Source organism: Podarcis vaucheri (assembly GCF_965113315.1).
Source record: "Podarcis vaucheri genome assembly, chromosome: 10".
NCBI lineage: Eukaryota > Metazoa > Chordata > Lepidosauria > Squamata > Lacertidae > Podarcis > Podarcis vaucheri.
Genome location: NC_138748.1, coordinates 45,417,980 through 45,560,305, shown reverse-complemented (window position 1 = coordinate 45,560,305; position 142,326 = coordinate 45,417,980). Strand labels below are relative to the sequence as shown.

General features: G+C 44.6%; 6 protein-coding genes across 15 annotated transcripts in view; 2 read left to right on the top strand and 4 right to left on the bottom strand.

The window, feature by feature from the left end:
• The window catches only part of PICK1 (protein interacting with PRKCA 1), a 13,724-nt gene extending 12,055 nt beyond the window's left edge, over window positions 1–1,669 (top strand). For all 3 annotated transcript variants that reach the window (XM_082241409.1, XM_082241408.1, XM_082241410.1), the window contains exon 13: window positions 1–1,669. This exon is cut by the window's left edge and continues 94 nt beyond it. In XM_082241409.1, the coding sequence (XP_082097535.1) occupies window positions 1–160 (160 nt within the window). In that variant the 3' untranslated portion in view covers window positions 161–1,669.
• A 6,522-nt stretch (window positions 1,670–8,191) lies between these two features.
• SLC16A8 (solute carrier family 16 member 8) lies at window positions 8,192–18,425 on the bottom strand. Its single transcript, XM_082240204.1, has 5 exons — window positions 17,912–18,425; window positions 13,936–14,209; window positions 11,692–11,835; window positions 10,081–10,953; window positions 8,192–9,121 (listed from the first exon to the last, which is right to left on the bottom strand). Exons 2-5 carry the CDS (start codon window positions 14,162–14,164, stop codon window positions 8,736–8,738), a joined length of 1,632 nt encoding a protein of 543 aa, XP_082096330.1. The 5' UTR covers window positions 14,165–14,209; window positions 17,912–18,425; the 3' UTR covers window positions 8,192–8,735.
• Window positions 18,426–25,725: 7,300 nt separating this feature from the next.
• On the bottom strand, window positions 25,726–49,501 carry BAIAP2L2 (BAR/IMD domain containing adaptor protein 2 like 2). Of its 3 annotated transcripts, none has more exons than XM_082241364.1 (14): window positions 47,443–49,501; window positions 46,082–46,157; window positions 45,012–45,098; window positions 43,084–43,145; window positions 41,545–41,616; window positions 40,675–40,791; window positions 38,334–38,480; window positions 37,149–37,298; window positions 36,077–36,215; window positions 35,108–35,348; window positions 33,666–33,737; window positions 32,952–33,135; window positions 28,312–28,352; window positions 25,726–26,807 (listed from the first exon to the last, which is right to left on the bottom strand). In XM_082241364.1, the coding sequence occupies exons 1-14, from the start codon at window positions 47,479–47,481 to the stop codon at window positions 26,732–26,734; spliced, it is 1,503 nt and encodes a 500-aa protein (XP_082097490.1). In that variant the 5' UTR covers window positions 47,482–49,501; the 3' UTR covers window positions 25,726–26,731. The 3 variants fall into 3 exon arrangements, with proteins under 3 accessions (XP_082097490.1, XP_082097491.1, XP_082097489.1); XM_082241365.1 differs by having other exon boundaries at window positions 46,051–46,157; window positions 47,443–47,460; XM_082241363.1 differs by having other exon boundaries at window positions 46,082–49,501.
• A 121-nt stretch (window positions 49,502–49,622) lies between these two features.
• PLA2G6 (phospholipase A2 group VI) lies at window positions 49,623–73,877 on the bottom strand. 3 transcript variants are annotated; one of them, XM_082241357.1, is made up of 17 exons: window positions 73,585–73,875; window positions 68,951–69,196; window positions 67,629–67,844; window positions 66,296–66,479; window positions 64,876–65,063; window positions 63,787–63,883; window positions 61,526–61,708; window positions 60,165–60,273; window positions 59,561–59,698; window positions 58,726–58,816; window positions 58,186–58,349; window positions 56,972–57,122; window positions 55,847–55,983; window positions 54,446–54,600; window positions 53,935–54,102; window positions 53,121–53,194; window positions 49,623–51,150 (listed from the first exon to the last, which is right to left on the bottom strand). In XM_082241357.1, the coding sequence occupies exons 2-17, from the start codon at window positions 69,157–69,159 to the stop codon at window positions 51,006–51,008; spliced, it is 2,409 nt and encodes an 802-aa protein (XP_082097483.1). In that variant the 5' UTR covers window positions 69,160–69,196; window positions 73,585–73,875; the 3' UTR covers window positions 49,623–51,005. The 3 variants fall into 3 exon arrangements, with proteins under 3 accessions (XP_082097483.1, XP_082097484.1, XP_082097485.1); XM_082241358.1 differs by having other exon boundaries at window positions 73,613–73,875; XM_082241359.1 differs by lacking the exon at window positions 59,561–59,698 and having other exon boundaries at window positions 73,585–73,877.
• A 4,903-nt stretch (window positions 73,878–78,780) lies between these two features.
• On the top strand, window positions 78,781–103,340 carry MAFF (MAF bZIP transcription factor F). 3 transcript variants are annotated; one of them, XM_082240239.1, is made up of 3 exons: window positions 78,781–79,031; window positions 97,106–97,178; window positions 99,506–103,340. In XM_082240239.1, exons 2-3 carry the CDS (start codon window positions 97,143–97,145, stop codon window positions 99,917–99,919), a joined length of 450 nt encoding a protein of 149 aa, XP_082096365.1. In that variant the 5' UTR covers window positions 78,781–79,031; window positions 97,106–97,142; the 3' UTR covers window positions 99,920–103,340. The 3 variants fall into 3 exon arrangements, with proteins under 3 accessions (XP_082096365.1, XP_082096364.1, XP_082096366.1); XM_082240238.1 differs by lacking the exon at window positions 78,781–79,031 and adding an exon at window positions 79,123–79,456; XM_082240240.1 differs by lacking the exon at window positions 78,781–79,031 and adding an exon at window positions 79,714–80,217.
• A 4,789-nt stretch (window positions 103,341–108,129) lies between these two features.
• TMEM184B (transmembrane protein 184B) lies at window positions 108,130–141,484 on the bottom strand. Of its 2 annotated transcripts, XM_082240870.1 has the most exons (10): window positions 141,159–141,484; window positions 128,905–129,135; window positions 125,333–125,498; window positions 121,140–121,230; window positions 120,086–120,161; window positions 115,823–115,914; window positions 115,018–115,187; window positions 114,331–114,525; window positions 113,436–113,459; window positions 108,130–112,382 (listed from the first exon to the last, which is right to left on the bottom strand). In XM_082240870.1, the coding sequence occupies exons 2-10, from the start codon at window positions 129,106–129,108 to the stop codon at window positions 112,141–112,143; spliced, it is 1,260 nt and encodes a 419-aa protein (XP_082096996.1). In that variant the 5' UTR covers window positions 129,109–129,135; window positions 141,159–141,484; the 3' UTR covers window positions 108,130–112,140. The 2 variants fall into 2 exon arrangements, with proteins under 2 accessions (XP_082096996.1, XP_082096997.1); XM_082240871.1 differs by lacking the exon at window positions 113,436–113,459 and having other exon boundaries at window positions 141,159–141,482.
• Window positions 141,485–142,326: the final 842 nt, after the last annotated feature.

The following is a 142,326-nucleotide window of genomic DNA, read 5'->3' as shown; positions in this document are numbered from 1 at the left end:
TCCCATCGAAGTGGACCTGGCACGCACCACGCTGAGCTATGGCCAGAAGGATGTCTTCACAGACGGTGCAGAGGATGAGGACGAAGAGGAAGGTTGCGGAAGCCGCGAGTGCAACAGGAAGGAGGAAGAGAATGGCGAGAAGCTCATTGATGATGCCTGAGCTCATGGACTTGATGGAGTGGGAAATCCCTTCAGAGACTGATAAATTCTATTTCTCTAGGCAACTTGTCCACATTGACTTTTTTTGTCTGTATAAGGCCAGTCGGGGAATCAAGATTCTGTTCTGGATGTGGGCAGTTGGGGGGCGGGCCTTGTGCCGAAAGTGCTTTTGCACAATCCCTCTTTCAGAAAACTCTTTCCTCCTTCCTTGTCTCTTCCCCAAATCTTACTTCCCATCCCTGGAACTGGCAGGAAAGAGACAACTACCTGGGAGAACACCCTTGAACCTCATCCCATGGTGTCTATCTGTGCAGAGGGATTGTGACTGAATGTGCAGTACACACACAAACACACCCTTTCATTAACTAAAATGTCAGAAATGGTTCTTGCGGTCAGCCTGGCCTCCTTGTGCATCAGCTAAGTCCAAAAACTTGTCCCCATTCCTGCTTCCCAGTGTTTGAGAAGAATGGAAGTGGATAAGTTTGGTCTCCTTCCTCCTTTCTCTTAACTTACCTTGCTGTTAGTAGGCGGGTCTTACAACATGCCCCTTCCCTACTACTAGGCATGGCTCTTATTAGACAAGAAAGGAATCAGGGTGAATGGGAGCTGGGTGAAGCCAGAACGATCAGCCTCTGAGAGACTGAGACCAATAAAGGGCATCGGAAGGACATCCAGGAGAATCAGTTTTTGTCTCTATCATTCTTCTCATCAGGATCAAGTCATTATGGACCAGCAATATGGGACTTGACACTGGGGAGAGATTACCCCGGTTTACATTCCCAATCCCCACTGGTTTTAAGGATCTCACAGCCTGCCTTTTACACTATCTTGCATAGGTGCTTTGCTGCATGAAGTTTTCTAAAACTTAAGCCTTATATAGTATTTAAGAAGGTGTTAGATTTGGAAAAAAGCAAACATATCTTGGGGTGGGGGAATGATTATCCATGGAATGAGGCCCATAGATTTGCTGAGGTTAAAGATCAAACAGCCAGTTTAAGCATTAAAGCTCTCAATTCCTACATTGCACTTTCATTACACCTACACATTTACTTTTATTCCTTTTGAAATGCTGCTTCTGAGGACAGAGAGCCTATTATGCGCCTTGACCAGTGTCTGCACCCCCCTCACTCGCCCACATGAATCTCCCGACACCAAAGGAAGAGGGGCGGGGAGAGAATGCTTGTTTGTTTTCTGAGGAATTATTCCAATCCTGTATCATTCTGATATTTTTTCATGCAATGGAATGGCATTTTGTCCTGATTAGCAAGAGTGATCTTTTGGTAATAAAGGGGTGTTGGTTTCAGCTTAACTCTTACGTAGATTGTGCCAACTGGCAAGGAGAGAAGCTACAGAAGAGCTTAAAATTTATGACATATATGCTTTCCTCTTGGTTTTTTATTTCTGTTGTGTCTTTCTCTATGACTGGCCAAGAAAAGACCATGTGGGTCCAGCGTACTCTTCAGAGCGCTTTTATGTGTTAAACTGTGTGACTAATAAAGAAAAATGTGAACTTTGTTGTCTTACCTTTTTCCTCCTGGCTTCTTAACCATTTGGCTTGTCTCTCCTTGATCCTTTTGTTCCTGGTCACAGGAAGAGACATGAAGGACAGGCACTATTGATCAATTTTGCAGTCGGAAAGTATGGCACGGAGACCAGTGCAGTTGCACTTCTCCATATACAGTGGTACCTCGGTTCTCAAACGGAATTCCATTCCCGAAGCCTGTTCGGCTTCCAAAACATTCAAAAACTGAGGTACGCCTTCCCATTGGTTGCAAGAGCTTCTTGCACTCAGCAGAAACTGCGTCGCACATTCTTGTTCCAAAAAATGTTTGAAAACGGAAGCATTTGCTTCCGGGTTTTCGGCTTTCAAGAACCGAAACATGACAACGGAGGGGTTCAGGAACCTAGGTTCCACTGTATAGGACTGTCCCTTGGCTTAAAGTTCAGATCATCCCCTTCCAGATCAGGCATTCACCTAAGGATTGCTGTGCAACACCTTTCACTGGCTTAAAAGTTACATATATATTCTTTCAAGTGGAACCAATGTGCAAAGGTAAAGAGACCCCTGACCGTTAGGTCCGGTCGCAGACTGCTCTGGGGTTGTGGTGCTCATCTCACTTTATTGGCCGAGGGAGCTCGCATACAGCTTCCGGTTCATGTAGCCAGCATGACTAAGCCGCTTCTGGCGAAACCAGAGCAGCGCACAGAAACATCATTTACCTTCCCACCGGAGCGGTACCTATTTATCTACTTGCATTTTGACGCACTTTTGAACTGCTAGGTTGGCAGGAGCAGGGACCGAGCAACGGGAGCTCACCCTGTTGCGAGGATTCAAACCTTCTGATCGGCAAGCCCTAGGCTCTGTGGTGGTTTAACCCACAGTGCCACCCGCGTCCAATGCTTAGCAGTTCATAAATGCTATGCAAGTAAGAAACAAGCTGTCCTAATGTCTTTTGCCATGTTGAATATGCAGCTGGCAGCAAAACTATGTGTAAGGAACAAATTAAAATGGCATGTAAGGAGCTTAGCAGAGAGTCTCTAAATCTCATTTCTTAGGAAACCCAACACGGGGTATGGTGGGCACCCATACATTTTCTGCACAAGGATCTGATACTGTTTGTCATCTTGAGAATCTGAACATTTTCAAGCATGTTTGCAGAGAAAATCCTGAGAGAGTATGTCTGTGTGAAGAAAGAGAGATTGGGAAATGAGGTGGTGGCTCTAGTAAGCAAAGGCTGTGGCTGTAGTGTTCCACACTGCCTGCACCTCTCTAAGATTTTGGACAGAACTGCTGAGACTTCTGGCCATAACATTGGTCTTTGTTAGTAGTGTGTCTAGCTGTAAACTCTACAGAATATGTGTGAGCATGATGAACATGCCCACAGAGGCTAATCTGTTCTCAAGCTCATATCTCATAGCTAGCACTGTAATATCTGCAGCATTCTCTTGGCACCAGGAAGTGGAGACTGGGAGAAACCAAACATAAAATATTTGTTCGTGGAGTCACTAACGACCATATCATAGCCATAGATAGTAACGGGCTTGTGCTAGGTTGTTAGGGAAACTAACAAGCTTTTGAAAGTGTCTGACCTGCTTGGATTCATTTTCATTTCTGCACGATTCTTCAGAGGCGTTTTGCCCTGAAATTGCCCACTAAAATACATTACATCCCCCCCCCCCCCCAGTTCTTAATTGGGCTTTTGATGAATGTGGTGCTGTGCTTCGTCCTGCTCAGAAGGCAGTCAAGTCTGATCACAAAACTTGTTCTGGCCACTCAGTCAATACATCCAAGAACCTTCAGCTTGTGTGGGTCCTCTACTCCTCTCAGGGATGTCTGCAGGACCAGTAGATTGGCTACATGCTGTCAGGATTAGTTGTCACAGAGGGAAAGGTCTGGGCTTCTTCAAGACACAACCTGCATGTCTGGCTATGTACAAAAGCAACCAAGCAGGAACCCCTGACAATTGCTGAATGGACATCCCCACTGTCTTGCTTGAATGTAAGGGAGCATCATCTTGCCCCTTGCAGTTATGGTGGTGAAAAGCCCATCACATGGGCATAACATTGCTGCTGCTCTTGCTGCTCTTAGAAGCTTTTAAACAGGGGTAGGCAAACTAAGGCCCAGGGGCCAGATCCAGCCCAATCGCCTTCTCAATCCAGCCCACGAACGATATGGCAATCAGCATGTTTTTACATGAGTAGACTGTGTCCTTTTATTTAAAATCCACCTCTGGGTTATTTTGGGGGCCCGCCTGGTGTTTTCACATGAGTAGAATGTGTGCTTTTATTTAAAATGCATCTCTGGGTTATTTGTGGGCCATAGGAATTCGTTCATTTTTATTATTTTTTTCAAAATATAGTCGGGCCTCCCAGAAGGTCTGAGGGACAGTGGACCGGCCCCCTGCTGAAAACGTTTGCTGAGCCCTGCTCTTAAAGGAAAAATAAACCTTGTAAAGGCACCATGTGATGAAAGCTTCAGTCACCTAGGCTACCATGTGCTATTTAGTTATTGCAGGAATAATTCGATCTGCTGCACTTCATGGCTTGTTAAAAACGAGCTCGTCGCTGTCTCCCTAGCTTCAAAACACTTTTTGCGGTGGCGGGGGGGGGGAGGGAGACTTCATTATGATATTTTTTCTGAGTGCCAACATGGCCCAGTGGTACACTCTCTCTCATACTGAGTCTGCCAACCATTGCATTTAGTGTCTGATCCTTCTGTGATGTAACAGTTCCTCTAAGGTGCTGCCCTGGGGCACCTGAGGTCAGGATGCTGAGGCAACCGGAAGGAAGGGATTTGGCAGAGGGTGCCTCTGGGAGACCTGGGAGTAAAGCAGATTAAATGTGATTTAGGCATGCCCAAGGAGGTAGCTTTCCTCCAGAAATCCAGGTCTTTAATGACCTCAGCAGCCCTTAACCTAATTTGTTTGCTGCTCAAGTGCATGGTTTCATTTCAGCCTCTTGGCTGCTGTTTGCTGGTCACTGCTAACATTGGTTCCTTTATGTAAGGGGGGCGGGCGTGGAATTACAGCTTGTGCAACATTTCTTGGAGTGGATTATCGCTCAAGACATGGGGGTGTCTTCCTTGAGACTGCAGATACTTCTGTTAAGGAATTACCTGTGTGGAATGATTACCACAGAGTAACAAACATGCTTTAAATTGAGATGTGAATGTAACAGTCATGTACCAGTAGACGCTGTTTTCAAGCAGCAGCACTCTGAAGGACAAATGCTCCCACTAAATGTAAGAAGGGAAAATAAAAATGAAAATGAAACCCTAATAAACTGAGTTAACCGTGACAAGACGGTTAAGGGACTGCCAGCTAGTTTTGTTCTAGGTCCCCTTTCTAATTTTCTTTCTTCTCTTCACCCTGATTGTTTTCGGCCATTTTGGGAAGGGGGTACTGGTACAAAATACTTCAAAAATATCAGGCAGACTTCTGTGGCACCTGCCATTCTAGTTTTGTTTTGCACAGTTCATGAGATTTGGTTATTTCTATACATTTTAAGGATAATCTAAGAAAGTGAGAGGCAAGCAAGGACTCCACACAAGACTGCTCTGAAGCTACTGGGTCAATAATATTTACAAGATAGCAAATTACCCATGGCCAGTCCACATAATTAAGCAACAGTTCTAACAAAAGCTGTTCGTACAAAACTTCCTCAGAAGTTATACGTTACTGCCTGTATTGAACTATCATCCTGACAGGTTTGTGCAGGGGTCATAAGACACTGCCAGCATTCAGCTGTTATCTTGCACTTTCTGGTGCAATTTCCCATCCCTTTTCTTATCTGCCTTTTTCTTATCTGCCTTTTTGAGTTGCACTCAAAGGTGTCGGATGGCAACCAAATCTGGAGGAAATAAATAGCCCATCTGGAAATGCTGCCACGTTAAAATAATATTTACATTGGGGGTTGTGGTTTGCAGTCTGCTGCTTTTTGTGCCCTCAATTTGGCTGAAGAGATCCTGTTGCCAGGAGCTGCGAAATTGCAAGTGATGCCCTTTCAGGAGGGCACAGCTGTAATGCAAGAGGTACAGCATAGTAATGAATCCCACTCGGTACCCAGTATGCTTATCAAAGCCAAAGCGCCGTATTTTTCGCTCCATAAGACGCACCTGACCATAAGACACACCTAGTTTTTAGAGGAGGAAAACAAACAAACAAAAATATTCTGAATCAAACAGTGGATGTATGATTTTTGTGGTTCATGCTGTGGCCACAGACATGATATGTGAGTTTGGGGTAGCCCAATGCAAAAATCCTGAAAATCCATGTGGATCTGTGCTTTGTAACCAGGTTTTCGCACCATTGTGGCCCCACAAAACAGTGGATGCGTGGTTTTTTTGGTGCAGGCGGTAGCCATGGACATGCTATGTGATCTGCTGGTGAATTTGGGGTGACCCAATGCAAAAATCCTGAGGATCCATGTGCTTTTACCTCCCCTTTCCTTTATCGCTAGAGTCCCTTATCTTCCTCCTGGTCGCTTGCCAATCAGCTGCTCAGTGGCTTTGTTTCAACACCCCCTTCCCTCTTTCTAAAAAAACAACCATGATCTGCTTTTTGCCCCTGGGCAATTTGGCTCCAGGGCCCACACATTCGCTCCATAAGACACACAGACATTTCCCCTTACTTATTAGGAGGAAAAAAGTGTGTCCTATGGAGCGAAGAATATGGTAACTTCAGCTGCGTAAAGGACTGGCTGAATTTCCAGGATTGTCTGGAAATGAGTTGGAATCAGGCATATTTAGGATGTTGTGGTAGCTGCTGCAGCAGCAGCAGAGATTGTGCCACATTATGCTGTTGTTTGGAGATGCAAATTAGTAGCACTGGGCTGCCAAGAATGAAGGACTTGTCTGTGACTGAATCTTTGGTGCAGTACAAGAATTAAGTTAGGCAATTGTTTTTTATTGGATCTATGATGTGTGTGCGTGTGTGTGTGTGTGTGTGTGTGTGCATGTGCACACACAAGCTTTCAATTTCCAAAGGGTAATTCTTCCAGTAGAAGAAGAAGAAGAAGAAGAAGAAGAGTTTGGATTTGATATCCCGCCTTTCACTCCCCTTCAGGGTCTCAAAGCGGCTAACATTCTCCTTTCCCTTCCTCCCCCACAACAAACACTCTGTGAGGTGAGTGGGGCTGAGAGACTTCACAGAAGTGTGACTGGCCCAAGGTCACCCAGCAGCTGCATGTGGAGGAGCGGAGACACGAACCCGGTTTCCCAGATTACGTGACTACCGCTCTTAACCACTACACCACACTACACCACAGTAGAATGGAAGGTAAAGCAAATTCTGAATTGGCATACAAAACAGCACAAATATAGGGCATTACTCATGTGTGCTTAGTATTTCTACCTCTGGCTATAGAAAGGCTACAAGCAGCCCTGCTGGGTAGAGAACAAAGGATAGATTTATGTATTAAAGGCAGGCTCAGAAGATGCACCCACTTTTTCTTAACCCCTGCCCAGACTCCTGTGACCATCTCATACCATGCAATAAAAGGAAAGGCTTTTTTGTTTATAGATGATGGATGCTGCTTAGTTTGGCCTCTTTCCAGCCACAAACCTTTCCCACCAGAGGAGGACAGTAGCACAGTGGGGCAGAGGCTTTGAAGTTAAAAGTAGCTAGAGCTACCCTGGCCTGCGGCAATCCCTGGCCAATGGACTAGGCTGGCCATACTGCAAAAATAACAACAAGGTTTCTTTCCCTTTAGGAGCTTTGAAAGAGCGCAACAACCAACAGGTACCGTTTTTCCTGCTGTAGCAATACTGAAGAACTTTTACCTGCCGTAGAACACCTTAAAGGGACAGAAGCCCTGTTGTGGATAGAACACTAAGGGAGCATTTTTTGCAAAAAAAAATAAATAGAAGACATTTTCCTCTCATTAGGGCTACATTAGAGGGCTGAGCTAATGGCATGACTTACCTGAAATGTTTGCATTGAACATTTACTTGGCATGCCTGAAAGCGTAATCATTCTACCGTCTTCCATCCCTGTTTTAGGCCAGAGGGAAAAACCCTCTCTCGTTACACAGTCTGGTCTACAATAGCAGCCACCTGAAGTCCACTTAGGACTGATGGAAGTTTCTTTTTCCAACAGAAATGTGGCCAATAGTTGGCATCTCCTTAGCTACATACCTTCTCTCTCGTTGAAGATTTGGCACACAGCCAGTCTTTCAAAATGGATATATGACTTTCCGATCTATATGGTACTCCTCTCCCCATTCTACATACGGAAACTGTTAAAGGCTCTGCATGCAGAAGGTCGCAAGCTGACATCTCTAGGTAGAACTGGGAGAGACCTTGGTCTGAAACTCTGGAGAGCGGCTGCCAGTCAGTGCAGACAATACTGACTGAAGTGGACCCAAGAGTTTGACTCAGCATAAGGCAGCTTGCTATGTTCCTAATATGCTCTACACCTTTGACAAAACTGGGAAAACCATGTCCAAGGGTAAGAATTACAATGTGGTGGCCTCCTTTGCTGAGCTCTGGATTAGTAGAGGTAGCTTAAAAAAAGGTATCAAAGATAGACTGATCATTAAAATCTCCTAATTTAAGTGTTTGTCAGTACATGGGGGACAACCCCCCGCTGTGTTGAAAAGCATTACATAATTCTGCAAGCCATTCAGGGGAGCCCTGTGGCTTGTATTCCTTCAAATTTCCATTCACAGTATAGTGGAACCTCGGTTTTCAAACTTAATCTGTTCCGGAAAACCATTTGACTTCCGAAACATTTGAAAACCGAAGCATGCATTTCCGGAAGCAATTACATCTGGAAAACTCAATGCGGAAACCACATGGCATGTTCAGCTTTCGAAAAGCATAAAAAAATGGAAGCATTTACTTCCAGGTTCTCAGCATTCAAAAGCTGAAACGTTTGACTTCTGAGATGCTCAAAAACCAAGGTACCACTGTACCATTGCACCTTTACACATATAAACATCACTATTCTTGAGACTCGGTCTATCTCATCCCAGCATCCAGAAACATCAGTTTTCCATATACACTCCTCCTTAGGCTGGACCAGACCCCATACAATAGCAACATTGTCTCTTGTTCATCAAAGCTGAGCTCCACATAGCTAAAAACTGTCTCTTTCCACTGTCTGGTCAGCATCGCAGCCCCCCGGTACCAAAGCTACACCCTCCCCTTCCGGCCTGCCAGCTCCATCCACATTCCTGTTCTCTGCAATGTGGTTCACTGCATCACCCCCGGCATTGTTTATGTTACGGGAGAGGTGGTGATTGTCTCCAGGATGATCGTCTGCTTCCGGGACATCTGATTCTGCTTCCTCTGTTTCACTGCCACCTCCGCCTGCAGGAGGGTTCTCTGGCTGAGAGTTCTTCTTTTCCTTCCGGCTCAGGCAGCAGTAAGAAGCCACAGCCAGGAACAGAGACGACAACACAACCTCTGAGCCAGCCAGGTAGAAGATAACCTCGTATTTCTTGAGCGCATCCACCAATCGTCCTGGGATTTTTTAAAAAGAGAAACAGAGAGAACATAGCATATCTGTATTATAGCAACCTCCCACAATTTCATGTTGATGCCATATGAAAGCACTTCCTCAGAAACTGGAATCTGTGCTGCTTGAAAGCTCACAAAATGTAGACATCAAGGCAGAAAATGGTACCCACAGTCAGCATATTTTCCCCTCTCCTTAGTTCCATGCATTCCCCTGCCTGGCCACTGAAGCAGCAGAGATGGTAGGATACAACTATGGAAGGGACAGGATGAGCAAGTTGTTTCTTTAAGGCAGGGGTAGCTGACTTGTGGCTTCCCAGTGGCACACAATGATGGAAGCTGCCACCCAACAACATCTCGAGGGCCACGTGTTATCCACCCCAACTTGGTTTGGAGGTGAATCTGGGCTGGCCTGTACGCACACATCTCACAAGCCTCACTTCTACGTCTTACTCCCCCAAGTTTCTGGTGCTTAATTCTGTTCTCATTGCTGCTTCAGTTCATGGTGATGTTAGGTAGCCCCTAGGGCTAGCAGGAAGAGGGCTTGTGGAAGAAAAGCAACAAAGGGAGAGTGATGCTGAGGGTTGCCAAGGTAGAGGATCAGGGCCCTTGGGCCACCCTGGAACAACACACTTGGTCTTGGGCTAGCCCTTATTTCAGCCTAACCTACCTTAAAGGATTGTTGTGCAAATAAAATGGGAGACGATCAGGCATGAACTCCCTAGAAGAAGAAGTGAGCTAAAAATTTAATAAAAACTAAACCCCCCAAACCCTGGCTCCTAACCACAAATATACTGAGACTCATCAGTGGGATGGGATAGCTTTCTGCACATGTTCAAATGCACCCTCCTCTTTATTATTACTTTTATGAAGTTTTTGTCTTGGGGTTGGGCTCTTTCATGGAAGACCCACCCGCAATTAAGCTCTGCAGAAATGAGTGCAGGTAACAGGAGCCCAAGACTTACCTGCAGTGGGTGGTCCGATGAGCACAGCAAAGGCCTCAATGAGCAGCACAAGCCCGATGGCGCTGGAGAACTTCTGGGACCCAATGATGGCCATGAGCACTTCAAACTGCAGGGCCCCCACCATCCCGTAGGAGATGCCAAAGAAAATGCAGAAAATGACAAGGGCCGTGTAATCGGTGGCCCTGGCGCTGAAGATATCTGTCAGGCCATTGAAGAGCATAGCGAAGCTGAACAAGTAGGTCACGTGGGGCCGCACCCGCTTCAGCCCAGCAAGCACCCCACAGGATGGGCGGGCAAAGATGTCTATGAAACCAATGATGGACAGGAGGAAAGCGGCCTCTTTGTCTGGCACTCCTGAGTCTTTGGCATAGTTGACTAGCAATATGGTGGGCACAAAGAGACCTAAGACCATGATGAACTTGGCAATGGCGTAAATGACGAAACCCCGGTTTTTAAAGATGGAAAAATCCAACAGCTTCTTCCCTTTCTTGGGCTTCTTCTTCTTCTTCTTGGCTTTACTTGACTTCTTGGCGCTCTCCGTGGTGCTGACAGCCTCTTCAGCCCTGCCTCCCATGGGCAGCATTTCTTTGGCTTCATACTTGTCCTGGGCTTCCTCTCCTTTCTTCTTCCTGTTCAGCTCCAGGGGTCTCATGACTGCTCCGCAGGTGCAGCAGTTAAGCAGGAGCCCCCCCATGATGAGGAATCCCCCTCGCCAGCCAAACTTCTCCAGCAAGACTTGGCCCAGTGGAGAGAGGGCTGAAAGGAAGACGGGACTCCCGGCCGCAGCGAGCCCATTGGCAAGAGGTCTGCGCTTGTCAAAGTAGGACCCTAACATGATCAGAGAAGGCTGAAAGTTCAGCGCCATGCCTAAACCTGTGGGGTATAAAGGCATTTGTAAGTAATAGGTGAGAAAATAGGATTGTGGCTTTAAGAGATGTACAGTGGTACCTCGGGTTACAGACACTTCAGGTTACGTGATTTCAGGTTACGCACTGCGCCAAACCCGGAAATACTGGAACGGGTTACTTCCAGGTTTCGGCACTCATACATGCGAAGAGGCACTAAATTGTGCTTTGCGCATGCGCAGAAGCACCAGATCTCGACCTGCACATGCGCAGACGTGGCACTGCGGGTTGCGAACGGTGCGGATTGCAAACGTGCTTCCAGCACGGATCACGTTTGTAACCCAAGGCTCCACTGTATAGGTTTCAAGATCCCGGTATATCAGCTTTACTGAGATCCCCATTGCACAGCCATTTCCTGAATATAGAATTCATCCATGCAATTTATAACACTTCAGAGTTATTTCAGACTATTATTTGAAGTTATATGTCATGAAGACAGTACCTCTTGATTGGGCTCCACTCAATCACAGAATTTGCAAAGCAAACACAGAATCCTAGCTGATATCACCAATAATGCTCACACATACCCCAAAGGAGCCCAAAAGGTGCATTTAGCATCACGTGTGTGAAAATGCTGCGAGCATCATGTTCTTTCCCCCCTTTTGCACTTTCACACCACTCTGACCATTTCTCATGCCATCTCTCACTTCCAGATGCATTCCCACATGGCACTGCTTTCCACCCAGCCCCCTTGCCCAACGCTAACCTGTCAGCACACCAGCCGTCAGGTACAGCTCAATAATGTTGGTGGTAAAGGAGGCTAGAATCATCCCAGAGGATGCCAGGAGCCCCCCAACAAGCATCACAGGCCGGCACCCAAACTGGTTCACCAAAATGCTGCTCACAGGCCCTGCAGAGAATCAAAGAAACAAGAAAGGGAGGAAAGGCCTGGGTTAAATAAAAAGAGGAAAAAGCAAAGCAACGTGTGATTTCCTGTCACTGTGTGATTGGCTGCATTATTATGAATAGAAGAAACATCTGCCATCCTTAAGAACAAGGGTGGAGGAACTTTTTTTTCCTGTTGAAGGTGACATTCCCTTGTGAGTAATCTGTTGTGAGCCACATGCCAGTGCTGGGCAGGGGCAGATCAAATGCTGGTGTAGTTTTCAGCACTACAGGATTATCTAGCTCGCTCTCTAGGCCACTACATAGGGACACGGGTGGCGCTGTGGTCTAAACCACTGAGCTTCTTGGGCTTGCCAGTCAGAAGGTTGGTGGGGTGAGCTCCCGTTGTTCTGTCCCAACTCCTGCCTACCTAGCAGTTCGAAAGCACACCAGCGCAAGTAGATAAATAGGTACCACTGTGGTGGGAAGGTAAACGGCGTTTCCGTGCGCTCGGGTTTCCGTCACAGTGTCCTGTTGCACCAGAAGCAGTTTAGTCATGTTGGCCACATGTCCCGGAAAGCTGCCTGTGGACAAATGCCAGCTCCCTCAGCCTGAAAGTGAGATGAGTGCCACACCCCATAGTTGCCTTTGACTGGACTTAACCATCCAAGTGTCCTTTAACTTTTTTGCCTTTATCTAGGCCACCAAAGCTCTCTCCCTGCTTTCTTCTCTCTTTCCATCTCTCCATCCATTTCAGGTTTCTCCCTCAGTCCCTCCTCCATAAACACAGCTCCAAAGTGATTGAAGAAGAGTTTGAATTTGATATCCCGCTTTATCACTACCCGAAGGAGTCTCAAAACGGCTAACATTCTCCTTTCCCTTCCTCCCCCACAACAAACACTCTGTGAGGTGAGTGGGGCTGAGAGACTTCAAAGAAGTGTGACTAGCCCAAGGTCACCCAGCAGCTGCATGTGGAAGAGCAGAGACACGAACCTGATTCACCAGAATACGAGTCTATCACTCTTAACCACTATACCACACTGGATTTGCAGGAAGATTGCCCCAACCATCTCAGCTCCTTCCGCTTCCTTTTTCTCCTCCCTCTGGGGTCTCCCACTGCCAACACACACACACACAGTGTGCTGAAAGACTCCTAGGCTCGTCATGTGGCTGCTGCATCTCCTTCTCCTCTCTACATACAGTATACTGAAGAGAAAGTGATTCCCAGAGGGGTGGTCCAGGTGTAGGCAAGAGTAGGCACACAACATCCACAGGGCCATATGCCATAGGTCCTGTGGTACCAATCAGGGTGGGCAGAATCTGTCAGAGGAGGAAGAAGATAGTCCCAATGATGGAGATGGGGGAAGCCTGAGTAGCAAGTTGGGAGAGGTCTTAGCTCTGGGATTGCTGGACATCATATAAGGGGGTAGAGAACCATGTGGGCCGGTAAGGTTTTCATGATAGTTGGAGAGACTGGTGTCTAGTCATTGGGGCAGCTGAACTAGACGTGGAAGGGAACTGGTCAGACAGACTTAATCTTGTTGTTGTGGATGCACTGCACCAGCACAAACAGACCCAGCCCACTCCCCAAATCGCACCACCGCAACCTCAGTCATCTTGCTTGGGAGAAGAACTGCATGAATGTCTGGAAGATGCTCTCTGGCACTGTTATACTTCATAGGCAAACAGGAAAGTAGCCTCGCACCTCAGACTTCTGACTGCTGGCTTTTTGGCTGCGAGCCTTTTGTTCTCTGCCCCAGCCATTGGCATTGCAATGTGCAAAGCAATGACAGAATGCTTGCCAACATTCAACCACAGCAACACAAGAAAGTTTACTCAATTAGTTATTTGCTTTCCCGCCCTCCAGATCTGGGGGCCAGAAATGCTGTGGACTGCAGGGGTCTGGGGCACCAGGGCAGCTGAAGTTATAGGAATCCAGGAGGGGAGCTGGGTGAAAGCTCACTCTGCTCAGAATAGCAGCAGACTGTTGGTGGGAAGGTGGTTAAAGAGGCCACTCACAATAAATCAGTGAGATCCTTGGCTAGATCTTTGCTTTCATGGCTGTGTATATTTTATCAGCACAGACAAGGAAGTGTTTCATGGGACAGAGTCGTGGGATCCTTACCTGTTCCATACAACATAGCCAGCATGATAGATGAGATCCAAGCTGTGTCACTATAGCCCACATGGAAGTCATGCATCAGCTCCTTGAAATATATGCTCACTGCCTTTGGAAAGGCATAGGAAAAGCCAGTGATGACAAAGCAACCAAACAGTACTATCCAGCCCCAGCCACCATCTGGAGGCTTTGCTCTTTCTGGCAGGTGGCCGTCCTCAGCATGGCCCTTCCCCATTGGTCAACCAGGGGAGGAACCCAAAGGCGAGCGAGATGAGTGGTGCTGCAGGAACAGAAGAGAACAGAGGATGCAGATACAGACAAGCAGCTCCCATTGTCCCCCTTCAGCCTCGTTTCTGTTCATGTGCTTCCCCTCCCTCTTTAAATCTGAAGTAGGGAAATAACTATGTCTGAAGGCAAACTCATGCTAACAGTGCTGCTCAACAAGGCAATAGCTGCAGTAAATAAATACTGTGGCATCAAAATGCAGCGTAAAGCAATGGGAACTAAGGACGATTAATTAAGAGTAAAATGCAACTGAAACACAATTTAAAATTCAGTTCAGATGTAAGAGGCCCAGTTTGTGAAACAAGTTGCTTGAAAGGCCTGGGTGAGTAAAAGGATACTTCCCCTTTCTCTGAAAATCCATAAAGGTGGGACCAGCCTAACCTCTCTGAGAAGGCTATACCATAACTGGGGTGCCACTACTGAAAGGGGCCTCTTCCTGTTCCTTACCCACTTGGCTTCATTTGCAGGATCACTCAGAACAGGGCCTCTGAAGCAGATCTTAATATTCAGTCAGTATATAAGGGGAAAGTCACTCTTTCAGGGAATCTGGTCTCAAGCCACTTAGGTTTAAATCTCAATTCAACATCAATAATACAACCAAAAACCAATGAATTGCTGTATAACATATAGGACCTCTTCGATTTTTTGAGGGAGCTGGGTATGTTTAGCCTGAGAGGAGCTATGATAGCCATCTTCAAATATCTCAAGCCTGTTTTCTTCTGCTCTGGAGGGTAGGGCTTGATCCAGTGGACTCAATTAACAAGAAAGGAGATTCCGACTAAACATCAGAAGGAACTTTCTGACGGTAAGAGCTGTTCAACAGTGGAATGGTCTCCTTCGGAAGGTGGTGGACTCTCCTTCATTGGAAGTTTTTAAGCAGAGGTTGAATGGCCATCTGTCATGGATGCTTTAGATGAGATTCCTGCATTGCAGGGGGTTGGACTAGATGGGCCTCAGGGTCCCTTCCAACTCTACAATTCTATGATACTTTCAAGGAAACAGCAAGAAGCAAAGAACTGGCATTTCTGGCACCGCTACTTCCTCTGGACAGTTAGGAGACATTGCAACGTATCTCCAGCTAGGAGCCGGAATATCTAGGCTCTGACACTTTCTCTTTCCCCCTTGAGTTTATTCCCCTCTGGTCCTTGGATTTCCTCTCCCACTCTTTGTCTAGCTTTAAATGTTAAAGTACCATGATCTGTGGTGTGATTAAAAACCATTAATACCATCTTTTGCTGAAGGCTCTGCATGCTGCTGTAATGCAGAAAACAATGGCCCCTTCTTCTGAAAGACCTTAAACGCAGACAAATAGGCCAAAAGTTGTGACCAAGAGCACAAATTAAGCAATTATTGTGTGAGTGCATGCCAGACAGATTATTTGCCTGTGTGCAATTGCTATGGTTGAGTACAAAAGTGTGGGTGTAAACAGGGGATTGGAAGGGGGCAGTGGAGGTGTCTCAAAGCCTTAAGCTGGTCAAGAATGTCTATGTAAGTTTGCTACCCCCTCCGCAAGTTTTCCAGTGCAACAACACATGACCTTTGTGATACTGAGCATGCTGGCAATGGGGAGGTTATTATAGCATTAGCATCAGGAGGCCATGCTGCCAGAGCCTGTGGCGCTTCAGTGGCTGTGGCAACACCAACAGTGTATCACAGCACCGTAACTACCGTGGTACCTTATCTGTACCCAAGAGGGAGATGTGTACAGCTTATGCCCATTGCAGGGGAACTCCAGGTACTTCCCAGGCACTGGGCTGCTACAGCACCTGTGGGATCAGCACTGGGCAAGTGCTCTTATGCTACGTTATCTCTGGGGTTATAAGAAGCCATATTTCCCACTTCACTCTCTATTTATCGCATGCAGCTGTGTTTCCATTCTGTTGCAGTTCGTCTTCCACCTATCATGACGTTATTCAGCTCACTGTCCACTACGGTGAAATTAAGTAACTCACGTAATTTATGTAACTGTCATTTACATTTACATTTTGTGTGTGATTACATTAGCATTGCATTATTTCACCCTATTCACTTCAGTGCAAAGGAAATAGAATGCGAATGGAGGGACGGGGAAACCTAACATCTGCAGACTGAAAGCACCAGCAGCAGCCAATGCTGATCATATTCCTGGGATTTATTTCCATTCTGGACATGGGACAAATAGTAAGTAAGCATGGGCAATTTCTGCTCTCGTTTCCATTTTTCACTAGAAATCTCTGGCATCCCAAGTTGTCTCTGGAGGAGAGCCAACACAGCAATACTGATAGAAGCTGCTGCACTGGGACTGGTTTCTGCACTAGATGTCAATTTAATGCTCAGGGCCAGTCCTACCATGAGGCAGAGTGAGGCAGCCACCTCAGGCGGTAAATGTTGATGAGCAGGAAAGAACTGTGTGTGCCTTGTGGCATGCCCTGCACTCTCTAAGCTACAGGTGCCATCTTGTCTTTTGCTTCAGGCAGCCAAATGTATTGGGCCAGCCCGGAAGACACTTGTGCATTTTTGCTGACATGCAAATGATTCAGCAGGGTGGATCCTTTTGCAATGATGTTTTGTAGACCATATTCATGGCAGTTAATACATTATAGTTGCCACACACAAAATTTTCAGTGGCACAATAAAAAAGCACTTGAGCTGCAAAGTTATCTGCTCCACACAAATAACTCGCTGTATTGTGAGCCATCATTGAAAATGGCCTTTACATGGGATCTATAACATGCAAACCAGGGGTGGGGGAACTCTGGCCCTCCAGATGTTCCTGGACTCCAACTCCCATCATCCATCGCCACTGACATGCTGGCTGGGGCCGATGGGAGTTGGAGTCCGACAACGTCTGGAGGGCCAAAGGTTCCCCAGACCTGATATAAACCTGCCTTAGACGCTTGTTTGCCCCCCTTTCTCTCAGTTTTGCTGGCCTTCATGGATATAGAGACAGGCTTCCACTTTACTTATAAATTGCCTCAGTCTGAAGGCTCCGGGAATATAAAAATAAGCAACACCTAACACCTGGGCAGCAGACTGAACTGGCACAGAAATCACCAGGTAACAGTCTTCCCCGTTTTGTATGTCTGCTTAAATTATGGTAATTATTTCCACATATGCATATATACATATAGCTCAGCACATGCCATTTTTCATGCAGATTGGTGTCCTCTTTCGTCATCTTCTTCTTGTTGTTGTTGTTGATGTGTCTCCTCTTTTTTTTTTTTGGCCACTCTGTCTTAGCCAGAGGCCTACATGTACATATCTATAGAGAGCATGTACATGCACACAGTCTGGCAGAAAAATAATCAGACTCCACGGGAGCAGAGATTTCCCTTCAGGTCCAGTAATCAATATGGCTCATATGCGCTCTTTTTAAAACAAGCCAAGACAACATAACCCAAGACACAAGGTTCCGCAAAATAAGGGACTCAACACAAACTCCAAATTTTGTTGCAAGACCCGGGAGGCCAGTTCCTGGGATCCCCAAACCTAAAACAGCAGAGACTCTCCACCTGCATGCACAAGAAGCACAAAGGAAAGCATCCAGGGCAAATTAACTTAGTCTTTAAGAGCATCCCTTGCTCAGTATGTTATGACACCAGTATTCATCCTGTATTGAAACCAGTTGAGCATCCTCCTTGGGTCACTAATTCCCAACGCATATAACAATGCTAACACCTGACATACAAAATAGCATGCTCCATATTAAAATACAGACCTTGGGTGGGCTGTGCCTTCCCTTTCACTTTTTGACTTCCAAGGAGACAGATCCAAGGAGTGCTTCCTGGTGCCTAGGGCTAGTTTGAAGAAGGAGGGGACAACCTTTCAGAACTCACTCCATGACAGGCATCCAATGAGAACCCCTGGAAGAAGCCTTCTGATTTCTTGCATCCTTCTTCCTAGCCAGCAAAAACCTCAGCTCTCAAAGATCCCGAAAGCCTGGTGCAGATAGGGGTCTTCTTGTGGTGATCAATAGCTGCTTCCAGGCCCTCCTCCAGAGTCCCCTTGGCTCTGCGAAGCCTGCAGCTCAAGCACCAAAGTGTTTACAGCATGGATGTGGTCAGCAGCTGCTTATGTTTTAAAGTCGCTAAAGAATCATAGGTTGCTGATCTAGCAGAAAGAAACCACTTCTCCACTTTTAAGAGGCTTTCCCAGCCAATGGGAAGGAGCAGAGCCGGCATGCCTGGGCCACAATCCCCCAGTAATCCAGCTTCTCCAAAGTGAGAGGTAGCTGGGAGAGGGCAAGAGTCTTTAAGCTTCCTCCCTCTCTGCTCTTGAGGTTTTCCTGCAGGGTTTGAGGAGGGGAGGGCATTGGTTCTGGCTCCCAAGACCAGGGCAGCCTTATGGGACATAATAAAGCTGCAGGAAGGATGCTGGAAGGATACCATCATAGGGCATGACACTGACAAGACACAATCTCAGAGCAGGGAACATGCAGAGGTCAAGATGAACATGCCAGGGAGCCTCATGCTTCTACGTTGTCCTATGACAAGCAGTCGTGTTCAGGGTCAGATTCACCATAGCACTAACATCTAGACAACTGTCCCATGCATTCCCTAACCATGCCAATGGTAAGTAAAGCAACAGCTCCATCTGCAGACAATTTAAACAATGACTTCATGTTGCATTTCAGTGCACCTTAAAGGTAAAGGGTAAAGGGACCCCTGACCATTAGGTTCAGTCGTGACCGACTCTGGGGTTGCGACGCTCATCTCGCTCTATGAGCCGAGGGAGCCGGCGTTTGTCCGCAGACAGCTTCCGGGTCATGTGGCCAGCATGACAAAGCCGCTTCTGGCAAACCAGAGCAGCACACGGAAACGCCGTTTACCGTACCTTCCCGCTGGAGCGGTTCCTATTTATCTACTTGCACTTTGATGTGCTTTCAAACTGCTAGGTTGGCAGGAGCTGGGACCAAGCAACGGGAGCTCACCCCGTCACAGGGATTCGAACCGCCGACCTTCTGATCGGCCAGTCCTAGACTCAGTGGTTTAACCCACAGTGCCACCTGTGTCCCACACAGATGCTTAATTAAGTGTTTTTCTGGATGACCCGTTTATTGAACATTCATCCTGATTTCATTTACGAAAAGCTTATGCCACAGTTGTGGAGCACTTGTGCGTCAGTGGCATTCATCTCTCATTGGAACTGATTTGCCTGTAAGGTGTTTACACACCTTCCTTCAAGTCAATTGTTCATCCCATACTTTTCAATGTGTTTCCAAACCGCAAAAAGTCAATAGTGATATTTTTTTTATGGATTTTAATCAGTTTGGATTAGAATGGAATAAAACCCATTTGGATGAAGTCACAATTAACTGTCAATAACTCGTGAGAAAAACTGATGAATAGTTCCTTACTGCATGTTTCACATTCATAATATCATGGGGGGGGGGGCAAAATAAGCTTCCTTTCATGGTGTGTGTATGAGAGAGAAAACGTCAAGATCAAAAGAAGGTATCTATATTATATGAATATTCAGAAATGGACAGGTATAGTCAGAAAGTCCATGTTTACTATGATGGCTACAATTAAAATTCCATGGTGTTTGACTCTCTAAAAATCTCCCCATCGCAAATTATTGGCACTTTATAGGCAAAAATCAGTGTCTTTTGAAAATGGTCATTGTTCTTTTCCATCTCCACAGCAAGCCCCATGGTGCTATAGTATTGTAGTATCTTCGAGTGAGAGCCCTCTCTGAAAATACTAGTTGTATGCATTCATTACAGTTTCCCCATTTTGTGCAAGTTTTTCTTTCTGGTGTATTGCAAGAAGTAGTTAAGATGTCTTCATATTTAAGTATTGGATGCTGCAATCTGCTCAGAAGTAAGTCCCACCAACTTCAAAATATATTGTGCATGGAATGTGACTGTTAACCCATTGTAGGAGGGTTGTTGTTGTTGTTTTGCAAGATCAAGGTGTGGAAAAATGGCAGCCCTGAAAAGCACACCTTGGGAGGGTGGAGAGATTCTGTTGGCACAATATTTCTGAGGGCAAAAGCAGTGGGGGTGAGGTTAGGCCACCGTAGGGGGGGAAAACCCCAAGCTGGCACTCATGTCACCAATGAGCCCAGGTAGGTTTTAAGACCTACCCTCACAAGTCCCAGAAGTGAAAGGCCTTGGTTTCTAATCCTCGTAAGCTTCTTAACTTCTTTCCCTTCCTCACCCGCTTCCCTATCTATACATTCCTGTCGGGGGGGAGAGGAGTAAGAGTACAGGTAGGGAAGGGAGCGTGTAGGGGCTTTCAGAGCTCACAGACAGGGTTTAATTTCTATTAATAAGGCTAATCGGCTAAAGGAGCCACAGCAGGTCTCCCCCTGCTCCCCCTTCCACTCCTGGCCGCGAGGGCTCAGGCAACAATGGGGGCCTTGTGCAGAGGCCCACGTGAGGCCTTGAGATGCAGGCGTCTACGAGGGAAAGAAAACAAGCTCCCTTCTCACTCACTCCTCTTGACAGCAGAGAACCCAGTCCCGGCCACCACCACCGGGGAGATTTTCATTAAACCAGGTTTAAAAGGTGACTGACAGGCGCTACACCTGGCGCCACTGAAGGAGAAACCAAACTCCACACAAGTGGGGAGGGCAGGGCAGGTTTCTGTGGCAAGAGAGAGGGTGTGGCGTGTGCCAACCCAGCATAGTCTCTGTTTACTGTAAGGAAAAGGTAAACGTCACATCTAACAGCGGCCGGTTCACCAGCTGCAGCTGTTCCAAGAAAAGGACAGCCTTGCCGCTCTGACGCATGGCGCATAACCTTCCCAATGGATTACTGCAATGCATTCTTTGTGGGGCTGCCCTTGAAGATGGTTCAGACCCTGCAGCTATGGTCAGCTCCTTACGGATCATACAGCATCAGTCCTGAGAGAATTACACTAGCTGCCAACTTACTACCAAGCCAAATTCAAGGAACTCTGGAGTTCTCTCCTATTATTAGTATTAGTATTATTCCAACCATACAATGAAAAATATAGCTTGGATACTTTAAAAGCAGATTAGCCAAATTCATGAAGGCTAAGGGTATCATTGGATGACTGCCTTCAGTGCTGCCTGCAAGGGCTGGCAGTCCGAACTTGTTCCTCACCTGCCAATCAGCCAGTTGGCTGCTCAACCCTGGTATGAAGAAATCAGCCAAAAATCAAGCCTGCCTGCTGAAGCCTAGTTCCCTCTCAAAGTTATGCTTGTTGACTTGCTAACTGAATAGATCAGTTGGTTAGAGCGTGGTGCTGATAAACAAAAGAGGTTTAAAGACTCTCTCAAGGCAAATGTAAAATAATGTAGTATAAACACCAACAACTGGGAAGAACTGGCCTGCGGGCGCTCCAGTTGGAGAACAGCCTTTACCAAAGGTGTCATGGGATCTGAAGATGCTTGAACTCAAGATGAAAGGAGAAACGTGCTAAGAGGAAGGCACGCTTGGCAAATCCACACCGTGATCAACTCCCACCCGGAAACCAATGTCCCCACTGTGGAAGGATGTGTGGATCCAGAATTGGCCTCCACAGTCACTTACGGACTCACTGTTAAAACCGTGTTCATGGAAGACAATCTTACTCGGCTACTAGTGATCGCCAAAGAAGGAGGAGGAGGTGCTGATATCTCCAAGGTTGCAGGTTTTCCTGCATTGCAGGGGTTGCACTAGCCATCCATGTGCACCATGCACCTTCTCCTGGGAAGGAGGTACCACCTCAAGTAGCAAAATATCATGGGCTGGCCTTATAGACATTCCTTAGCAAAGGACCAGCTACAGGAACTGAGAGAGAAATGGGAAAGGACTGCTAGATTCTGCTGCCACCTGGTGGCGGTCAGACTGAACAACCAAAGGCATGTCAAAGGCACCAGGCTGCTTGTTTAGGTAACATAGGAAATTGCTTTATACAGTGGTACCTCGGGTTAAGTACTTAATTCGTTCCGGAGGTCCGTACTTAACCTGAAACTGTTCTTAACCTGAAGCACCATTTTAGTTAATGGGGGCCTCCCGTTGCTGCCCCGCCGCCAATTTCTGTTTTCATCCTGAAGCAAAGTTCTTAACCCAAGGTAATATTTTTGGGTTAGTGGAGTCTGTAACCTGAAGCGTCTGTAACCTGAGGTACCACTGTACTGAGTCTTACCATTGGTCCATCTAGCTCAACATTGTCCACCTCCACAACATCCTTTGCTTATTTAGCAGATTGGGAAGAAAGAGAAATACAGTGTCTCTTTCTGCAAGAATATGTTATCATTTCAACATGCAGACATCAGAAACATTATTTCCATGTGATCCAGTTTTTCATCTTGGTGACATTTTGTCCTGAGATCAGTTTCATCTGTGCCGCCATCTGGTGAGCTTTTCCGCTCAGGCCTTCCATGGCAACAGAGTCTCTCTGCTGGACCTTGAAGCTGCCCTGTGAGGGAAGGGGGATGGTACCTGCACCAGGTAAAAGCAGAAGGGAGCTGTATCAGTCCAAGGAAATAGAGTGGGTGAAGGAAAATATTGCTGTGAGCTTCAGCTGGTTTTTGTTCAAGGTAAACCTGCTGGGCACGTCTGACGGGCTCATCTCTTTGTTATGTAAACAACGGGAAATAAACATTGCTGGAACATCTCACTGCTCAGAGAAGTGAGGTGCCACATAACAATATCCAGGCATATTTCTTGTTTATTTTGACAAGACAGAATTTGATCTTATTATTACAAAATACAAAAAATAATAATTAAAATGTATTTCACATGTTAAGAGAGTCATCAGGGCAGCATGTTTGAATAAGGTGGTTTGCTGTCCTAGAAAAGCAGATTTGTATCAGAAGATAGATTCTGAAGCAACAGGCAATGAAATGCATAATACAGTCCCAAGGTCGCAGCTGCACCACACATTTAAAGGACATGGCTTTCCTCAACGAATCCTGGGAACTGTGGTTTGTTAAGAGTGGTGGGAATTGTAGCTCTTTGAGGGGGTAAACTACGGTTCCCAGGATTCTTTGGAGGGAAAGCAGTGTGATTTAAATGTATGGTGTGAACATGACCCCAAACCCAACAACAATGCAAAACAATTGCCTTTCGCAGAAAATTTGTATATTTTCCTCTTGTGATAAAAGCAATAAACACATGACAACATGAGTTGTTTAGCTTTTTTTAGTTTTGCCCAAAGTTGTTGAGCAAGGTTGCAAAAAAAGGAAGTTATTTTTAAGGAAAATTGTCCAAAATGACATTGCTGGCATAGGTTGTCATATGTCTGGATTTCCCCAGACATTTTTAGCGGTTTCCGCCCGGAGACTGCTTCTGACTGCAGTATTCTGGCTATGTCCGGGAAATTCCAGGCATATGGCAACCCTAGCAAAAATGGAAAAGTCCAGCTCAGAGGCTCCAGGGTCACTCCCAGAGCTTATTTGTTTACTGCTCATTCATCCTGATTTATTCATACAGTCTTTGGGGAGGTTAGAAGACGTCTACTGTTTATTGAGCATCCATTCTGATTTGTTTGCAGGGAGGTTACATGACTTTGCGTAAAGAGATTGTGGTTCCACTTTTTCCAATAATTTCCTCGTCACTTTCCTTACTGCAAAAAGTCTGGGGATTTTTAGAAGTTGGCTTGATGCACTGCACAGGATCAACAAAACCACTTTAATTCAGTAACCTGTATTTGTCATATTGTGACTGAATCTCACCTGCAAAATACCAACAGTCTGGCAGTAGCCTCGGTGGATTTCTTGGTGTCTTAATTTATCTGTTAGAATGGTTCAAACACTGAGAATCTTCTCTGTGCAACATGCCCTGAATGTTTCAAACAATGCATTTTACATGGAGAGACATGTACCTAGGGTGTGGGCCAATCAACCAATTTCACTTTCTCTCAGTTTCTCATCTTAAGTTCAGTTCTCCACATCAGTTTGCAATTTTAATCTATTCTTTAAAAAGTCCACATGAAAATTCATTGACATTTCAGTGTGAATTTCTCCTCCTATACAAATTTCTGTATGCAATTTCCCCTAACATAACACATTGTTGTATGTTTTCTTCGGTAACATGTGCATCTTTATACACACATTATTTGGATGCAGACATGAACTTTAGGAATTGGGGAAACATGAATTCCAAAGAATGCTTCAGTTTCGGTTTGCATATTGTTTTGGAAAATGTGAATTAGGAAGGTTTGCCTTTGAATGAGAACCGAATCAATTTTCTTCTCCATCCATGACCCAGAATGGGGATGGTTATTCCGCAAAGCCCAGTGGCTAAATAATATCTCACTGCAATCATGGAAATCACCACTGGAAAGCCCCTGCAGTACCCATGGGTCATGCTTCCAGACAGGAAGCCATGTAACATTAGCCTGTTGCAAAAAACAAAACGACAGAGTCTTGCAGCACCACTTAAGATTATTATGGCTTAAGCTTTTTTGGAGTAGAGTCCGTTCTTTGTGCAAAAACTATAAGGCGCTGTTTGCAGGGTTAACCTTGCACCTTGTTTGGAAACTGCAGCTTGCGCAAAATGCAGCTGCCTGGGTGTTTAGTGGGACACCCAGCTTAACACATATTCAAATAACTGTTGAAAGATCTGCACTTGACTGCCTATAAGCTACAGAGCCATGTTCAAGGTTTTGTTCTTGACATCTAAAGCTCTAAAGAACTTGGGGACCAGTTACCTAGGGGATGACCTTCATTGGTAGAACAAGTTGATCTTTTAGATCTTTTGAGATTTACCCTGATTACGTTTCCACGACCAGCAGATTGTCTCTTGGTGACAACACAAAAGCAGGCCTCTTTGGTGAAAGCACACCCACCCTCTCAGTGGCCTCCCTCAGGTAATTTGTGAGTCAGTGGCAGTGGCGACCTTCAAATTGCCCATTAAAACTTACATGTTTTCCCCAAGCTTTCCTGAACTCTGACTCTTCATTTGAGCAATTTCAACCACACAAGTTTGAAACTGTGCAAGTTAATTTCACGCAAGATGTGACTGTACTGAACTGTAGATTGGCAGGGACGGGTCAGAGTGAAGTGTGAGATGAAGGAAGCAGCTAGGCACACAGGAAATCTGGCTGCGCGTTTCACCCTCTTCAAAATCACCATCCCTTTGCATCTTATTTAGGAGACAAGAGGCAAGGGAAATCAAGAACTGGCAAATCAACTTACATAGGAGAAAGAGGACATTTCTGCATTTCCTCCTAACCTTCTACAGTGGTACCTCAGGTTACAGACGCTTCAGGTTACAGACTCCGCTAACCCAGAAATAGTACCTCGGGTTAAGAACTTTGCTTCAGGATAAGAACAGAAAACGTGCTCCGGCAGCGCGGCGGCAGCAGGAGGCCCCATTAGCTAAAGTGGTGCTTCAGGTTAAGAACAGTTTCACATTAAGAACAGACCTCCGGAACAAATTAAGTATTTAACCCGAGGTACCACTGTAGTTCTGTAAACATTGATACATTTGCCTTGAGATAATACCACTTTGCAAAGTGAAGTAGCGAAGGTGAAAAGGAAAGGTCTCCAACAACTGCAACTTGCTCTTCCCTTTTGCTTTCCGTGAAGTGTGTCTCCCCTCCCTGAAATATAAACTTCACAACCCAAAGGAGATATTTATTTTTTACTTTATTCTTTCTTTCTTTTCTTTCTCCCCCTCCCCTCCCCAAAAAACCCATTTCTGTTAGTGCTACTTACAGAAATATAGTGGGGGGGTGTGTGTGAAATAATGCAGTGCAGCTAGATCTCCTCAGCAATTTTAGAACTATTCCCAGTTGTGCTTATCAAAGCTGGTAGCACAGTGGTCTGTGATGAATGGGTGTGGGGGAGGAAATCCAGGCATCTTCAAACAAGGATGCCTCTTAGATCTACCAGTGGTGAGGAGCAGACAATTTTGCAAGTTACCTGAGCAAGGAAGTTTACATGGCAGTCTCTCAAGACCGACTTCCACGTAGATTTACTGACTGACCATTGAACATTAATGGTGCCCCTCAATGGTTTTAGAACAAGATGTTTTGTACGGCAGTCATGACTGGCTTGGATTATATCATGTTGACCAATATCTCTTGAGCTGTCTGTGTGGGCATGAAATCAACCAAGTATCCAACAGAAGATTTCTGAAGGCTTTTCCACAGACTCGTTCTGAGGGCTCTTCCTAGATTGCCCCTACTTATGTCCTACACCAGATGACTGATCTCTGCTGTAATGTCTCTCAGTCTTCAGTCTGAAACAGTTGTTTCTCTGCCCAGTCCAAAGTCACTTCCAGACAGCCTGTTTGCGGTCATCCTCACCCGTTAGCACAAAGTTTGCAGGGAAATTGTAGCGCAGAGCACAACCTGGCAAAATGCACGCTACAAATGAGAAAGAAACACACCTTTTGCACAGATGGGGGGGGGAGAAGCTTTAAAAGAACAAAACAAAATGACCTTGGAACCTATTGACCACTACAACATGAGCAGGCATGGAAAAGGAGGCTAAAGAATTGCCCTCCACTCAGGCTGGCCACTTGGGGAGAAATAGCTTCCCCAAGATAATGACAGCCTGAGCTCAGGGATGAGAAGGTTTGTCCAGGACAACTTTCTGTGCAAGCCACCCACCCTCCCCAAACCGTAGCTGGCTTTCACCGGATGGCGGGTGCCGATCGGTCGTTGGTCACCGTTGGGCGCAATTTGACTGTAGCAAAAGGATTGGTACCTCTAGGAAGAGGAAAAAGAAAGGTGGAGATTAAATTTTTGGAAACGGATTCAAGCCAGCCACATAACTCCATTACAACATAAAGGCTACCAACACACTGGATACAATCCGTGGTCCTCAGAAAAGTTGCTGGTGTCAGATGAATTACTAGGTTAATAGATATGGTCAGATATTACCGGATATGGTCATAGCTGTCAACTGTCCCTTATCTGGCGGGAAACTCCCTTATCTCAGCGCCGTGTCCCACTGCTGTCCCTTATTGATGATGTCCCTTAAATTTCCCCGGTTTCAAAGGAAGCAGCTCCTCTCCCTCCCTCCCTGCCGGCCAGGGAGGAGGGAGGCTCCAACTGTGTTGCTTGGCTGCGTTGCTCACCCAATAAGGAGTCTAAGAACGACTGGGGGGTGGAGCTTGCATGCCTTGTGCCGATCAAATGGGCCGCGTTGCCTGGGGACTCGCCTTTGCTCAGCGCTTCCCAGCGGAGAGGTGACGGTGGTTTTCCTTGCTGCATCCCCTTTGCTGGGTTGCTGCACTGTGGGAACCACCGCTTGAGGCTTCGTTTGGCTGCTGGCTGGGCTTTCTGCCTTTGGCTCGGAGGGGCTCAGAAGTCAAACATACCTGTGCCCGGAAAATCCCTTATTTTGGCTGCTGATCCCTTATTTTCGAGGCTGCTGGTCCCTTATTTTCAAATTTGTAAGTTGACAGCTATGGATATGGTCTTTCACAGAGTGTCCTAGTTTCGAAGGACACTCAGGACCACAATATCTCAAGGACCGCCGCTCTCCATATGAACCTACCCAGACCCTGAAATCATCGTCTGAGGGTCCACCACGAGAGCTCCAAATGGTGGCAACATGAGAACAGGCCTTTTCTGCTGTGGCCTTTTCTGATGCCCTTTTAAATGTGTTATGGGAGGAGAATTATTGGGTTATCTTTATTCTTATTTTTATTATGTGTTTTATGTTTCTAATATTGTAATTCTATATTGTGAGCAGGCCTGATATCTACGGATGAAGGGTGGTATACAAATTTAATAAATCATCATCATCATATTCTGGGCTTAATAAGTTAGATGTGAACAAGCCCCTTTACACAAGCCATGTGTGAGCCAGGAAGTCTCTCATTAACCTTAGCTTCCGTTTTAGCCAAACAGTGAAACTATTGTTACTATTTGGAACAATTCAGGGTATCAAACCACTGTGCTTTAATATCCTGGCTTGTTCCAAAGCTGGTGACTTGCCTGGGCGGAGGCTAGGCTAGAGGTAGGTGTGTGTGTGTGTGTTGTTTGTGTAGAAACTAGTCTACTGGACACACCCACCATTAACATGTGGCCCCCAGAAAGACATGTGGCCCTCAAGCTGAAAACGACTCCCTGCCCCGATGAGTGAGTGAGATGTGGCATCATCACATAGTCCGAATAAATATAGTTAAAAGCATCTCTTAAAAGAAACGCCCTTAACATATGCAGGGAGTATATTGTTCATGAGAAAAAGGACACAAACATTTACCTGGGAAACAGTTCTGGATGATGTTCCCTCCCTGCTGGCTTCTGCAGTGAAGAAGAAAAGGAAAGGAAAAAGGTGAAGGCTGAGAGAAACAATACCTTATGAATTTTCAACAGAGACAAAATGAGAAAGGAAGGGCCATGCGAAAAACACAGACGTGTATAGGTTCAAGTGGTGTCTGCACTAATGGTTCGCAGCAGGTCAGAAGCACATCCAATACACATCCAACCCAATTTTTTTTAAAAAGCAACCTCCAATTTACATTCGCTGATCCATTCCACTCAATATCAAACCAGGTTGTTCAGAGTTTATAGTTTTGCTTTTTTTAAAAAAAGGTTACTGTTCAGTTGTTGCAATGAAATTTACTGAGGGTGTGTGTTTGCTTGCTCAGTTTGCATATATTCCTATACTGGAAGGGGAAGAGAAAGAAGCCTGTAGATCAGAGGTGGCTAACCTTTGGACCTCCAGATATTGTTAGACTCCAGCTCCCATCGCCCTGGCCATTGGCCATGCAGTCTGGGAATGATGGGATATACAGTTCAGCAATGTCGGTCACAAGTTAGCTACTCCTGCTCAAGAAAGACTTGCCTACTGAAACATGGATGACAAGATTCATTCATCACAGAATGGCCTCCTCCAATCTGAGCAAAAGGGACCTCTGCTGCAAGTGCAGAAAACTTGTCTGAAAAGGGAAGTCATGTCAGAATCCCTCCTACAAATGGCAAGCTTACGAAATCCAGATCTTCCACACATGGGAGATTGTGACCTGGGAATACTTTCTTGTCTGTTCAAGCTCTCTAGATGTCTAAACACTTCAGCAACACACCCAAGGCTGTGTTCACACGAACAGAAAGAAACAGCATTAGGCCCTCCAGGCGTGGTTATTCCAGAGGCTGGACTGGTTTTCATTGGCATATGTTCTTCTGGTACTCATATTTTGTTTATTTATTTGTAATACCTATTGCCCGTCATATATATAAAGGTAAGAAGCCTTCTGCATTCATGATCAGGACAGTTATACATGACTTCACTTTCAATACTGATTATGCCTGCAGAAATTTCCAGGCAACATACTGTTTTCTTTCCAATCAGTGCATTTCCTGCTGAAATTCTGTAACTTTTTACATTCCAAGGTTGTTGAATTTTTGCCCTGCTTTTGTCGTGCTGTAGTGCCCCTCCAGATGGCCATAATACAATAACACTGGGGAAGAATCACAGAGCAACTGGAACGTTGTGTGGATGGTCCAGTATAATTCCACAACCAATGCATTATTATTGACTCAATGACAAGTTGGCCCACAAATGCCAAACTGGGTGGAGACTTGTCGCCATAGCCCAACATAAGTGTATTCTACCTGGCAACAGCTCTCCCGAGACTTGCTGCATAAGGTGTCTAGCATTTGTGGACTTCCTCTTCCTCTATTGCATGCACCTCCCAAATTTCCTCAACACTCTGGAGTAGATTTTCAGGGTGCAGAAAGGCAGCAATGGACACACCCCTATGCATTCAAACTCCACTAAGCTTTAGCTCCATAATCAATCATTATTGTGTTTTCTGGTCATTCTCATTTTTTTAAAAAAATGGTCCCAGTTCCATCTGGGCACTGCCTGTCATAGCAGCATTTTATATTTATTATATATATATATTTTGCTGAGAGCTGCTTTGGCAGCCAAGGAGAGGAATATCAGGTCTTTGTCTTTTAACAGTGCAGGATAAGTTATTAATCTTCTTTAACCAGGAAGTTGTTAATAATAATAATAATAATAATAATAATAATAATAATAATAATAATAATAATATATTATTTATACCCTGCCCATCTGTCTGGGTTTCCCCAGCCACTCTGGGCAGCTCCCAACAGAATATTAAAAACATTAATATTAAATATTAAAAATATTAAAAAGATCAAACATTAAAAACTTCCCTAAACAGGGCTACCTTCAGATATCTGCACCAACACTTTGAATTGTGCTTAAAAACATACAGGGAGCCAATGTACTTTCCTCATGTCAACCGCTCCAGTGGTGTCCAACTTTAGTAACATTATGAACATGGGAGTGTAAAGGACATCTTTTATTTCATAAAGTACATTTGTTAAATTGAAGTAGCTATTCGTGTGAACATGGCCAACCTCTCAATCCACAGCAAGCAGCAACACTCCCCCAACCCCCTTGTGTTTTCCATTCCTAGAAGCTGAGAATCCGCCAGACCACAACACTAGTTTCCTTTTGCTTCCAAGGCAGCCCCTTTGGAAGAGATGCTCCATAATGCTCAGCAGAGGAAGAGAGAAAAGGAAGGCTTCTCCATCAGTTGGCCAGGTGGCCCCACCCAAGCCCACATTCAACACTCAGCGTCCTACTGTTAGCAGAAAGAGCTGCTGCCCCGGAGCCACCAGAAATCAGGCTGAGATGTCATGGAGAAGAGGAGTGAACTGAAGGGACCCTGGGGAGCGAAAGAGAAGGGACTGAGATGCTCCCGCTGTCTGGGTAGCAAAGCAAGGGACCAAGGTGATTATGGATGAGGGTGGCATGGGAGGCTATCCTTTGAGGTTGTGGGTGGCTACTGTAAACTGAAAGAGAAGAACATTTCAGAGAAGGACTGTCCTGAGTGAGGACAATAAGCAGATGTAATGGGAGGAATTGCAGAAGTACTGAGATGTCTATCTAGGACGTCTAACAGAGAATTGCAGGGGATTTCTAAATGCCATCTTAATTCCACAAATTAAATCATGTCCTGTTTACATCAGAAGGGAAGCCTCCATTGGTCCAATAGCAGCTTCAGGGGAGATGATTTTCATTAGGAACAGGAATAAACTCTCCCTCCACGCCCTTTGTGGTGCCCTAAGCTGCTTGGACCACTGGTTACCTTTTTAAAACCATGCACATCCATTCACTCATGTTACACTGCAGGCAGATCCATGCTATACATTTAAAGCACATCTATTGAACATGGCTTCCCCAAAGAATCCTGGAAACGGGTTGGTTAAGGTGCTGGGAATTGTAGCTCTGTAGGGTGGAAATTATGGTTCCTAGGATTTTTTTGTGGGAAGTAAAGGCACATTGAGTGTGCTTCAAATGTATGGTCTGTGGATCTGCCCTCAGTCGAGTTTGGTCCTAATCTTCAGGGTGAAGTACTAATGGTACTGTTGTTGCAAGAATAGGGTACCTATTCTCATCCTAATCCCTTCTTGTTTTCAGAACTTGTCATCTGGTTAGTTTATCTTCTCGTTAGGTGTCATGCATGTCCGTCTCATCAACAAATTCCCAGTGGCTCTGCCAGCAGTTCTTTTTGCTGACCCTGCTGCTGATATTGGCTAGTCAGAGAGAGCTCCTGCCAGCTGCCCTGTTAACCTGTTATCTGCAACGAGAGGGAAGGGTGGGAGCAAAAGCTCCCCCACCCAACAGTAGAAACTAAGCAGTCTGTCACTCTTGTGAGAGAACCGCATCCGCTCTACCCAGTGGCAGGAAGACAAGTTCAGCACGCAATGCAGCCTGGAAAACTGGGCCTCTGCTTGCTGCTGAAGGGAAGAGAAAAGGGAGCACTCCAAGCCATAGCACAGGGCATGGGCGAAGCCATGATTTATTTTAGTTGGGGAAGGCTTCAAGTTGGGGGGGGGGCAGAACAGAGTTACCAGTGACAAAATTGGTCAGTTAAGTATGTTTATTTATTTACTTGATTTAGGGGAGGCAACTGCAAGTGGCTATGCCCATAGGACAGGGGTGGGGAAACTTCAGACCAAGGGCCACATTCCTATCTGGGGGAACCTTTCAGGGGCCACATGTTAGTGAGAAGTCAAAGTGGGCCAAGCAATTGATATAAATTTTATCTTTGTACAGTTGACTTGTTTACACACACACACACACACACACACACACACACACACACTTCCCTCTGTCCTCTCCATCCAGGCATTGTCAAGAGGCATTGAGGGGTGCGCAAAGGAGATGTGTCAGAGGAGGGGGGTTGTGGCCTGGGAACAGTCCCAAGGGCCGCACAGGGAGGCTGCATGTGGCCCCTGGGCCTGTGATCCCCCACTTACCCCATCACAGGAGGTAGGTGGCAGATTCATGCCATATGGGGGGAAACATCCACTGAGCGCCACTTCAAATCATAGCGTCAATATAAGCAAAAGCAGAACAAGACCATTGTCTAGATCATGTGGTAATTTCCTGCAGCTACAGATCTGGAGCTGAATGGCATCCTGGCCGTTTGTTGGCAGCTGGTGCGTTGCCTGCGTAACTTGTGAATCGAATCTGAGCCAACTGTCAGAAAGCACCAGGGGTGGGGAACCTGCACCCCACCCCCACCCCATATGTTATTGGGCTCCACCTCCCACCATCCCTGACCATAGGGCATGCTGACCAGGGCTGGCTGGAGTAAGGTTACCAGACGTCCCCGGTTTCCCGGGGACAGTCCCCGGATTTACAAATCAGTCCCCTGACAAAATCCATCTGTTTAGTAGGAAGTTGAAAATTGTCCCTGGATTCACTGAAAAAAATCTGGTAACCTTAGGCTGGAGCACAACAACCTCTGAAGGGCCACAAGTTCCTCAACCCTGTTGTGCCTCATTAACTCATCCAAATCTATTGCTCTGTTCCTTTCTCCCACTCCCCAAACACCCCAAAATGGCATAAGCACTTACCTTGGAGTCTGAGGTGGCTGCGGCGCTGGCTGAGCTGCTCCTTCGGCTGCCTGCCCCCAGCAGAGCAGGAGAAGGCCCTGGAGACTGAGGTCTGCTGGGGTTGTGCCAGTAATTGCTGGCCGATGGGGTGCTGGGCCGGTCCAGGAGCTCGTCTACGCTGCAACTGCTCCGCAGAGGAAACATTCTGAGAAAGAAGGGGAAAGAAAGGCTGGCAAAAGCTGTTTGGGTGCAGGGGGCACATCTGTTTATTTATTTGGCCTTGACTGGTTGGAGCCACAGTACCTGAAGGACCGCCTGTCTCCACATATACCAGCATTTATGCTGAAATTCCCGCCAGAGGCTAACGAACATACGAAGGATTTTTTCCCCCAAGAATTCCACAGGAATTCTCCAAATAAATAAATGACATGCCTAACTAGCACCAGGGAGGCAGCCTTTTCAGCAGCTTTGCAATGTTCTTCCTGGAAAGGCTTGCTGGGCAACCGCCGACGTCTTTCCAGAGCTGAGCAAAAACTTGTATTTCCCATTTCCCCAGCCTTTTCAACTTTGGCTGACCTGTTTTGCTTTTGATGCCAGCTGTATAAATTTGCTGCTTTTAAAACATATTTTAATCCATGAGTTAATTTATGGGGGGCGCATTCAACAAGGCTTTGCCCAAGAGGAAAAAACAGCACATATGAATATCACCATGGATGCAACTCAAGCTCACAGCACCTGGGGGTGGTCTCCTCGGGGTCTCTCGCCTCCTTCAGTGGCTTCACGAAAGCTTCAGGAAACCAGCCACTCCTGAAACCAAAAGCACATGACAACAGTCACCTTTTAGGTCCATTATCACCACACCTTTTATTATGGGAAGTTAGCTCCTCAGGCTTCCTATAATATAAGGGATACAGAAGATACAGTTATTAATTACAGGTCTGGGAGCCCTGCTCTCATTCTGCATTTAATGAGATTGAACTGATGAGATGCTGTGACGGATCAAAAAACCTGAATCTCTTGCACTAAGTTTAGATGTTTTCTTTTGTTTTTAAGACTCAGAAACCTGGACCTGGAGAAATCACTATAATTCCTCCATATTTACTTGCTCTTATAAATACGTTCCCAGGCAGCAGAAGGGAAGTATAAAGGTAAATTTACAATGGTAAACTGTCATTGACTCTCCCTTTCCCCACATGGGGCTATCTAGGACTATCCTATAAAGCAGGAATGGGGAATCTGTGGCCCTCCGCATGTTGTTGTACTACCAGACCCATCATCCCTGACCACTGGGTCATGCTGGCTGAGGCTGATGGGAGTTGGAATCCAACAACTTCTGAAGAGTCACAGAGTCCCCTTCCTTCTTGTAAAGCAGGGATGATGAACCTCTGCCCCATGGGTGAAATTCGGCATGCTAGGCCTCCCCTGCAAGGCCATTTCCCCCCAAACCACACCCACCTGCCCCACACTGACTTCAGAAGTGGGTCAGATAGAGATGTGGCTGGTTGGTTATTCACACAGCCGATCCTTGAAAAAACTAGGTTGGTGGGGAGATAAAGATCTCACACAGCAGGCCAAAAAGGTTCCCTACGCTTACTCCAGAGGCTGTAAAAAGTTCCAGGTATAGGACCCCTGGATGGGTAAATCCAGTCAAAGATGACTCTGGGGTTGCGGTGCTCATCTCGCTTTCAGGCTGAGGGAGCCGGTGTTTGTCCACAGACAGCTTTCCGGGTCATGTGACCAGCATGACTAAACCACTTCTGGCGCAATGGAACACCGTGACGGAAGCCAGAGTGCATGGAAACGCCGTTTACCTTCCCACTACAGTGGCACCTATTTATCTACATGCACTGGTGTGCCTTCGAGTGCTAGGTTGGCAGGAGCTGGGACAGAGCAACAGGAGCTTAGTGGGGATTCAAACCACCAACCTTGCAATCGGCAAGCCCAAGAGGCTCAGTGGTTTAGACCACAGCACCACCCACGTCCAGAGGCTGTAAAGTGCAATAGCCCCAATCTGAACTGATCCCCTAGATAAGCTCCAAGTCAAAGAAAAACAAGTGTGGTGTGCATAAATTCAGAAGCATGGTACAAATTTCAGTACGTGGTCCAAAGCCCTTAAAGCCAAGAACCTCCTCAACCTATTACTGTACTCTCACAGATCCATGTCTGAGCAGACTTACGTGGATGTACCTTCCAGCTTGCCATACAGCCAGCCATTTTGTGCTTCTGGTATCAACACGGTGACTATATCTCCAATGCTGAACTGCAAAAGGGTCCGGTTGGAACCAGCAGAGTGGGGGGCTATGGCTTGGACTCTCAGCACGCTGTTGCTGCTCCCCTCTTTGCCCCCAGCTTCTGCTCTTCCTGCTGCCTGCTCCCCAAAGGAGCTGGAACGAGAACGTTGGCCGGTGGAAACAGAGCCTGCAAGAAATTACGAGAGGCAAGATCTCTTGGAGGATCCCAGCTTTGCTAGAAAAGTGGGCTATATGGTTCACATGAATTTATCCATAAATAGGTCAAATGACACCTGTAAAAGAAACCCAAACAACCCTGGACTTTGTCTTTGGCAGGGGTGGAGAACCTGTGGCCTTCCAGCTGTTGTTGGGCAACAACTGCAGTTATCTGTAGCCATTGGCCATGATGGTTGGGGCTGATGGGCGCTGGAGTCCAACAACATCTAGAGAACCCCAAGTTCCTCATCCCTGGTCTATGGATTAGATAAATTGCCATATTTGTCTCTCATATATGCAATGCCACATTTCCTCCATAGAGATCATTGTGGCATACATGATTCTCTCCTCCTCCAACCACTGTATTCCCACAACCACACTGGTTGTTAGTTGGTAGGTTAGTTTGAGAGATAAGGACTGGCCCAAGGTCACCTTAATGGGGGCTGACTGGGGATTTGAACATGGGTTTTGCCAGTCTTAGTCCAACAATTTTGACACTACAATTGTTCTTAAGCGTCCCGGTCCTATGCTTCACCACTGTCTCCAATGAACCTAAGCACATCATGCCTACCCATATATCAGGAATTCCAAGACACCTTGGGGAAATGTTTCTTAATGGAGAGTCTTCATCCACTATCAGATGGGACACCCTGACTCCTCTTGAACCCAGGATTTTCCCTCTTCCCCGAAATATCTTACCGATAGAGGGAGTTCTTTGCAGGGTTCTCCTCCTTGTTTCTGGCTGAGAGGCAGGCAACATTTCTGCCGTCTCCTGTGGGAAGGGACTGGTGCTTCGCCCTGCTATCACTGGACTGAAATCACCCAGAGGCCTCTGGGGCTGCAACAAGGAAATGAGAGGAAGAGTAGGCACTTTGTGAAAGCAATCCCACGGGAGAAGATCCTTGGAAGCAATCCTTAAGGCATATTGCCATCTCCTGTGACACACTCTGGGCCAGACACCCATTTCACAACCACTAGAAACCCTGAACCACCAATCAACTTAATTGGGTGGCTGACAGGGAATTCATGTTTTATGAAAGGGGAAAATAAAAACTACCAATTTTCTCCACACCATGTCTAATGTTATTAACTTTGTATTGCGTTCCATTTTAGGCTGCATATGCAGCATACCTTTAAAACACTCTCTGCACCAAAATAAAGGAAAAAAGGACCCTGGGAACTGTACCTCACACAGTTACAATCCCGCTTAACAGTTCCTGGGATTCTTTGAGAAGGGAAATGTACTTTAAAGGTTTGGTGTATGCATGGGCCAAAGTCATCTTTAAAAACAAAAACCCCAATGGATGGGGAATGTTTTTTAGTCGGAGATGATCTTCTGGGCAACCACCTTAAGTCATATGCCAGCAGTGGATGGGACAGAGGCCAAAGATGATGGAGCAATGAGTGTACATTTTACCTTTATACAGTTTCTACACACGCCCACATGCCTCCCTCTTCATCCTCCTTCTAGGGAAAGCAAGACGCAGTCACAGAGTTCAAGGAAACATTCCAGCCAGGCAAAAACACTCAAGGTGGATGTGAAACAAGGCCAGTGAAGGGTATCACAGAACTAGGGAGGGTGTGTGGCTTGGGAATAGTTTCAAGGGCCAGATGAAGAGGCCCAGAGGGCCACATTTGGCCCACAGGCCTGAGGTTCCCCAATGCAGCCAGAACTGCACACAGTGTCCCAATGGCCAACTTTGGTAATTATACCCCAGTTGTGCCTCGTTTCATAAACCCTTCCTGCCCAAGGTTCCTTTCCTCTTCTTACCATCTCGAGATGGGAAGGGGCGGGAGCCAGCGAGCCAGATGCATGACCCGGGCTGAGCGTTGTGCTGCTGAGCGAGGTTGGGGCAGGATTTCGGGTGGCTTCCAGCTGTTCCTTCCACAGCGGTGCCTTGCTCTGAATGATGGCACAGGCCTTCACAGGAGAAAAGAAGACAAGAACAGAGTCTGGGAAGTATAATGACAAAGGGGGAAGCGGGAGGTACGACCCACATCTTATTCAAAACAGCAGTCCCAAAGACTGCAGCAAGGAGAAATCACCACTACCACCAATCTTTGTCTAATGGAAGAGGTCCCACAAATTTCTGCCTGGCAAGTAAAGTTGTAAAAATGGCCACTTGACGCTATATTTAAGAGATTCAGACACAAAACCAAACAATGCATTTGGAATATATACATTTATGCAAACTGGGTGCTTGTTCGTTCAATATTCAGTGTTTGGTTATGTTATTTGTAGGCAATTTGATTTGACTTTGCAGAATTGCTTCCCCTCCTTTCTCCCAGCTCTTTTTACAGGAACCAAAATAAGCCCCGAGACAAGGAAGGTCAGCACTCATAAAATGTTGGTGAGAAACAAGCTTGTAAATCAGGGAAACTAGTACTGAAGAGAAACCGGGAGCTGTGCTGAGTACTAACATTTCATCATCTGGCAATGGATTCCCTACCTTCCCCAGTTTCTGAGCTTTTAGCAAGCAAATAATGTTAGCCATATATTTCCCGTGTCTTAGCTGCTTCCTTAAGGGCTAGAAACTTGATATCTTTGAAATCCGGCAATCAGGGTTCTCAGAGTTCCTCAAGCACCGTCACATTCTAATATTCTATGATTAACTGGGTGATTTGTGGCTATTCACGGTAAGTGCTAGGGTCTCTTGCTATAGTGAAAGCCTCTTGGTTCCCTCCAAGAGAAGGCTTCTCACCAGACTTCCTTTAATACGACAAATGAGGAACCTGCGGCCTTCTGGGTGTTGTTCCACTGCAATTCCAATCGGCCCCAGCCAGAATAGCCAATGATCAAGGATGATGGGAGCTGTAGTCCAACAACACCTGGAGAGGGTCACGAGTTCCCTGTTTCTCCTTTAATGCCAAATTAAGCCATCCCCTCCACCATCAAATCTGGGTTCGCTGAGGCGCCCTTTCCCTACAAACCTCCCTCATATTACATATGTCTTACCCTGGTGTAAAACTGCAGGAAGTTATTGGAGAGTAGCTGGTGCTTCTCAGCTAGGAAGCGGTAGCGGCGTTTCTCCTCCAGCTCAGCAGCCTTCTGGCTGTCGGTGACAAATTCTTGCATCTCGGTGTGCAAGCGCATCATGTTCTCCTGGAGTGAGGGGAGAAAGGATCTATGTCAGCCTTCCTCAGAGTGAGTCCCTGGGGCCCAGGCGTGTGCTCACACCTGCTGCTTCACTGCAGCCCTTTAGAAATTCTCTTTTAATTTTTTTGTTGAACGACTAGTAATTTTACATTTTTACGGCAGTAAAAATTTTACATTTTTACGGCAGTAACAGCGCAAAACTCTCTCGGGACACCTCACCCAGAATTCCTTATTCTGAAGAGGTACCCCCTTCCTCAAAGTGAGGTATAGGAATGGCGGAAAAGTGCCACAGGAGCTGGGTGAGCAGGTGGCAGCTGCTGGGTAGGTGAACTGGCAAGCCAGGGCCCCAGGGGCACTAACTCATCATCTCCTTGCCCCACACCCAGAGGCAATTTGCTTCATAATAAAAGTTTGGTGGTTATTTCTCTCTTTTTTTAAAAAAAAATGATATTTATTAGAAGTTTAAGAATTACAGAAAAAAGAAGAAAAGAAAACAACAAAAAATTGACAAGACATACATTACAATACCTAAAAAGAAAAGCATAAAAATAACAATACAACAATACAGCAAAAAAGAACAATAACATTAAAACACACATCCAATGTTCCATATCTTTATCTTTCATTTACTTGTTTCATCGACCTCCTCGCACCTCCCTTTTTGTATTCTAATTTAATTAATTGTTTCAGCAAATTCTTTCCATCTTTCTCAATTTTTATTGTGTGATTTATCTTAACGGTCTAACCTATTAATTAACTCAGCAAATCCTTTCCATCTTTCACTATATTCTGTCATTCAATTTACCTTAATTTATTTTAACCTTATCTTACCATAAAAAACCTTAAAACTTAAAACTTAATACTTATTTGTACATAACTCCTTATATCATTTCTACTAAAGCCAAATAGTTTCATTCCAACATTTTTCCTAATACTCGTTAATTTTACACTAATTCTCAAAATAAATTTTTAAAAACTTTCTTCCAATCTTCATCCAACATCTCTTCTTCCTGGTCTCGGGTTTTGTCAGTCCTTCTTGTCCATTCCATCTAGTCCATCAACCTGGTGATCTTATGTCCGAGGCTCTTAAGTCTTTTCCATGTCCCTTCTGCAGATCTTCTTCTTGTTTATACCTGCCCTTTACTTTATTTTTTGTTGATCTTTTTCTTAATTTCTTTCCTTTCTCATTGGGGAGTAGGTCTCGGGGGGACTCCAATCCATAAATATCTCCATCTCCCCTCAGCAGATCAGCCCATTCCCCACAGTCCCATTCCCCACAGTCAACACTGTAATCCAGAAAGTATTTAAGAGCATGTTTCAAAGTCCCTCCAAAATTAAGAGCCCTCACAACTCCAGACCTCCCCTGGTCCACTCCAGATTCAAACTTCAAGAACAGCGGCTTATGCTCCTGCAAGGCCTCGGATCTCTCCATTTGTGTTACTTGAGGTTCAACAGCAACCTCCTCCATTATCTTCTGCACTTGCACTTGCCCTGTCAAAACAGGTTCCTGGGTTGGTTCCTGAATGGTTTCTATATGGGTATTCGTGGTGGTTATTTTTCTCTTTGACATCTGGTGGGAGGGCGTTCCACAGGGCTGGTGCCACTACCGAGAAAGTCCTCTGCCTGGTTCCCTGTAACTTGGCTTCTCATAGCACCAACACTTTGAATTGTGCTCAGAAACAGACTGGGAGCCAGTGTAGGTCTTTCAAGACCGGTGTTATATGGTCTCAGCGGCCGCTAACTGCCATGTATTTATTTATTTTTGCTTTGCTTTCCCGTCTTTCCTCCAAGGACCTCAAAGTGGTGTATATGTCTCTCCCCCCCCCCCTTTCCAAATTGTCCTCACAACAACTCTGAGAGGTAGGTTGTGTTGAGAGGCAGTGACTGGCCCATGGTCACCTAAGTGAGCTTCATGGCTGACTGGGGATTTGAACCCTGGTCTCCCAGGCCACAGTCCAACACCCTAACCACTACACCACGAGTGCTGAGCTTCAAACGGCAGCACCTGAAGCAGCTATGTCTCACCCACTGGTGCGGACAGACTATAATGGGGTGCATGCACTTTAAAAGCACAAGACTCCCCCCCCCAATAGTCTGGAAAGCCAATCGCAATTCCACTCCTAGCTTTCAGCTGAAGAGCAACGACTGGGCAGTGCCAAGGGGCCACCCATCTTAAAGCAGCCTCCATATTGTTCCACACCTTCATCTCCCAGACATTCTTGTCTCGCGTTCTCTCCATTCTCCACAGATCCGAAATGCATTTATCTATGTTGGCAGTTCTGCGTCTGTGTTCCTTCTCATATCGCTGCCGGCTGTCCTATGAGCAGGCACATTGAAAAGATTTTTAAAATATATACATTTAAAGACAAAAGCCTAAACTCCTGGCTAAGAAAAGGGGGGGGGGACCAAGACCCAGTCCCTGCACAATAGTTTGCTGAAATAAATCTGAATACAGTCAAATCTCGGTTGTCAAACGTAATCCGTTCTGGAAGCCCATTTGGCTTCCAAAATGTTCGACAACCGAGGCACAGCTTCCAATTGGTTGCAGGAGCTTCCTGCACTCAAGCGGAAGCTGTGTCAGACGTTCGGCTTCCAAAAAACGTTTGAAAACCGGAGCATTTACTTCCGGGTTTTCAGTGTTCGGGAGCCAAAACGTTACAAAACGGAGGCATTTGGGATGCAAGGTTTGACTGTACGTTAACAACAGCAAAGTTCTTTTTCATTGCTCCTGAGTCCAGGTACACAGCCGCACCATACTTTTAATGTGCTATGATACCACTTGAAACAGTCTTGGTTTCCCCCAAAGAATCCTGGGGACTGTTATATATTAAAGGTGCTGAGAGCTGTTAGGAGACCCCTGTTCTCTGCACAGAGCTACAGTTCCCAGAGTTATCTCTGAAGAGGAATTTATTGTTAAACCACTCTGGAAATCATAGCTCTCTGATAGGGGTCTCCTGGCAACTCTCAGTACATTATTCTGCTATTCTGCGTTGCTGTGAGCAAGGCCAAGGCCTTTCAGGAGCCAAAGGGATGACTCAAAGCGGAAGACAAGGGTGAGACAGGCACTCACATTGATGAACTGCACATCCAGCTTAGTGTTCTTCTCCATGTGCTGCAGCAAATCTGCATGGAAGGTCTGCGCCTGCTCAGAGAAGAGGAACTTGTTAGGAACCAAATCAGCATCACTCACCTGGCTAAAAAAACTGGGCATTAAGTAGGAAAGCGGTCGTAGCCCAGTGGTAGAGAGAACATGCTTTGCATGCAGATGATCATCAGCATCTCCAGTTTCAAAGTAACAAGTGATGGGGAAGACCCTCCTCTGCCTGAGACCCTGGAGAAATGTTGCCAGTCAGAGTAGACAACACTGGACTAAATGGACAAATAGTCTGAACATGAGCAGATCCCTATGTTCCTAATTATTAGTAGAGCTCAGAAGACCGAGTATGGTTCAGGTAGGGATGGGGAAGAAATGTGATTCAGTTGAAATCTAAAGGCAATTCTGCCTAATTCTCACTTTCTGAAACAACCCAAAAACCAAAACACAGCCATCCTTCAAAATTCACACTTCTCTAAATTTTGCAGTGCAGAACTCCAGTCAAGTAATGTGTACAAAAATGCATATACTGGGCTCAAGCGTGCATTAAAAAATGCATATCTTAGCCAAAACAGCACAGAGAAATGCTCTTTATTAGGGGTAAATGCTTTGCAAAAATATGGACATGAGAAGATGCTGCATACAGATGTGGATATTAGGAAAGAAAATGCACTAAAATGCGGGTGAATTTTCATGATTACTTTTTTAAAATCTCAAATGGATGTGGAAATGTGAAGAACTGAAAGATTAGAGGTAGGGATGGAAAACAGAGAGAAGCTGAAATTGACAGATCCATTCATCCCTGAACTGTGACTGTAGACTAGCCTCTAATATAGAGCTAAATTAGGATGGCCACAACCATGTGCCCCATTTACAGAGACCATTCCTGCCTATTGATGTTAGGTAGAGAGCCACCCAATATCATTTTAGACACCAGCCAAAAGCTTTATTTCAGCAAGTCCATAGATATGTATTCTAGATACAGTGGTACCTCAGGTTACATACGCTTCAGGTTACAGACTCCTTTAACCCAGAAATAGTGCTTCAGGTTAAGAACCTTGCTTCAGGATGAGAACAGAAATCGGGCTCCGGCGGCGCAGCAGGAGGAGGAGGCCCCATTAGCTAAAGTGGTGTTTCAGGTTAAGAACAGTTTCAGGTTAAGAACGGACCTCCGGAACGATTTAAGTACTTAACCCGAGGTACCACTGTAGCTATATTTTTACTTGTTCTACACTGCATAGAGAGTTTTATGACTGAGCATATATGCAAATCTTTCTAAGCATAACTATAGAAATAAAAATAGTGGCAAGTAGTTGCAAATATGTGCAGACTCACACATAATGTTATTCCTTGTGCATGGACAAAATGTGAGTAATAGGCAAGCAAAGCAACAGGAAAATAAATTCTCTTACACACATGAAACTCAACCACCATGTTAGAATCACAAGCATGAGACTCGACTATTTCCCTATACAACCTCCCATTATTGCACAAATGTCCCTCCCAGATACTCACAACTGCTTCCAGCTTGCGGTTCAAGTTAATTTGGGTGTCAGACATCTGTATCAAGATTTCACCTTCGAGGAAGAAAGAGAATTCTTTGTGAAATTCTTGAGCAAAAGACAAGCCCTGCTGGATCAGGCCAAAGCCCCGTCTAGTCCAGCATCCTGTTCTGACAGGGTGACATGAGGAAGAATGAATTTAAGGGTAGATAAAGACTGATGAGGAACTTTGCCCTATATACTGAAAACAATAAATGACCTATTATCCAAGTGCCAGTGATTTATGGCCTTATGCAAAGTGTTATCTTGGAACAAAAGTTCGGTTATTATAATTACTTTGATAACCTGTATGAAAAGTCTGTGAGAAGCGATTCAGAATGCAATCTAGGGAAAGTCCTGTTTGACTCCTGCTGAGGCTTACTTATAAGTCAATGTGTGTAAGATTGCACTGTTTGAAGTTCAACCAAAAGTATGGAGGGTGGAGCTAATTTTCTTTTTAGCTGTCTTAAAAATTGAGTTTCTAGTTGAAAACCAGGTTAAAATTTTCTGAACTACATGAGCAGATGAAGAGGAACTGAAGTGGAATGTGAAACATTCTGTTGCTCTGTAGGATATTTTCACACAAGACTCTAAAAAAGCATCTTACATTTCTCACATATCATTTGAATATAAGCCCATTCATTATTATTTCATATTAATTCAGCCCCACTAACCTCACAGAGTGTTTGTTGTGGGGGAGGAAGGGAAAGGAGAATGTTAGCCGCTTTGAGACTCCTGAAGGGGAGTGAAAGGCGGGATATCAAATCCAAACTCTTCTTCTTCTTCATATGTTTGGTTTAAATATGAACCTTGTATTCTGCTATGGAATATATTTTGCACTATGAATTCTTTTTTTAAGCTTTCTATTAACATTTATATGTATATTATTTATATTTATATTACTTATATTTATATTGCAATGTTATTTTTCTTGTTCTTATTACTGTTTTTATAATTACTTTTAGCTGGATGTTTCATTTGTTTTTTGTTTACCATAAAATAAAATAAAAAAGAACAGAAGTCCGGCATTCACTCAAAGAATGCATTCATTACAAACAGTTCTCTTCTGATTTCTGCCTCAAGCAAGAGTGAAAAATGAACTATGGTTTCGCGTGAACATAAAGCTTCGTGGTGAACACTGCCAAAACGTTTTCTCTCCACTCTTCTCCTGGTCTGCTACCGGGAAACAAGCCAGAGTCTGGCTTGCTGTGATGTCCAGACCCAGGCTTGTGGTTTGTTTCTCTGTAAACAAATCACAAGTGATAACCAAGGTTCAGGTGACACAACAAACTAGGCTCTGGCTGGATTCCCAGCAGCATGAAAGTAGCAGGAACAGAGCGAGAATTTTTCAGTGCACACTGCACACTCCTGTTAAACCATCGTTTCTTTTAAGCTACGTTTTAATGTGACATGCAAACCCAAACTCTGCCCAAGACCTCTAATGCCTCCACTGTGGGAGGCAGTAAGCCTTTGAATATGAGTTGATGGAAATCCCATGGGGGGGTCACTGTGGCCCTTGAGTCCTGCTTGATCTGCTTGGCCACCATGAGAACAGGGATGCTGGACCAGATGGGCAATTGGGCCTGATCCAGCAGTGCTCTTCTTGCATTCAGTCTTATAAAATTATTGGAAAACAACAGGCCAGTTTCATCTCTAGACTAGATAACATTCTGCAGCTCTTATTTTTTATTGATCGAATGAATCAATAAATAAATACCACCCTATACCCGGAGGTCTCAGGGCAGTTCACAGAACAAAATCAAAATATAAAACCACAGTATATATAATCACAATAAAAACGACAACCCAGTAACAGGAAAATATGTGGGGGCAACTCCTGCTCCCACCACTTAAGGGGTCTTGGACCTTCAGAAGAGTAGAGTGCAGCAGCAGGAATCTTACCCAATATTTGCGAAGTAGAGCTCTGCAGGGCTTGCTCCCCAATCTTTTGGATTGCTGTAAAATAGACATCGGCAGCCTCGGATAACGCTGCAGAAATTTCAAAGAGGAGAATTAGGAGGCTTCTTTTTTGCTCCTCCTTCACAGCTCCTCCCATTTGCTCTCCATTTCTGCTTTCTTCCATTTGCTGCCACCCTCCCTGGCCCACCCCTCCTCACTTCCTTCCACCATCTTCAGAAGACTTGTCAGCAGCACCCAGAACCCCCTGTGAAAGTCTTCCCAGACTGGGTGCCCTCCAGTTGTTGTTGGGACAGCTGGCATAGGAGCAAGGAGGATGGGCTTCTGATTAGACTTGCTGACTCCTCCCTCAAGTACACCATAGGTCGAGCACTGGCGATGACTGTATATACAATGGCATCAGTTGTGTGCTTGGTATGTTACATGTGTACTACATATGCAATTCATGTCTACTGTATACCTGAGGGAGTATACCCAGTATACCTGAAGGAGCGTCTCCACCCCCATTGTTCCACCCGGGCACTGACGTCCAGTGCCGAGGGCCTTTTGGCAATTCCCTCACTGCAAGAAACAAAGCTACAGGGAACCAGGCATAGGGCCTTCTCGGTAGTGGCGCCCGCCCATCAGATGTCAAAGAGAAAACAACTACCTGATATTTAGAAGACATCTGAAGGCAGCGCTGTTCAGGGAAGTTTTTAATGTGTGACATTTTAATGTATTTTTAATCTTTGTTGGAAGTCGCCCAAAGTGGCTGGGGAAACCTAGCTAGATCGGCGGGGTACAAATAAATTATTATTATCATTATTATCATTATTATCATCATCATCATTATTACTACTACTACTACTACTACTGTACACAAGTGTCCTTGTGCAGGTGTTCTTCTCTACATGTGGTCCTTGGGCATGCTGAGGAGGCAAAGTCAACAGCCACAATCTTAGTTTCGTCATAGCCCCAGGTGTATGTCAAACATCTCCATAGGGCTGATGGGCCAACACGGTGGACACAGATATTCATCTCTCACCTGCAGACAGTCAGTTAACATCGCCACTCACCATGGAAAGCCTGCACATACTTGTTACCCAGGTAGACCAGATTCTCCAGAGCTGGGTTAAACTGTTCCAGGATGCTCTGTGAACCATCCACGTGAAGGAAGGATTTAAAAAACAAACACATACAGCAGCATATTAGCATGGCTCTCAATCATCCGAGGAAACTTTTTTGGTGGAAACACTCCCTATGGCAGGGGTAGCCAATGTGTTGCTTGCCAGATATTGCTGGACTCCAGCTCCCATCATCCATGATCCTTGGCCATGTTGACTGGGCTGATGCGAGCTGGAGTCCACTAAAACAGAAAGGCACCTCATTGGCTTCCCTAACCTTGGCAGCAAATTGGAAACACCCACTTTGGGGGACAGGCTATTGTGAAGTTGTGAAAAATTCAGAGGAAGATAACCAAAATGACCAGCACTGGAGGCTTTTCCATGTAGAGGAAAGGCAAGTAAGATAGAACTCTGTTCTAAACGTAAAACAACAGATTCTCGCCAGCAACCGTTTCAGCTCAGCTAGGCCAAATAGTGTAGAAATAGCAAACGCCTCCCAGGATTATTGAAATGTAAAGAATAGAAGTGTTATGTCCATTGCCACCCCATTGAACAACTAGATAGCAACCTTCTGCTTTTAAGATATCGCCCACCCTGGCATCTCCTCTGCTGCTGCCTCTCTCATGTGCTACATCTTTAAGCCTGAAGTCCAAGTCTGTCTTGAACTGGATCTAATTCCCTTATGGAAGGAGTCCCATGTGAGCCTTGTGTTAAACAGTAAAAGGCAGGACATCAGCTTCTGCTACTTCCACCTTGGCCACTTTACATATTATGCCGCAATCGTGACTGTCATGACGACACCAGAGTGAGTGGCAGTGGCTTTTTCTGAAGCATGCTGTGTACCCCTGTTGGGGCCTGTGCCTTGAGAGCTCTCTAGGACACAGCCAGGAGTGTTTCAGGAGCGCACCCACCTCCAGCCACTCCATGCTTGCTTGGAAACTCTAGTATAATGGCAGTGAATATTAATGCTACATAAAGGGTGAAGCAGCTATCAATTTGTCCGCAAACCTGATCAGGTTAAGAACCTCTTTCAGGGCAAGTGCCACGTGGTTTGTGCTGTCACAGATTGTGACGACTGCCTGTTCCGGGTTCAAAATCCATATCCCTTGAATGTGTGCCTGAGATCTGGATCAGAGATGTTAAGAATCAAGCAAATTCCCCTATTTATTTTTTCCCCCAGTGCCAGATCTTTGGTTCCTTTTATCCCTCTCTTGTGCAACCCCCTCATTAAGTCGTTCTAATTCACATTTCCTTCAGACAATCTATAGTAGTTCTTATGTTCCAGAACACGCACGCAAGGAACCAAGCCTCACCTTGTAGATAGAGATGGTAGATCTGTAGGACTGCTCCATACCCTCGAGTGTTTAACAACGACCCGAGAGTTCCTCCCAAGGATCGGAAATGCTGAGAAGGTCCACAGTCCTCAGGAATATGTAATAATCCAGTTCCACACACCCTTAGCCTCGTCTCTAACACCACAGAAGAGACGGCACACTTACTTTGAAAACGCGGCTAGTGGGGGTTTAATAATTCACCAGCCAGGATGTTAGAACTTGATCCTTAAGTGTAATCAGATACCAGGTAGGGAGGAATCCTGCTATAACCATGAAGGTCATGTGACTTCACCCTCAATTATTTATTGCCCGTTTCAATATACAGCTCCCTGCATAGCTCTTTATGATCGAGTTGGCTGTTGTCTTGGGTGAAACAACTGCATAAGGCTGTCACCCACCCACAACATGCCTATCTCTTGAAATATAGAATGCATAGGGATCAGCTATATTGTACAGTAAATGTCCTACTTTGTCATCCGCTGTTGTCCACAGACGTTCCAATCTCTTTGATGTGGTTCTAGAACCAATGTTACAGACATGGACATCCATAGGAATATTTAGGAGGGAGTGTCCATGAGCAAGGAGTAAAATACTGAAAGCAGGGAGCAGGCGAATTTCCCATTAAAAATGAAAAGATTGGTATACGTACATTTTTTCTCATACTTCAGGATCTACATATGCTAGAAACTTAACCTTAAAAAAGGAAGCAAGCTGGGAATCTGGGGGTTATGGTTCATGCAGGGAGGGACCCCAACATGGATACCCACGATGTCAGAGCTGCAACTTGTTAAAGTGCTAACTTCAAAAGTGGTGAGATTTTATTGCCTTGCCACATTTCTCCACTTTTTTATGGAGTTCTAATGCTGAAACTCAATGTTAACATGCACAAGTTAGCCAAGCTATGAACAGGTATGTCCGCTAGCAATTCCTATGTTAGCAGCCCCTGGTGAAGGTGCTGCCACAATATCCATGATGGCCAAATTCACACATAACATTTGTCATCACAAGGCACGTAACACAAGGGGGGAGAGCCAAGGGTGCTAGCATGGAAGAAAAACACCAAAGTGAAGTCAAATATGAGCCAATGAGCTTAAGTGCGTACAAGCTTGTGTTGGACCTTAGCCTCATTACATCCCAGCCCTTGGTCACTGCGGTCTAAAGGAGGGATGGGAAAAATCTGTAGCCCACTGCCATTGGATTCCCATCAGCCTTAGGCAGTGTGGCCAGTGGGCAGGAATGATGGGCATTGTAGTCCAGCAACATCTGAAGTGTTTCTAGTTCCCCACTCCTGCTCTAAAGCAAGTGGTGGTGGTGGTTTGTATAAACAGATTTGCTTAAGGATCATGTATGCATATACTGGATCTTGCATTTAATCCAAGGAGTCAAACACTGGAAGTAATTCTGAGTATCAACAGCAAATGGCAGAATCACATTGCTGAAATCTCCATATGAAAATATGACTCCAGCTTTGGAAAAAGCTGACCTAGATCAGATTCAAGATCAGATTTTGCTTTCATCTCAGTCCTCCACGCCAAGTCATTTAGATGCACCTCCCACCGGCAGCTCCATCACCTTAGCCCATTTCCTCCTGAATACTCGCATGCCGTTCACCCAAACAGTCTATAGGCGGTCGCTATAAACTGGCGAGCTGCAGGCTTGCTATTGGACAGTTACAAATAAAGTGATCTTCTGTACAAGGACCCTAATTCTATTTTGCATTAAGAAAAGAAAGAGAGAGAGAGAAAGCTGTGGGTGCTGTCAGCTACTGAGAGCACAGAGGGGGCAACTGTCTCAATCACGGTTTTGGGTGCGGACTTCAGTTGGAGCATGGGACTGAACCGGCAATGCCGTTCTTGTGGTCTTTCATAAAGGAGCTTGCACCATCCATGACAACTGCTTGCTCCTTTCCAGAGAAGAGAGTCTCAGACTTGGAACATAGAAACAGAGGAAGCTGCATTATACAAGTCAGACCATTGGCCCATCTGGATCAGTACTGTCTACACTGTCTGGCAGCAGCTCACCGGGATTTCAGGCAAGAGGTCTCTCCCAGTCGCACCCAGAGATGCTGGGAATTGAACCTGGCACTTCTGCATCCAAAGGAAACCCTCTGCCACCAAGCTACAGCCCTTCAAGCTGTATTAAGTTCAAGCGCAAGTCAGTTTTCACATCACACATTTCCTTTTATTTAACACTGTGTCAGTTTCATGAAGACATCAGGGTCTATTAACATCACTACAGTTCAGAGTTATATTTAGACAAACTAAGAGTGATTTACAAAAAATGGGGCAGAGGGAGGGGAGAAACACCAATTAGATTTCACATTCTCCGGGACATTTTTTCTGTAGTTCTAGTGCAGTCTATTAAACTAGTCAAAATGCAAGAGTAGTGGCAGTGTTTGCACATTATGGGAAACCATATGTAACAGCTTATCCCTAGAGCGCAGAAGGTTCCTTGCACTTTGTTCCTCCCCTCTAGCCAGTGGGAGCAACAAACCACAATCCCTGGGCTCAGGGACCGTGGTTCGTTTCACTCCAAACAGAGTAGGATGTCAAGCCAAGCTTTGCTCTGCATTTACCAATCACAAATTGCTTGAGCAATACAAACAAATCATCCCAGGTTTGGATGCACTGCTAAGCCAAGGACTGTGGTTTGCTGCTCCCAGTGGCTAGAAGGGAAGAGCAAAGTGGAAGGCAAACCATTAACCATGGTTTATTGTGACATGCAAACTGAGCCAATAGGTTATTGTTAGCAGCACTTTCTTGGGGGGAGGCAGCAGCACTGATGGGGGGGAGGGATGAATCTAGTAAGGAAACAAATCTATGGGAGAACAGGAAAAAACGGACACTGGAATGTGTGCCTGATCATTGGATCTGATAACTAAAGGTCTCCTCGCTAACTCGGTTTAATTTTTGATCCCCTCTACATTGTTTATTCTGGTTAAGGAAGTTCTTCATAAGCGGGGAGAAGAAGCCTTCCACACCTCTGCTGGTGGGCAAATACTGTCTGAAATAATTTGTCAAACCCAGCCGATCTTTCCTCCTCTCGCCTCTCGGCCACTCAGATCAAGCGAGGAGGAACCAGGAAGAAGGAAGCAAAAAACAACTAGGAAAGGGCATGGGGGAGAGAAACAAGCAATTCATTTTGTTTTAACTGCCCATGTATAATTTTGGACAGAAAGGCACGTTAGTCAAACCCAGAATGTCAGACAATGCATCTGGCCCAGTATGCCCAGAAGTAGTAGAGATAGTCCAACTCTGGTCAGTTAGATTCCATGTTATCACACACAAGCCAAGCGAAATGTAGTAAGCCCCTTCCAGCTATAAAGGCAGCTGGTGTACTGGAATCAGGCATGCCGGAAAGAGCAGCCACAGCAAGTACTTGAACTGGGCATGCTGAAAGACATTTCGGTGGGTGCAGCCCTCCAATTCTTCCAGTCGGTTTCTGGCCATGAATAGAAGGGGCCACAGGCCAGCGGAATCTACCACTCCTTGCTGAGAATCCAGGGTCGCTGCAGCAGGGAGGCATGGCAGAGCTGCAAAGCATCACGGAACCAGCAGCATATCTACCAGCTGTTGAAATTCTGCCCAGTTTTTGAAAATGTACATCTGAGTTTCCCAGAGAAGGTTCACCAGGATCACATCGCTCACCTCATCCAGCATCACATCCAGCTCCAAAGGAGGGTTGAACCTGCAGGAGCCAAGAATGAGTTAGGGTGTTGCAAGATGGGAACGAGAGCAAGAGTTTGGCCTATGCCTGGCAACTGGAGATGAAAAGGCAAGATAGAAGGCAGAGGCAATGGAAAACAAGACAGAAAACCCAATGCTCAAGAGAGTGCTATGGTGCAGTAGAGATGCAGTTAGAGATCCCCAAAGTGCAACGGGTGCAAGGCAATGACAATCTCTATCAGGGGCTCTGGCAGGCAAACTCTTTGGATACCTTTAACTCCATGGTATTTTGCCAGATGCAGTCACATCAGTGCTTTCAGTTTCCTTTCTTTTGCTCTCAGGTGCAACTGATACAGCTGGTCAGGAAGAGGTAGCGCAGTCTCCTACTTGACATGCCCAGGCTGACTTAGTAGCTTCATCAGGTGATGGAAGGGGCCAGTGGGGTTTTAGCTTTCCCCGTAAATGCGTCAAGCCTGCCCCAGTTCTTCAGCCTGAACCACATCCCACAGTTAAGGTCTAAGCTCTTGACTCACCCAAACCCTCCCCCTTCTCTCCAGACTTATCTTCTCAGTTAACACCGACCACCTGTCTCTGGCATGATTAGGTAATTTTAAACTCTGGTCTTCATGGTTTTACATTCCTTCTCTTTGCTGTTCTTCAGATGGTAATGCACATTACTTCAAAAGCACGGTTGCACTCGGGAGGCCCTCACTCTGCTTCTGCCCCAAAGTCTTTCTGCCTGCTTCCAAGTTCACTCCTCGACTGCACCTCCATATAATGCAACCCAGAGCACTTTCACTCGGCCTAAAGCTGCCTCACAAAAGTGCTGTGAGGAAAGGACTCGCCTGTGTTGCGCAGGTGTCCCAACTGCACAAACCCCCTACATATAAGCAGGGGCTTCTGTGTTAAGAATTTTGCTGCAGAGAGCAGTGTGCAATGTGTGGCTGTTACAGGAAACAGACCAGATAGTGGGAGGGGGGCTGAAAGTGCAGCCCTGCTCCACTGTCAACACAGTTATACCCTACACAAGAATATTACATGAACTGGGCAACTGCTCTCAGAGGGCTATCAAGGCAGGGACAGATTATCCTTGCCAGAAGTCTGCTTGCTTGCTTGCTTGCTTGGACTGCATAAAATCAGTGCCTCGGCTGACTGCTGCTCTGGAAAGGCAAAATGTAACCCACAGCTGCAGTAAAGCAGAGATGGTTCTAGGATAGGGTGCCTGCTGTGGTTGCACTGCAGGGGGCACCAAAAGAATGCTGCAGAACAAAGTGCGAGAGGCGGGGAAGGGGGTTAACATGCCACAGGGTGCCACTGAAATTTGAGGGCCGAAAGTCCGCCACTGAATAAGGTTCTGCTGTTAGCTTACATAATTAGCAGAGGCACAATCCTAACCATCTCCTGGTTTAGTACAGTGGTGCCTCGCAAGACGAAATTAATCCGTTCCGCGAGTCTCTTCGTCTTGCGGTTTTTTCGTCTTGCGAAGCACGGCTATTAGCTGCTATTAGCGGCTCAGCGGCTATTAACGGCTTAGTGGCTTTAAGAAAAAGGAAACAAACTCGCAAGAACTCGCAAGACGTTTCATCTTGCAAAGCAAGCCCACAGGGAAATTCGTCTTGCGGAACGACTCAAAAAACGGAAAACTCTTTCGTCTTGCGCGTTTTTCGTCTTGCGAGGCATTCGTCTTGCGAGGTACCACTGTATAACAGAAGATGCTGCTTTACATTGAGTCAAACCTTTGATCCACCTAGCTAAATGTGGTCTACAATGACCAGCAGTGGCTCTACAGGGTTTGGGAAGGGGAGGGGTCTCTCTCAGCCCTTAACTGGAGATGCCAGGGATTGAACCTGGGACTTTCTGTGTGCAAAACACACACACACACACACACACACACACACACACCATGCATAGCCTCTGAGAACCGGAGATTCAAGGGTTCCACCCGTGCTCTTTCCAACCTGCACAGAACATCAAGGTAGACAAGTCCTATACCTGACATAATGGGCATCTATCATCTCACACCAGGCTCTTGCACGGTTCACACATGGCCCATCTGGATCAGTGCACTGCAAAGAGACATCAACGCAATTAGGAAGAGACCCATCCTATGACTCAAATACCCAGGACTACAAGGTAAAAGAAGGCTAAGACAAAACAAGCAGGCATTGCACAAATATGGCTTGGAGGGGAAAGTTTTCTCCTAAACACAATGCTTCTAGCTTAGCCGCAGAATACAAGAAAATGCACTGTTTTCCCTAAGTAGAAACAGAATTTTTTTTTCAGAGCCTTCATAATATTCATAATATTCTAACGTCTGTATTGTGGCAGCGACTTGCAAATCGGGTCACGAAGGAAAACCTCGGAGTCCATTCACTTCAGCCAAATTTGTCCTTGTGAGTCTACAGTGGTTGTGCTTGCATGTCACATTAAAGCAGGGGTAGCCAGGATGACACCCTCCAGATGTTGCTTTGACACTTCCCCAGAAAATTTTGTTGAAAATATTGGGGTGGGGAGGGCTCCTCCAAATCAATGAATTGACTTTCCTTAGCAATGAGACCCTTATAATAGGATCTGGAAAAGGGCCAGAGATCAGTGGTAGGATGTCTGATTTGCAGTCCAGTCCCCATCATCTCTAAGCAGGGTTGTGAATGTCTCCATCTGAAACCCTATAAGGCAATTCCTTCACCTGTATTGGGAGTCTGAGCTGGTAAATATATTGCTACCTTCCCATCCCCAACAAATGAAGACGTTCTCTGCTAACATCTGGCTGTTCCATTCCACTGATCCATCCACATCTAATACTCACGCAGTCCACCACCAGCTTGCCCAGTTCTTTAGCCCCATAGACAGTCTTGGCCAGCTCCCAAGGGTTTGAGGGGCGGAAGACATCCACAGAGCTCACAGGGACCTGTGGTGCCTTCCCAGTCCCGAGAGAGACCACCACTCCCAGCTTTTTCACCTTGTGACCCTCACCCTGGAAGAATGGGAGGCAAAGAACATCGGTTAGCAAAGCTGAACCTATTCCAAAGCTGTATTTTGTCATCTTTTAAAGCATTAACACCTAGTATTAGTGTGCAATGTATTTTACACTTGGTGCTGTTGTAGGGCTTTTGTTTACTGCATTGTGTTATTTGCTGCTAAAAACTGGTTGCCCATTCTGTACTTTGTATTTTTTTTTTTTTAATCTGTACTTTGTATTGACTAGGATTATGTTGCATCCTGCTCTGGGTGCTTTTAGCAACGGAGGAAATGCTTCTTCTGTAGGAGCCACAACCCCCAGAATTTTAAGTGCAATGAGGAGTGCCACTTAAGCTTACATTCTGGATTAAGATTTTGTTGCACTCGTTGATCTCAGCCATGGCATCCATGGTGGGGTTGTTGGCCAGCAGACCTCCATCCAGAAAGCGTCCAAAGGGCCGAAAATATGTTGGGGCAGCTCCGCTGGAACGAGCAGCCTGCCACATCAGCTGATCTGTGAGGGGGAAACAAAGAAAGATGTGACTTTCCCTCCACAGACTAAACTATGTGCATCCAGCTGATTGCTAGGACAAGATCTGCTGCTACTAAGAATGCACATAGTACTGCAGGGCAGGGAGGGAGTCTGTGCCCCTCTAGATGTTGCAAGACTACAGGTCCCATCATCCCTGACCACTGGCCATGATTGTTGGGCCTGATGTTAGTCCAACAGTATCTAGAGGCTCACAGGTTCCCCATCCCTGCTTTAGAGATTAAAAAAGCTTAATGTGCATACATTCTCTCAATAATCCACATAACAAGAATAATCTCTAAAACACATCTGCATTATTATCCCCATATGAAAGACGGGAGAGCTGAGGCCCCTATTAGCTGTGGGTTCTCCAATGCCCAAGTGACAAACAGTGGATCACATCCAAATGACTAAGCAAACACCAAGGGTTCAGAGAACTTTCACAATGACAACCTAGGAAACCTTTTAAAGGCGGCAACAGCAAATAAGGACCAGGAAACAATCAGAAGAATGAAACAGACTGGCCAGAAGTGGCGTAAGAGACAAACTCTGATGCTATAACACAGCTGGCAAAAGCTCATGGACAGAGTGGAGAAAAGGATGAACGACTGTGATTGCACACATTTACAACATGAAAAGTAGGAGTGGACTGACTGTGCCAGCCAACATCACAAATACCTTTCCTGCACAAAGTGAAATGAAGGCAGGGGATATGTTGGTTGGAACGTGCACAGCTGGATTCCAAAAATACAAGATAAATCCATCGGTAGATTTTTAGCCCAGACAAATGAGGGAACACAATCCTATTTCTGAGACTGCACCTAAACCGTTGGAGAAAGAATAGCAGAGGATGGGTCACTTATCCCGCACTGCATGGTATGCTTCTACTGTGGTACCAAGTACTGCTGGCCACTGTTACCTGCTCCATAAGCTATTTTTTTGGAACAGAAATAACCTCTGAGAAGAGAGGGATATGTACACTGTTGCATTCACAATTGCACAGGGTTTATTTTGGTGCAAGTACACAAGCTAGGAAGACTGATCTGTTCCAACTTCACCCAAGACGTGGTCCATGCTATATGGAGATCATCATAACATGTATGATCAGTATTGATTGGAGACACACACAAAAAAAACGAGGAAGGGGGAGGAAGAATCCTTGAGTAGGAGCTTGCTTTTCTTCAACAAGCAACTTGACTCCACAAGAGTGCTGTGCAAGCGAGTCTTTTACCTTCCGGCCTGGTCAACGCTTGAAACAAACCCGACGACATGTAACGGGATTTGCCTCTTCCTTCTGGAGGGTTGTAATTCCGGAACAGGTGGAGCTCAGCAGGCTGTCGGTCGCATAGCGTCGCTGTCAACATGAGTCTGTAAGGGATTTTGAGGAATGAAGACAAGATTTCAGCTTGGTTGTAAGGGGAAGAGGCTACAGAAGGTACCAGGTTCAATTCCTGGCATCTCCAGTAAAAGTATCTCAGGATATCTGTTGCTCCAGAGAACAGAACTTAGAACCAGGGAAGCAAATGTCCAGCTGAATGCAAGGAGGAGATTTCCCATGGTAAGAGTTGTTTGACATGGAACCATCTCCTTGGAAGGTAGTGAAGGCCCCACTGGAGATAGCTGGTCATCTGTGTCAGTGATGCTGTAGCGGCAGCCTGAACAGGGGATTGGGCTCATTAACCTCCAAGGCTCTTCCATCTTTTTGATTCTTGTGACTTTGGGCCTAACTACCAACCACAGTAGACTGGCCAATACTGGGCTAGACACTCAGCACATGGCAACTTCACATATTATTTTTATATCCCACCTCTCTTCCATGGGATTTTAAGACAGCACCACCAGGCAATCCTCCCACCTTGCACTGAGGTGACCCAAACCTGCTTAGATTCAGCAGAGTAGCAACAACTTTATTATTTGTACCCCATCCATCTGACTGTGCTTTCCAGTCCTGCCTCAAACAGATAAATCATAGATATGATCTCCCTCCTCCAGGGACAGAAGATCAGGAAGCCATCATGATAAAGGGCAAAGACAGCATCCCTCTGGTTTTGGCTCAGTGGAGGTCTAGTCCATTAGGGCAAATGGGGCACTGCCCTCCTAACCTCAGCCTGGCCTTAGTCAGCCCCCACCTGCCTGCCTTCTGACTTAAAACTCACCCTGGATGTTGGATTCCTTCTTAGTTTCATCCCTGTAGAAGGGAGGGGGGGGTCGGGGACAATACTAGAATTAGTCAGCGTGGCCTGTCACTGGTTTGGAACCGCCTATCAATGGGTCCAGCTCTGCCCACAGTCCCCTCCCCCCCCCGCCTTCCTCCATACTAGTTGCAAAGGGCACCAGTCACCGCTGTTTTACTTACTTGGGTTGCTTGACATCCGTCATTTTGGTATGCTCTCCAAACTCCTTCTTCAGGAATTCCTCAAGGGGCTCTGACTCATAGGGCCGCGACCCTCGAAACACCTCGTCCTTCATGCGGAAGTACAAGCAGCGCATGTATTCCATCGGCTTCCCTGAGAGGCAGAAGGGCATTAGTGTTACCCCAAGGCCTGTGTGTGTGTGTGTGTGTGTGTGTGTAAACACACACACACGTGCTGTTCAGGGCTGTCTTAAGCATATGCGGCGCCGGGGTGCAAAGATCCGACCGGCAAACACCCCCCCCCCCAGGTTGCCCAGTCCCAGGCGCACAGGAGAGCAGAGCTGGCCGGCCGCCTCAGCGTCTCGCTGGCTCAGTCACCCCCGAACTCGCAGCACAGAGCCACCCACAGCAGAAGAGCCTGCCACGGCTCTCTTCCCCGGACTCAACTCTTGAGCCCCGGATTCTCAGCCTGGTGCCTCTGAAAGCCCGGTGCCCAGGTGCCCCACACCCACAGTGCCTATGGGTAAGACGGCCCTGGTGCTGTTTCCTCCTCCGTAATGTTCAAAGGGCATTTGGAGTGCTTGGAAACCCAGAAAATAACTTTTTGCGGAAACACGAAGACCCATGCTTTGCTGCAATATACAAAAGCAGCCATAAGGATGATAGAAAAAGTGGGATAAAGGTTAGTGGAGAAGACATGGAAGAGAAAGGGGCAGAATCACCAAAGAACAGGATATGGGTTATGTGCCTCCCCTATCTGCAAAGTCTGCAAAAATCCAAGCATTGTAAAACCAGACTAAAGCAAACATTTGGGTAGATTAGGATCAGAGTACACACAGTCAGCTTTGCCATGTGGCAGCTTGGAGAGAAATGCGAAGCCCACTTCCAACCATCTCTCGTCAAAAGCAAACCCCTTGCTTCTTGAATTATCCATCAGGTCTTTTTCAACCTTGCACCCTCCAGATGTTGCTTGACTCATAATTCTTAGCATTTGGCCATGCAGGGGCTGATGGGAGTTGGGAGTCCAATAGCATCTCCCAGCCTGGGGAAAGCCGCAGTAAGTCAGGGCCACTTCTCTCACAGATGGCAGGAACAGTCTTTTAGGCCAGGAAGATATCCAACACTCATCCTTTCTCTTCCACTCCAGAACTCTTCCCCCACCAGGTAGGGAGATTTCCTCCTCCACCTGTGGACCCACATGAGCACTCTTTCCTTACCTAGTATAACAGACACTGCCAGGATTCCCCCTGTGCTCGTCCCAGCGACCCAGTCAAACAGATCCCGGATGGGACGCCCTGAAGCTCTTTCTATAGCGATGAGGAACTGGATGAGCACCAGGCCCCGGACACCCCCACCATCCAGACTCAAAAGGCGGTCTTGACTAGAGAAGGGGAGAGGAGAGGGAAGAGAGAAGAGAAGGAGTTCAATGTCCCCAAGGTCATATTCACTCCTAAGATTCAGGTGCCTCATGGAGCAACATACTAAGCATCAAAATATCTTCCCTGCCCTAGGTGAGGAAGAACTGTAGTTCTTGAAAGGTATGCTGAGGATCAGGTGTGGGGATATGACACTAAGCCAGGTATCCTAGTTTGTTTCTCCTGAATCAGCACACTCAAAGTACACCATTAACTGTGGTTTACTGTGATGATATGCATACAGGGCCGAGGTCTCCTCTCTCTTGAGTCTTCTCAGTTTTCACATCAGGACAGAGCATTGCAGACTAAATGAAGTCCATCTTACTAACGACACCCACTTACCTTTTTTTCCTCTCGGTGGCAAGATCAACCACATCTTGTTTTTTCAGCAAGGTACCAAGTGCTGTAGAGACATGGATGACGTCCTGGAATTCTAGGGAGGCAAGGAAAAGAAAGGCAAATATTCTGTTCAGCAGGATGTTTAGAAGCAGGTGCAGCAGATTAGGAACCTGAGGGTCTAGGAACTGAGTTCTCCCTCACCCCAATGGCCCTATGCAATAGAAGACAAGGCTCTCATACCTTTAATTGCTGTATCCAAGGAAGATACGTAGCAAGCACACAGTCCATTGCCATGACCATTATATCATTAAAAACATCCCTATCAAAAGGCACAGGAGCCCTGTCTTCTATTGAACATGGCAACCCTTCCTGCTTCCCCTAAAACACTTACCAGGAGCTACATCATCATTTGGCATAGCAAAGCAGAAAAAGAAGAGGAAGGAGAAAGAGCGGAAAATGACTGATACTGTCAAGACGTTTGTGGTCACAGAACAGGGATGGCAAAGCTAACTCCCATCATCCCTGGCTATGCTAACAAGAGCTGATGGGGAGCTGAAAGCCAACACCATCTGAAAAGCCACAACTTCTCTGTCCCTGCAATAGAGCTTAAGGAAGAATCCCAGCACTGTGCCATTAGCAACTGGCCATGGTTTCCCCAGCACAGCCGCACTGCAACAGGAAACCTTGGTTCAACCCTCAACTGAGACGATCACGCGCTCAAGTTTCACGTTTATTCCGACATGTAAATGCCTTCCCAGAGTGGAAGAAAAAGTGGTCCTAAAACAGTGATAGTGGAGCAGAGACACAGAGAGAAGCACAGGGCTAGCTAGCCTGTTACCTAGGTTTTGGTTAGTGCTCTTCGGGGGCGGTAGTCCTTCCTGGGAAGTGGAAGTAGTTGGTACTGATATGCCAGGTGGGTGGAAGCGGTCAATCCCTACAATTTTCAGCAGGTCTAAGAGCACCTTCCGATTGGCACCTTTGATATGGTGAGAGCGTCACATGCATTAGAGAGGAAAATCCATTAATATAAAGGAAATGGTCACCGCTGCCTGCTGTGAGTCAGACTAATCCCATGAACCTGGTTTAAAAAAAACACAGGGCTGGAGGTGGTTGCCTCAAAGGGGGATGGGGGTGTGGTTTGGCTGAGATTGTGGCCTGGTCCTCAGAATCCTACGCCACAGCTGGGGCCTTGTCTGTGCTCCTTAGGCCTGAGATTCTCACCGCCCCTCCACTGGGCAGAACAAATCTGTGCAAGAGGCCACAAGGTCACAAATGGGATTCTCCAAATCTAGAATTATGGGGTATGTTGCCAGCCATATCCTGATGACACACAGCTCTACTTCTCCTTTACACCTGTAGCTGTGGCAATGGACGTGCCGGACCATTGTCTTCCACCCACCTCCCATACTTCCCTTTCCCTCCCCACAGGTCCCCCCTCTCACCTTTGCTCATCCTGGCCGCCAACAACCCGGGTGTCTCCCCCAAGTCATTTGGGACATCCACATCTGCTCCAAACACAATAAGGGCCTTGATCATTTCTAGGTGGTCTTGCTGCGGGGAGGAAAAGAGCTTGTAAAGGGAAAGGTGTCGCCAGGAGCTCCCTCCAGCCTCAGCTTCCTGAGCTGGAATGCCGACCCGGCGGCCATCTTGGCAAACACACTGTGAGCTGCCAATATATCCTACCCAAATAGCTAGGTTTCTGTCTCTTCATGCAGGAGGATCACTTTAACTAGACGGGTTGCGTGCAGAGATACAGACAAAAATATTCAGGAAAGGAAGATTGAGGCGCTAGGATTGAGGGATGAGAAAACTTTGGCTCATGGGCCTCATTAGGCACACAAGGGTTCTAATTTGGCCTGGGATGTCATTTCCACCAAACTACACCCACCTGTCCTGCCCTTGATGCTGTGTATGTGATGCCTAGTGGGAGGCAGGGAAAGGTGTGGCCTTCACTTTGAAGTGCATTTGCAAGCAGCTTCCACTGAACCCACCTGGAAACATCCTTCAGATGTGCTGCTGTCACCTCATGTCATATTGATGCCAGGTGACAAGACTGCTTGGCTGCCGTGCCCCACCCACCAAACTTGGTCCATGGGGCTTTTGGAGATTAGGATCCGGCCCACCTGGCTGAAAAGGTGGCCCACCCCTGGGCTATGTCTACATATTGAACCAGAACAGATTGTTATGGGACCGCCTCTCCCGGTATGCCCCATGGAGAGCCTCAAGGTCCATAAATAGCAACACCCTAGTGGTCCCGGGCCCTAAGGAAGTTAGATTGGCTTCAACCAGAGCCAGGGCCTTTTCAACTCTGGCTCCAGCCTGGTGGAACACTCTGCCTCATGAGACCAGGGCCCTGCAGGATCTGATTTCTTTCCGCAGGGCCTGTAAGACAGAGTTGTTTCGCCTGGCCTTTGGCTTGGAGCCAATTTGATTCCCTCCCCCCTCTTTCTTTTTCCTTTTTCCTTTCTCCTCCTGTGATGAGGCTGCATTTTCATATGTTAATGTTTCAATATTTTAATGTTGTATTTTAATCTTGTTTTTAAGTTGTTTCATTCAACTTGTTTTTATTATTGCTTGTTAGCCGCCCTGAGCCTAGCCTTGGCTGGGGCGGACAGGGTACAAATAAAAATTATTATTATTATTATTATTATTATTATTATTATTATTATTATTATTATAACAGAAGAATACAAAAAGGGGGGTGTTCTCTGCAGATGTTATGCACTTTTCTCCTTTCTCCTCTCAGCCCCTGCCCCACCCTTCAGTTCTGGAAAAGCAAGCATCCAGCAGATGAGAAGCCCACCTTCATGGCCAGGTGCAGTGGGGTGTTGCCATCTGCCCCTTTCACATTTGCTATGGCTCCATTGGTCAGCAGCACCATGGTGCAATCAAAGCGCCCCCGCCGGGCAGCGATGTGCAGGGCCGACTCCCCGGTCTTGCTGAGGGCGTTCACTTCGCAGCCGTAGTCAATGAGGAGCCGGGTCATCTAGGAGACAAGGTGGAAAGGCACAAAGCCACACTTTGGATCACAAGCGCTTCTTCACCGGGACAGGTGAGGTCGGATTTATTTCAACAATAAAACGAACAAGGTACCTGGGGCATAGGGGAAGATACTTTTATGCAAATGAGAAATCGCCGCATGTATTTGAATAGGGCTGTGCTTTTTTTGATTATGTTTTTTTTGAAACAATAAACAAATATTTAAAAAGGAAGATAGCTAGGATTTTGAAAACCCTAGATTTAAGGCCAAAGAGAAGAATTATTGCTCTGAAAGATGAACCCATGCTCATAGAAGCGCAAAAATTATAAGTTTAAGGCTCCTGCCTCAACTCACACATTATCTCACCAATAAAGACAATGTACAGATTTCACACATTGTGCTCGCTTATAAGGCTGGTTCCATCTGCTTCCCTCTGAGCAACAAACTCAACAAACACAACAGAAAGAGGGACACCCAATTCACAGTAAATGTCTCAGTTACCATAACAATATACAGTTTTTCCGCTTAACTGCCCCCTTTGGCACGTGCCTTTCTGCTTCATCACATTCTGTTTTGCTTTTGCTCTGCCTCTTGTGTAACATAGGATACTGCAGCCTTGTATAAGGGCTTCTAATACAAAAAGTCCTTCAGGAGATCCAGCTTCCTTATAGTGGGGTCTGGGAAGCTCATGTATAATTTAATGTATCCAGTATTTTAATTTTGCAGGAAATGGTAAAAGGTCCTGTCTATGTCAGGAAAGCCTGTATTATGGAGGGGCGGGTTTGCAGCCATGGGCTTGTCTTAGAAATCTATTTTGTACAACTGTGAGGCTGTTTATGTTTGCAAACTCCCACAGCACAGCCCTGTAGAGAACTTAATATTTTGGATACCCAAAGCTCCACAAGGCTAAATAAATCAGATGACTTCTCTCTGTGCTGATAAAAGCACTACAGTGCTTGTATGGAGATAAATATTCTAGATTTCAGGCCCACCAAAATATTTACTCTAACTGTTACGTTTATGTGAAGAAAAAATTAAGTTAAATACTTGGAAACATTTCAGTCCTACGGCCTGTGATATCCACTTTGAGCATCCTTGCTCCCTTGCTTCTCTTCTCCTGTCCCATAAAACAATGAAAGTAATTTTTTTCAGCTGGCATTGGACTCTGAGGAAGCTGGTTCTGTGTTATATTTGTGATTCTTGCATGTTTTATTTTAAGGTTGCTGTTCTCAAACCAATCTATGACCTTATAAACTGGGGGGTTACTGCCTTTTTGTTTGTTATTATGTTGCGTATTTTTGCGTTTTTATATTGTAAACCACCCTCTGATCCTCGGATGAAGAGAAATATAGAATTTTAATGAATACATAAATAAAACTGTAAATCACCTGAGACTGGGAGTCATATGGGGAGTGTCAAACAATCGAGCAAAAATCAGTTTACAAATGGAACTCTAAAAACCAACTCAAACAAGGCCGTCAAAATAATGACAATACTGGCAGCAAGAGCAACCAGTTAATAAAAATGCCACCCAAGTTCCCTAACTAACTCTAAATGCCATGTTGATTAATATCTTTATTGTCCTTCTAAAAATGAAAAAAGGGTTAGAATCTCTTGGGAGGCAATTCCACATAATGTCTGCTGCAACAGAACCCCTATTACTCTCCACAGTCACCATTGGAGGAGGACTCCAGCTGGAGAGGTCAGGAAGAGGATAAACAGGTCCATATGGAACGGATGCTCTCCAGATTATTTGGACTACGACTCCCATCAACCCATGCTGGCAGTGGCAGATGGAAGTTGTAGCCCAACAAGGTCAAGATGGGGAAGGCTGCTTTTAGCACCAGGAAGAAGTCGGCAGGTACAAGCTTATCCCATTTCTGACATATGCTGGCAAGAAAAGACATGCCACCATCCCCTCCCCAAGCATCTTAGTGCCATGCAGATATTAAAGACCCAGGAGCCAGCAAGCCTACACACAGATCAGAAGGTCAGAGATGGGGAATGGAAAGGAGCTCTTTGTGGAGGCATGACCAGGAGAGCAAAGCAAAGATGTCTAGCCAGCTAGCAGACTACCCGCTTACATCAGCATTTCTGGCCCAGTGGAGTGGCGTCGCTCCATAGCGTGGGTCTAGCAGCTGAATCTGGCTGATCTCCTTATCAAGAAGGGCCTGAGCACATCTGGAAGAGAAGAACAAGAAGGAAAAGAATAAAGGGATACGACAAACACCTGCCTGCTAACTGCATGGATCCCTGAATATTCAGTAGGTAGGGGACACTTCCAAGGCTCCATTAAGCAGCCTGCTGGTGTACACATGCAAAAGAAGAGTGAAGCATGGTGCCTTGGGCCTTGGAAGTGGCAGCTGTGCCAGCAATGGCTCCAAGGAAAACCGGTCCAGGTTTAAGCCCACTCCATGGTTCAATCAGGGGACGCAGGTGGCGCTGTGGGTTAAACTACAGAGCCTAGGACTTGCCGATCAGAAGGTTGGCGGTTCGAATCCCCGCGATGTGGTGAGCTCCCGTTGCTCTGTCCCAGCTCCTGCCAACCTAACAGTTCGAAAGCATGTCAAAGTGCAAGTAGATAAATAGGTACCGCTCCAGCGGGAAGGTAAATGGCGTTTCCGTGTGCTGCTCTGGTTTGCCAGAAGCAGCTTAGTCATGCTGGCCACATGACCCAGAAGCTGTACGCCAGCTCCCTCGGCCAATAAAGTGAGATGAGCGCCGCAACCCCAGAGTCAGCCACGACTGGACCTAATGGGCAGGGGTCCATTTACCTTTACCTTTATGGTTCAATCATGTATCCTTTTAATATTGTACTGTTAAATCGGGGTGGGGCAGCTGTCTCCTAACATCTCTCAGCACCCTTCACAAACTACAGCTCCCAGAATTCTTTGGGGGAAGCCGTGATTGCTTAAAGTGGCCCCACAGTGCTTTAAATGTGTGGCATGAACGTTGCCATTTCTTCAGGCAACTCCGAAACATATTCGTTATGAGAAAAGGTGGTTTCTGTTTAAATGTGTTTCAGATGTTGGCCTTGTTTCCTTGCTCACCACCTTGGGCTCCTTTGGGAGGAAGTGGGCTGGGGGAAATAAAAATATAGTTAATGCAAAAATATAGTTATTAGCAAAAATTGTTTTCTAGCACTCTTATCCAAATGAAAAAAGCAAACACACCTTTTCTGCGAGTGTTTCATAGCAATGTGGATGGGGTAGCCGAGTGCTCCCATGTTGCTGCACTTAGCATTGACCTTCAAAAGGGCATGAACAGCATCTTCTTTGCCCAGTTGGCAGGCCAGGTGCAAAGGGCTCTTTCCTTCATCATTCACATGGTCCAAAGCGGCAGTTGACCTCTTGCCCATGAGCTGCAACAATTGAACAATGTCACTCAAGTTTGGAGACTCTGAAGGATGGATAAGATGACTCAGCAGGAATACCAGACCAGAAATTGTGTATAGAAGAAAACTGGTGAATGGGCAAGGGCCACTGTCTAACCCTTCCCTCAAGCGCATCTACACACAAACACAGACACCAGAACTATGGGGCAAGCAAGGGATTGGGAATCTCAAGCATAGTTTTGCCCTTAGCCATGGAAGCAACATTCTTTTCATTTCATTTATTTATCACACTGGTTCCCAATTAGCTAAGTACTATGGACCCCACTTTTCAACAGCCAAGCCATGGACCCCCTACTTTGAAAAAGCTGATATCTCGTCAGTACACTGGCACCTCAGGTTACATACGCTTCAGGTTACATACGCTTCAGGTTACAGACTCCGCTAACCCAGAGATAGTGCTTCAGGTTAAGAACTTTGCTTCAGGATGAGAACAGAAATCGTACTCCAGCGGCGCAGCAGCAGCAGGAGGCCCCATTAGCTAAAGTGGTGCTTCAGGTTAAGAACAGTTTCAGGTTAAGAACAGACCTCCAGAACGAATTAAGTACTTAACTTGAGGTACCACTGTAATTTTTTTGTTATGTGAATGGTGTCGCCATACCCTCCAGAGCAAAACCAGGCTAGACGTCTTCCGGGCCACGCTCCTGCACAAGTCATGTGACCTACACGAGAGCAAAGCACCCAAAAGTGTGTGCTTTGGGGCGCCGTGCTCTCACACGATTTTGGACGCAGCGTTCTCCCATGAGAGTACAGCCCCCCAAAACAGGAAGTTCCAGACAGTTGATGGATATGGACCCCCAGGTGGCTTACATGGACCCTCTGGGTCCACAGACCACCGGTTAGGAACCACTTACTTACTGCATTTATATCCCACCTTTTTTCACCTAAGGAGCTCAAGGTGACATATATGGCTCTACTCTTTCTCCTTTAATCCTCCCCACGACCCTGTGAGGTAGTTTAGGCTGAGAGGGAGTGACTGCTCCAAGGTCACGCAGTGAGCTTCATGGCTAAGTGGGGATTCAAACCCCAGTCTAACACTCTAAACACTGAACAACACTGGCTCTGCAAGAAAAGTCCCATCAACTCATAGGGAACAGTCTCTCTCCAGACATGGAAAGTTCCTCTTTCCTCTGCTTCTGCACCTTTCCCTTCATTTTCTTCTTTCTACCAGGAAACCTACCTTTCTCTGTTAACATCCTCACCTCTATGATCTCAGGGTTGTTCCCTCGGACAGAGTAGTGGAAGACGGTATCTCCATTTTTGTCTGTGACATCAAGACGGGCGTGGCACTGCTCCACCAGCTCCCGCAGGCACTCCATGTCTCCCTTTTGGCAGGCCAAGTGCACCGGGGTGCATTCATTGTCGCCGCTGTTGCTGTTTATGCAGCTGCAATGCAAGATGGAGGCATTCTGGGCACACCACCAGGCCCAAGTGCAAAGCCAGCCGGAATCGCATACTCCCACCCAAAACAGTTTGCTTTGAAAAGCTCATTAACGTTACTTTGTGGAACAGCAAACCAAATTCTACTGCTGCTGCGCTTCCAATATAGCACGCATTCAGTGCTCTAGGAAAGATTAACATCTAGGATACAGGGTAAGATCAGTGACTGGAAGAACTGCCACCCCTGTCCTGTTCAATTCCAATAGGACAAGCCAGAGCCACTGAAATCAATCATTAGAGCAGGGACTTTTTGGGATCCACAGGCCTGATCCTTACCAGGTTCTGCCTCAAGGGCCAAGTTTAACAATTGAGCAGGGACACCCACCTGTCCAACTGTCCACTTTGCAAATCTATCCCAGCTCCCCTTTTAAGTGCTCAATCTCAGAAACTTAAAAGAGGAGCAGGAGGAAAGCTACAGAGCTTGTTGTTGTTTAAATTTGTATACCACCTATATCCATAGGTCTCAGGGTGGTTGACAACACAAAGGTACCATATATGAAGCATAAAACACACAATAAGTTTAATCAAAACACAAAGCACATAATAAAAACAAACAATTAACAATACTAATGTATACACACTAATAAACAATACACTCCCCAACAAAAGCCCCTAAACCAGTGGTTCCCAACCTTTTTTTGGCCATGCCCCACCTAAGCATCTGTAAAATCCTGGTGCCCTCCTCCCCCGTGACATATAATTCTTATTTATTCACGTGGAGGAAGCCTAAAAGGCCATTAACTGTTAATAACTCATTCTCAAATTGCCCCTCTTAAAATAAAATTGCCCCCCTGTGGGGTGTGCACCCCACGTTGGGAAACAATACTGCAGCCAAAAAATACAAAAATACAAATTGACATTTAATAACAATTTGAAACAACCCCACCCTCCAAACAAAACAGTTTTGTTAACCCTTAAAACAATAGTAAGTTTTTCCAAGTTTCCCCATGGTTCCCTTTTAAGTCTCCGAGTTTGGGGGCTTAAAAGGAGAGGAAGGGAGATTTGCAAAAGGCTTTAAGACTCCCATTTGAAATGCCCTAAACTAAGTTTGCAATATAAGTCATTCCCCATTAGAAGGAGCCAAAGCTCTCATACCTCAGGATGTGATTGTGACGGAAGCTCTCCAGGAGCCCAACCTCTACCGCTACATGAGCCAGCGACCAGCTAGGGTGGCTGCGAAAACAGTCCGTCAGTTGCTGCAAAACCTCCAGCTGCAAAGGATTGTGGGAACTCTCATAGAAGGGGCGCAACTTCTTTGCGTACAGCTCGTAGTGCTCAAGGGCAAATCCTTCGTGGTCTACCTGGAAGAGCCTACAAAAGGAATTTATTTAGAACGATTAGAGCCTGCTTCTCCAGCTTGCGGTGGGACTCACAACAAAGATAAAAACAATTAAGAAAAATCCAATAAAAGAATATGCCAGACCATAAACACCCACAACCCCCGTCAATCAGGAAGAACTATTAATGTTTTGCTGCTGCTGCAAAATATTTGACTTCACTCAAACTTAGCAGTCAAAAGTCCTATTGGAACAGGACAATTTTATACCCTCTCCAGAAGGTTTAAAGAGATGAACCAAAGCACACCTGAGGGATAGTTCGGTCGGTAGAGAAGAAGCCTCTTAATCTCAGGATCATGGGTCCGAGCCCCACATTAGGTGAAAGATTCCTGCATTGCAGGAGATTGGACTAGATGAGCCTTGTGGTTCCTTCCAATTCAGCCAGCCTGCTTGCCTTCCTACTTGCAACAACTCCAGGGGGTGGGTCTCTATGCCAGCTTTCTCCTCCCTAGTCTTGGTGTTGCCCTTGCAGAACTCAGCAGGGAGGAGGATGGCGACCAAACTGAAATAACTTGCCTCTGCCTGTCGTTGGCTCTGGTCTCCCTGCCTTCCACCCTACCAGCCCCAAAAGTCACCAGCCATCACTGTCCTCCACCCCACCTGCCGAACCTATGACCCTTCAAGAAGAAGAGGAGGAGAGTTTGGATTTGATATCCCACTTTATCACTACCCGAAGGAGTCTCAAAGCGGCTAACATTCTCCTTTCCCTTCCTCCCCCACAACAAGCACTCTGTGAGGTGAGTGGGGCTGAGAGACTTCAAAGAAGTGTGACTGGCTCAAGGTCACCCAGCAGCTGCATGTGGAGGAGCGGGGAATCAAACCCGGTTCACCAGATTACGAGTCTACCACTCTTAACCACTACACCACACTGGCTCTCTCAAGTGCCTGGTGGACAGTAACCATGAAAACCTATGCTATTATAGCAATGTTCCCTCATTCCTGCATAGTCCCCTTGATCCCCTTTCTTCCCAATCCATCCTCAATTTCACCCTCCTACTAGGAAGAGGTTTTGTATCAGAGTTTCTTAAGGTCTAAGGAACAGATTGAAGCTAAAATAAACAAGGTCTCCCTGCCACTCACCGGAAAGCAACTTTTTCATTATTGGGGTTAAGAAGAAGGCACTCCCAAGAGTGAGATGAACTTTTTTCATACAGCACTATCCTATCTTCAGACTTCACACGTTTCAGAGATGAATAGTCCGCCAGGGATACCTCCTTGATCCGGAAAGGGTTTGAAAACAAGCCGGTGACATTGTTTAAAGTGTTCATAAGCCGACCAAAGAACTGCATGTCTTTAAAAAGTAGTGCAAGCTGTCTTTGTTCAAGGCTGTGGAAAGATCAAAGTTCGAATTCAGATAATGCCATCATCATCCACTGAATGAATCTTCTTCTCAGCATAATCATGTTCCTGGTGATTAAAAAACGTTCATAATATTGAGTAGACTTCTACGCTACCTTTTAAAATAAAGATATCTACAGATCTATAGATAGCCAAGTAAGATAAAACGTTTTTATTCTTTAAAAAACAGCAAAAATATGTGATTAAAATAATAAATTAGAAAGAGCTGTAAATCTATTCCATTGCCTGATAACATTCCCATCCCTAAATTCAAAAATGTAATTCATCCCATTAAATATAAGATGTAGCAAATGAGTCTCCTAACTAGATTAGGAGCACCTCTGTCAGGAGAAATGTTTCCTTGTTATGTCTCCTTAATCTCTCAGTGGTCTTGATACCATTGACCAGCTGTCTGAGTTAGGGGTGAGTGGCCCTGCTTTGTGGTGGTTCTGGTCCTACTTGGATAGTCGTTTGGGGAGCGCTCTTCAGCACTGTGGAGCCTTCAATGTGGGGTTCCTCAGGGTTCGATTTTTCCCCCCATGCTGTTTAACAGCTACATGAAACCGCTGAGTGGTGGTCATCCAGAGCTTTCGATTACACTGTCTGCAATATGTTGATGACACTGCCATGTGGCAGTGAATGTGTTGGACCACTGTCTTGCCTCAGTAATAAACTGGAAGAGACCCAAGAAACTGAAGCTCAATCCATATAAGTCTGAGGCACTGTTAGTGGGTAGTTCCCTAGACCGGATAGATGGGAGACTGCTCACTCTTGATGGGGTTACTCATAGAAACCCAAGGAGAAGACCCCAAAACAGCTTCAACAGGACCCAGTAGATCCCTTCTCAATACAGAGGACTTGATGTCTGGGTCACAGACAAGTTTTATTCTAAATTTAGACAATAGAGAAGAGCTGCCTTGTTAGTTCTGAGGGGATTTCTTGACTTATTCTGAAACTGTTTTTACATCTTTCCTGGTAGGGAAGTGATTGTTGCCCAGTGAAAAAAAAACCCAGAGTTTTAGCACAGCTGTGACTAAGCAGCAGCAAAGACAAGGAGTTTGTGCCCTTTCTAACTCAGGTTCAGTTTCATGCATTTAAAATTCTTGTTTCTTCTGTATGTAAACATTTCCAAAAAATGCAAATAAAATCCATAATTAGCATTTTCATATTGCCAGTGAGTGGGTGGGCGTCTCTGTGTGACTGAGAAAGCATTGATTATATAGGGCCTACAAAGTATCCCAGTGTTGCTGCACTAATACTGAGGGGCTGAGAGAAAGTAGTGTACAACAATGTTGCCATGGCATGTAGTCCATTATTGTTACACAGTTTCTTGGTGTGTTTTTGTTTTGTTTTTAGAGAAATACAGGAGGGACTGTTAAACTAATGTAGCAGCAATGGGATGGAGGGGTGATTAATTGCTTTCCCATGAGGGAAAATAGGTGCATTCTTGGGCTGTTGCTGTTGGTGTGAAAACTTAAATGGGTATATTGGAAATATACAAACCCTAAAAATTAAGAGAGAATGGCTGTCTGTTTGACCTATGCTAATAACACTGCTCTAAATATTAAGAGGTATAATTTAAAAACCACCCAAAAAATGCTGTTTAAAAACACTGGTTGCTTTTTAACTGAATCTTGAATGAAAGACCTACTGTAACATAAAAGTCTAGATCATGAAACCAGAATTATTTGTACGGTTTAGGGTTGGCACTAAGCTGGGCGCACTTGTCTTTCAAAATCTGTGTGGCAAGCAGAAATTCAGCAGGTTAAACCTGCTGACATTCTGCTGGTCAGACATCTTATTACCTGGTGTGCAGCCACGGATTTATTTTTGAGTCCTCCACCCGATCAACAAAACAGGATATAAATTTGAATACGACACAAAGCATATACAAAGTTTATGCAAATTGGTGCCTACTTTTGTGAGTGGGGTGGGGAACCCAAGACATGTAGAGTAGTGGGCAAGAAAATACTAGAGGCACCCCATACGGCCAGTGGTTGGGACGATGGGAGTCCAATAACATCTTAAGGGCCACAAGTACTCCGTTCCTGATTTAGTACAATAGTACTTGGCTTGCAATTTGGAAATCCTAGCTACAAGTCTAGAATCATTATAGCTCAATTAGTAGTCCACCAAGAAGAAATCCTCCAGCTAGTTCCTATACCTCCCTTATAAAACTAGTTTGTGTGTAGTGTATCCTGCTTACTGTGCTAAGCACAATTGAAATTCTGTGTAGCTCAGCAACTGGCATTTTCTCTCATCACATGACAGAGGAATATCTGCTGGGGTGCAGAACCTGTGGCCCTCCTGATATTGTTGAACTACAACTCCAATCACCTCTGGCCATTGGCACTGCTGGCTGGGGCTCATGGGATTTGGAGTTCAACTATATCTAGAGGGCCACAGGTTTCATAAATTCCTGGTGTAAGGGAAAGGCAACACATTCATAATATATCTTCAACATATTGGAGCCTACTTTATTAACACCCCACCCAGGATGATCTGTAAGGAGACACATTTATATTCTTTCCACTAACAACTGAAGATCTATTTTGTATTAAAAACATTTCTCCAATGTGCAGATAAACTGTCACTTATTTTATGCAGCTTCTGGGTAATTTTCAATTGTATTTTTGTAATGTTATTATTTTATTTATTTAAGGCATTTATATATTGCTTAATTATTAAGTCTAAGCAGTGTTACCGTTGTTCATTTTTGTATGCTTGGTTTGTACTTTCTCCAATTCACTTTTGAGTGTATAACGTGTATAAAGGAAAATGGCAAGTAAGTTTATGCTCATTAAGATTTTGTCCCACACCATTGCATGCTAGAGTGACCAAGAAACAGAACTGAAGATGAAGGGTTGGAGCTATTGAGATATGAGGTCTTTATTTAAAATAATAGCTAGGGTCCACCCAAAGCAGATAGTATGTTTAAACTGACATGTACACAAACAGCTGTTGTATTCCTACAAAGTAGGGAAGATAGCAAAACTTGCCCCTTAACATTGACCGAGAGGGGTGAGAGGTGGGCTGTCAAACTGATAACTAAAATAAGCAGTCTAACATTTTTGCATTTAGTCTTTCCTTTTTCATGGTTTCACTTCCAGGAGATAGAAAAGGCAAGCAAGAGAAGCAATATAATGTACTTATATTCACAATATAAATACATATAGAAGGAGGAAAGGAATAGAAAGCCAATTCAATCATATTAAAAACCAACAAAGAACAAAAATTGGCAAACTTTGGAATTTTAAAGTAACTTCCGTTTTGTTACTTCCTTCCACTGACTTTCAGAAAAGGTGCCGTTTTAATGTCTCTAACATTTCCATTTGCTCGACTCTTACACTTTTCTTTACAGTACTGAACCATGTTCATGTTTTCACTATGGCAATTCAGAGCCCCCAAAATCACATTTTCCTGTGGACCTTACACTGTGCTCAAAGTCTGGAGATCTTAACATGGTTTCCAACTCTTGCATATGTGAATCTGTCTTCCACTGTGCAACGAGCCAATTTTATAGCAGAAGTAGAACATTACCTTTTGAAGCCCATCAGAGCTGTACTATCACACATTTCCTGTACTTAACTTTTTAAAGAAACTGTACATGACATCTCTTGCATGATATTCCAAGATGAAATGCAGCATTGCATAGGTTCTGCCTGATGAAGAAAGTGTGCATATTCCTAAAATGAATGTGAAGTTCAACTAACAGATAAAAAGGTTGGTTACAAGTTCAAGCTTTTTGGTCACATCAAGTAGCTATCTGGTCACAACTCTTTTAATACTTCAAAAATATGGGAGGCTTTAAGCCTTACGTCTTCCACAAAATTACGCACAGCACATGGGGATATCACCTTATTTTTCTGGCAGGGTTCCTTTGCCTTTAGCAGCTGCTGGGCATGCAGATTTCCACTAAGATACAACTGTTTATGAAGGCCAGGAAAACCTCACCTGTTGAATGGCTGCTCGATTGTTTAACAGCAGCAACGACTTTTTCTACCTAAACTGGGCTGCTGAAATGATGAGAGTTATAATCATGAGTGGGCTTTTGTGTGAAACGACTGTGAGCTCAGTTGAGTTCTGGCACTGGAAGCAAATTCCCGGACTCAGAATGTGGTCAGAGGCGAATTGTAAAACTTATGTCTTTTGCACCTAGTTCCTGGAGTTCTGGTTTAAAGGTGGAATATGGAAAAGAAGTGCAATGGGCGATCGCAGCAGAAAATAAAGCAGAAAGGGGAGCTTCCCACCCACCCTTGCTTATCTTAGACCCAAGAGCCTTTATTAAGCCACTGAGACCCACATTTTAAGGACTAAAAAACACACAGAAGAGAGATCTACCCTTCCCCTGTCCTCTAAGACTTGTACTCACTCACCTCTTCAATTAGCCCCTACTGTACTCACCCCAACTACTACTTCCGCGAACAAATTCCGACAGTCTCACGTGATCAACGCTCTGCCAACCACAATCCGTCGGAACGACTCCTCCCCGCCGCTTAGCGATCACCTCATTGCTTGGCTAGCCAAAGGATCCGAAGGCGGCGCAGTTGCGTGCGTGCGGCCATTGCCTTCTCGACGTTAAGGAGGCGGAGCGGCCATCTTTGCCTCGGGCATCTGATGGCGCGGTTGGGACGCCGCCGCCATCTTTGTGAAGGGGCAAAGAGTGGCGCACGCTTTCGCTGTTGCCCTTTGCCCGCCTTTAAAGTGACAGTTTTAACTGTCAAGTGTTCACTTGTTAGAAAATAAAAAAGGGAGGAGGAGGCTTCTTAAACAAGAGGCGGAGGGCGGGGAGAATCATATTCTGGTCTTCAAAGTGTGAAGACGACATAAGAACCTGTTGCATAATGTGAAACACACACAGAAAATTCCAGCATCAGCCCCTTTCCTTAATACTAACAGGGCCATTTTAGCCAAGTCTACTCAGAATCAAGTCCTACTGGTTTCACTTGGGCTTACTCCCAGGTAGCAGGGGTTAGCATTTCAGCCTAAATAATGAGGCGCAAGGAGGGTGCCCTGCAGTGAAGGAACCGTGCCTTGTTTCTCCTACAGTGGTACCTTGGTTTGCAACCGTTTTTGGATTACAACCACGTCAAACCTGGAAGTGCGTGTCCCTTTTTTTTGGATTACAACCCCCTTTGGGGGGATTACAACCCCCCCCTTTTTTGGAGGCCCCATTGGCAAAAGCACGCCTTGGGTTACAACCTGTTTTGGTTTACAACCGGACCTCCGGCACGGATTATGGTTGTAAACCAAGATACCACTGTATTAAACTCTGCCAACCAACGGACAAAAATTGTGAGACAAGATCCGCCATTAGGCGTGGAGGACGTGGAGTCCAAAAAAAGCAAGGAGGATGCAGTTTCGCCTCCCTAAATTCACACGACTGTGGCTAAGGTGCACCTGTGCACTCTTACGGTTGGTCGTGGGGCCTCGAAATCCATTTAACCCCCAAAACTCACCCACACATTGAAATAAATTTAAACTAAATGGAACCTCCATCGTCAAAGGCAGTGTACTGCTGAAAACTAGATCCACGAGGTGAAATAAGATGGGAGGGCTGTTGCCTTCATGCCTTGCTTATAAACTTCCCAGAGCCATTTATGTAGCATCTGTTGTAAACAGACTCTGCTGGATTTCTTATCAAAGACTTGGACTGTAAGCTAATAGTTAATGGTGTCTTATACATACATACATACATACATACATACTTCCGATTGCTGAGTTATGCAGAGACCAGGTGAATTTATGTCTGCAATTTTTTTCCGACCGTGAAAATCAGAAGATTGCAAACTGCCCTGTGATGTTCAGAAGAAGGGTGGTATAGACATTTAAATAATAATAATAAAAAAGAAACCTTTTAAAATAAAGATGTTTACATTTAAGCACCCTTTGCTCTTTCTGCTCTCCTGAGGTAATTTGAAAGCTGCATACTTAACAGCAAAGTCTTTCAGCAGTATAAAATGATAATAAACAAGGTGGGTTTCTTAAAATACTGAAGTCCTTTTTACCCAGTATTTTATCCACTGGAAACCTGGAAGTTTCATTAACCTATACTAGGATGGTGCACACCAGCTTACAATGAACAAGCTGTGCACTTAGTTGTGGTCCATGGGGTGGTCATAGTTCCAGAAGTCACTGCCTCTCAGCAAAGCACTCACTCCGGGGGGGGGGGGGGGCTCCCCAGAGCAATTTTGTACAAGTGCAAACTGTTCTTGGCAGCATGCCCAGGAAAGAAGGAGAAGGCATTTGCAGGCACTAGTGAGAGACTGGGGGAGAGGGAATGAGACCTACCTGCTCTCCCACCTTCCACTAGTTGACTTTACCTGGAGACCTTTCACTTCTACAGCACAGACTAGAAAAGGACCAAGAGGCAGGTGGCAGTAGAGTGTATTTGGCTCTAATCTGTGTTATGTAGTAACAATATAACTGATTAAACAATCAATGGCCTTTTAAAAGTGCTGTGAGAGGGGGTTATTGGTTGTGGTTGTTGTTATGGTATGTATTTTGTGTTTTCATTTTGTATTTTTATGTTGTAAACCGCCCTGTGATCTTTGGATGAAGTTTTGTATAGAAGTTTGATTAATAATAATAGTAATAATTGGGTTGGTTAAAGTGTTGTAAAAGGGGTAAGACTTTTTAACGCATATTTGGCACTTCATTAAATGCGGCATGTCATTCTAATTCCCTTTAGTTATTAGTGTCAAGTCACTAAGATTACTTGCCCTCCAGTTTTTTGATATATGCCGCCCAGGAAATATTTATTGATAGATTAATTGTATACATTTAAATAATTATGTTAAGTATTATTCATAACAATAACTAATTAGTGCACATGCCTCCGGCTGCAGCTGGTCTGTCAAGTTGCAGCCAAGATTTGCAGCTGAGATGTCCCCTATCTACTAAATAAGCCAATGCTCACTTGCATATTCATTCATATCTCAAAATGAATGTTCCTGTTGTGTAAGAGTGATGCTTTAAAAAAACAAATTACCTGGCTTGCTATCAGTCAACGGAACTGGTTGGGCTGGTTTCAAATCAGGCATTTTTTAAAGGGCTGTCCATAGGTGAGGCAGACCCGGGTGCAAGCAGGTTTAGGAGACCAGATATCCGCCCAGATAGCCACTGCTCCATTCCTGCTTCCAAAATCCTGGGTTGCCATTTGGTGAGGGTATGAGAGACTAGCAGAATGAACTCTTACTTTAATCCTCTTCCTCCCCCAAGAGAACACTGATGAAAGCAGTGATCTGAAGTCTTATTATCCTCAGAAACTGACATATTTAGGAAGTTAAAGGGGTTCTGAGACAATGTCAAGACAAGACTCGTACAAATCTTTTAGGAATAAGTATTGGAAATCCTTTAAAAAATAAACTAGTGCACAGTTCTAGAGCTTGCCTATCAGAAGGTTGGCGGTTTGAATCCCTGTGATGGGGTGAGCTCCCGTTGCTTGGTCCCTGCTCCTGCCAACCTAGCAGTTCAAAAGCATGAAGTGCAAGTAGATAAACAGGTGGGAAGGTAAACAGTGTTTCCATGCGCTGCTCTGGTTCGCCAGAAGTGGCCTAGTCATGCTGGCCACATGACTATGCTGGCCACGGAAACTGTACGCCGGCTCCCTCGGCCAATAAAGCGAGATGAGCGCCGCAACCCCAGAGTCATCTGCGACTGGACCTAATGGTCAGGGGTCCCTTTACCTTTACCTTTATGTTGGCTTTGTGGTACAAGCTATCAAAGGTGCAGTAGCCCTGTCCTCTTTTGCATCTGGTCACCCTAATGGCATTGGGGGAAGTTCTGTAGCTCTGTGGGAGAGCACATGTGTCGTATGCAGAAGTCCTTTGTCTTTCCAGGTAGGGCTGGAAACAACCCTTTTGTAAAACCCAGGAGAACTGCTCCCTGCCAAACTCCAAACTCTACACTGGCACTCTTAAAAGTGGCTTAAACATATCCACTGTAGATTTACCTTCCAATAATTATCCAACTTACCACTGCTGCTTTTTAAAATAAACAGTTGGTCTATAAGCTGGATGACTGTATTAAATTCAGTTGTATGATTTAACATACTGTTGTCAGTTTGGAGAGTTTGGTCATTCTGGCAGGGGTCTCACCCATCCCATACATTAACGGATGTGGTTTTTCCCCAGAGAATTCTGGGTACTGAAGTTTACCCCTCACAGAGCTACAATTCTGAGCATGCTTAACGAACTACAGTTCCTGGGATTCAGGAATTGGGGGGGGGGCGTGTCATGTGGTTTAAATATATGGTGTGGATGTGGTCAGAGCAGCTAGGACAAAATAATGGTAAAGGTGATTTCTGGCATGGGCAATTCACCTGTAAGAGGGCAGGGGGTTTAAGATCAGCTCTCTCCATTTTTACAGTCTGAATTTAGAGAACAGAGCCAAGAGTTTGGATGGGAGGAAGCTTGGGAGCTGGCTGCCGCAGCTGCTCTCTCTAGGAATCTGATGCAGAGGTCAGCAGATTTGCTGTCGGACAGCTGTATTTCTTCCTTCCAATAGGTTCTACTTGTATATTTGTAAATAAAGCGGACATCAAGTACGTCTCCAGTGTGCTCTCATCTAAAGGAAACTTTGGCACTGCTCCTTGAGCTCCTCATAGCTTAGGGAAGTCTGGTGAGTGAATAACAATATACTACAGTGGTACCTCGGGTTACACATGCTTCAGGTTACATACGCTTCAGGTTACAGACTCCGTTAACCCAGAAATAGTGCTTCAGGGTAAGAACTTTGCTTCAGGATGAGAACAGAAACCGTGCTCCGGCGGCGCGGCGGCAGCAGGAGGCCCCATTAGCTAAAGTGATGCTTCAGGTTAAGAACAGATTCAGGTTAAGAACGGACCTCCGGAACGAATTAAGTACTTAATCCGAGGTACCACCGTACAGTATTTCTCTCTCTCTTCTTTTCCTGCTCTATCTCACTTGAAGAGGTGTGTTCTTTCTCACCTGGCGAACTGAAAAGCTGTAGCAAAATTTAACAGGAAGGGAGCAGGACGAGGCAGACCATTGCTATGAAGGATTTGCAAGAGAAACAGCGGTGGTCTTGGAATGTGTTTGCAGGCCTGTGCAGCAGGCAGAAATTAATCCAATGAAGTTTTCCCACCATGAGTGCTACCTGATGATTTTCGGCCCATCGCAAGTTGTTAAAGCAGGAATGTGATACACCTTGGGCCATGCTGGCTGAGGCTCGTGGCATCTTGAGTCCAACAAGGCCAGGAGGGCCGCAGGTTCCCCACCCTTGGGTTAAAGGCTAATTTAGGAAGTTGTGAGTTATTTCAAAATAAGGTGTACAAAAATAGTTGTATAGCTGAAGCTGGCATTTTTGCCTCCTGGCTTTCAGTGGCTCCCTCTTTCCCCAGAAACAATCCATTTGTTTGTAATCGGGGTGCAGATGGCGATTGAACTGCTAATTCTGGAAAAGGAGCATTCGCACCGGTAAAAGATTTAGCCGCGGATCCCTTTAAGACGAAATGCCCAGCACCAAGATGGCAGCTTCCTTTCACCTCTCTCCTGCCTGTGCCCTTCACTAAGATGGGGAGGGAGGGGAAAGAATGATGTCATCGCATGACTGTGTTTTTATGAATGAAAAGAATCCTGTGAGTGAGTAATTCCAGGAAACTCATATTACAACTCAGCAGATCGCAGCGCAGAGCCCAGCTCAGCCCTTCTCCTCGGAAAACAACAACTTCGTTTACAGAAATAAACAAGGCGATTTGGAGAGCCGAATCGGCGAGAAAAACGCGGGGGCTCCCCAAGGAAGGAGAGAAGGGAAGGAGAAGGGCAGCGAACAAAAGGCGGACTCGGGGCGTTCGGGCGAAGTAAGTGGACGGCGCGTTTGCAACTCTGTAGTAGGGAAACTTAGAGACGTCAGAGGACGGGGGGGGGGCTCTTTCTGCTTCTGGGCGCCCGGACGCCTTCCTCGCCGGGGCTCCGGGGCGCCTTGCGCACACCGCGGGCGCACCGAGGCTGACGGCTGGGCGGAAAACCGCGTTTCGTGGCTTTATTTTCGGTGGCGAGGAGTGGCTGTTGGTGTCGATTTCCTTCAGGACACGAGAGCGAGAGCCATTATCCACTCGCCAGGCTCTTTTAGGCAGCGTTTTCTGCCCACGAGCGTAGTTTTCGTCTGTGGGGGGTATGGAGAGGAGCCCGATCCAAGAAGGATGTGGGTTCATCCTCCCCCCGTTTTCTGGGTCTCCGTCTTCGATCCACGCAGTTGCGAGGGAGCCGAGACAGCTGCAAAAAGGCAGGAAATCGCTTAATAACATTGGAGTTACTCATAGTTCATATTAACCATGTGTATGCACGTGCTGCGGCCTTGGTCACATGTAAAGATGTCTGTCTGGCACGGACGTGATCTGGGATCTGATGGTGGGTTTCGGGGTGGCAGGGCGGTCTCCGCCAGAAAATCCTCTGGTTATGTGTAGATCCGACTTCTGTTTTAGGGTTGTTTAATCTCTCCCCCCCCCCCAACGCCCCCACGCCAAACCGCGTAGTTAAAAAAAGCCAGTTATTATTTTCAGAGAACGGCGTACTGGCTTTGGCGGGCCGGGGGAGACGTGTAGAGGAGGAGGGATTCCCCAAGCAGGTTCCCTGACCCTCCGGAAGGGGGCTGGGAGTCTGGTGACAAGAGGTCAAGGAATGGGAACACGGAGGGGGGCTTTGGGAAACTTCCACAGGAGAGTTTCCAGATCAGCATTTTTAAAGGACAAAAATAAAACGGGAGTACTCCGGTCTGGAGCAGTGCTGTGTGAATGTTCTCTTTAGAATAAGGCTGGGTGGTTGTGAGTATCCTTTATACCTGGGGAGTCCTGACTAACTATTTGGGATCAGAAAGGAATCCCACCCCCTCGAAAACTGCCGAGATATATATATATAGAGAGAGAGAGATCACGAAGGAGAAACCTGTGGCCTTCCAGATTTTAAAGGACTCTTAACTCCAGTTCCTATCCACACCAACGGTTAGGGATGATCAAGGTTTTTCCAACAACTGCTGGAGGGCTGCAGGTATGTAAAATATGATATAAAACATTGTCAGTTGTTTGAAAGCAACAAAATGAGCATCTGTTACAAAGCTCAAACAATGGGGGGGGGGAGAGAGAGGGCAGAAGCAAAACAGCCACATCAATTTTAAGAATAATTTTGGAACCCAAGAGGCTGCAAGAGAATAATGTGGTTTTCGCCCAGTGCCTCAAAAATGCCAGAGTAGGTGGCAGGTGGGCACCAGGAAACTTGTCTTGCAAGCTACACCTACTGATATTCCGTCTTCTATGCAACTATGAAAGAAGCAGGAGTCACTGCCCCCTGTTGAATCTGGCCACCCTACTAGCATCTAGCATGAGCTTGAGAGTAACCAGTTCTCTATTATTTGACACTACCCACTTTATATTATTTGACTAGTAATTTGATTCTCTTTGGGCATTTTCTTAAAAATATTATTTTTATTCTGTATCCCGTTGTGTAGTCTTGCCACACACTGCTGGACTGAGCCTGTCCAGCCGAGATGGCTACAATTTTTCCAGTGAGTTGGGTGGTGGCTGTACATGTAGGTGACAGATAAAACGCTTCAGAGAAAGAAAAGAGAATAGAAGGTAAAAGGGGGGGCAGTTGAAAGAAGAGGAAAAAACTGTAGGTTGAAAGGCAAAGGTTACCCAATAGATATCATAGTTAGGAAAATTACTAAATCCAGGGGGTGAGAAAACAGGCAAGGACCTCAAAAGATACAATCACTTGTGAGAAAACTGTAAAAACAAGTGAGTCCTGTATTGAAGAGGGTTGGGCTAGATTACTCGTGGGGTCTCTTCCAACTCTACAATTCTTTGATTCTTTGTAATGTATTGTTTCAGTTTTCTTAAGCGATGATACAGTAAACAACAAAACAGACCACCTCCCTCCAGGCAGGGAACAAAAATAATGATAATTCCCTGGCTGCTAATTTTTATTTTGATTCATTTAGTATAAAAACAGGAAAACAACATCATTCAAGGCATATAGTCAGTTGTCAATTGTTTGGCACATTCAAGTTCAGGGACTCACAGGTCAGAATTTCCAAGACTGTAAGGTGCTTAATAATAATAATGTTATTTATACCCGCCCATCAGGATATAAAAAGTTACCCACTATAAACATAGTGCACATATTTAACATATAAGTGGAAAACTGTATTTTCTGCTTTTTATAAAGAGGGTCTGATGTTTGTATATGAATGCCCACATAGTATAATTTTTAAAAAATGAATATCCAGGAGTAAGTAAGAATAACAATATTTTGGGAGCCCAATTAGCTGTTGCGGTTTTCACAGAAACTTTTGCCACGGACAAGTACTCTGTGGTTCCATCTCTGGCCTGCTATAAACTCTTTGATGCATGTTTATGGCTTCTGAGGAATGTAATTCTCCAACTAATGGCTTGGTCCACAGGCTAGTTATTACTCTGCTTAGGAAATTCTTTCATTAGCCTTACATTTAGTAATGCTTTCTGTGCACAGAAAATCTGGTGCTTGTTGTTTCTGAAGATAACGTGTGCTGCACCAGGACTTTGCTAACCTTTTTCTCAGCCACTTTCAAGGTTGACCAACCCTCTGAAAGCCCCCCAATCCAACGCTGGTCACGCCAAAAGTAACTGTGACCTCTGAACGTGTCCTCCTACATGCATACACAGATCACATACAGCTGCAGGTTTCTCTCAGATGCAGGTGGGAAGAGTCCAGGAGGGCTAGAAAGAGGAAAGCATTGGTCAGAGTTGGCTGATATTATCTTTAGCACCATCTTTAGCACCATCCCTAGAGAAGCATTTGACAGGGAGGAAGAGGCGAAATGGATTCAGGAGGGTGGTGTGTAACTTGTTTTTAGACTCTGTGGGTCAGGTGCCTCCCCCCCCCCCCATGTTGCTATAAGACACCTCATATCATCTCTGGCCTTTGGCTTTGCTTGCTCAGGCTGATGGGGGTTGTCATTGAGCAAAACCTGAAAGGCCAAAAGTTTGCCACCTGCACTATTGGGACAGAATAAACCGAGAATACAAAACTTTCTTATTCCGATCCAAACCATTGGTTGGTCTAAACCAGTGTTGTCTTCACACATACACACACACACACACACACACAGACTGGCAGCAGCTGTCATTGTTACCTGCAGGTTTTTATTTGGAGATGTTGGGAAATGTACCTCTTGGCCTATGGAACATGTGCTCTGGCCCCACCTCTCTCTCTGCTGAGGGAACTTTCCTGTGCTGTGGTATATATCTGAATGTCTGGACTTGTTCAGCTGTCACACATTGTTTATTTGCATAACTGCAAATCCTGATGATGATACTTTAACTGTACATGGACTCCCGCGCATTCATGTGGTTCCCCCTTCCCAAGCCAAAGTATTGTTTTGGTTCCCGTAACATGAATGAGGAAGGGAAGATGTTGCTGGAATAGGGGACAAGTCAAAGGACTTGTGCTTATCTGCTAAACCCTACGCTGCTTAGGAGCCTATAATGTTGCTTCGTTTTTTTAAAAGGTGCTGCTCTTTATCACATGAGAGTTGTATTTTATTGTGTTATTGTAAATTGCCTTGGAGGCTTTGCTGAAAGGTGGTATCTATTAAATAAATAGAAAACTGGCACATTTATACTAAGTGCATTTCCTAGATAGGGTGGCCAGATGAAGAAGAAAAAAGCTAATGTGCTGAATCCTGCACCTTTAATAGTTGTGTAGAAGAAGGGATTTTAGCAGGTGTGATTTGCCATGCTATCCTTAGGGTTGCCATCCCATTCAGATCTACTGGGAAGTAAATGCCATTGAACTTGATGGAGCAGGTTATGAGTAAACGTGAGTAAACGGGCTGTAGTTGTCAGTTTCACTTTGCAATCAATGAGGCTCTGTTCCAAGGAAAACTGGGCTGTTAGCATTAATAGGTTTTTGTTTGGGATGACTGTGACTCATGACATGTGAAAGGTATCAAGTCAAAGGACCAGTTTAGAAGCAGCCTCTCTATCTTGAGTTCAAACTTGAGCTGTCAGATATAAAGGAGGACAGGACTAGACAGGAATACACAACTATTAAAGGTGCAGGAACCCACTACTATCTCCTCCTCCTCCTCCTCCTCATTATTATTATTATTTAGATTCATATACCACCCTTCATCACAAGATCCCAGAGCAGTCAGTGACCTGATTCAGATGTCCAGAGTCAGGCTTTCTGGGTGGATTTGCAAGCTGGCAACTGCTGTCTTATCTGAAGTTATATGAGGCAGCTACTTGACTGAAGCCAAGTTGGTCCGGATCTGATCTGTGCCTGGTTGAGTGACTTCCTATGAACCACTTGTATGCTGCCTTAGACTCCATGATAAAAGAAAAGTGGAGCATAAATATAAGAAAGTAAAAAATAAATGAGTGGCTAGTCCCCCATGATGGCTGCAAAAATCTGCACAGACAAAGGTAAAAAAGTATAAATTCAAGTGTCCAAATAACAAAAAGGTGAACAGGTCACCTAAAGCATGACGGAAAGCTGAGCCAGCATTTAAATTGCTGGTCTGCAAATTTGAGTTGTGAAGCCAGGGTGTAGCCGGGCTCCCACTGAGCCTGAGGGACTTGCTGCGATCTTCATTCACCCTAGTGAGTATCATTTTCACGTGGCTGTTACTCTGTCCTGTCTCACATTAATTTTAAATTGACATGGAATTAAGCGGACTAAATTGTATTTCATGTGAAAAGGGGAGAAGCGTAGAAGGGTGGGAAAACTAATTTTTAAATACCACTCGGGTTCAGGGTTTCCTTTCTCTTCTCTTCTCTTCTCTTCTGCCTGCCACAGATAATACGCTAGTATGTGTCAGCCCTCCTCTAATATGTAGCACAAAGACGGGAAACCTGTGTGGTCTTTCAGATATTTTTGGACTCCCATTCCCATCATCCCCAGCAAGCACAGCCAATGGCCAAGGATTATGGATGGAGAAGGCTAAAAAGTATGAAGGACTACAGGTTAGCCACCCCTATAGGCATGAGACTGTTGTAACACTGGATTCCATCCTAATGGAAAGTGAAAGTTCAGATCGACATAGAGACAGAGATCTTAGCTGCTATCGTTAAAGCTGAGCTGGCTTCTTTCAGAGAATAGAAATTAAGCAAATAATTAACTCTTTCTTATAGATTTCTCCATACCACGTCACAATATCCTCAAATCACTATGTCCATTTTTTTATTTAGATATAAATTTGGTTCATGGACCATAAAATGTATGGTCTTTTGATCCATAGGTCATAAATTTATATAGCAGCCCCTGTTGACCTGGGGCAATCTTGCAATAGTACCCAGAGAGACCTAGTAACCCTCATCTCCTAAATTCAGAATTATCAGAATCCTATCAGATACCTGGTTCTCTCTGACCTAAAATCAGCTTTAGGTCATATTGAACTAAGGTTATGTTGGCAACAAGTCAACAGTAGAATCATAGAATTGTAGAGTTGGGAGGCACCACAAGTGTAATCTAGTGCAGGAATCTTTTTGCCCAATGTGAGACTTGAACCCATAACCCTGAAATGAAGAGTCTCATGCCGTAATGACTGAGCCAGCCCTCAGACTATTTTTATTTACAGTGGTACGTCGGGTTACATACGCTTCAGGTTACAGACTCCGCTAACCCAGAAATAGTGCTTCAGGTTAAGAACTTTGCTTCAGGATGAGAACAGAAATCGTGCTCCGGCGGCGCAGCAGCAGCAGGAGGCCCCATTAGCTAAAGTAGTGCTTCAGGTTAAGAACATTTTCAGGTTAAGAACGGACCTCCGGAATGAATTAAGTACTTAACCCGAGGTACCACTGTATTTTGATTTCTCACCTACCCTTTATCAGAAGGTCCCAATACGGGTTGCAGAAATAAAACATACAATTACAAAACAAAACAGTTGCAAGCCGAAAAGTTTAAAAACAGTTCCATACGTCAAACCATTTCACGTAAAAAAACAGTTAAATATAGTTCCAATACAGATGCAGACTAGGATAAAGATAGCCACTTGAAAGGCTTGTTTAAAGATGGTGTTCCGTAGGCACCAGAAAGACAGAGATGGTGCCTGGCTAATGCCCTTTGGAATTATGTTCCATTACATATCATATTCTATAATATAGGCTGATACCAAACAGATCCACATTAGCACTTGATCACATTAATCTATTTGTATCCTCCCTTTTCTCCCACCTCCTTTGTCAACATTTAGATTGGAAGCAGGATCCTGTCTCATTGCACACACTACTTATGAAAGAGCCATGTACACTGAGTCTACTCACAAATAACAGATAATTGACACGGGTCCTTTTCTACCACACTGATTTCATGCAGTGTTGATCTGAGTGAAACCAAGCTTTGGAAAACAGTTTGCAATGTTTTGGCCTCCGTTTAGCATAGTTCCTGACACGGGTAGTTCTTGAAACTTGATGGACGTTGATTTGGAGAACACAGTGGGGAAGGCATTCTGGGTATATAAGGCAGCGCTAGCAAATCTACCTCCCTGCAGATGTTGTTGCACCCCCAATTCCCATCAGCCCCCACCAGCACAGCCAATGGTCAGGGATTATGGGAGTTGTAGTCTAGCAACATCGGTTATGAAGGGGTTTGAATAAGTTACTGCTTGGTTGGGAAAGTGGTAATGTAAACCTTCTGTTTCTTGTTGGCTTAGAAAGCACAACTTGGTGTCCTACGAGGAACTATCTTGAGCATTTGATACTATTATGCTGGAGTTCAGCTGTCTGCAGATGTTTATGCATATGCAATTATAAGCCGCCTCTGCTTTTGAAATAGCATACACAGCATTGAGAAGTATCGGCTAGTTTTGAAGTAGCAACTCTCTAGTGAGGTGAGTAAGCTTCATTAGAAGTTGGATGCCAGGTCTACGACAGTGCACATCTTGAAATGCTTCTCTTAAATTATTGCCATAATAATGACTTGTGCCAGCTTGCAAAATATAAGGACTATCTCCTGCCTTAACTCCTCTAGGAGATGAGTTGGCAACTCCCAAGTTTGAAAGGCTTTGAAGCTTATGCTGCAGAGTTTACATAGAGACGGTCGTAGGCACAGTGAACCTGATGCAAAATGGGGTGAGAGTTTTTATTTTGATCTCTGCCGCCACCCACTGAGTTGTCTGGAGCCCCTATGCCAGTTATTGAAGGTGTTGTATTCTTCTGGAGTGGTGGTTGGACGAGGATTGGTTGCTTATCAGTATTGTGGCTGGTTGATATTGCACACTAGGGGGCCAAGTGGAAAAAGAGGACTGGGGATAGCCAAAGCTCAGTGGTAGAGCAGCTGATTTGCATACAAAAGGTCTCAGGTCATCCACTGGACGCCAGGTATGGCTGGGGAATACTCCATTTCTGAAAATGTGGCGAGCTGCTGTCAATCATTGTGTGGGCGCTAGAAGGGCCAGTCATCTGATTCAGCATATGGCAGCTTCCTATGTTCCTAACAGGGCTCTGTCCTCTCTTCCATCTGGCCACCATTCTGCATCCATTTCTACTTTCTTGACTTCTAACCCATGTTCCTGCTGAATCTTATTATGCATTTGTGCTGCTATTCCTTAGTCACCCAGTGATGATGTCATTTCTGTGAGTCCCCGTGCAGTTCGATCCTGTGCACTATTCCTCAGTTGCACGGTGCTCAGTGGGGCTTATTCCCCAATAAATGGGTTTAGGATTGTAGCCTTAGGGTTCTAGGCTGTGTACGCACCATACATTTAGAGCACATTAAGGAATGTGCTTTAAATGTATGCCGTGTACACAGCCCATCTCAAAGTAGACCCATTATGATCGGTGACGCTAAGTTAATAATGTCCATTATTTTTAATGGGTCTACTCAAATGTCGAATGCAGCACTTAAAGGTCTTTGGGTTGTGCTGTTGTTCTCCACCTTGTCTGCATCTCGCTTTTGCTTTCAAGTTCAATTAACATGCTCTTCGGGGACAGAGAAAAGTACACAGAAATATGCAAATGCCCTGTTGCAAACCATCTCTCAAGCTGCGTTGAGGCCAGCAGTCCCATTGAATTCTATGGAGCTAACTTGGGTTTCAGTCACAGTGCTTCATTGCACAGAGGGTGGCTGATGCATGTACTAAATTGGCAAGTTAAGGTAAACAGATCTTTATATTTCAGAGTAATCCCTTTTCTCTCCTAGCTGTTTGCAGCCTCCTTCCTCAAACATAAGAAGAGTGGAAAGAAGCTGCCCTCCAAAAGAGGGCAGGAGAATGATCACAAGCCCATAGACCTATTTAAATATCCTAACACAGGGTTGCCATATTTCAAGAGGTAAAAATCTGGACACAAAAGGTTGTTGAGTTTTTTTAGGGCAACTTCCAGAGCCTGAACCACAGCCACCCGCATACACACAAATTTTAAAATCCAAGATCCAGGACATTTGCTTTCAAATGTAAAATTGCCCCTGGATTGTAGGACTGCCAAAAGAGGACATGTCCAGGAATTCCCGGATGTACGGCAACCCTATCCTAACATACACCTCTTATTTGTCTTTAGTTTCCTGATCCTGAGAAGTATAACACCAAGGGCACTCGCTTGCTACAAAAACCGTTCAGGCTGCTGTGCGCTTCTAAGCCTTTCCAATGAATGGCTTTATTAATTGTTATTCTGTTTACTAGTTAGTTGTATGCAGTCTACCCATCTGTTCTTTATGTCCCAGCAAGGTGAGGAGAGCAGTACTTCCCCCTAGTCCTCCTCCCCCTTCCACCTACTCTGCTTGCTTCATGGAATGTGGTTGCACAAGTGTCGTGGAGACTTGTTGGACATTCCCTATGATGCAATTAGTGATGTCTGGCACAAATCACTGCCCCCCTCTCCGTCACACACACAGTGGCCTGCAGCACTCCGTGAACTTCCTTAAAGATAAATTCTCTCAAGTTCATGAAAGGGTGAGACAATATATATGGGGTGGGGATAGCTGCACTTCTGTTAAATGAGAAGGAAAATGCAGGTTTAAACAGCAGCAGAGGTTTGAGTAAAGTAGGCAGTGTTAGAAATGCAGGTTTATAAGCTACCGGTAGGTGCCAAATAGCTCCTTAAACCAAGGTATCAGTCACCAAAACGTAATATCTGTTTGCCATTTTGGAGCAAGACGGCTCTCAAGTCTTATTTTTCAAATGATGGACTGACTGTGATTGATTCTTAGTTAAACATCTGGCTAGTTCAGATGACAACCTTGAGCTAGGTTAAGAGCTTTGAGAAGTTAAGGAAAAGTTGTTCGATCCAAGGACATTCCCATATATATTGGCCTATTGTGACCTCTGCTTCTGCTCAGGCTGCACAGAAAAAGCAATTCGGTTCCAGAAATTCATTCCAATTGTGTGGATAAAATATAAGTGATAGCATTCTACAGGATGGGGTATTAGTGTGTGAAAACAGTCCAGATCCAATGATTCCCAGGCATTCACCTCCAGATGATTGCAAAACAGAGTGATGATCAGTTGGGAATGTAAGGGGTAGGCAGTCTTTTAGGTATCCTAGTTCCCAGCTTCAAGCTGAATAGGGCTTTGTATATCAGTGACAGCACCTTGCACCTACTTTGGTGGCTAATTGAGAGCTAGTGCAATTCTTTCAGCAGTGATGTAACATGACGTTGATATTCCACCCCTGTGAGCTGTTAAGCCACCATACTCTGTACTAGCTGCAACTTTAAGCAACATTATAATCTGCACATTGAACTACATTATAAAGATATCTGAGCCTGGCGTTTCCTTTTCCACCCTTCCCTCTCTTTTGTGCTGGAGCACACATTTATTTACCCTTTAAAATTGGAGTGGGAAGGTTGCACTGAGGATAGCCCAGCCCCTGCAAGAAGCTTCCTCTGCTGCAAGGCTTCTTCTCATCCTTACCCACTGGGATGCAATGTGGTGCTACTATAATATAGGAGTATTTCACAGAGGCTGAAATGTGGTTGTGGTCAGCATTCCTTAGTTGTACAGAAAGGCCCTGACTCTCTCTAGTATTATAGAACTATTTTTTCAAAAAAATTAAAAACCTTAGCATCTGTGTAGCGCTTCAGTGTATGGAACATGCGCTAATTTTCACGAAAACTCTAGGGTAGATCAGTGTCGTCATCCCCATACTGCAGATTGAGGTGGGGAACATGCCTGACAGCGCAAATTTTACAAATGTACATGGAAGTAAATTCCACTGTGTCCAGTGGAGCTTACTCTCTGGTACGTGCATTGAGAATTTCAGCTTGAAAGATATTGCCTTACCTATGGCCACCTAGAGAGTTCAGGGGAGATGATCAAGCAATGGCTGGTGTCAGGGTCCACACTGATGGGGGGTTCCCAAGATCCAGTCCCTACCCCATTGTGGGTTGTCTTTCCCTCCCCCTCAGCGACCACTCTTTTTCTGACAAGTGAGCAGATTGTGACAATGGCAAGGGAGAACAGGTGGTCCCATTGGTGGATAAAGGCCCATGGAGGATGTTTTGCCTAAGCTGTCCAAAATCTGGACACAGCACTGATTGTGAACAGAGGACTTCCTCGTTCAGAGTTTGATTTCAGCACTTCACTAGCCAGCCACCCCTTGCTTCAGCTCTCGTTTCCAGTCTCCTTTCTTCTTTCTTTTCTTCCCAGTGTGTGGGGTGGGGAGGCTGAACACATGATTCATTTTGTGTCCTCTGTTCCCTGTTGATTCTGGAAGTATACCTTGGCTGCACCTGACGTGCACCGGAGCACCTGGCTTTCCTGTACCCAAGGCGTCTCCAATGTGATACCTTCTAAATATTACTGGATTCCCAACTCCCATATTTCCTGGCCATTGGCTGTGCTGATGGGCATCGACATCCAAAACGTCATGGGTGGAGGCGGCACATGCCAGATTGGGAAAGGTTGGCTTACCGTGCCGTTTCCTCTGGCACGTACAGTGCTCCCATACCTCTGAGTATAAGCCCAGAATAAAAGCCAGGGACGTTCTCTCTGTATTGCAGTCCTTTGAGTGTTTTGTGCTGCTTCCTCTTCCAGAACATCTTGACTCCTCTGCTGTCATTGGCTGGGGAATCTCATCCGTCTCCCATCTGTGCAAACCCTGACACGCCACATCTTCTCGTGTTTTCCTTTACCTGTCCTGGTTTACCTTGTGGCTTCTCCGTCAGCCCTGCTTTGTGCACGGGGGTGAGGGTGGGGGCTTTCATGCCTGGCTACTTTGCAGCAGTCTGCTTCAACCTTCGGTACCGGTGGACTGCACAGTGGAGAGGGCAACACGGATGGCCTTAGCAACCTGTTTCTGCTGATTCACAGTGAGCCGGCTTTTCTCCCGCCCACGTTCCTGCTGTCTCTGGCCTATCAGTCCTCCTCAAAGACTCTCCCTCCCTCTTTCCCTCTCTCTCTTATTTATTTAGATGGATAGCCAAGCTCGTCTGAATAGCTTGGGGCAGATAATGATTAAAAAAAAAGAATCAGGTTGGCTAAAGAAGAAGAAAATACCATTCCTCTTCTGTCTTAATTAACTGTGCAAGTTTAGCCCAAAGAGGACTTTTAACACTTCTGCAAGATTCTCCATCTAGAGGGGTTGTAGGAGTTAAGTTCCTGTGGGACAGCCACCAAAAAAACTCCTCTCTGTGTGCAAAGATGGTATTGTTGTTGAAAGTGTGTCCTTAGTTTCAGATGGGATGGGATGTTGGGGAGGAGACTGACTGTATGCTTCTTTGGGGCTTGTTCATAATTCTAAGGCTACATTCACAGACAAATGTTGGTTTGTTTCCTTTTAAAACCACTGTGTTAGCAGCACCCAAGTGGGGTGCAAGCCTGGGCTGTGTTATGGAGGCCCTAAATGGTGGGTTTATTTATTTATTCTCTTATACTCCATTTATGCACCAGCCAAGATGAGGTTTCAAAGCAACTTAAAATTGAATTCGCCCTCAAATGGGTAATAGAAATATTAGAAGTAACTTTACATGCAGATGGGCGTTCTCAAACTTTGTCGCAGTGACATTCCCTGTTACAGGGTAAGAAGGGTCCTGGATGAGGCAAATAGAAGGCTGAGCTTTCATTATTAACTCTTGCTGAGCTTTCAGTGTTAACCCTTGCCTTTACCAAAGCAGCAAGATGGTTCAGAGGGGATACCTTACATGTATTTAGGTAGCAGAGAGGGAAAGCTTTGCAAAAATGGGGTGGTTCATCCCCAGCGCTGGCAATCAACACAGTGATTGATACACATTTCCATGTGTTCATTGAAATGGGTAGATGCAAATTTAGAAATAAGTGGTGTTAAATAGAAATAAGTGGTTTAAATAGAAATTTTAAAAAATGCACTTTGCTGTAGTGGGGAAGACTGTTACTGAGGCAACTGTGTGCCTGCTCAGTCTACAGTCCAGGTGCTGCCAACTGTTGAGGGGCAACTTTCAAGATCCCTGCTCTGTTGCTCTCCTTTTCATAGCTTCATAGAGTTGGAAGGGACCGCGGGGTCATCTAGTCCAACCCCCCTGCAAGAATGAATCTTTTGCCCCATTGGGCTTGAGCCTATGGCCCTGATATTAAGAGTCTTGCGCTCTACTGACGGAGCTATCTAGTGTTCTTTATCGTTTAAACTGGACTTGGGCCAGGCAGCCCTTGAAAGAAAGCACTGTCCTCTCTAAAGTAGGGCACATGGCCACCCTGATCACGTTTTTCTTTTTTGGGGGGAAACCCTGGGGTGCCTTGCTAACTATTTCTGTGGCCTGCTTGGCAGTTAATATTGCTCAGTCCGGAGCAATGAATCAGGAGGATTAAAGAAAATGCACCCAAGCTATAGATTGCCTCCCAAGAGAGGTCCACTTGGCTCTGTGGCGCTTGGCCTTCTGTGGAGTGGCAAAAAGTTGATTTATTTTGGCAGGGCTGTGCTTAAAGTGGGAGTGGGGTTTTCCTGTCTGTCCTTTCTTCTTCATTTTATAGTGCAAGGCCCCTATGGGTCCTGGAAAGGAAGAATCCAAAGCAAACTGTCAAATCTAAAGGCCTGCTACATTGGTGTAGCGGGGGGGGGGGCAACTGCCCCCTAAATAAAAATAGGTACCAAACTGATGTTCTGCCCGCCCCCCAACAAAATTCCTGGCTATGCTCATGGCCTGCTGGGCTGTTGTTAGTGGGGTGGGTTTCATTCCATTTTTTTCAGGTCCCCCTCCTCCACTTCAGATTTCTTCCTTCCAAGGAAAATAAATACCCCAGTTCCATAGCTGACATACATTTCAGCCCTCATTTCAGGGTGTGTTGGTGGAATGAGAGGGCTTTGGATGCAGCAGAACTCCTTCTCTATTGGAGGAGAGGAAAACCTGGTTTTCCTTTTAGCCCGTGGGACACTCTTCTCAGAACAACAACAGGATTGCATCCTGATTTTCCGTTGTTGGTACAGTGGTACCTCGGGTTACAGACGCTTCAGGTTACAGACTCCGCTAACCCAGAGAGAGTACCTTGGGTTAAGAACTTTGCTTCAGGATGAGAACCAGAAATTGTGCGGCGGCAGCAGGAGGCCCCATTAGCTAAAGTGGTACCTCAGGTTAAGAACAGTTTCAGGTTAAGAACGGACCTCCAGAACGAATTAAGTTCTTAACTCGAGGTACTACAGTCCTCTTTTATTTTTGCTGTGAACAGCTTTGAGAGACCCTGGGCTGGAAGGCATGGTAAAGATGCCTTTCAATTTCTCTTACAGCTGTACTCCCAGTGGAACTACTTCAACACAAGGATATAATCATAGATAAATAGAATTGTAGAGTTGAAAGGTGGAAGACAGGAGTCCCTGGCGTGCTCTGGTCCATGGGGTCACGAAGAGTCGGACACGACTAAACGACTAAACAACAACAACAAAGAGTTGAAAGGGACTCTAGTCCAGGGTTTCCCAAACTTGGGTCTCCTGTTGTTGTTGGACTACAACTCTCATCATCCCTAGCCAGCAGGACCAGTAGTCAGGGATGATGGGAATTGTAGTCCAAAAACACCTGGAGACCCAAGTTTGGGAAACCCTGATCTAGTCCAGCCTCCTACAAAGCAGGAATCTCAACTATAGCATCCGTGACAGAAAGCCATCCAACCTCTGCTTAAAGACCTCCAAGGAAGGAGAGTCCACCACCTTCTGAGGGAGTCCGTTCCACGGTTGAACAGCTCTTACCATCAGAAAGTTCTTTCTGATGTTTAGTTGGAATCTCCTTTCTTGTAACTTGAATTCATTGGTTTGGGTCCTACACTCTGGAGCAGGAGAAAACAAGCTTGCTGCATCTTAGTGTGATGTTTTGCCCCCACAGGTTGCTACTGAGTGGTGCAGATCCATAGTCTTGTTTTTGTTTTATTTTAAGGTGTCTTGTGGCCTGGTTTGCATGTAGTGTTAAGCCACAAGTTTCCCCACAAACAAACAAACCAGCCTCCTTTGTAGTTTGGCAAGTGTCTGGGGTGAGATGGTGAAACAAACCCTAGTTAGGGAAGGGTGCTAGTTTCACACCTAACCCCATCCCATAGTTAAAACAAACCAAGGTTCATAATGTATGTGGGATGTATGTATATGTACTGGAGAGGAAATTAAGTAAGAGGCTTGCAGAATGCCTGGGACTCATAGGAAGGAAGAATATTCTTCAGTGTGCATGCAGCTGGCTGGCACAAGAAGGGGAATGTCCAGCCCCTAAAGCGTTAAAGATGAAAAATATTTAAAGTATGACATTAGCAAGGGAGTTGTGTCACGGGGCACAAGCACCGTCCAGAAAAGGGGAAAGGTGCCTGGGACTCCAGCAACAAATGAGTTACAATGTGCGCTGGTTAGATGAAATGATTGCCCAAGAAGGTCTTTATAGAGTCACTTCTTTTTCGATATGCTTTTTTGAACTAGCAGCATAATCGGGCCTATTTAGTTATACCTGGATAGCTTCGTGCCTGCTGCGTGCTGGGGATACTGGCAGGAAATGTATTAGCTCATGGTTCCCCTCTGCCTCCCATCTTGAATGTCATTTGACTGTACAGACAGGTACTGTTTGTCCTCCCATGGAAACACGGCTGCCCTGAGGGTTGAAAATGGTGACTGACTAAGCTGCGGCAACAGAAGCCAAACAAAATGAGTGTATTTTCTGCTTGCTGAGCTGAAGCTGCTGAGTGCATGTGTGGCGAGGTTTCTATTCCTAGAAGAAACTTTGGCCTGCTTCTGGAGGGGCAGGTTAGCAGTGGCCCAATCCAAGCTGGCATTGTGGGCCACTTCTGCCTTCCTCAAACAGGCAGTCCTGTTTGTTCTCCAAGACTTGGGAACCTGTTGTTTCTCTAGCTGCTGGGCCTGTGCCCATCGCCCTTGCATCTGTCCCCAGTCTCCTGTCTAGGCATGTCTCAGTATGAGCAAAACAAACAGACTTGAGTAACTTTTTCCCTCCTCTACCTCCTCCTCTCATTCTAAGGGGAATATACATCTGGCCGTTTCTCTGGCCAGGGATCTTCCACAAATACATTTGGGCCCTAACCGTGTGTGTGTGTGTGTCTGTTTTGTGTGGTGAACATGACTCTTAGGAAAATTACTGCGGATTTGAAAGAATGCCACGCCTGAACTTCTGCCTCAGGTTTCATTCCTGGGGCTTTGATGCTCCTGTGAGGGAATGTGTATAAAAATCCTGCAAAAATAAATTGCTGACCTCAGGTGCTGAAGCTGACATGACTAAATTTGACCTGACTGAATTTGCCCTTTCTTTGGGATCAAGGAAGTATAGCTCCCATCAAGTTTTAGAAACAGAGGCAAGGCGGATCTTACTTTGTGCCTTTCTCTTTCCACACAAACACCCAAATTATGCGCTTAGAATAAATTCAGGCTTCATTGGTCTGTTTCTGGAGTCCCCTTCCCTTTAGAAGGGAATCAACAGTATTCAGCCAGCATGTTGGAAATTGCTTTCATAGGCTTCTGGGGCAGTAGGATAAATGGGAATTTTTTTGTGGTGCCTGTTTGGATCTAATTGTCCCTATCCCCAAAGGCTCAAAATGCATGACAGTTAAAAAAGAAAACAGCCTGCTCTTAAATGAAGTCCTTGCTGATCTCTAGCACCTTTTTAAAAAATGCTTTTATTCTCTCCTCTTCAAAAAAAAAGTTTAGGGCCATGGGCATAGTTTCCTTCCATTTACCTTCCCAGCAACCCTGTGAGGTAAATTAGGCTAAAATAGTAACTGGCCCTAGGTGAGCGAGGGCTAAGCAAAGATTATGAACTCTGGCTTCCCCAGTCCAGCATTTGTACATAGCAAGGTTTGGGCTCACATGCCTGATAGCTTTCCAGTCTTCTGCATTGAGAATAGGAAACCTGTAGCCCCACAGATGCTTTGAACAGACACCCTGTACCCGCAGATGGCTGCTGGTGGTGTGGTACCTCGGGGCAGTGCTGAAACGCATGATCTGGCCATGCCCTATAGTGGCGCTGATTTAGATGGAAGTTGTCGTCAGTATAAACTTGGACCTGGGAAAATCCCTAAAATTCTCAGGTGCCCATGGTACACTTAGTTATATTCCAACATTGTGCGCCTTGACAGAAGGGCAGTGTAGTTGGACTTTGCACGTCCTGTCGGTGGCCAAAAGGCTAGTTAGTGTTGCAATGCTGGGAGGGAATTGCGTTTCCTCCCCTGATTGCCCAGTGGTTGGAAGACTTATCTGCTCTTGCAGCATATGCGAAAGCTACGCTCAGCAAGTGGCGCAAAGAGGAATAAACACTCTGGCATTTGGGGTCTGTACTGCTGCAGCCTGTTCCTCACATACCAAACTCCCTTTTAGTTTTGCTCTGGTGGCATTAATTTTTAATTGTATGATACTGCAGTACAAATTGCTATTATCCTTTTATTGTTTCTCTTGGTTGATTGTCTTGTTAAGGGGAAAACAAGAACCAATAAAATATTAACAGGTGTTTTTGTTGTCCTTTTAAGGGTGGCTAGATCCAGCCAATGGGCACTGCTGAGGGAGCTGGGTCAGAATAATAATAATAATAATAATAATAATAATAATAATAATAATAGGGTCCAGGACAGACAGCAGCAGCGGGGCCTTGCCAGGGTTGTCATGGTAGCTGGTGAAGGGTGCCAACTGCCCTTTTTGCTGCAAAATCTTTTAACAAGAAATTCTTCAGGCTACGCAAAGGCTTCTGCCAGTCGATATAACTGAGATAGTCCTTTTCCCTAGTGAAACAGCTGGTCCCAAAAATGCACAGACACCTGGCTGCAGGCAGAGCTGCTTAATGCCTGATCCCCTAAGGGGAGCCGATCTGTATGCATCTGCACTTGGGGGATGTGGGGATTCTTGCTTATTAGGCACCGGCCGCCAAGTGGCCTGAATACCTCTGCTGTGCACGTAAAAAGAGATTGTGTTGATTCTCTCTCCCTGGTGGCTTTCTAGGCACTGTGGCATGTCAGAGACACACCCGCCAGCTGGCTCCCCACCGTTCTGTTTCCTCCCTCTCAGGAAATGTTTGCCCTTGTGCAGTTTCCGGTAGCTGCAGGACATGCCCAGTGTAGAGACGCTATTGCGGGGTGTGTGTGTGTTTGTGTGTCTAGCTTTTTGGGGAGGTAGGTGGGCTAGTGTGTGAGAGCATCAGAAAATCAGGACAGATTTTTTAAATGTATACACACACACACACACCAACAAGCATGACTCATTCTGGCACTGGGTCAGCAATCTGGTATCTCTCCTTTGCTCTACTGGACCAAAGAATTGTGGAACATTAGAAGAATCCTTCCACCCACCCACAAGGATGGTTTTCTTAGGGAAGAATCCAAGTGTCTGTTCTGTGCCTGTGCATTTGGCACGACGGCTAGGGGAGGATGCGGTTGGGAGACCCAAGCAGGGCAAAAAGGAAGGGGTACGTTTGTGTGGCAGATGTTGCCTCTCTCCACCCCCCCACCCCCCAGAGAGCACAAAATGCAGAGGTGGATAGAGATCACAGGCTTATTTTTATTTTATTTTTCTGTTCTGCTCAATTACAGACTCTTTTCCGGGGGATCGGTGGGAGCGCGACGTAAAATGTCATCTGACAGCTTGTCGAGCAAAGCCCTAAAGGTAAGAGTGTCACTGCACTGAAGAACATGCTTCTCTCACCCCTTGTTTTCATAGATCTCTAGATCTATGAAAGTCAGGCCTGGATGGGAGGGTGAGAGAGGCTGATCCATCCCATAACTGCGGGTCAGTGAGGGAGACTGGTCATTATGCAGGTGAGCAACTGTCCATATGTTTAAATGGAAAACCTGGCCCCATTTGGAACAATTCAGAAATATGCAAAAGCACCTTTGCCCAGCGTTTCTGCTGTGTATTTTCTGTAGCTTTTCCCCACCTCCTCCTTTACTCTCCCTTGCCTTCCACTTTCCCTCTTTTCTCTGGGCCCTCCATTTCTTATTTCACAACTCTGCTTCCTCCCTCTATTACTGCCCGCTTTTTCCTGTCCTACTCCCCGAATGTTCGGAGCCAGTAAATATACGTGCAGAAGTTAGTGTGTGGAATTAGACTTTCTCCCCTCCCACCAGCAAGAAGCACAGGAGGATCCTGAGAATCTGGACTTCCTTAAGCTTTTTGAGAAACGCGAGTTTCTAATCCTCATGGTGGGCAAAAATATGTTTTGGAAAGTGGCAGCAGACAGTGTCTGCAAAAGATTCCAGTCTGGGTGGAGCCGAAAGGGGAAGGATATTCTGTGCTCTTCCTCTGGTACTTTTCCTCTGAGGGTGTGATCGCACTACATTTTGTTTTGTTCAATGTGATCTGCCTTTTACTACCAGGATTAGTTTGTGGTGCATGCGCTCACCTTGCCTGTTGTATCGGAGTCTCTCCAGGCCCCATCCGTATTTTCTTTCTTGGTAACATCAGTCTGATGTGATACCTTGGCTCCATGTTCCTTAAACCATGTCAGGGCCTTCCCCATATATAGAGTTAAAGGGCTTCCCCTTGCACACAACTTGACCCAAGTTGTACAAGAAGTTAGCTTAGGAACAGGAAGGAAAAGGAATGTCTTAACTGGAAATTATAACACTTGTTTTCCCACTTGCTGGGACTATAATGGAAGGAGAAGCTGAGCAAGCCGGTTTCCTGAGAGATTTCTCGCGAAACAGCCTGTAGGGGTGTGTGGTAGGTGAGCACACCCGTGATGTTTGAGGAAACGAAACAATAATAATAAAGCAGTGTTGAGCAATTGGTGTTATTTGTCAAGAGGCCTTGAGGCTGAGCAGGTACTGAAAATAGAGACACCTGATTCCTTATCTTGTCCAGGTGTCCCTTCCTAATGCTAGCCATCAGCGGCCTGAATTTTACTGCTTCTTGTTTTGGTACACCACTTCTCTATTCAAAACAACACTACTATAAATCTTTTTTTGGTTCACTGTAATTGCCTTGAGGTTTCGTGTGGTTTCAAGGGGTGCGGAACTGAAGCTTGTAGGTTAAGGCAACCAGGGAGTGGGGGGCACTCTACAAGGTGACGTTCCTGTTTTAATTGTCTCACACCTCAATGTGTGCTGGATATCAGATTATAGAAAGCCTATGCTACACCTGTTGCACCAGTTACTGATTTGTTATGCTAATCATTTCAAAGTCACTGAGTTGAATCCAGACTAAGTTAGTCATACTTTCAATCTCATTGACTAGTCCCGCTGAAAGCAATGGGATAAATTAGTCATGAGTCACTTGTAAGTCCCATGGACTTTGATGGAACTAAAGCATAGATGTGCAGGGTTAGATCCGGACCAAGTTCAGTACTTTTAGTTAATTTTAAAAACACACCCATATTTTAGACATAATTTGTGAGCACTCTTGAATATCTGTTAGAAGTACAGTGGTACCTTGGGTTACAGACGCTTCAGGTTACAGACGCTTCAGGTTACAGACACTGCTAACGCAGAAATAGTACCTCGGGTTAAGAACTTTCTTCAGGATGAGAACAGAAATCGCGTGGCAGCAGCGGGAGGCCCCTTAGCTAAAGTGGTACCTTAGGTTAAGAACAGTTTCAGGTTAAGAACGGACCTCCAGAACGAATTAAGTTTTTAACCTGAGGTACCACTGTATGTGTAAATTACCACAGAGCTGTGGAACCTGTGGTCCTGTCGAGGCCTAGTAGTTAAAAACAATACCTCCCATCATCCCTGACCATTGGCCATTCTTCCTGGTGCTGATGGGAGCTGTAGTCCACAGGTTCGACATCCCCAAATAAACATAATGTATGCATTTTATAATGTGCATCACTACTGTCAGAGCACTTGGGTTTCCTTGGTGGAGAACGTTGCCAGACCTGCTCAGCTTCCTCCTTGGCTTCTTGCCTTTCTGAGCTGCTCTCCCTCACCTCATGTCCCTTTTTCCTGAGCTTTTCTGATGCTCGATACTCACCTGCTCCTTCTGCTCACCAACAGATCAAACGGGAAATGGGCGAGAACACACCACACCTTTCCGACGAAGAACTAATGGGTTTGTCGGTGCGAGAACTGAACCACCACCTGCGGGGCCTGTCCAAGGAGGAGGTCGCGCGGCTGAAGCAGCGCCGGCGCACGCTGAAGAACCGCGGCTACGCGGCCAGCTGCCGGGTCAAGCGGGTGTGTCAGAAGGAGGAGCTGCAGAAGCAGAAGACGGAGCTGGAGAGGGAGGTGGATAAGCTAGCGAGGGAGAATGCCGCCATGCGCCTTGAGCTCGACGCCTTGCGCGGCAAATACGAGGCGCTGCAGGGCTTCGCCCGCACGGTCACCGCACACGGCACTACTGGCAAGGTGGCCACTGCCAGCGTCATCACCATCGTCAAATCTGGCTCCAACCAGGCCACATACTCCTAGTGTCCGTAAGCCCGTGTCGCGAACTGAGTCCTGTTGCCATGCCTCTGCCCAGCTCTCACCTAGAATGGCTGTAGCTGCACTGGCCCCTCCCCCTTCTTCCACTTTTCTTCTGCCATCCAAAGGAGACAGAATCAACTTGAAGACGAAACGGCTGAATGTTGAACTTCCTCCTCTGTCCCTTAACCTTCATGAGGAGAGGGTGGGAAGGTGGTGCCCGACTTGCGTAATTAACTGTTGATGTTTATCCGTGGATTGAGATGCAGTGGCCAGTTATCCCCTTTTTCCTCTCTCCCCCTCCCCCGTTTTGTTTGCCAGGTTTCTCTCCTCTTGCCTTTCTGCGTACCCTTGCCCCCAGCTGATGCAATGGGGTGGGCCTAGAGAGGGCTTCCCTGCTACAAGCTGGGAACACAGGCTCGGAGAACCTTTCGGCCGCAAGGGTTACAAAAGGGATATAGCCTTCCTGTGAGAGGGCAAACTAGGTAGAAGCCGCCATGTTGTCGGTGAGAGCTGCCGCTGCAGGAACCATCCAGGATGAAGCAAGGTTCTGGAACCCTTGTCAGCTCACCTTTCTCATCCTGGCCCTGTGTTTGTCTGTGTTGTCACTCTGCCTTTCCTCTTCATTGTATCTCACAGCCATGCACCCTTTGGCTCAGAACTCTTCAATTTGTGGGTGTGGTTTGAACCGGCTGTAGCAAGAGCAGCCCTAATTAGACCTGGGCCTTTGGTATGTGGGCAGGCTCAATAACAATAAAGAGGGAACTCATTTCAGCAAGGGACAAGGAAGGAAATTATTGCTGTACGGTCGTACGAACGATCTGAGGAAGGGGTCTCTGAGGTACATGCCGAGAAGACTAGGTCAGTTGCTGGTATCCCACTCTAGCATGCTAGAATACAGCGCACCGCAGTGATTTGAAAAGGCAGCCGCTGTCTCCAGCTGCGCAGGTGTGCGTGACGCTAGTTCATGGGACACTATGTTGTAACGGTGCTCTTGGGCTGAGGTTGCAAGATCTCTGACGTAGAGTGGAAGCAACGTCCTAAGGAGAGGGAGAGCAAGCTAGGAGAAAGTGAGGAGGGGAGTGATGGGGCGAGGCAGGAGAATGAAGGGTAAAGCACGTGAAATACTTGAGATGGGGAAGGGGAAACAGGATTATAACTGAAATCCTGGGAAAGCCATTTGGTTCTAGTGTGAATAGTTTGCAGAGGCATCGCTGTGGTGGCCCCTTGCCCAATTTTGCAGTATTCCTGCTGAGTGACCTGTATGATAATTTGGGGACAAAGAGGAGGCAGTCAGAAAGAAACCCCAGCATGATCTGCAAAGTGTGTCTAAATCAACCTGTTTGAAAATAAATGGCAGATGAGGCATTGCGAGGAGAGAAACTTCCATATTTACTCTCCATCTTCCCTGTGTAGTGGAAAAAAACTAGGCCCAGAGCATCAGGAAATAATTTAACATCAATGTTACAAAAAATGAAAAGCATCTACTTTCAGGAGAATTTAAGTATGCAGAGGACTGGCCCAGCCCCAAAGTCAGGAGGATTCTGCAGATTCTGCAGCAGGGATGGGGACCTGTGGCCCTTCATCTCTTGTTGGGTTGCAACTCCCATTGTCCTTGACCTTTGCTCATGTTGGCTGAAGTTGGTGGGAGAAGCAGCCGAACAACAGCTGGAGAGGCGTCTGTTCCACTTCCCCAACCTAGACTAAAAGAAAACCCTATGAGCCCCTTTGTGCTCTTTGTAAACAAGTGGGGGGATGTCCATTCACTCTGGTGGAGGAAGGAGAAGAAACTGCACGTGGGAACACTCATCAAACAGGGATGCCACACCATTCTCTGGCCTGCATCCCCCTTCTCTTTGCTCCATTCAGTTGTATGGAAGAGGGGGCACTGCAACTGGTGTAGGGAGGGGAGGGCGCAGAAGAAACACAATTTCCTCAGCCCTGTGCAAGCCAGCAAATGTATATTGAAAGATTAATTTGCACACGGCAGTTTAAAATAGCTTAAAGCAATCCTGGCTACACAAACCAAAACTGAGAGCTCCTCACCAAAAGCAATTTCTGCCCTAATAAACTACCCAGATAAAAGTTGGTTGGAGAAACTGAGGTGAAGGGGAAGCTGAGCTTTGCTTGGAGGAATTAAGAGCTCACAATATTTATCCCAGCATCCTTTTAAGGGTGCAATCCTGGGGGTTGATGGGAGTTTGAGTCCAAGGTTTATTTGGAGGGCATGACATTGGTTAGCCTGATACTAGATGCCCAATTCACCCGGGAGAATAAGCCCCACCAAACTCAGTAGGACTTCCTTCTGAATAGACACACATAAGGTGGCACTGTAAATAACATTGATTAGCTAAAGTTATGCATTGCTGACCAGTCAGCATTTGAGTGAGTTTTTCCTCCTCTGAAGTTTAAGTGTCCCTCTAGATTACTGCTCTTCCACTGGGAATGAGCAGTGGTGCCATAAGAAGCCCAGCAGAGGCTCAGTTTAAATGTGATGCTAAGTGGGTATAAAAATATATGTGCTGAGCCAGGCTTCAATAAAGCTGCTGTTCCCTTTAAACCAGGTTTGGGATGGAATTCATGGGATTCATGTGGCACAGAGATGTGCTAATGGTGCATGCAGGAACCCAGTACCCGATTAAAGCATAATACTCACCTCTAATCCACCGGGGGAAATCGGTTTTGGCCCAAGCTGGGAGCATAAGAAGGGGGAAAAGGAAACGTACACCACCTACAATCTCATCAGCCCTGGAATGCTAGGTTCACCACTTCGTTGATGATGTTAAGATGTTGACAAGGAACAAGTCAGGGTTGGCTTGAGTGCAGGTAGCCATGAAAGGGTATGGAGGGTCAGATTAGATGAGTCTTGAAGGTACCTTCCACCCTTAAATATATGTGCTAATATAGGAACCAGTGAGTATTTGTGGGCAGTCACTTCCAGGCATGTACCACAGTGACTTATTTATATGGCAAACAATTGACCCTTTGATTTCTTTAGACATATGGTTGGGTTCACCCATCCTGCAGCTTACAGTGACATCACATCCCCCTCCATGATGGAATCAGCTTCCAAACCAGTGTTGTCTGTCTATCCGTCCGTCCATCCTCCCCCTCCACCCTGTGATGATGCTTATGGGAGTTCCCTATTTAGCATTTCCCCTACCCCTCTTTCCCTTTGTCCCTACCTGTGATTTATTTATTGCACGAATATAAGTTATTTTTCACGTCCTTTATGCCATTCCGCCTTGTGGCACGGCCAGGATGTTGGTACAGAGCCGTACTTTATATTTTATATATGCAAATCACATTTTATCTTCTATAGAGCAAGAAAAGTACTTATTTATTTTCTGACTTACAGTAAGTGTCCTGCCAGACTCCTCTGTATTTTGTAGACTTTACAAATAAAGCCAGATTTTTTTTTTCAAAACGGAGAAGCTAAAAACAAGATGTTTGTGTTTTTCTCAAAACTGTCTTTGCAGCAGCGAGAGGTGCCAGGTTGAAGCTATAGGAGGCAGTTTTCGGGATCTTCTGCACCACTGAAAAATATTAACTCCAATCTTTGAGTGACAGTAACACACACCCTTGAAAGACAATAATGTGGGTGCATTTCACACCAGTTTAGAGGGAAATTGTATACATGAGAACACACCAGTGACCTCATAGAGCTAAAAAGAATTAAAAGTGAGGTCAGTGATAGGGAACCTATAATTGCTAGACTCCATCACTCATCAACCGCAGCCAACATAGAAGGAATGATCCAAGTCCAACAGCTGGAAGACCTCAGGTTCCCCATCTTCCAGCTAACTGATGTTCCGAACACTCCTGCACTAGAGAGGTAGAGTAGAAGGAAAGTGCTCCCCCTCTATACCACGATGGGGATTGGGTACGAGGAGCACAAAATGAAGTGGGGATGGGAGCTGGGACTGGTGCCACTCATTGATACTCACATCACAGGCAAATAACCCATTTGGTGTCGGTGGCACCTTTACAACCACTTTCTTCATGTCAATGGTAACAAGAACAGATATGTTGCCTGGAGTTCCAAGATGCAGGCCAGCTGCTACTGGGGAAGCACGAGTCACTGCAACAGATTTACAACTGCAAATGGGGGTGGGGGGCGGGGAGATCAGGCTAGCAATGCTCCAACAAAACCAAGACACCAAAAAGTATGGATTGAAGGGTGCTTTAGCCAGAATTTGGCAATGTCAAGGATGCAAGGAACTGCAAATGTAAGTGTAAGTTGTTAGACGACTTTGGGTCTGGCTGAACTGTGCTGAAGACCCTTCAGTTGCAACGGGAATTATTTACGCTCATGCTTAACTCTTCTACAGTGGAGTACTAAACAACTGGCTTAGTACTCCCTTGGTACTCCAACTTTTATAGATTGCTGCAAGAAGCATACACATCACGATGAATTTAAAACACACTCCGGTTTCAATTGGTCTGCTCAGAGTATGACTTAGTGTGGTATCACCCTAAGCCTGATTCACGGTTTCTTATGTGTCTTATAACTGCATATTCTTTATTAGCCTTCCATTGTTCAATTATGTTGCAAAAATTGGGGGAGTGGGGTGGCTCAGAGGAAGGGTCTATGCTTTGCATGTTCCATCTCAGGCAGGGCTGGAAAAAACTTGCATCCAAAGCCGTGGAGAGCCACCAGCAACCACAGTGTAATAGATAAGAGTGAGCTAGATGGACAAATGGTCTTACTTGGTATAAAGCACTTCTTAAATCGATTTGTGCAGTGAAGCAATTATACAACTGCTTCATCAGGCGGCACAACATGCACCAAGCCAACTTTGGGAAGCCTTGCAGTCACCTGATAAAAACAAGAGCTCTGAGCTGAATTGGTGGGGAAGCAGGCACACGACCCCTTTAGCACATACTTTAAATTATTGCATATTGCACATCTGTATGGATCAGGCTATACCACTTAAAAAATCTCACAAGCCACTTCAGCTAGAGCATTTCCACTTATCAGCTCCTCTCTGCTGTGTGTATGTTTTCTGAATGTGAAGACTTTGGAATCCTTTCCTGATGTACAAATCTAGTTTCACTGACACAGAGCGCAAGTTGTTTTAACAGAGAGCAGACTGCTTGTATACACCAACCTAAGTTCTTTAACCCTGGAGGGGGGGGGGAATACAATAGCAGCTTCTCCCATCATCCCCAACACACCCTTTAGGGTCATACAAGCAATGCTAATGGCAACTGCCATTTCCACACACATGAGGAATCCTACAATCACAACAGGGACTTTTGCCTGTAAAAGGCCACAGAAAAACTCTCTTAAAATGAGAGTAAAATACCAAGCAGGGCAGCTGAAGCAAGCATGTGAAAGAATCCCTGGAATGCTACCTGGAGGTCAGAGAGTTTGGCAAGTAGCCTCACCCATTCCACATTCCAGAGCATTGCCATCACTGCAACGCCAGGATTCTCTTCACACTAGAAAACAAGCAGCCATGTCAGTTACTAGGAGACTAGAGGAAAGGGGAAATTAGATAGCAGTTCAGGATCACTAGGTCTGAAGGCAGTGCTCCATGAAAACTGATACCATAATACATTTGTTGGCCCCAAGTCACTTTGTTGTTTATCCACTAAGACTAACACAGTCTACCTGACCCCCACCCCACTGCAAAAAGGTTTCCAAGTTAACTGAGCTTGTCCCATTTAGTTGCAACATGCCTACACTGGGGACAGGCTGCTGCCTTGATTTGGGAGCATCTTGTATCAGGGATGGGGAAACTTGTGGCTCTCCAGATGATGTTGGGCTCCAATTCCCATCACTCCCACCAGCATGCCCAATAGCCAGGGATGGTGGGAGCTGAAGTACAGCAACACCTGGAGAGCCACAGGTTCACCAGCCCTTGCCTAGAAAAATCTACTGTTTTTGTTTTCTCTCTAAAAGCATTAGGTTTTAGCTGCATTGTTGCCACTTCAACTCTGGTCTGACAACATGGTTATCTTTTACTCATGTGGTTAGGGCAAATTGCCTGGGAATATACCAAAGAAACAAAAACACAAACATACAAATCAAATTATGAGATCAAAGCCTAACTCTGCCCAAGTTTCTGCAGAGCAAGCTAGATCTTGATATTTCAAACACGTGAGCTAAACCACACAACAAAGGCAAAAGAAACATATTCAAAAATGCAGTGCCAAAATCTAAGCAATGTTATATCTAAATGTCATGCTGTTTGCTGCCAATTTTGGGGAAATCCAGAATGCACAATCTACACACAAGGCTTAAATGTAATCCTCCTCTGACATCCAGAAGTCGAGCACAAGATAACTGCTGACACCAGGCTTTCAGGGAAGTGAAAGTGTAGCCTCACCATGAGCTGGCAGTCTCCAGAAATAGCTGTCAACCTTCTAGGACATGGGAAAGTTTATACAAAATCACTCCATTAATGTTATTGCACAGCAGGGAGGGGTACTGACTCTACCACTCTGAGGTTATGAGACATAGGAACTGGGTCTGTGCCAAGGGAGGGCAGTAAAGGAGGCAAGGGTCCAAGTTGAGGGGTGCGCCATGGAGGCAGCAGGTGGCCCTATCTTCCTGGCATCCAAACTTGAAACGGAGGAGCCCAAGGCTACAGACACTGCATCCTAAAAGGCTACCTGAGCCAGGAGCAGAGACAGTAACCAGGGCAGCAATGTTGTGGCCCTCCAAGATGTTGTTGGACTCCAGTTTTCATCCATCTTAAGCCAACATGGCCAATGATCGGGGTGTGTGTGTGTGACAGGAGTTGAGAGTCCTCTGACATATGGAGGGGCCACCAGTTTACCACTCTGGACTATAGCAGGTCAGTATAAAGACTTTGTATAAGCAAAAGGCTTGTTGAGCATGCGAAAGTAAAGATTGAACAGGAAACAGCTGCAGCTTGGATTGCTGCCTTTAAGAGTCAGGGGAGGGTAAGGAAGGCTGGCTCTCCTGAGATTCCCTCAAACTCAAAGGAAGCATTTGTGGCAGACTAGATGAGACGTCATAATATGCAACTAGCAATCACGTGAAGGGCTCTTTGAAGTAAATTTCAGCCACATCCAGGCAGGGACCCTGACATGATTAGCAGGGCGCCCCACCTGCAGAACCAACAGCCTCCTTCTTTCCTTCCTCTTGCCCCTAACCAATTGGTACAATCAGGAAGGAGTCCAAGAGTCCCATGGGGCAAGGTGTGCCGAAGCTCAACAACTCTCCCTTACACATGCACTTATCCACTCTTTTCATGCAGGCCATGGCTGGTATACACAACTATTTACAGCAGGCTTCCCCAACATGGTGGCCGCCAGATGTTTTGTACTACAACTCCCATTAGCCCCCGTCTACATGGCCAATGATCAGGGATGATGCATGTTGTAGTCCAACAACATGCAGAGGACACCAGGTTGGAAAAGGCTGATTTACATCATTTTCTGGAAAAAAATATCCCACTACTTCCAGCAAGAAAACTACTTTAGACATTAGACATATCAAAGTACACAATGGGCAGTAGTTCAATCCTACAAAATGGATACATGCCAAGTTACAATTCTACTCTCCAAGACAATTGTGCTAAACCAGTATCTCTCTCGCTAATGCTCATTTGAGCCAGTGTTATTTGCCACTGATATTACATAGCCACAACAACCTCCTAAGCAATTATTTCCACCGCTAGAAATAATGATAAGATCAGCCTCTGTCTCAAGCCCAAGAGAAATGTGGGAGTGTGTGGAATGGAGAAATACAATTTCCTAGAATAGGAAAGGAGACAAAGATTGTTACCTATGCTCCTTGTGACTTGGATGTTGAAAGATGACACCCACAAGAGAATAGACAAAGGGTGAGCAGAATGTTATGCCAGAGAGAGAGATGTCAATTTGAATTTGTACTGAAAAGTTTCCATGTCTTTGTTCAATGGTAGTAATTTAGGCTTCAATGCTCCACACAGTGTGGCCATTTTCATACTTACCTCTAACAAATGAGAACATTGTAGCGGGAATCGCTGTGTGAGATGGAAATTGAATTCATGGCTATGGGCACCTTACATTCTATGGTTCCCCATTTTTGCTCTCTATGCTCTATGTAATTCTTACTCCACCCATCAAAATATGTAACTGGAACATGTGCAAAATACAGAATTACACATTAACTGCATTTTATTTTAAAGCAGAGAATTCTAGACCATGAGAAGTGAAGCAGGGAATATCCATAAATCAGTAACCAGAGACACATTAAGTACAATCTAGATTATCTCTATATTTTTATTTGTCGTATTTGCTTTTTTCCGCATAGCAGTATAACATCACAAAGATCAAAATAGAGACGATATCTTGTCTCTGAGCTCACATCAGTTATTACACAATAGGTACAAAACTAGGTAACTCTGTCTTATCATACAGCGTATATTTCCCCAGTCATTTATATACAAATAACTAAGCTACATGGAAAAATAGTAAAAACAAAATTCCAGAGGGTATGTTACTTGGTAAAAAAACAAGGTTGGGGGAGGAAAGAGAAGGCAAGGAAGGGAGCAGCGCTTAGAGTATTCTGGTGGGGTTGATGTATATGAATGCATATTAAATGATTAGCCTCTAAGAATCCCTAATCAAGGGCCTACCCAACACAGCAGCTTCCAGGAGCAGTAGTTGGTGTTGTAGGGCTACCCTGACCTGCCAGCTTTTGAGTAGCTGCAGTTTATTGGGAGGCAGCAGGAGGGATAAGGCAGCAACAAGATCAGCATGGTGCAAATGCACCAGCAGAAGCAGCAGATTGTCTCTACTGGTGTGTTTGCACTGTGCTGACCTCACTGCTGCCTCGTCCTTCCCCCTCCCAGTAAATAGGAGGTCAGGTAAGTAGCACAGCCTCACTCTGCCAACTGCTACAGTCCCCCCAAAAGATGTTGCTGGACTCTCAATCATCCTTGACCATTGGCCATGCTGGCTGGAGCTGTAGTCCAGCAACATCTGGAGGGGGTGATGTTGGCTACCCCTGCCCTGATGGGAATGCAGGATCACTGCTGCACTGAGGGTCAAGTTTTTTGGGCCTATCACTTCCCAGTCTTGTGGGAGAGCAAAAACACCTTCCCTCTATTAACAGCTTAGCACTGATGCCTTTCCATGTCTCCACTTTGAAAAAAGCCACATAGCCTGAGACCTTTTGCTATTACTGGACCTTGTACATAGCTACTTGAAACTGCTACTCATAAGAAGCTCCAAGGATAACCAACTTCTATGCACAATATGTATTTATATATAGCTTATGTTAAAAATTATTTTTTAAAAATATAGAATTTTTCCCAACACGGAAATACCGGCAAGTCAGCAGCACAGACTTCAGCCACATCCTTCACCCAACCCATACAAAAAGGGAACTGGCCGTGAAGATTCGTTACAAATATGTGTAAATGTGTGTTGGAAGTGGTTGGAGAGTTGGGAAGTAAATGAGTCCCATAAAAACAGGCAAGAGTAAACTATTATCTCCTTCTCCAAAATTAGAAGTAAAAAACAACAAAACAAAAAAGGGTAAAAGGTCATTTCAAAGGGCTCTTTGAAATCCATTCTGTTTCATGAGGAGGTATGTCATACTTCTGGATGAAGAAGCCCTACTGCAGGCACAAAGGGACAACTATTTTCTGGTGCAGGGACCTGACGCCAAATCCACAGCTGGTACAAGAGCAGCCCATTAGTCTTTTTGAAATAAGAGCTGCAGCACTGTGAAAGTGTGGTTGTGCTGCACTGGAAAGGGAAGGAACCAGAGCCCTCTCCTGTTCCAGTTCTGAAAAGGTGGCGTACAGCAGCTCAACAACTGGCTACATCTAGCTCAAAAGAGGGTCAGAACGAGGGCTTACAGCTACAGTGCTTCAGCTACAGTGGCACAACTCACTGCTACGGCTTAGTAATTGGAGTGCCAGTTACAAAGAACAGCTATGTAGGTCTGAGGGTTCCTTTTACAGCAGCAACAGGATTTTAAAAGCCAACCCACAAGAATATATTGCACACGCCTAACTGCAAAGAGAGGGATGGTTTTTTTATTTACAGAAACACGTTGCTTTTAAATATCTTCTCTTCTACTTCCTTCATCAGTCCCTCAGGCTATTTCAAGCAGGGGATATGAATGGAGCTGTTGTGTTCCAGCATCCCACCTCCTGTCCGGTTTCTTCTGGAACATACAGTGTGAGAGTGCAAACCGCAGCAGCACAACCGTCCCTCTTCCTCCAAGAAGAGTAACCACAAGTTTCAGAAAACCTGCCTAGCCCCACACAAACACTCTTGTCTAACCAAGCACAGCTTGGATGAAGGATGCTGCTGCTGTCCTTGAGCTCTGCATTAACTACGATGTGATGCATGGGTGAGAGAGAATATTAAGGCACAGAGAAAAGGAACAAAAGAGTCAAACCCCAGAGATCCTCATTTCAAGACTCTTCACAGGAGGGGTTAAAATCACCGTAAAAGAGCAGGTGTCCATTAACCACAGCAAGCTGTGGGAGAGACACATATAGCAGCGTAGACCAGAACAAGCCTTACTGGTAGTGAATGGGGAAGAGGAATCGAGAGAGGTGTCAGGAAAGGAAGAAGTCTAATGTTATTCCCCTTTTTTTGCGGGCAGTATTAATGCAGGCACAATTAACCACAACGGCAGCAGAGAAGTACAACACACTGCAATTAATTCTATTGCCCTTTCCAGCTTTAAATCATCAAGCAAACCAAGGTGTCTGGTAAATTCAGTGACTGATAGGCTTTTTTAGCTTGTAAAAGGGGCCTTGTGATTCTCATTTAGTGAACTTGTGCAAGTACAGGCCAGGCCTAGAGAGGTTAATGGAAAACCAATGCATTTTTTAAATCACATGGACTGAAGGGAATGTAATGGCAAGGTAACAAATGCGCATCACAGATATGTTTACATCTGCTGGCGAAACTACAGCCAGTCCAGTACAAAAGCAAGGGAAGAGAAGGTGGAATGCTCACCATCCCAGGCAAGCTCTATCCCACTGGCACTTAAAATTAACTATTAACAAAAGTAAAATATTGATGACAGCAAGAAGAATTGGTAATTTACAACACATGTTCTGGAATTTTAAAACACACCAGGATGTAAATGCCTAAGGAGGAGGATAGATGTGATAAAGACATTTCAGTATTAGGAGTTGCAGAACTACTCCTCCACAAGAGAAGTTACAAAAGAGAATGAAAAGAATGATGTGTTCTGCCTCTTAAGTGAGTGCAACTAGACATCACCCAACAGGTGGTTCCCAAGCGCCCACTCGAGAATCAGCCAGTGTGGTCCCCCACCCAGAATGGATGAGGATGTGCAGCTTGACTCAACAACCTGACTGGAATGTACATCCTTATCCAATGTCCTGAACAATTGTGTGTGACTCTCTGAACGGTGGGCATTAGCTTCTAGCAAAAATGTTTCCAAAGATGGGGCAAATCCTATTTTTCAGAAAATGCATTGTATTCTCTTCAAGTGTTGGGCAAGGAACCCATCAGAAAAGCTACCTTCCGCCTCAACAAGCATATTTCACTTAGGCTCACTGTTCCAATCCAGAAGGTGTTTTTCTTCTTTTCCCTCTATCATACTTCTCCTACTCTAAAGCAGAAAACCAATCCCTTCTGAAGCACCCAGTGCTGATCATTAGCAGAGGCAGAACATAAATGTGACTGTATTACTATGGAATATACTGTGCCTAAGGGAATTCTGGTCACAAGCCCAAAGTTGTTCAAAAGTTAATACTGGGACAACAGTTAGAGACAGGGTTCAACCTATATACCAAATTAGGTCTAACAGGTGTCTAGAAGTGCATTTTAGTAGTGCAGTTTGGGGGAGGGGATTGTTTCTGCTACTTTCAGCCAGCCATATTTGAGACAACTTAGGTAAATGGGTAAAGATACAGCCTTATTTTTTCAAGCTTCCCTTGTCTGACCCTTCTTCCATCTGCCTTCCCCATTAACAACAGCAGAAACCCAGCATACAGAAAGTGTGGTCCCAGATCTTTGTTGTATTCTATGCCAGGTGCATTTAGTGTTCCTTATTAAGTGATATCTGCTCCAAGTTAAGCCTTTCAAGAAGAAACTAGGAAAAGTCAGTCCAAACCACCTGCATTAGTCACAATGGTCCATGCTCACAATTGGCAACAAGAAGTGCCCATTCCTGACTTGAGCACCATATTAAAAAAGGGATATGACCTGTGTTTCTGGTTCAATAAATAAAGGGAAAGTTCCAGGCTGGGCCATGCTTCATCATCTGCTTAGAACTCATCATCTGAGCTCAGGAGTAGGGTCTTCTCATTGTCACGAGCACCAGAGCTGCTGTGGGAGTGTGAGATCGTGTGACTGCCATTACGCCAAGGTGGTCCATGTTCTAGGGTTGACTGCTGAGTGTACTGCTGGTAGGCAGGGGAGAAATTGTGGATGGCATCCTGCACAATGTCATGGGGGTTCATGGTCTCCTTAAGGCTGCTAGAGATGCTTTTCATAGGGGCACAGCGGCCTAGAGAGAGAGGAATTAAGAATGACTGAGGATAGAAGTCTTCCTCTCCCCCCCCCCCCGCTCAAATATCCCACTTGTGGTGCAACTTTTGGCAGTTAACGGACTGGTTACACCAGCCTGGAGGCATGCTAAAGCAAAATGAGTGGCATACAACATGGTGGCAACTCTGGGGAGGCAGCAGGAGCAAGAGATCATCACCTAGGATGCAATGGGCTGCTTTCAAGGATCAGGAAAGGTTACACAACAGAAAGGTATAACTAGAGGGATAGAAAATCCGCTCAGGAGGAAAGGTAACTTATACTAAGTGGCTTGAGCAGCTTGTGGTCTGAAACAAGGGTAGGAGAAAGATAGCAAGAGAAAGGGAAAGAGGGACTCATGTCCAAAGTAGATCTTCAGTTTCTGCTGGCAATAGGAAGCAAAGATGGAAGTCATATCAAAGTGGAAGTCACACTTTAGGGTAGGGAATGGAGAAGATGAGCCATTGCATACACCACATAACCAGTGCAGAAACTGCTTCCAGATGTTACTAACTCTGTCCCAGGAAGCAATCTGATTGTAACTGGTACCAACTTACTCCAATACTTTTACTTTTAAATTACTATAAAACATACAGTTCGGACAATGTATTGTGGATAACTTTTCTTTTAGCAGGTTGGGGGTAGATGGGTGACAAAACACAAGTATACTAATGGCCCAGTCAACAGATTGAAGACAATAAGTCAAATAAACCCCACACACACACTTGAGACCCTCATGTGCAGCTGGAGGCTTCTTTAAAGTTTCTATCACAGCAATTTTCCTCTGCTGAAGAGGCAAGTCCCTTCTGCTTTAAAAACAACTTGGCTCTTTAGTAACCAGAGCAGCTTAGACCAAAACTTCAAAGCCACCTCCCCTTTCATTCATGCTTCTCCTGAAGTACACATACGTGCATTTGTTATACCTAATGGTATGCACACAGGACAGATAATGCAGGGAGCTGAAAAGAGTCACAGTAGCAAATAGCGTCTCAACAAAGAGACAGAGAAACAAATGAAGAGAGAGCATGTCACCTACCATATGGCCCATATGATGGAACAGCTGCGCCAGACACCAGAGCCCAAAGCAAGGAAAAGAGGAAAGAGGGGGGAAAACAAGAGAGGAAGATATGGGAAACAACAGTCTGAAAAGGCATGTTATTCTCAGGCTCTCCACCAGGAAATTACCACAATATTCATCTCTATAGCAAACCAAGTACAATTACTATAAAATACAAGATTTTAGGGGAGACTGTCTGTAAAACTCTGCTACTTGGTTCTCCCCTGCCAAATATCTACAAGTGGGTTTTTCCTAGTCTATTCCATCTCAGCTGTGCTCTGGACCTAGTCCCCTTCCCCTAGTCCAGACAGACAGAACTGATACAGTGAACTTTGTTTACCATATCTAAGAAATGGCTCACCATCCCAAATTTTAGCATTAAGAGGAGGAGAAATGTATAGGAACATAATCACACACTTTGTGTGCAGACTTTCCCAGCCTAGATAGGGCTGGGAAAGACCACAAACTCAAACTCTGGAGAGCTGCTGCCAGTCAGTGTAGACAGCACTGAGCTAGGTAGAAGAACAATCTGACTTGGCATAAGCCAGCCTCCTGTGTTCTAAAACCATTACTTCCAAAGGGAAAACTTTTTATGCGGAAATTACTTCTATTCTTGCGTGCAGGGAAGCTCATAATAAATGCAGGGGAAGGACTCTCAAGAGAGTGTCTCCCATAATTCAACAGAAGATCGTCTTTCAGCCTGTACAGCTAGGGAAAATGAAAACCAAATCAGGTGATGACCAGTGTGCAAATGTGGCAGATGGGGAAATGGTGTTCAGTTGCCCAGCTGAGGAATTTATACTGTGAACAAGCTCAGCTGGGAAATCTCCCTTCTTTCACCACAGGCCCAGCAGTAAGTACCCTGCCTCCATACCTTGCGCATCAAGACGCTTGTCTGCATAGACCTTGTATGTGAACGCATGGCGCAGAGCAATGGCTGCAAAGAACATTTCCACGCAGATGATGAAATCCTGGTAGCCAGCAGCCACGGTCCCCTTACCCACAGATACATTGGCTGAGTTGATCTTTGGGATTGCACCACACCTCTCCAGAATGGCCAACAGCATCCCTGAGCAAAGCAGAATCAAATTGTAAGACTTAAGGGAACCTCAAAACACTCCACAGAACACACAGAACAACATACTGCAAAAGGCCCAAAGCTCTTTGTTGCCACCTCGTTTTAATCTTTCTTTGTTGCAACATTTTATCATTTTACTCAGATTTTGTTTGTATTTTTCTTTCTTACGGTAACCTGTTTGGAGAATATTTGTTGAAAAGCAGGTTACAAATTGCCAGTCCAAATGATAATAATAAGTCTACACATAGGACACAAAAGGAGAATGGCTAAGTATGGGTATTTCAGAATACACAATATTAATAATTTTCATTTCTCGTACAAGGCAGAATCTGCATTTCACCTACAGCGAAAAGGCAACACTGATGAAAAGAATCCTAAACCAAATAGAAGAAAAATGTGTCACGTGTCATTAGGTTTTAATTGTCTCTCAGGCATTCCCAGTTAAATCTACTTGTGGATTAAAGGCATGTGTGCTTGTCTCACCTTGCCAGAATGACAGGAAAATGACAGACTTGACCATGAAGAATTTCAGGACAGGGCTGTAGGGACTGAGAAGTTCACGTGTGGCAAAGTAAAAGAGGAAGAGGGCATAGAGGGCCAGGCTGACAGAAATATTGTAAATTATCGTCACATAGAGATACCCATTGGTGACACTGTAAGGGAAGAAAATATGAATGCTCAGTTTCTCACATACAGTGTTTCTTAGCTCATGCAGTGCTTTAAAGACTTCTCCCTGCTCCCAGCTCCATCACTAAACAATGACCCAATGCCAACAGGGAGATTATACTACCATTACAACCAATTACAGCAACCTCCATTTCATACAACATACAGAGCTTTTCTACATTGAGAAAACATGGTAGTTACAGGGAAAATGTATGCAAGCCGGCACATTTGTGGGAATGCTTTACCAAAGCTTTTCCTGTGACTGCAGAGGTCAGGGGGCCATGTTAATAGGCTCTTATTTGTATTTTGTTTCCAACTTCCTCCTCCAGTGTTTTGTGGCAGCATACCATATGTTTTGAATTTATACTCACAGCAATTCTGTGAAGGTGGCTCAAAGCAACTAACTCAAGGTTTACCCTGGGAACTTTATAGACTCTGATTTCAAGGTTCTGAAGCCAAATCAATCCACCTTTTTGCAGCCATGACATTACTGCATTCTCCCAGTTCTTATGATAGAGAAGTCCTTCCTTTTCAGTTAGACTCCTAGTCCCTCACAGGACTGTCAGATAAGTGTTTCGTGACAAAGAAAACTCTATAATTTAGAAATAAATTATTTACTTACTCAAAGTCCCCATCCTGGTACTTGCCAAATGCCTGGAGGATGACTGTAATAATTGCCATGAGGGGTTTTACCACACAGAACTGCAGAGTGGCCTGGAAGAGAGTAAAAGGAGGAGGAAGGCAAGATGGGTATTGAGAAGAACAAATGACCACAACCTTCAGGCTTTGATCTCTAACCAGTCAGTCCCATTCATCTAACTGACCAAAAAAAGCCGCACCATCAACTTGGAATTATGACTGCCATTCTGCTTCTTGAACAGGGATGATAATCTGTTCATTAATTAGCCATGTTCAGAGTAAAAATATGTTTAAACATAGTTTCTTCTGTGTCTAAAAGCTGTCTAAGAGGCCACCCAACCAAAGGCTGGGTGAATGGACATCTGTATGCAGACTGGACACAACTCTTATTTCTCCTTTTCGTATAATACTAAGGAAGCTGTTGGGGTTCGGAACTGATGCCTGAAAGTGGTAATAAACTGTAGGACACCTAAGCATATTGAAGCACAATCCAGACAAGACATACGTGCTCCTGGTTGGGAGTGAGAGGGACACAGGGTGAAGCCATGGATAATGGTAACAAGAGCAGGGTCACCTCAGTGGCTGCAGCAATATTGTGGCACACAGCCCAAGAATTGTGGTGACTCTATCTCTGGTGGGTCAGTAAAGGCATTTTTTTAATTCCAGGAGACTTTTCCCTAAGTATCTGCTGTTGAGAGAGAGAGAGAGAGTATTCTGCAGTCTGTGCCTTTGTTACATTTTTATTGTAACATTTTAATGTATTTTTACTGGGTTGTGCCCAATTAAGTCCTACTCAGAGTAGATCCATTGAAATCAGTGGACTTTACTAAAGTCCACTGATTTCAATGGGTCTACTCTGAGTATACGTTAGATACAACCTACTGTATTTTAAGTATATATTCATTGTCTTGCATGATTGTGATTTTATACTTTTGTAAGCCACTCTGAACAGTATACAGTCACTAAAAATATGGGATAGAAATCTCTAAATAAATAAATAAATGTATATTTGAAGCTCCCTCTTGGCAAAGGAAATGGCACATTTGCTTTCATAGACAGATTGTGAACTAGGCATCATGTTCAGAGGAGGAAAAGCTAGTGGAAGATTCTGGGATTTCAGCAGGGATCTCCTGCTTTGTAGAAAGCACCGAAGCAGGAAGAACCAGCCTTGCGGTCATATGAAAGAGAAAGCCAAAAGAGGGGGAAAGATTGCTTGTGATAAGATGCTCTCGGGTGGTGACCATAAAACTTCAATGAGATTAAAAAATCCCAGCACAATCCAGCTGATGAGTCACTGCCATGATGTGAACTGGAAAAGGTCAAGCTAATTGTTAAACTTGCTTCTAAGCTTCCTCTTCTCCATTCTGGGGGTTGTTTAATCATTTTCCTGCAGCCCGATCCCACAAACTTTTATTTTTAGACACTTCCTGGTGAAGAAAGTGTTAAGACATTACAGGGACAGCATGTGGGTGATGTGACCCAGACAGTTACTCTGTCACTGGGCAGAAGTCTAGGGGAGGACAAACAAATCATCAAAATGTGGTATGGCGCTAGCCCTCTTCTGAATCATATCTCAGACACATTTAAGCTCCTGTCCAGTGGCCTGAGAATGTCACATTTGCCCCAGGCAAACAGAATGCTAGGAGTAGGAAATGTAGCTCCTTCTTCACTGGAGTGGAACATTGGGGAGAAAGTGTTCTCTGATCCAGTCAACCCTGTTGTTTCAACTGCAATTTTCAGAGATACATTATGATGTGCAGATGATGATGATGATTGAATTTATATACTGCCCTATACCCGAAAGTTTCAGGGCAGCTCACAGAAAATATTAGCAATCCCGATATACTTCTTTATTATCACCTCCACAGAATTCAGAAGAGACAGCCTCCTGGGTTGTAAATATGGACAAAAGAATTCCAAAACACTTGCTCTTGGATCTCTCAAGGACATACTGTTGTACATACACAAGCACTCCAACATCGACAGTGAAATTGCTCATGCTAAATGAAGTTCCAAAGTTAACATATTTTCACCATACACTCCCAATCCCAGGCCTGTAGCCAGAAATATGATGGCGGTGGCAGAGACACCATTTACAAATCCTTCAAAATCTAAAATGCTGGCAGTCAACAACCATGTATCTAGACCGTGCTCTGTTTAATATATTTTGTACTGCTTCCATTTAAAACATTATTTGATCTATAATATAATTTTAATAAAAATAGGAATTCACACTAAAAATAAAATGAAATTGAAAATAGCAAATATCCAAGAGGTTGTCAGTGAATGCATTAGCATTCACTGGCCAGGCTTCTGGGAGGGAGGAGAAGCTTTACTTCTTACTAAGCAAGAGAGAATACACTGCCTGCACATTTCCCCCTTGCATCTCCATGGGTAAACAAGACTAGACTACACTACACTACACTAGACATTCATTCATTCATTCATTTATTCATTTATCTGAAAATTCAAGGAAGAGGCCCGGACTATCCTAGTGGGAATGAACTATTCTTTGGTAATGGACATTCATTCTGATGCCAAATTTCCATGCGGAATAGATGGACCCGAGAAACAGTAGTGTTTTGAGAGAAGACCTGTCTTCTGTGAGTCCTACTGTACTACTATTAAGGGAAGGGTAGGGGAAAGAGAAACTTTATCAATACGATTGTGTAGTAAAAATGTATCAAGAACCATTGTCACTTCCTCCTGACAGTTTACACAGAGCTGGCTGCAGCATATCAGGTAATTTATTCTCTACAATTAAACTGGGAGAGGTTCCCTTGGTGAAGAGTTGTGGCTCATCCTTGACTGCTTCCTCTGCAAGACCCAAGTAGGAGGACTCATATGAGGAGCATGTGACATTTAATCACATACAAGAACCTGTTGCAACTAATGATCATCATGAGGTACAAACAAATTATCAGGACAACTGAGTCAGATATTTACACGTCTTGATGCAAACAAAAAAAAGTTGCTCGTTGCCTAACACCATACACAGACTAAAAATAACCCAAGTAGTATCAGAGTCACACCCCCACTTCCAAAAGCATTAGATCACACAATGTTCCCTCACACAAGCCAAATTTGAACCCTTGGCCACATCGCCTCTTTTTCTACACTCAACTATTTCTAGACTCAGCATGAACTGAAGGAACATTCAGCAGCTTTTTCTAATCTGACCCTAAGGTTATATTCTCCCTATGCCTTTTACTGAGTTTCCTTCTATAGCTTGCCATTTGTGTCACAATTGCACACCAGTCTTCACTCACAATCTCCTTTACCATTTTTTAAAAAAGAGGTTATCAATATTTATACAGATGATTTTTTTCTATTACATCTGGGTGATAATGTGCTTTAGGTGTTAACGCTGCCTTTGCTCTCAAATCAAGTTTTATAAAAATGGGATAAATCTGTCGGGGGGTGGGGTGGGAAGTAGTGGGAGAAGACAATCAGCGCATAGCTCACAATGTGCTGGTGCCTATTTACAAGGACATGAGGCAGAAAGGGCTTCAGTTACACCAAAAGTGATGGGTAAATACCTGAGGTATATAAAACCATATAAAGAATGAGACACTACAGATCACAAGGTCAGATAAACAGGTATATCCATGACAGAGCAATGCAGTGTGGTTGAAATAGCCCAAATTAATAATGTCGTAAAAGTTACAAAATGTGAACAAACCATGCATACTTTCTACACTCTCAGTTAAACTGACATTGCGGCAGAGTCAATAATGCAGCTAGGTACTGATACTTTATTTGATGCTAGCAATCTTGTTGTTACTGAATCAATTCTCTCTAAATAGTTTTAAGCTCATACAGGTTCTTTTACTGCAGAGCTGGGCCTTGGCTGAAAAGTGAAGTGGCAAGTTACGTAACAAGGGCAAGTGAGATTTCAGTTCAATGTTTCCTGTTCCATAGCTCACACAAAACTTCCCCAAGGCTACAAGGCTAAGTGGAACCAAATTCTTCTTTACTTCTGTCTCTAATTTTCAAAAGGTTGGCAGAATTGACAGACCTAGAAGTGATTTGTGTGTTCTGTACAGATAAATAAAAGAGAACAAGCAAAGGGTGGGGGTGGCGGGGGGCACATACTCATCTTAACTGACATCCTCACTCACACTTTCAGCAGTGTCCTAAAACTAGTTTAAGGGAGTCCCTGCAGATTCTACTTCCGAATAATCCTATGGAGAGAAGCATCATGTGGCAGCATCTAACTCTCCAATCAAGTTCTGTCCTTCCATACCTGCTTACAAAATCTCAGAAATCCAATGGAATACGTCTTTCCCCATAAGCAACAGGTTCCATACATACAGCTGGACCTAAAAGCAAGATAGCAAGACAGCTAATCAGAAAATAATTAGATTTCATTTTTAACTTTATTATTATTATTGGGTTTTATAAACAAGAATGTTATACAAATAAGTATACCAAGTTTTCTCATGTCATTTTTATATCACAAAAATAGCATAATAAATGTGGAAAAATATATACAACATATGTTTCATTATTAGTGGTCAATGTATAAATAGATTTCATTTAAGATTGTTTTATAAATAAGGCGTATAAGTATTTATGATGTTTAACAGCAGTTTAACTGTTTTCTCATGCTGATATCTAGAATGGATATATAATATTAAACTCTTTTTAAAAGAAAAGGATCAGACAGAGCACCTCAGGGTATGACAATAATATTTCTTTTAGTCTTCAGAGAAAGTGGAGTTAAACAACCCACTGACAAACAAGCAAGGAAGCAAGCAAGCAAACAAACAAACAAGCAGGCACACAATTTGTTCCCCACATTTTCTTCCCAAATTGCTTTCTCCACGCATTTATGCTAAATTACAGCTGCAAGATTCAACCCACCTCCCACTGATGTTAATAGGTGCTGTTGCTTCCCAAGTACTGCAGATTTCACAATGTCTTGTTGTGTGAAGAACAATTGTGGTTAATTTGAAATTAGGACAGAAATGCCTTAGGGCAACAACAAAACTATTGCCAGTATGACTAAAATGAGCTTGGAGGAGAACAAGGAAAATAAGGCTGGAAGTGCAATTCACGTGTGACCAAATGGTCTCACTCAGACTGGTGTGGAAATTGGTAAACTAGATGAAGGGGCCTTATTCAACGTTAAGGCATACTCATCTCACTGAAGAGTTTCCAGTGGCAGAGGTAGAACAAGTGCTATGATAGATGCCAGCCTGCACTCAAGTCTTTCCCACCAAAGAGATAAAAAAGATAGATAGATAGATAGATAGATAGATAGATAGATAGATAGATAGGACACACAGCATACTCACTCAATGGACTTCCCTCTAATCTCAGACATGATGGAGCTCTCTCCGCCAAGGTACTCATAGCAGAGGCTAAGGAAGTTATAGATTACAAAAGCTGCAAAAAGAGATGAAACCAGCAAAAATCACTAAATATACTCCAAGGGTTTCAAAGGATGTTGTTTAAAAGGAACTACGGGGGGTGGGTGGTTCTAGCTCAGCAATTCAAAAATAATCCCACAATGCACTACCAGATCTGTCATTTGATTAAAGACATTTTTATTGATTGACTATTTGAGTTTATTTGAATCAATTAAGATCTGCATATGAATAAAGCAGCAAAAAAGGGGGGACCCCACTGTTTTTAGAATGTACACAAATATGTCACAGTCTAAACCACTTCAGAAGAGGTCTTCTGTCCTTTATGAGAGGAAGAATGCTGCTTCTAAGATATTCTCTGCCATCCAGTACTTTATCTTATTTATTTTATTTTTAAAAATCTGCTCCAATTCACTGGGGATAATTTTTTATTTATCAAAAGATTCTCAGTTGAGAGAGGAATGATGGGCTGTGCCAGGATGCAGGCAAGATAATTTGCTTCATATACATAACAGGAATATTATGCTAATAAATTACTTATAGTACAATCCACTTGCAATGCTTCCACTCCAGAGCACAAATATTCTTTTTACCATTCCACCTGCAAGCCATTCCGCCATGCTTATCTATGGAAGTTGTTCAGAGAATTTATATATGTCATTTCTAGACTCACAGTGCTCCCTAGTGTCATTCTGGGACATTGATGGTGTACTAGATGGGGAAGTTCCCATGACAATTCAGTCATGCAACTTGCTTGTGCTATTTCTGTTTACTTTGAAGGTCTCACATGCAAATACTGACCAGGTGCCAAACTGCTAAGCTTGACCAAGGCGATGACAAACACACACTCCCTAGTATGAACCAATGGGTTTCCAGCTCTGTAATCACATTTTTAAAAACTGAATGATAAGCTTGGTACTCAAAAGCTCTGTTCATGTGAGGATCATTCCAGATTCTTCTTGCCTACGATATCACGAACTGTGGCTGAACCTCACCCATGAGAATACACTAGGACAGCTGTGAGCGGAGTTCTTCCTGGTTCAAAATCTCAATGCAGCTGTGAATTTTAACAGCACTTGTGGCAATGAGATGACTTCATTAGGACTACAGCAGGAATCCTTTTTACTTTGAAGGTCTCCAATTCAAATACTGACCAGGCATTAAGATCACCTAGTCCAGTTGAAAATTAAAGCCTGTGCTATTAATTTTGTTTTTTTAAAAACTCAGCATGGTTGCTAAATAAACATTTAGTGTCACATCTACTTTGATACTGTGAGTTACAAAGGTTCTGTTTTGGTGAGAGTAAGAGTCTTGCCTTTTGTGAACTGCTCTTCTGTTGTTCTGTGGTGGTATTCAAGATCCAAGTCAAGTGTATTCCTTTCCCCCCCTTCTGCACTGCTTTTTGAATTTGATAAAAGTCAAAGATCATAATTCTAGCCTAATTTTTTGTCTAGAGTTACATTTGGGTATTATTTACTCCCATGTTCAACACACAGAAGCACGCAGCAAGGCCATACAGAGTACTCCCACCCTTCCAATATCCCATGCTCTTCTTTTGACATCCACATATGCAGGGAAAACACTTTCACACATACCGTTGTACATACAAAGGCTTCACTAGAATCTGGAATCCAAATTGTTCCAGATCCCAAGGATGGCTTCATGCATACAATTACATCTGTAAGGAGGTGGTCCTTACAGATGTCTATGCAGTGTATGTGGACTCCAGGGAAGAAGAGTGTGGCCTGCTTCTTGCTCTCATGTTGTTGAACACAAGAGTTAATAAAACCTAAACAGGGTATATCATGTCCCAAAAAATGGTGACTGGCATACCATTCCACTTCAGGTCACCAAAATGAAATTTGGTATGGCATAATGGTTAAAGAAGAAGCACTCACTATGCTCATTGGGTGATCTCCAGCCAGTCACTATCTCTCAGCCTATCCTTAACCCAAACTCAGTGTCACAATCATAAGGGTTTATTTGGATAAAAGGTTCCTTAAAATATTAATTCAGTAAAAACTACCAGACAGCTTCTTGTACCCAATTCCTTTCACAGAATTCTATAGGAACCAATCACTTATATAATGCATGTCTTATTACACAGAGTGAAGTCTTGCTCCAGTCAACAATCTTCCTGCATCTCCAGATGTCTACAAAACAAGTTCAGTGCTTTTGTGGGAGGATAACCAAAAGCACACTGCTGTTCAAGAGGTTTCCGCCCTGCCCTCTGATACAGGAAAGGCTCATTATAGTAGGAGCTGCCTATTCTGGGACCTTGTTTAGGAGAAGATGAAATTAGGTGGAAGAGAACAAAAGCGTTTCCAACATTCCTCAAGCTCCTCATGGAAGTACATTTAGGTTGCACACGCACACCTATGCAAATTTACCTTAGAATAAGTCCCATTTAACATGCACTTTCTTCAAAGGAGACATGCATAAGATTGTGCTGAAGTCTCTGACTAGTGCTCTACTGCCAACATTTCCAGTTGAAGATGTTATTTAAATTCTCAAATAAGACTACCAACTTTAAAAAAAATCAAACACTAAATGCCACAGATTCCAGCTGTGTATTTTCTTTAACGTTTTCCAAGGGCAGACTTTCCCAAGGGAAAAATCTCTTTTGAAATGAAAGGAGATTCCCACCCCCTCCTGTTTTCTGATTTTCCTAGACATAGTTTTAACTATAGAAAGTACGAAAGCAGGGAGGGGGACCCAAACCTATTTGCATACAGGCCATCAAGCTGGCAAACTTTAGAATGTGGGCTGACCCTCTGAGCAGATGTTGTCATGTTTGCAAACTCCCTAGGCGAGGCAAAGGGGATAATAGCTGTTGCTAGGAGATGAATTTCACAGAGCAGCAGGCTTCCAGCTACGCAGCTACGCCTTTATATACACACTCAGCAAAGGCAGAGGAAAGGGAAAGCCAGGCCAAACAAAGATGGCCTCTGGATTGTGTGTGTGTGCATCTGCCATCTGTTAACACATCCCAATGTATTGTCATAGGTGTGAAAAGCCCAGTGATCCCCTAACCACAGTTGTTCATGAGCAAATATTGCACTAGTATCATATAAAGCATATTTTCATATGGCTATGAAACTCAGCAGGAGACTCTCTTAGTATGGCTTGCTCAAAAAAAAAATCTCACAAGATCCACAGACTAAAACATTTTAAAGTACAGCAAGTGCTGCAGGGTAATTTTTTTGTTTCATCCAAATCAGTGTGTTCTACCTAAGTAACCAGAAAAAGAGTATTTTCAACTTATTTAAATAGGAATCTTGTTGAAGGTTGTTTTTCAGTTAAAGATAAAGAAACTCTGCAATGAATGCATCATAATCAGTTTAAATTTGTCACATGCTCTCTAGCACTTGAGCAGGAAATCTTGTCATGAGATCATTCACATATTTGTCCTTCTGAACAATTTCAGTAGATTGTATTAAATAAGCCATAACTGCCCTAATTTAAAAACAAAACAAAACTGTATTTACATGTTTTTATGAAAACCAGAGGAATGCAAAAGTCTTTTTTCACATGCTTCCTAGAAAGCATCTTTCAGGTATCTGGGATCAGTAGCTGGACAGCTGCAGAATTCTACCAGTAGTCCAAAACTTTTGGTGGTCCCAAGTTGGCGAAGGCTATCCTAGAGCAACTGCTCAGGTTGCTTTAGTAGTAATCTGCTGAGAGAACTCACTCATACATTCTCTTTTCTTCTTTGATGGAAAATTACTGGCATAATCTATTGAGTGAATCACCAGAACCAAAGGAGACATACCTATTTGCATGGTTTCTTGAGTTCTTGTATCTAGGCTTCTGAATTCTGTGCCAATATTATTTTTCATCATCTGAACCTTCTTATATGATGGGGAGAATGTCCACAGATTCTAACAACATATTGCATTTATTCCATCCCTATATATTCGTTCATATACAGATTCCTTTTCTGCTATAGCCAGCAGCTTGGCCTATCATTCCATCATTGCCATAGACTTCCTGCCACTTCTCCATATTTAGAACACAACCCAATATTTAACTAAGACCCTTGTGTAAGGGTACTTCCTTCAGGCTCACATACAAAGCACCACCTTCTCTCTAGCCTGTTTCCATGCCTTCCAGCACCTTACCTTCATAGCAATCCCGCACTGTGCCAAAGTAAACATAGTACTGGTCATTGGTGAAGAAAAGGAGGCTGAGCCATGAGTCGACAGCATAAATGGGCACAATGAAGAGGATCCGGACAATATAGCGTTGCTCATTGGGGCAACTGTAGCAACGAAGGTGCATATAGATCTGGATGAAAAACATGGTGAACAGGATAATGTCAAATTAGAACAAAAGTAAGCTAAGGAGGAAGAGGAGTGATAATGGGAATTTAAGAATGCAATGCCATACACAACACATAAGCACTTTTTTGCTCTCATAAGGCTTTCTTACTGAGTTTAGTAGCTTAGTAGGATATATTTACTTGGTTTTTGCACTGTAAGGTCTATGTTTAACCTACATCTGCTCTTTATCCTTAAACAAGAACAAGGAATAAAATTCATTTACAAAGTAAAGGTAGCTTATGAATATATAAATTGCTATAAAATGTAATGAAATGAACATTCTGTACTATATTTACTGTAAGATAAAAAGCAACTGTCCCACAGTATTTTTTCTATCCAAATGATAAGAATAATTTTAGTTTTTTAAAAAAGTACTAGGCATCTGAATGACATACTTTTCACTTGAGATTTACTTATTTTAATTACAAACTGATTTGGTTTCTAAATGTAATGTGCTGAAGCCGTGAAATGGCTACAATACTGAAGCTATCCTATGCTATCGTTCACATTCATTATCCAGATGTCTACATTTCACAGCTTCAATATATTACTTTTAGAAACCAGATTTAAGCACATACACATGACATACCGTATTTTTCGCTCTATAACATGCACCCGACCATAACACGCACATAGTTTTTAGAGGAGGAAAATCCGTAGGCATGCCACCCGTAGGCATTTCCTCCATAACATGCACAGACATTTCCTCTTACTTTCTAGGAGGAAAAAAGTGAGTGTTGTGGTGCAAAAAATACGGTATATGGCTCATATGTTTTCAGTGCAATACAGTAGCAGAGCCTTCTGTAATGTCATGATCCCACACAAAAATAAAGTTTTTGGATCTATAAATATAAGACAACCAAAGTGAGGACCAGCCAAAAACACAACTTTAATCTGCAAAGACATAGAAGACGTCTCTCAAATACAAACTCTATCGTGCTTTCTAATAACAGAAGAGCACACCAATAAGTTTTGCAAATGAATCAAATCTCATCTTTAAAATGTTTTGTTTTATATGGTAGCCTGCCTATCCTACAAGTTAAAATCTTTACTGACTAGAAACAGACTGGATGGAGAGTGTATTAGAATGTTGGTTATGAACAGTAATTTTGAAATAGTGCTTTTCTTCGCCCACAGGGTGTTTCCAGATAGCAGCAGCACCGGGAGTGCAAACACAGGAAATTCTTCAAAAAAGGAGGCATTTCCTAGGGTTTTTTTTCTTTTGCAGAGGGAAAAGTTTTGTATGATTATGACTAGTTGGCTTCAATAGAACACCCTAGCTGCTCTTTGTCTTATAATCTAGTTTTACACAGCCAATCATATAATTCAGTGCAAAGATATTGAGCATTTTTAGTCAGCTTCGTAACAAAGCTCAACTGATCTTTGCAAGCCATTCTGGAGGCCTTTTTAAGTTGAAGAGATACATAAAAATTCTTCAGATACATAAATAAGAATGCAAGCAATCTACGGAGTCAACCTTACAGCTGTAATGCATGAAACAGTTATACTACTAAGAGAAAAGAGTCCTGCTACATCAGACCAAAGGTTCATCTAATTCCCAAAAGAAGCCAGTCAGCAAGATGCCTTGGGGAAACTCACAAGCAGAACATGAAGGCATCAGCCCTTTTATTTGTCCCTAACATCTGATATGTTGCCTGTTATTGCAGAGGATTCACTTAGCTATCGATTCTAACAGCATTTTGATAGAGTCATCCTCCATGGATTTCTCTCCTTTAAATCCATCTACACTAGTGCTCATGACTACGTTCTGTGTCCATTAATTCCATAACGACACAGTAAGACTAGAACTCTCCCTTTGTACACTCTGGGGGCCAACTGTTTACACACCAAGATCAGATGGCGCTATTCCAACAGACATGCAGCAGATGACCAATTAATGTTCTAAAGAAGAAGAACTAATAAGATTCATTGTTGCTGCCCAAGTAAATGTCAGGTAAGGTGCTATTCTGATTCATAAAGTAGCTAATCCCCTTTTGAATCTCACACAGCCAGTTTCAATAATGCTCTGTAGCTCTCCAATGGATAGTCACTTATCTATTCATTAACCCACAGGTGTTAAACACAGGTTGATGAAATTGTAGGGTTTGCATGTGTTACTCATCATACAAGGACACTATTAGACAGCATTACAAAGAGGATGCTAAATTTGGTTTGTACCGTCACCCACCAACCTGATGAAATACAGCAGCCAAGTCTTACAGCAGAAAAGCTGGTGGCAGGAGGAGAGGAAAATGCCTCTGCCGCCTCCTCCTCACCGTGCAACCAGGTTCGCTGAAATCATTTGTACAGCGTGTTCATCATCATGACAGACATTTTGGGCAGAAATTTAAAATGATAAATGGCTTTTTATTCCTTGTGCTAAGAACAGGCAGAGCTATGAAATTGGAAGATAACGCCAAAGGGTTATTAAACCCCATGAATCATGGCACACCATTATTACATAGCCTTCTCCCACCCCCACCCCAATGAAACACACTTAATTAAATGTACATCATTCCTAAGCCAATCAACTGCATTACTATGAGGGAAGTGTGTTGTCTGCATACCTCTGAAGTTGACGGACTAATTACTACTTAGGATTCTGGAATAAAGGCCCCAGGGCCTATCACAGCAATCCACCCCATAGTATTAGCAGTCTGACAGGAAAGATGCTTGATCTTCTATAGTTTTGACATTGTCCTGCTTTTCCCTACAAGTTACTGCCTAGATTTATTGTTAGGCAAGACACGGGCACCATGAACTTAATGGCGAGCTGAAGAGACTAATTTGTAGACAGCTTCCTGGCAGCTGCAGCCTTATGTATATGCTGGCACTGTCTGAACAGCTCTGAGGTTTGCTTGTCTCACACACAATGGAACGGGACAGCAAAGTCCTGCATTCCCCCCACCCTCCATACTCTAGCTGTTTTTAGCCACATCACTTCCACTCTCACTACTCTATGAGAACAGACTCATCGCACCACAGCAAATACCTGATAAACATCTGTATCACAACTAAAGTAAAGACACACTCTCCTCTCCTTCAAGTTACATGGGGGCTTGTTCAATGGTGTTAATCCATAGGTGCACCTGTATACATTGTGCAAATGGAGTTGGAGATTGCTCATGTATGCTACAGGCCATAATATTGCATAAAGTGATCTGTAGCTTAAAACAGAAGTAGCGGTAACCACTTTGGGCCACAAGCTCCATCCACTCTACATGATCTAATGATGGCAGAGAGTAGAACAGGTAAGGCTACAGCAAGCTTAACTGTAGTCAGCACAGCTCTCTCTCTCTCTCTGGCTGCAGTAGAAAAGGTGCCTTTACAAAGTGCCATTCAAAATGCTAGAAGTATTTGATTTTGCTTACCTGATGGCAAGTAATAAGCAAAGCAGTCCACACGAAGAAACCTGAGATGGCCTGGGCAGCTGTAGTCATTAGGAATACTGGTTGCTCCACAGCAGTGGGAGTGCCAACCTCAGACATCCAGGATAAGTTGGGGGCTGCAGCAGGAGTGCTGGCTGGGGAGCCCAGCTCAGGCACAGACATGACTCCAGTCACTACAATCATCATGTCCTCAGAGTTGTGGGTCCTTCAGATCTAAAGAGGAATTTTATAGAGAGAGAGAGACAGAAAAGTTTCAAAATAGCAGAAACAACCTATCATAGCCAGAACACCTCACAGGTATCCCAGAGTTTTGCTAAACATTTCTGTCAAGTGTAGAGGCCTTCAGTAGCAAAGGTAAACAGGAATAATTTGGGAGAAATCGATCATGTTCCTATGGTATCAAACATAGCTACTCTTTAGTCACTGAACAGTCAGAAAGAAGGTCAGACATGTGAAAAGCAGTTCTAAATTTAAATTGCAGAGAATTCTGGAACACTGCCTAAAACAATCGTGCATTTTTGATACTCTATTAACACATTCAATTTTATTCCTTTCTTAAGTGGTTATACAAAGAGTTGCAATAAGTTTTTTCAAAAACATGGGGCACAACATTTTAAGGTGACTGTTTTAAGACCGCAGGAAGAAGCTGGCTGTTTGTGCATCTAGTGATCTCTTCTCTCAAGTCCACCCCATGAAGCAAAAACTTCATACAGAACAGAAGGTAGTGAAAAGCACCAATACTTGATAGAAATGTATTGGCTTTACATGGTATATGTGTGCCCAACCAATATATAGATGTGCTAGCCTGGTACTGACTTAAAACCTTCCGTCTGACTCTTGACTGTTCTGACAGAATCAGAAGTACAACTGAGCAGAAAAAATCCAAACATTTATGGATTAAATGTTCATTATCATTAGCTACGCTCATTATACAAATTCAAAAACTGACAAAGTGTCAGCAGTGAAGAAGATCAAGTAGTCTGGAAATGAGATCATAAGTAAGTACTCTTGTCTCTAAGAAATGGGGGGATGAACTGAAAAGCCAATAGGTAAATTATCTAAGTTGTTAAACTGAAATTATGAAGCACAACTATGCATGAATTACGAAAGTGATACACACAGCAGGAAAAATTTTGGAGAACCAAGTATTTCTATATGAAGTCTTTTCATTTATCACAACCAGACCAGTAGACTATAAAAAGAATCAACATGTGATTTTGTTTTCCTCTGGCCTTACAAGAAAAGAGCAAATAAGGTAAGCACGTGGAGAGTCCCCTTTCAACACAGATCTTTTGATTGTTCTAGCTGGGCCAGCCGCCATTCTAGTTACATAACAATTCCTACTTCAGTTTGTTTTAATACATCATTCTCATTGCTGAAATATCCACCCAGTCTGAATATATGATAAAAATACCCAATGGTAAAAATACTTTACATTCTGCAGGGAACACAAAGCTATTTTGAAAAGAATGGAGACTGACAAACCCCCATAGTGCACAAAGAGCAAGGAAATAGTATATAGACCAGTGGTTCCCAAATAGGGGTCCGCGGAACACACCCAGGAGGTCCGCGGCCCCAATCCTTGCCCCCCCCCACTAAATTTTTGTCATTTTTGCATGGGTAATATCACAAATCTTTTAGCACCGTGTGATTTTTCAATATATTGGCCAAAATCAGTTTTGAAATTCCACTGTGATAACTATTTTGACCTGGCAATATGCAGCAATATGTTGCTTATTGTGCAAGGGAGAGCAGGGCAACTGATTTCAAGGCACTGCCAATATGCTGCTGATTTGAGCTGCCTTCACTTAGGAGGGAAAACAGGACAGCAGATTGCAAGGTGCTGCCTTCCCCTCACACTGATGGAGAACAGGGCAGCTGATGGCCCTCACTTCAGGGCACTGTGGCACTACCTTCCCCTGGCACTGAGGTGAAGCAGCTTTTCTCAGTCAGCAGGAAAGCAACAGCAACCACAGTGGATGTGCATCTTCGCTGGCTCGATGCAGTGGCTCGATGCAGTGGAGGTGATTCTGCTTCCTCTCCTCCCTGCACCCATCCAATCTCCGTGACTGCTTCTTCCTTCATCTGCAGGCACCCTACCCACCCGACCTCTATTGCTGCTCCTTCCTTCATCCCCACGCCTGATCTCCAATTTCAGACGTTATGATATATCGGAATATCGTGATGTTTAGCTGCTGATATATCACAATGTTGAAAACCAGATATTGCTCAGCCCTCGTCTGTTTTTTAATATACCTAAAATCCTTAGCTTATTAGGGGCTACCCCACATTTTGTTCAAAAAATTGCTCTGCAGAGGTAACTACCATAGAGTTATCAAAATTTTCAAAAGTAGGGGGTCTGTGGCTTGGCTTTTGAAAAATAGGCGGCCCTCAGTAATTAGCTAATTGGGAACCACTGGTATAGACCACTGTTACCAGACTTGGTGCCCTCCAGATGTTGTTGGACTCACAACTCCCAGAAACCTCAGCCACATGGCCAATGGTCAGGGATTATTGCAGTCGAAAGCAAACTCAAAAGGTCTGCATTCGCATGAGAAGTGGGGTTTGAGGGGAGATCTGTGGAAATGCTAAATATAATATGAAGACTGCACTTAGAAAGAGAAAAAAACCCAGATGTGCATGAAGCAGAGGAAGGAAGGAAGGAAGGAAGGAAGGAAGGAAGGAAGGAAGGAAGGAAGGAAGGAAGGAAGGAAGGAGTTTTATAGAAAAAGATGACACTCAGGAAACTGAAAACAGGGTGGAGTTTGAGATGCCTTTGCTGCTGAGTCTGGAGGAAATTGGTTTCCGTCTGACAACATTCTACACACCACAGGGCACAAGAAAGAGGTTTTTGCTAAGCTTATGAAATACACATGTAGGAAGGATTTACCACAGATGTATGCCTAGCCAATTAAGCTTGAATGAAAAGGTGAAAGAAATTATCAGGTATCTGTGAGGCTGAGGAGAGAAGGATATCCAATCCTATTACAATGTAAAAAGAGATACTGTAAATCACAGCAATGCCTACAATAAACGAGGATAGTTTAAAAAACAACACACCAACCCTAGTCTACACAAACACTCCCCTTTATGATCACTTCACGACTGCTAGATATAAATACCAAAGCAGGAGATTTGTCTGCAATTTATAACAGACGCTTTACTAAAAACCTTCTTATAATTAATACAGCCTTTCTATCAAGAAGCCCAAAAGAAAGAACCGGACTTTCCATTCTTAGTGCTAAAGTGGTAGTTAAAGGATGAAATCCTATGCCTACTTAGTAAAGGTAAAGGGACCCCTGACTATTAGGTCCAGTCGTGGACGACTCTGGGGTTGCGACGCTCATCTCGCTTTATTGGCCGAGGGAGCCGGTGTACAGCTTCCGGGTCATGTGGCCAGCAGGACTCAGCCACTTCTGGCGAACCAGAGCAGCTCATGGAAACGCCCTTTACCTTCCCACCGGGGCGGTATCTATTTATCTACTTGCACTTCGTGCTTTTGAACTGCTAGGTTGGTAGGAGCAGGGACCGAGCAACAGAAGCTCACCCCGTCGCGGGATTCGAACCGCCAACCTTCTGTTAGGCAAGCCCTAGGCTCTGTGGTTTAACCCACAGCGCCACCCACGTCCCATGCCTACTAACTTGGCAGTCCTGATTTTTTCAAATAGGATTACTTACTTGGCAGTAATCCTATTTGAAAAAATCAAGACTTTTGAAACATGGATAGGAAACAGCTGAAGAGACACAGCTCTGAAGTCAAACCTTTCTTCTGAAAAGTTCTGGAGGACTCAAAAGCATGTACACTTTTTATGCTGTTTAGGTTGTCCTAATAAAATCCTTGCCTTAATGTGATTTTGAAACTTAGCTTAATTATTAGGCAAACCAGTATCTTTGAGTTTCAACTCTGTTTGCAATATGGATATGATAACATTTGCAAGGATTGTGGCAAAGATTACTGAGATAGAGAGTTCTCAGTGCTTCATATACAGTAATGTGTTATTATTTAAACAGATTACAGAACCTATAAATCTACATACCCTATTCTAAGTGCAAGCCAAGATTTTAGAAGAAAGCAAAACAAACCCAATGGTGCCATCAGAAAACAATATTCAGGCAATAGTCCAGGGCCCAACTGAAGAGAATGAGCGGGAACACCTCCAAACATAGCATGGCTGGCTTAACACATTTTTAAATAAACAAAAGATTACACATGAAAACCAGAGTGTAAAATTACCTAACTGCACCAGTGGACAAATCACTCCCCCTCGCCCCCACCAGGCCCAGCCCCAGCCCCACCAAAAAAAACCCTAAGAAATGTAAGAGAAAATGCATTTTCAAATGGCAGGTGTCTAGACAGGCATTCAAAATGCAAAGAAACAACACATGAAACATACACTGCCCCCTAGTGCATGCAACCAGTGAAGAATGCATCTGACTAATAAAGCAGTCAAGCATATCATTCATCCCCAAAAATTTTAGAATGTGTGGTATGTTTTCCAATAATATTTTCCTCCCCTTGCTTTGAATCATTTTTTAAAAAAGCACACGCTTTAATTCTACCAGAGATATACCAACAATCTCTACATAGCAACACGTAAACTGCTTTGAGTTTTGTGTGTGTGTTTACAATCAAGCAGTGTATAAATTTTATGAAATAAATAAACAGGTCACCATATATTTCAGGTTTGTGACCTATCCGAGGATGAGGGTCTACCTCTTCAAGGAATTGTCGCTCTACTAACATAAGAGTGGGGAACTGTTTCCAACCAGCAGGCTGCATCTCTGTGCACCTCTGCAGGTCACAGTGATGTCAGGTGTTTCATTTTTGCCTGCATGGTTTGAAATTAAACTGTGTGGGCAACAATCAGCTGATTGTAAATACTTGGGAAGTACTGAGCAAAAGCCAGTGTTTAGGAAACACTATGCAAGGGGCTTTCCAAGCACCTCCATCCAGAACACCTTTTGTCAAAGCTCTGCCTTTACCTGCACTTCAACTGACACCACATATGGCATCAGGTTTCGGGCAGGTGGGTGAGGCTTGGCCAAAATGAGCCTCACAGTCCAAATGGGAAGGTCTGGTGGGCCTAATTAGGCTCACAGACTAGAGGTCTAAAGGTTGTTGTTGTGGCTAAGGATGCCTTTTTTATTCAATACACTGCTGCTACTCACCATTCTGAAACTGTTATCTTAACACCATTAATTCATGCATATCTAAATGGACTGGAATAACTTAATATTCTTTGCAAGTATTGAAAACTGGCGCAGGGGCAAATCTTGAGTTTGAATATGAATGGCATAATTGTGTTTTAAATGCGTGCACCAACTTTCATTCTGATCTCTCAGTCTTCAAAGGAGACATTACAATTTGTTTTGCACCTCCCCCCACTTTAAAAATACATGTGTGGACTGAGTTGGCTTTTAAAATGTAGGATTGTGCCCTGAACTTGTGTACTGAATTTGGACACTTCAATATTTAGAGTTATCATATAGGTGACAAATTTATAACTGAAATGCTGAAGTGTCAAAGTGTCAAATGAGACCAAAGGCCTCATTTGCTCTATCAATCAAGTGCTGAATGGAAATAGACACAATATTTTCCAGCAGCTGCTCCATCTATATACTTCTGGAGGCAAGTCAAGGTGCTGGTTCCCACTTTCTGAGCAGTGCTCTCTGTAGGCAGAGAGGGCACTAAGCAAATCACTTTTGAAGACCAAGGTCAGAATGAAAAAGAATCATGGCACAGGTTCCATGTTTGAGTGACATTCATAGCTTCAAGAGATTAGAAGTTGTAGACTTTCTTTTGGTTTTTTATTAAATGTGAATTTCATTTAAAGCCAAATTACATTTTTAAAGGAGTCTTAATATAACTGTGTTAATAATAATAATAATAGCAGCTTTATATCCATCTGCTAGTCCAGGGGTCGGCAACCTGGGGCTCCGGAGCCGCATGTGGCTCTTTTACACCTTTGCCGCGGCTCCGGGGCGGATACTAGCGAGGGGAGGAGGCGAATTGTGTGCCCCGACACTCCCCACTGTGGCAGGCGCAGTACTGGCTGTGACGTCGCATGGGGGTGGTGCGTGCGTTAGTCACGCACCGTCCCGACGTCACCTTCCCGCCCGCTGTCAGATCTCAATGGTTTTGCGGCTCCCAGTTCTTTTTTTCTTCGGAAACGGGTCCAAGTGGCTCTTTTTGTCTTAAAGGTTGCAGACCTCTGTGCTAGTCCATACCAGGGTCATTACAGGGTCATTTACCTTTTTTAAGAAGAAGAAGAAGACAACACAAAAAGCAGTAGTTGCACAAGCCCCCTGCTGCTAGTGTCACCTCTTCCTCAACTTTGGTACAGTGCCGAAATGCTAAAATGCCTTGCTGAAGTGCCTTGGGCGAAGCTCTCCTTTAGTACAGTGCTGAAGTGCACTAAGGGAAGCTCTCCTTAAGAGAAGCCTCATGTGCATTCAAGCCCCATGTTAGGCAAAAAGATTCCTGCATTGCAGGGAATCTATGATTCCAAGTTGCTTTCTATAATTCTATGTCACTCATGTCCTGCCTTAAGATGGGTCTGAAAAGCAACATCATCACTGCATCTCTTTCTTTATTCTGAGAAGTGGGGGAGAAGGAAAGCCAAACATATAAAGTAATATACAGGAGCTTCATGTTTAAGTTGGGACTAATGATAGGTCCTGCATCTGACACAATGTTGTAGAATGATATACTGCCTCAAGGGCTGTTGTGTCATATGTCATGACATCATGGCACATGGAACAGAAGTCCAATAGCCAAGCAGATGGCAAGGCTGTACTTACTTTGGTTACTGAACAAAAGAATGCTCAGTATAATGAGCTGCTGTGTCAATGTGAAGGGAATCCAAGTTTACCTTAAAATTCTGTTAATTGCGTTCACTGGTGGTTAATGTGTTACTGCCTCTTTAGGTAAAAGCAAAGTGAAGTCTCGGGAAAGAGAGAGGAGTAAGGTCCCTGAACTAGAACATCAGCAGGTACTCTTTACCTGCCCCATATATTTTGGGATCTCATTCCATGCTAGTTTACTTTTGCTTCTGGTACGCATATAAGAATTTTGTTCACCCACACTGAAGAAGGCTGCTTATTAGTGATATAATTAAGCTATCAGTACAACAAAGCATCATCCAAACACAGCTTTTGTAGTTGTACTGTGGGAGACTGAATAGCCCAAATCCTCATGAGAGTTTTGCCTATTCATCATTTTTTATCCAAACAGCTGGCTGTATGCTCAGTGAAACAAAAGACAGAAAACGCCACTCAAGCTGTCTTTCTTTTTATCAAAACCAAAAGTTCTCCACTGTAAATGGTAAAAACAAATGACTATGAATAACTTTTTTTAGTAAATGATAAGTTCTAAACAGTTACAACATTTTAATTAAATATATATTGAAAAGTTCTGTAAAATTTAGATCGGAGACAACATTTATTTCCAGATTTTAAGTTTCTCGGTTTATTCTAGAATGGGAAAGTGCAACTCTCCTTACCTTACTTTCACAGAAAACAGCCCCTTCTTCTCATCCCTGTAGCTGCACCTTTAGTCTATTCCTTCCTTTGCCTTGTTCTTAAATATTGTCCTATACCAGGTCAACCAATTCACTTGCAAACACCCATCATCCACCCTAAATCAGATGTGCAGATCAACAATGAAACCCTTTTACTATGAACAACTATCTTTCTCCAAAAGAGTTTTTCTGCTCTATTAATTTCTTCAGTTTCCTTCTCCATCTTTTGTGTGTGTGTGTATGCGTGTGTGTGGACTGACCCACATTATAATAGGTCAGCATACCACAGCAAGACTCTTTTTTTGGAATGAGACAGGAAACAAGAGGAAAGGGAGGAGGCTGTTTCCAGCATACCACTCTTCCTTTGAAAAATAGGATCAAACACTGCAGTTCTAGGATGGGTCACCTTCCCAGAATCGGTACCAGAATTAGTCTATGCACACTATGTGCCTCATACCCATGATCTCACTGCTGCTTGCCATGCAGCTCTTCAGGGAAAGGGAGGCACGTATCGCCCTGAAGTAGCATTTCTTGAACGTTGAAGTTTTGAAAAGACAGAGGTGAGAGCTGAGTTTAAAAGGGATTTATTTGAAATGGCAATGGAAAGTTGCAAGTGAAAAATTATTTTCATACACTAATGTACTAGGAAAGTAGATAAAGCTTCACTTGTATCCTATTCATTCAGAGTACTGCCCATTTTGTTTTTGAGACAACCCACCAGAAAGCCATCTAATGCATCTGTGGCTGAGCTGAGATTTGAACCAGTGACTTCACCAGCTTTCAACTACATAGGTGCACAGGGATTGCTCTGTTAGCTGTGGCAGCAAACACGGAATCCTTTAACATATTAATGGGAGGTGGGGAATCACACATCAATGATAAGCCATTCAATCACATTTTTAGTTATGAACATGCATTTCAGTGTTTAACTGGAGCACAGAGACAGGAGTGTGGCTCTCTAATTCTCCAATGGGTAAAGATACATTAATTATGTCCTACCTCTCTGCAAAGATACACCCCCCTCCAAAAGTACTTGCAACTGAAAGAGCAACATTAAATTTTTTTTAGTCCTTCTTCTGTTGTCAAGCTTTTGTTTATTTTTAGACCTTAAGCCCTTTGGGACCAGTATCTATCCTTTCTATTATGCATATGTAGATTGTCTAGTGTTAATAGTATGCAAAACAACAACAACAATCTGAATAGTGCTTGTGTCACTAGGCTATAGGTATATGAGGTCTTATGTAAGTGTGCTTCTGAGGTGCATAGTTTGAGAATGAACAATCCAATGATCTTTAAGTTTCTACAACTTCAATATACCAATAAATACTTCACAAGCACAGATATCTCTAAAAACCTTACAATAAATATTTAATATAAAGTTACCACACACAAAAAGGCTACACAAGATAAGGGAGTTGATTGCATTGGTCAGCTAGAGATAAATCATGTCCGTAATAAAACATTAAATGTCTGTCTCAAAGGGATCACACAATGGCTTACATTGTCTTCTAAAAGCCTATAGGCTTATGCTCTAGTGTGGATGGGTGGCAACAACATTAGTCCTAGTTTGACCAATGAGCACTGTTGATAGATAAGGCAGATGCAGCAAAAACTGGAGAAGCCATGGAAACAACTCACTTGCAAGAGAGAGAACATATGGAACTGCTGCATGATACAGCAGCTTAGGGCATTCCACATACACATTATGGTGCAAAAGCATAAGCCATTTCCGCATCCCATGTGCAGTAGCTTTCACTAATATGACAACCATTCCTGAACGGTTTGCTATACTGTACCACAAGGCTAAAGGGGTGCTCATTCCAATTACGGTTGTTACATTTTAAAGAGCGTACTGTGCAGCAGGTGAAATGCGTTCGCTAATTCTCCCCTCCCCTCTTTGCTTCCTGTAAATTGCATCCCTCTGGGGTTGTTAAAATGATCACCACGCTGCATTACAGACTCAAGTGTTGATGTGCTACTCCCTGGGCACAAGGTGATCTGTGCCTTCCCAGTCACGGTTTGCACTGAAAAACAAAGCCAATGCTCTATGAACACTCTGCAGTGAACGCTCATGCAAAAAAAAATATATTAGTAAATGGAGGAGAGGAGCACATCCTCTGAGTTGAGCCAGATCACAAGTACTAGCAGTCAAGAATCACACATTAAAACAGACTAATCTTGACAAAGTGACTTCCTGTCGCTGGAAGGATCCCTCTCCCTCCCCAATTTGTAACTCATACTGGAAATGCTTTCCTAGATATTATTTTCAATATCATATTTTAAGAGCTATTGTAGCTAAAAGCTTTATGTATTCCATTTTACTACCGCGACTGCTTATAGATCAGTTTCTTTAAAGACACCCAAGGGGGTTTGGCAGGATTAATTATCTTGGCAGGAATCTACTCTTCTATTACCAAGCTACAGCTCAAGGAGTGCTGAAAAGATGATGTGGTCCTATAGTGACAGAGGAGGAAAAACAACATATGTAGGCATGGATGGGTCAGGGAAAATCAAGCCCCTGCCTTCACATCTTAGGCTCTATATAATAACTCATTATTGTCCTTCAAACCTTTTCCTCAACATCCTATGTGATAGTAGGCAGCAATTTCAAGGAGTTACTGCAACTGACAATTAAGGTTTGCTCCTAGGATTTAGGTATCAGACGATTTATAACTAAATAATACATAGCAATTCACTCCTTTGAATGGATTAATTTCCATTCCGTTCCAGTCTCACTGAGAAATTACTCTTCAAATAACTGAAGATGCTGAACTACATTAAGCATGAAAATGTCACACACTGCATGTAAAAATTATAGAATATAAGTTTAGTACACTTCACCTATTCAGTCTACAGGGAGGCTACAAATATTACAGTCTTCCTTCGTGTGTTTTGTATACTAGAGAACTCCACAGTAACGATGCCATGTTTTTAATACTACAGAACTACAAAACATCCCATAGCATTTCAAGGTGGAACTGCCAACCCCATCATTTGAAGATATAAAATAATTATTTCTGCCCTCTCATAAAAAAACAAGCTATGAACCTTGTGCAAAATACATACTGTACTACCAATTCACACAACTTTTAGAATTTGGTCATAATTACACATGGAATCATTATCTATAAATGGTGCATACTTTATTTAAGGAGGCAGATTCTTACACATAGCAAAGAAGGAATCCTTTCCTGGATGCCAATAATTACAGGAAAATATAGTCATGCATATGTGTTTGTACAATTCACAACTGATAACACCAGATGTATGTTTAGGCAAAGTAGCAAATTTCAAAAGTGAAGTGTTACCTGGCTCTTGGAGTTAACTTCTCATTGGGGGGGGAAATGCATATCAGTCTTTTAGAGTGTGATGTAAATTACAATTAAACATAGATGACTGTTTGAAATTGCCTCCTACTACTATCTGCACATAAATTTCAGCAATAAGAAATGCTGATAGACAAGCAAAAAGGAAAGTGATTTAATGCTGAACACAAGTTGATGGAACATAAGGTGAAATTTATCTAATAAGTATCTAATAATTATACAAAGACGTCCAACCACACAAATAGCTTAGGGCCTCAAACCTGCTTTGTAAACTCATAAAACCTTTGGCCAATATCATCTAGTTTTAATGCTTATAGTAAATGCTGGATTTTAACTGATATGCTACTCAGCAGGCACACTTTAACACTACACTTCTCCTCCTAAAGCTACTAAGCTCACACCATATTACAGCACTGTACCTAGTGCCATATTCAGTGTCAAAGCACCGTAAGGCCCACATCATGCCACTCAAGATGACATGCACCACACGCAAACTAAGCACAAACTGTGCTATGTGTTTCTGCTATTCAGCAAAGCATTACTGTGTTCCCTATAGTTCTTCCCATTTTCAGTGCCAGATGTGGCAGGATGAGTTGGGTTTCTACAGCACACTTGTCACGTTCAACATCTTAGCAGCATCCCTAGGACACTGACCGGCATCAAATGTGCCACATCTCCCACAACTTACCCATTTCTGCACAATGCCGTGTTATTTAAGCACCCTGTGGCACGACGGCGGCACCTAGGACTACCACTATGTTATGCGCTCAAGTCACCTTGCCTACGTCCAAGTAGAAAAAAGATGATCCGTAAACTTATGTACAGTGGTATCTCGGGTTACATACGCTTCAGGTTACATATGCTTCAGGTTACAGACTCCGCTAACCCAGAAATAGTACCTCGGGTTAAGAACTTTGCTTCAGGATGAGAACAGAAATTGTGCTCCGACGGCACAGCGGCAGCAGGAGGCCCCATTAGCTAAAGTGGTGCTTCAGGTTAAGAACAGTTTCAGGATAAGAACAGACCTCCAGAACGAATTAAGTACTTAACCCAAGGTACCACTGCAAATTACAGAAACAAAACACCCCCACCATCACACTCTGCACCCCACCCAAGGACCTGATGTCATATATGGTGGCAGAAAGGACGGCATGGCAGATGCCACCCCTTGGAAGCCACATCCCAGGGGGCCACCATCTCTAGGCCATGCCACCAGGACCCAAAAGGCGCTGAGGTGCCACCTGGCCTGCGGGAAAGGGCGAAGGGCCACCACACGCCTTCACACCCCTTTCTTGCTTCGAGGGCCACCCCAAGTGCCCCGTGGCTCCCTTCGCCGCGCCACTTGTGCCCTGAGGCGCTGTTCCCGGCAGCAGCCGCCCTCTCCTCTCACCGACTGGCGCTGGCGGGGTTGTCGTGCTCCCGGCTCCGTTTCTTCCTCCTCCTCCTCCTCCGGCGGCAGGGGCAGTTCCGTCACTCGGGGGACCGGGCAGGACGAGAGGCCCTCAGGAGCACCATGGCCGCGCAGCCGCTCCGTCGCGAACACCTGGCGTGGCGGGGCCGCTTCTCAGCCCCGGACTCGGGCTTATTGCTGCTGCTGCGGCCCCAAACAGACGGAGGCGGGACGGGGGGGGGGGCAGAGAGCAGCTGAAGGGAGAGACTGGGCAGGCGAACAGTTCCGCGCAGGCGCGAAGCTCGCGGGCTAGCTGGCTGCCCGTCTCTCTCTCTCTCCAGCGCGCGCTCCTGCCAGAGAGGCAGGAGGAGGAGGAGCCGCGAGGCGGTGACGTAACCAGTGGCCTCAGGGACAGTGACGTCCCCATCCCCCCGCCTTCCACAGATAGATTCTAAGCTCCGCCCGAACAGCAGCGACGGCGGTCGCTTTAAAGAGACAGAGTCGCTTTTCTTTCCTTCCGCCGTTCCAGCGCCGCACTTTGCTTCTAGCTCCGGACTTTCGGGTTCTGACCATTTGCACAATAGCAGCTGGTCTTTTTCTTAGATCAGGGGCCCTCCCTGATGATGCTGGCAAGTACCATCAGCTCCGGGGGGGGGGGTTTAAGCTGGCATCGACAAGCATTACACGTGTGCGTGTGAATGGGCGGAATGCTTTGGATTTAGGAATTCTGAGCCATAGGCAGTTAACTGGGTGACTTGTAGCCCTCCAGATGTCTCTGGACTACAACTCCCATCATCCCTGCATTGGCCATTGGCTGACGGGAGTCGACGAGCATCTGGAAGGCCAAAAGTTCCCCATCCCCGCTCCGTGGTCATTTTTATTTCTCATGAAGACGAAGATTATGCATGGACAAATTTGTTTGGAACGTATTTGTCGAAACCATAGTGATATATGGATTAACATATACCTGAGGGAAGCAATAAATTTATACATCAACATACATACTATATACCGGTAGTTTGTAGCCTTAATTATATTTTATGGTTATTTTGTTATGGATGTTTTCCTCTGCTTTTTTTTAAAAAAAGAAAAATGAATTCTCTTTCCCCCTTTTTCTACTCTTTTTTCTTATTTATTTTAATTCACTATAATCTCAATTTTTTAAAAA

Excerpts from the sequence above, each read along its gene's own strand:
- SLC16A8 (XM_082240204.1), bottom strand. The coding sequence starts at position 14,164 with ATGGGGAAGGGCCATGCTGAGGACGGCCACCTGCCAGAAAGAGCAAAG. Across the intron at positions 11,836-13,935 it reads GGCTATGTTGTATGGAACAG|GGCCTGTGAGCAGCATTTTG; the intron begins GTAAGGATCCCA and ends GATTCTCTGCAG. Across the intron at positions 10,954-11,691 it reads GACGGCTGGTGTGCTGACAG|GTTTAGGCATGGCGCTGAAC; the intron begins GTTAGCGTTGGG and ends TATACCCCACAG.
- BAIAP2L2 (XM_082241363.1), bottom strand. The coding sequence starts at position 46,220 with ATGCTAATATGCTGCTGTATGTGTTTGTTTTTTAAATCCTTCCTTCAC. Across the intron at positions 36,216-37,148 it reads CCCCTTCCCATCTCGAGATG|CCCCAGAGGCCTCTGGGTGA; the intron begins GTAAGAAGAGGA and ends TCCTTGTTGCAG. Across the intron at positions 33,738-35,107 it reads AAGCTGGAAGGTACATCCAC|GAGTGGCTGGTTTCCTGAAG; the intron begins GTAAGTCTGCTC and ends TTTTGGTTTCAG.
- PLA2G6 (XM_082241357.1), bottom strand. The coding sequence starts at position 69,159 with ATGCAGTTCTTTGGTCGGCTTATGAACACTTTAAACAATGTCACCGGC. Across the intron at positions 61,709-63,786 it reads ACTGGGCCAGAAATGCTGAT|ATGACCCGGCTCCTCATTGA; the intron begins GTAAGCGGGTAG and ends CTTGTCTCCTAG. Across the intron at positions 58,350-58,725 it reads GCCACCGAGAGGAAAAAAAG|TCAAGACCGCCTTTTGAGTC; the intron begins GTAAGTGGGTGT and ends CCCCTTCTCTAG.
- MAFF (XM_082240238.1), top strand. The coding sequence starts at position 79,374 with ATGTGGGTTCATCCTCCCCCCGTTTTCTGGGTCTCCGTCTTCGATCCA. Across the intron at positions 79,457-97,105 it reads GCCGAGACAGCTGCAAAAAG|ACTCTTTTCCGGGGGATCGG; the intron begins GCAGGAAATCGC and ends GCTCAATTACAG. Across the intron at positions 97,179-99,505 it reads TGTCGAGCAAAGCCCTAAAG|ATCAAACGGGAAATGGGCGA; the intron begins GTAAGAGTGTCA and ends GCTCACCAACAG.
- TMEM184B (XM_082240870.1), bottom strand. The coding sequence starts at position 129,108 with ATGATGATTGTAGTGACTGGAGTCATGTCTGTGCCTGAGCTGGGCTCC. Across the intron at positions 120,162-121,139 it reads ATTAGAGGGAAGTCCATTGA|GTCCAGCTGTATGTATGGAA; the intron begins GTGAGTATGCTG and ends TCTTGCTTTTAG. Across the intron at positions 112,383-113,435 it reads TCCATCATATGGGCCATATG|GCCGCTGTGCCCCTATGAAA; the intron begins GTAGGTGACATG and ends CTCTCTCTCTAG.